The following is a 144,179-nucleotide window of genomic DNA, read 5'->3' as shown; positions in this document are numbered from 1 at the left end:
TACCTTGATGTCAGCAGGACATTAAACCCTAACCTTCCTTCCTTCCTTCTCTGAACAATAACAGAAGTTGGCAAATCTTGAGAATGAATGTCAGCAAGCAAGTTTGAAATCAGTAACACAGATTTGTTTATTTTCTGCCATCTTCAATTATGATTATATCGGCCTTGACAATGACTGTTATGACTATTAACCTTGTGCATAGGATTACAGACATCCAGATGGTTTTCCTAATATACACTTGTGTTCGGTAAATATTGGAATTTTTGGCTTATTTCAATTCTTTTTGAAATTTCTTATACTACCATTACAAGCAGTAACGGCATTATTTGCAGATGGTGACTTTGAGCTGTGAAGTAGTTTTCAGATAACTGTAGGGTGAAGTTTTCCTAAATTATTTCCTTCCCCAAAAATCTTAAAACATCCTTTGTCTGCAGCTGTTATGATGCACCTCCCTTAGATGTACCACAATAAATGTTATATTATTTCTTCATTAACCTGAGAAATTGTCCTTAATTTTTTACTATAGGTTCAGTGTCTAGGTCTCTGCTTCTGCTGCATAATATTCCATAAAAAGAGGTCCTGGGTGTTACCATTAACTTTGACTGAAGAATTAACAATTTCTGTTCACAATCAGTGTTAATTTGTCTCTTCACATCTGAACAAACATGCTTCATAATTACTACAATTTTTGAAACATACAATGTAGAAAATATTTCTTTATCACATATTTCAAAACCTTCATCCCAAACTATCTGACAGCAAGCTGCGAGTACCCTGGATCAATTCCATGAAGTACAAAACCAAACTGTAACTCTGCTAATTCAACTCTGCTGCAGTTGGTGCCAAAAATTATTTAAGAACCCTTGAGAACAGGTAGTCAATCAAATTAACATTAAGACAACTTTTGTTATTGAAATTGCTTCTCATTTTTAATTTATATATTGCTTTCTGAAAATTAACTATTTACTTAAGACGTGTACCCCAGATGGTTAATAACAAAGACTACAAGTTTTGAAAATATGAAAAATAGAAATTTCCTGTTATATTATAAATTTGATTTCATCACCAATAGTAATGTTAATAAAATTATAAATGGAGACAGATAATGCTTGCATATAACATTGAAGAATAAAAATTATTGCTTCTAATGTAGACTTCTTTTCAGATGATATACTTTTAAAATTTTGACCGCTAATTTTCATGGTGTGAGATCCATACCTGAAAATATATTGATTTATAAATAATAAAAAATATTGATGAAAAAATTGTATTTGACAGTCAGAAATCTCTATGGACATCTACAGATAAGACCTACATGATTTATGTAAGAAAATCAACTCAAGCCTGGCTAAACTTTGATGGTATTGAACGGTTCAGTAATATAGCAAAAGTTCCAATAGGATTAGATTTATTATGTACATATGCTGCTGGAACACATTCACAGGATCAGTATTTGATATGGGACTAAGCACACTAGTCACTGTCGCATTCAGATTGTTGGGTAAGGTATTGCTGGAAATAATTTGTCAAACCTTTTGTACCTCCAAGTTTCTTGATTCTGCGCTGTGTCGCTCAGCAGCCTCCACATTTGGTCATTTTAGATTTTCGCCATTGGTCCTTGGCTGAGTAATGAATATATTCTGTTGCAATCATTGATGTCATAGGCCTCTGTTGCGTCATGTGCTGGTCACCTATGAGTTGCAGATGATCCTTACTGTCACTAATGTAACTGTTGTAATATTTTTACACTGTGCACGTTTTCTCATCAGCACATTTATTTGTGCAACATTATGCCTGAAGATAGCAAAGCGACATTTCTAACTGAAAATTCTAAGTTGTCTGCTCACTTTTTAAATGATCAGATAGATAAATTTGGATGCTTGGCATGGGAATATTTCAAGAAAGAGAATTCATTTATTTTAAGTTCCATAGACCCATGCGCGAGCAGATCAGTGGGTGTAGAGTGAGACAGTTTTTACAATTTTTTTTAGTAAATAAGTGCACTGAACTTATGATAGTACCAAATATAAGCTACCATGCATTACTTTACTAAGAATACACAGAAATATATAAATTTGAGTTTAAGTTACATTGTACATTAGCAACTAATGATGAATCCACCATATAGGCCACAAAAATAGATTTGAGCATACTAAGGAGATATGCACTGTGGTTAAGAAAGAAAGTCTTCTATAGTATAAAATGATCCATCTAGAAGTAACTGTCTTAGTTTTCTTCCAACTTGCTCATATTCCCTACCAAATTTTTAATTTGTGATACTTAGGCAGCATGGTGGTGGCTTCTAAAAAAGTCACTTGAAGAATCTATGGATGCCTTGAAGAAACGTAGAAATGTGCAATGACAGTGTGCAAAGCAAAAGTTATACAGAGTCAGGAATAATTTGCTCATCTAAGTTAAGGACACCTTATTAAAAAAAGAAACACAGAATGAGTAACAAACTTGGATACATATCAATAAGAGGCAGTTTTCTGAGGATATTATAAAAAATAAGAACATCCAACAATTTAAAAAAAATCAATAAACTGTGTTGTTTTTTTATAAGGCCAGATTATTCAGTGGCAGTACAACTTCTCACAAGAAAATTAATTAATGTCAGAGTTACTGTGGAATATGGTGACATCACTGCTTGGTGCTATTGATTTTTAAGACACAATGTTAAAGTACAGTTCTAACCTGTAGCATAATTGGATGAAATATGGATACAAGTCAGTCATTCTGTGAGGAAAACTGTATGGCTGTATAATATAATTAGTGTTGTTCTCATGGCAAAGGATGTGCTTTTTGCAGGCTGAAACTACTAGTGGTTCCACGTTGAACTCTCTAGGCATTAAACTCACGGAAAACAAGCAACCATGACCAACAAAATAGTCATGACAGTTTTTGTAATTGGCTCAAGAGAAACTAATGGAAAACATAAACAAGCTGTGTTGGTTATTAAAGGTGGTGATGAAGATGACAAAGAAAAGCTAACATAGTTGACTCTATAAGGGATCACTTTTGTGTTTTCAGTATGATACAGGAAGACTGAACTTGTGGTACTTGTAAAACATAAACCACATTTTTGACATGAAAACAAAAGTGACTACTATTTTTCAAGCTTCCTCCACACTTGATATTTTAACACGAGTTACATTTGCAGGCAGTGATGGCTCATACAAAATTATACCAATGTGTTACAATATGGTGGCCTACAGCCTTTTAACTTATGTTGGTAGTAAACATAACTAAGTGCATATAGGCCTATCAATTTTACATACGTAAATTGAACTGTTTAAATATATTTAAATTTTATAATTAATATTTCAACTCTTCAAGGAATAAAATAAAATGAAAAAAAGTTGGTATCAGCAGGACTCAAACTGGGGTCCTCAAATTACCTTTCTGTGCTTTAGGCCATTTAACCATGGAGCCACTGTGACAAACCGTCCTTTAAAACGTTCTCATACTGTATGTTTGTACAATATGCTACACCCAGTTTTAAAGAAAAATACTGACCTGGTGCTGTGAACAACATAGAAGTCATAGTACCGGAAGAGATGGTGTTACATCAAAGCATGCACAACAGAAAACAGACAACACTGCTCGTACTTGGTTGGTAGTTGTTGCTGCCAAATGTGTAGTAACAAAATGTCAGACACTGTAGTGCTGTTCACTAAAGTACATACATATCACCAGAAATCTGAGGGGATCTTTTTACCACGTTTCTCACGGTAGTATTTTCATGACTCTGAGATTGGTGGACTTTGTGTTGTGGGACATCAGCTCATCATTCAGTTTGTTGGAAGCTCTGTCTGGCAGAGGCTGAACTATAATGGCCGGCACCAATGTTGTGTTTTGTTAGTCCAAATTACATATCACCAAGGTGAATTGTTCTGATCACTTGTTAGTCCCAAAATATGTTCTCCACTAGCAGGAGCCACGTTTGTGTCGGGGTGGGCATAAATTGTGGTGCCCATAATTGAAGGCACAGTGTAGATGAACTGCTGGAAATGATGGACAGATCTCTTGTTGCTGTACTTCACGGCTTCATGCTCATATTTGACAGCCCAGCAAGCTCCGAAACCTTTATGTCATCACAACTTTAGAATGTATAGAATACAAGAACATTAGGTATAAGAAATGAAAAGGAAACACACTGAACTTAAAGTTTTACGGCAAAGATAACAAAACTAAGCAAGTCAGAAAGTTCACATGTATGTCGTGATATTCTCACAGCACACAAGAACAAGAATGTTGTATGAAAGTGAAGTGTCCATTGTACAACATTTCAGTCCTTTTAAAGAAATGCTGTTATTGTCACCTGACTATGAAACATGCTTTGTTAACTGCATCATAAGACTGAATCTGCACCATTTCAGGAATTATGTGACTCAAAGCAGTAGACTGAGAGAAACATGTTGTTACTCTGTATCAAAAAGTGTGATTTGGATTGTACTTTGAACAACATCACACCGAACGAGGTGGCGCAGTCTTTAGCACACTGGACTCACATTCGGGAGGACGACGATTGAAACCTGGGTCCGGCCATCCAGATTTAGGTTTTCCGTGATTTCCCTAAATCGTTTCAAGCAAATGCCAGGATTGTTTCTTTGCAAGGGCATGGCTGACTTCCTTCCCCATCCTTCCCTAATCTGATGTGACCGATGACCTCAATGTTTAGTCCCTTTCCCCAAATCAAGCAACCAACCAACAATGTCACATGGCACTTCTTCGTATGTCATTGTTCAGGGCAATGTGTCTACAAGTAAGGGCATATGCTACATGTAAACTCAAGGGACTAACAGCAGAGCAGGTGTCTGTCCATCCAACATTGAAGCAATCAAAGCTGGAGCTGGTAGTTACAAAATAAAATACGTGGTCACACATGTAGGGCAACAAAATGTTTCAGTCATTTAGGTTTGACAGAAGGAGACACATTAGGCGTTGACCTTCCAAACAGAATTCCATTACATGCAATACTCCATAAAATAAGAGACAATTTGTCCAATCCCAAGCTAAAGAAAATCCATATGGTGACAACAAAAAAGATTTACACGACACTGAGCAGCATTAAAAATTTGTTCTGATGTCACGAGACATAAAGACTAAGACACCAATTTAGAAGTTTGAATAAGTGAAAATAGTGCTAGCGATGGTCCTCATGTGTTGTTGTACAGGGTGACTCAAAAAAATGTTTACAAGCTGAAATGGCACATTGGCTGTACAGGGATCAGTAATCACATAGGAACTGGGGGGTCACTAACACGACAAGATGGCGCAATGGGTCATGAGAGGGCATTGCTATACATTCATGGGCAGAGTACACAGAGACCATTGCCATTCACACCATGGAAGCGTTGAAAGTAACATGGGTAGCTACACGTACTGTGAAATGGCTGAGATGCATTTGATTTATTACATGGCCAACTACAATGGGTGAGAAGCCATGAGAGAGTATCATCTGAAACATCCTTGTAGAAAGTTGCTGTGCCACACATTATTTGCTGCCTTGCATTGCACATTGTGCAAAACCAGTTCATTCAATGTCCACAAGCCGGATGCTGGTTGCCAATAAATAACAGACAGTTGCGGCAGAAGAAAGCATTCTTGAAAGGGTGCAGTATACTCTGTCAATAAGTACACAATGTGTATCCCACACCACTGATATCCCACAACAACTTGTCTGGTGCATTGTGCCCAGTGAATGACTGCATCCCTTTCATTTCCAATGTGTACAGGTACTGGAACCGGGGGGACTATAACAAGTGCATGGGATTTTCCTCTTCACTGTTGAGGCTCTGTACTCACTTCATGGTGTGATGAATGTTCACAACCTACATATGTGGATGGATGTGAACTCAAGTGCTTCATGTAGCCATGCCTCACAATGCAAATTTACCCATAACAGATGGGCTGGCATTGTCAGAGAATGCTTAAATGGACCATACAGTCTCCTGGACTGACTTGATGGTCGCATGTATCTGTTTCCCTGCAGGAGGTTCTGCTAGATATGCTGAATGATGTTCCCGTGCCTATTTGTAGCTGCATTTGATTTCAGTGTGACAATTTCAGCACAACAATTTCAGCAGACAAGTGAGGGCACATATGCAGGCAACCTTTCCTGGTAGCTGGATTGGTCATGGTGGGCCAGTTGTCATGGCCACCATGATCACCCAATCAAATTTTTCCTGTGGGGGTATGAAGCACCTGTTATACCACCGGAGGACCTAGTGGGTAGGATTTGTTGCTAGGATGTCTTCGAGTTACAAGAAGTATTTTTGAGAGGGTGTGCCATTCAATACAGTGTCAGTGTCAGATGTGTCTTGATATCTCTGGGCAAAACTTTTAGCAACTCCTGTAGTGGGTGTCCATTAGTAGCATGTGACTAAATAACTGCAACGCCACCACATAGTAGCCCTGAATGGCCTTTGCAGCCATTGGTTCCTATGATATTACAAATCCTTGTTGTATACCTGATGTGCCATGTCACTCTGTAAATGTTCTTTTGAATCACTCTGTACCAGCCACTAGATACAAGCATCCAACATCATCCACTCCCAAGCAAGGAAGATTTTCCCTTCATTGTTGTGAATAATGCTCAGTGTGAAATTCGGAAGAAGTAAGGTAGCGACTGTATTTGCATCAATGGAACTCATGGGACAAATGGTTATGGTTTTGAGTTAATTACACTTCTTCTGTTTTGCAACATGAGACAAGGTTTCCCTTGTGCTGTTCTTATTACAAACAGAGTTAATCAAAAGATGCTATCATTTTTAATGAAATAAAGGCTGATGTAGAAAAATATGTCCTCAGATGTAGTTGAGTCATTTTATAATGCTGGGCTTTCACAGATGGAAGAACCAGTGACAAGACTGTATATTTCATGGCACACTGAGAGAGCATGGGAAAAAATACCTGTACTAAAATCAAATTGAAGGAAACATAAGCTGAAGTTTATATGCTAGAGAGAAGTTCGCAAGGAGGAGAAGTAATAGGTTCTGAGCGTGTATTTCCTTCAGCACTGGAGTGACTAATTTCAGACTCTGTTCAGCTGAGTTTGGGTACTATCACCAAGAAATATTATTGTAAAAACAACAGGTTTTGAACATTCTGTAGCAGATCCAGCAGCAATATTAATACAAACCTGCATGTTGAAAGAATGCACGGAGCAATAAATTACATATATTTGCATGCCAAAAATGTGAAACATCTAGGCAAATCCATACATAGTAAACAAACAAACAAACAAACATTGTCTGGGCCAACACTTTTTATTTGCTGACTATGAACACAGTTGTTGACAAACTGAACTTTGCAAAGCAGATTGAGACCGGTAGTTGGGAAATAAAAAGTTGTGATCTAGACGGTGTTTGTTTTTTATTATAACAAAAGGCTCACAGCTCCAAAGACATGGCGTATGTTATCAAAAAACATGCATGCATAAACACTAAAATGACAGAGTTTGTGACATTCCTAAAACAGTGGGAAGGGGTCATTTTGACCCCACATAAGGTATTTTCATATTTGCCTTAAACAAGTATTTTGTTTTAGTGTTCATTAATCTGGAGCTTTTTTTCTAGTAATCACAATAAATAGTTAACATGATAATTAATAATTATTTGTTTACTTCAACAACAAAATATCTTATAAATTTATTGATGTTAATGCTAACATGTTTCCTTAATTGTAGATTTTCATTTTTTAATTACTTGTACAACCTTCTAGACACATTTAGTATGTTTGGCCTATATTACTTTAACACGTGTTCTGCATAAGGTTTTCTCTTGCTTTTCACTCAAGTAATTGGAATCTGCTAGATGCACTTAGCACAGGTGACTTCTATTCTACGCGCACATTTTCCGATTTTCCGCACACAGCTTTGTGGTTATTCATGCAGCTTTTGCTTCTCTTGTTGCCTTTGCAGAGGATGAGTTGGCACTTCCTCCACTTTCTAGGTGATTTCAGTCCCATATCCTCTTCCTTTGCCTGATGTTCTTGCTCTTTCATTCCCTTGACTTCATTCACCAGCTGAAGAACTTCTCCCTTTCCATTATCTTGTTCGTTACTATATTGTACATGACCCTTGCTTTATTGCTGCTGTGTCCAAGATATTGCAGAAGACATGTATTAGCAATCTCCTACATGCAACCTTTGTAGTATATTTACGGTCATTTGATCAACCGTGTCCACCTCATTCATTGTTGCATTGTAGAATTTTTTGATTTCAGGTGTCTTCTTTCCGTCCTTGCTTGTTGCTACTTCAGCATGCAGTGTACTCAGAAGAATGACATTTTTGTTCTTCTTTCCTTGGTATACAGTCATGGTGCAGTCTGCATTGCCACTGTTGTGCAGGATGGTGGGAGAGCATTGGGCTTCCTTACTTCGGGGATTTCACAATGGATCTTGCTCGTTACACCCAGAAATTAAGTTTTCTTTCCTTTGAGTTTCTTAGCAATCCGAAGGGACATAAAGAAGTTGAGTGTCATCACATTTCTTCCTTGATTTACAGATGGCTCACTGAGATGCAGAGCAAAGTACTCTTAAATGGCTGTTCTCACTATGTTACACCCAGAAATGAAGTTTTCTTTCCTTTGAGTTTCTTAGCAATCCGAAGGGACATAAAGAAGTTGAGTGTCATCACATTTCTTCCTTGGTTTACAGATGGCTCACTGAGATGCAGAGCAAAGTACTCTTAAATGGCTGTTCTCACTATGTGTATCCTCTTTGCCAAGGCATGAGAAAGCATAATATATGTACTTTGTTGTTATATCGACAGCTAACCAGAATTTCAGATCATATTTGTCTGGTTTGTTGGACATGAACTGAATGAACCTGCATCTTGTTTTGCTTGGTAATAGTTGCTCATCAGTGGTTATTTTTTCTGCAATGCAATAAGAACAAGTACTGTATTCAATGAACTTTTCCCAAATTTCAGATACAAGAGCGAATTTGTTGGATATTAGATGTTCCGCTCGGGTCGATTTTTCATGGAGATATCTGAGAAGCTTCTGAAATCTGTCCCTTGTCATAATGTCCTTGATAAAACTAGGCCCCCAAGAGTGCAACCATAGGTCATCCACAGACTTACCTTTTGTACAAATGACATCCCGAGCATACATTATGGCTATCAGTTTCTCCATTTTGTCAAGTGACACTGTCAAAGTACACATTGTTTTTATTATTTTTTGAGCATTTGATTCTGGTTCCTCCCCCCCCCCCCCCCCCCCCCCCCCCACCGCCCCTAAGCGTAGCATTGCTTCGTCAAAAATAAGATGGAAGGCACTGGTGACAGAGTTGTCTACTCGTTGGCAAGTGTAAGCTGTAGGACCTCTCTCCTTCAAAAAGTTCACAGCCGACCTTCTTCCAGGAGATGAAAAATTGGCGATCTCCCGCAGGTTCCATCCCTAGCAAATATCTTCGTAGACACATCCAACTGTGTCTGCTGTGATGAAAGACGTGATGTTTGACATGAATCTATCCTCTTCCACTGATTATTACTCGTTCACTATGTCTTCATCTTCTCATGTCTCAGGTACATAATCATCATCTTCATCAGTGAAGCCAATTTCCAATTCAACTTCAGAATTGTCTAAGAGATGTAACATCTGTTCATCAGTACGTTCATGCTGACGATAGATTTTTGAAAACTTGTTTCACGGACAAAGGCTATTACCTGAATGACACTATATAAACTGTGATAGATTGGAATTTACACACGTCAAGTTGCAGCAATGAGCAGCAACTGCTCTGCATGGCTGCTGACTGTTGCCCCTTCATGTTGAATAATTTACATGTTTTCGGAACAGAAATTAGAGGAATTAGAGGCGGGTCAGCTTGACCCCTTCCATCGGTCTAGGTATATACAATGAAATGTCAAAGAAAATATAAATATTTTGTAAATCCTGATACATCATGTAAAGAGAAAAAATTAGTAAATCAATAATTATTAGTAAATAATTAATTTCTTTAATAGAGCATACAAATTGGATATGACAACATAGAAAAAAGTATGACGACAGAGGTCATTTTGATAACTTCCGCTGTTCTGGTGTAAATGAGTCCCGTCAGAGAAATTACATGATACATACGTACATTAATCCTTGTTCCATAGATCATGAATATGATGTTTTGTAATTATGTGGAATGTGTCACTTTAACATAAGTTTTCTTTACACAAAATAATTAATTTGTTTTTTTACTACTTCATACCTAAGAATCCATCTACTGAGTAGAAGGGGTTGTCATCCAGAAATTCTTTTAATTTGCTTTTAAATGTTGGTTGGCTATCTGTCAGACTTTTAATACTATTTGGCAAATGATCAAAGATTTTTGTGGCAGCATAATTCACCCCTTTCTGTGCCAAAATGAGATTTAATCTAGAATAGTGAGTATCATCCTTTCTACTAGTGTTGTAGTTATGCACCCTGTTATTTTTGAATTTGGATGGGTTATTAATGACAAATTTCATAAGTGAATTTATGTATTCTGAAGGTACTGTGAATATACTGAGTTCCTTAAATAAATGTCTGCAAGGTGATCTTGGGTGGGCTCCAGCTATTATTCTGATTATATGCTTTTATGCAATGAATACCTTCTCTCTTGACGAATTGCCCCAAAATATGATGCCATATGGGAGCAGCGAATGAAAATAGGCATAGTAGGCTAATTAACTGATATGTTTATCACCAAAATTTGCAATAACCTTATAGTATAAGTAGCTGAACCTAACCGTTTCAGCAGATCATTGATGTGTTTCTTCCAATTCCATTTCTCATCAATGCACACACCCAGAAATTTTGAGTATTCTGCCTTAGCAGCAGGCTTCTGTTCATAGTCTGTATTTATCAATTGTGTTATGCCATTTACTGTACAGAATTGTATAAACTGTGTTTTCTCAAAATTTAGTGAGAGTCAATTTGCACAGAACCACTTAATAATTTTCTGAAAGACATTATTTGCAATTTCCTCAGCTGATTCTTGCTTCTTGGGTGTGATTACTATACTTGTATCATGAGTAAAAAGAACTAGCTTTGCATCTTCATGAATACAGAGTGGCAAGTAAACCATTTGTGCAGAGTCCCACTCATACCACAATACTTAAGTATATCTAGAAGAATTTCAAGATTCACACAATCAAAAGGCTTTGAGAGATCACAAAATATCCCAATGGGTAATGTCCGGTTATTCGATGTATTTAATATTTGATCAGTGAAAGCACACATAGCATTTCCTGTTGAAAAGCCTTTCTGATAACATTTTGTTAGTAGGCCTACTTCATTTTTACAAATATGTGATGCTACTCTTGAGTACATTACTTTTTCAAGAATTTGGGATAAAGCTGTCAGAAGTGAGATTGGGTGGTAGTTGTTAGCATCAGATCTATCCCCTTTTTTATGCAATGGTTTAACAATAACGTATATCAGTCTATCTGGAAAAATGCCCTGCTTCAGTGAGCTGCTACATATGTGGCTGAGAATCCTATGTATTTGTTGGGAACAAGCTTTTAGTACTATGTTGGAAATGCAATCAATTCCATGTGAGCTTTCCTTTTGAATGAATTTCTTATTTTCCTAACTTCAGTTGGAGAGGTGGGTTGAATTTTATCAGATTTGATAGAAAAACAGTCTTCTTGTGCTCTTGGTTGCCCTGTTTCATTTTTCACAATAGTCCAAATTGTTTTAATTTTATTTTCAGATGTGCTAATCTCAGACATAGTGCACATACCTCTGGACTTTTTAATAACTTTTCTTAATACAGTGCAGTAGTTTTTATAATGTTTCACTGTTTCGCTATCATTACTCCTCCCAGCTATAAGATACATTTCCCTTTTCTGTTTACAAGATGGACTATTCTGACAAAGTGAAAACTCACAGGTAAACTCAATGGTATATGCACAAAGCACAACTTAAGTGCAAAGTTGGCTCATGAACACAGTAGGAGGAGGAAAACTCTAGTTTGTACTATCTACTTCCGAGATGAATGTAACTTACTTCGTTCAGGAATATTTGCACAACTTTAGCTGCAAATTGATTTGTACTGCATGTCAAAGCCTTATTCCTCAATATACATGCTCCGGTATCAGATGGGACATGTTTAAGAATATTCATTGTGTCTGCCTGCAGAAAATAAGCCAGCCATCCAGTTCAGCATATGTCAATAAGTTTTGTGCTGCTATTGATGAATTCCAAAAAGATACATTAGACATGTGTGAAGAAGGGGTATCAGTAAGCCAGAAAGAAACCATGTTGTTCGAACTCAGCAGAGAAAACACGAGTATTGAGCAACAGATTTAAATCGTCAGAAATAGAAAATGAAGCAATAATTTGCTGATGCAATTGACACAATATCTTCTCCAAGGTAAATGGAGTTTTTAAAATGCCATATGTCAAGCCTGAAAGTTACATTAACTTTTGTTAACTCAGACATCAAATAATTGGCCCTTGCATTGTTGCCTTACGAAAGGGACAAAGTACATAAAAATGGAGAAAAATAGTGCGCCACAACCATAAGGACTTCAGAAAATCATGTACAGGTGAGGCGCAAGACATTACTGTTCTCTGTTATAAGACTGCCAATGGAACTGACTTTTACACAATGCAAATTTATCTTATATAATTATTTGTTTATAACATTTCTTAGTGTTTTACAGTTCATATCATAATTCTGCTTGTGCTACCATACTTCAGACAATGACATAAAAGATGTATATTTCCCTTTATAAATTTTAAAACTAAAATTTACACAGTACTGTTTTTTTCCTCTTTATTAAACTTTAATTTCCAGCTATACTCACAATTAAAGCAGTACAAAGCAACTTTAAGAAGTTCGAGTGCCATTGATATGTTAGCAGAAGATACTTTGACTAGGACGATTTTGAATTCATATGTTGTCTCCAGCAGAGGAGGAGTATATAATACAGTAAGTAAACAATCTCATTTTTACAGTTGTATTTAATTTCAATGTTTATATATATATATATCTACAAGTGGCATTACAATGTAGTGATAGGATGTACGGATCCGGTCGCCTTCGTGTTGCGCCCCGGGTAAATTCCACTGAAGTTCGTACGTCCCGCCAAAGCTTGGCTTGCTTCGTGAACTTGGGCCCGTAGGTGCCCGTCAGGTGCTAGACACAAGTCTGGTGCTGCCAGTAGCAGAGAAAATTGGCACTAGTGGAAAGATATTCATTTGTCTCCAAGCGCTGGTGCGTGTGTCACGTCAGCTATCATATGAGCACAACACAAAACACACGGTTAATGTTGCCAGTACTGCAGAACAGAGTCGGTGCTGCCCTCCCCTCACCACCTCCCTCCACAGATAAACTGTGTGGGCAAGGCTATCCCGACAGCCACCACGCGAACCGTGGACTTACCATGATCAAACAGTAAGTACCAATAAACCCCTATTCTTCAAAGAATCTAACTTTTATAATAGCTTCAGACTTGTGATTACTTTACAGATGAGACAGTATGATACATTTTGACGTTACGCATGCAAACGCAAAAAAAAAGAATTAGAAAAGATTTCAAATTACCGGTATGTTTAAAGCTTAAAAGTCGCAAACTGCACCCATTGTCAAACACTGTGCGAGTATAGTCTGGAATTTGCGCACTATTTTAAGCAAAAGTTAGTTTGTTAAGCATCTCAATATTTATGACGTTGTATCTCCTGAGCTATGTCTCATACAATATTAATTTTGGAGGTATATTCAGTAGTATATGTGGGTATTGTCCGCAAAACATGTTGCGAGAGTTAGTAGTAAATAAGTAATTAAACTGATGCTAAAGTTTTACTGCATGAAAACCGAAAATGTAGTAATTGAAACTTTTTTTCTTTCTTTCATCATCTTGAATGTGTGTGTGTATGGGGGGGGGGGGGGGGAGGAATGTGGGAGAGTGATAGCTAGAAGAAAAAAATCTGGGTGTTTACCCGCAGTGGGTTAATAATTCGCGCAAACGAAGTTGACCCTCGGCGTGGTTGCTGATGAGAGCGACTGTAAATGTGAAATGCCTTTACCGTCGCGCGAGAAACTGTGAATGTGAAATGCCTTTACCGTCGCAACCACCCGCGCCACACCAAGTGTCAGCTTGCGCGTGTAGTATCTGTCTCAAGACGCACATACAGTTTCTAACTACAGTGCAGGTATTACTGTGTTAAAACTTCAAGAAGAGATTACACCTCTTAATGAGTGTATTATGACATTAGAGAGACCGTCTTCAACTGACACTGGATGCCATAATACGGGTTAGTCGTTTAGAAATATAGATCCTCTGCAGTACGCTTCATAGCGGTCTTTTGAGTTCGTATGTAGATGTAGCCATAAAATTCAAATAAAACGTGTGGGCTAATACGTACAGCACATATTACATAGTAATCTGATCTCTGTATGGAATGGAATTTCGCCGCAATCTCTGTGTCGCACGGTGAAACAGCGCGACACAATTTGGGAAAACCTGACCTACGCTAAGTTAGGTGGAAGAAATTAGGAACCTAACACCGCGGCCTTTGGTACTAGGGAATGAGAACACCGGCGTGTCTGAACGTGTTCAGCATTGCAACATGGGTGAAAACTTAAAACCAACATCGGTTGATGTGAGGGAAAAACAACAAATGGCAAAATAACGCCCAATCTGATCACCCAAGCAGTAGAGTCCGTGCAGAATACGGTGGCCGATGCATAGTGACCTATTTTTGTCCAAAGAGCAGGGGGAGCTTATTCGTTTGTATGGAAGGGGAGGCCGAGACTGTCTGTTACCTTTCGGCCAATCGGCAGTGACTGAATCGAGGCGCACGCCGTGCAGTCTTTATCAAACGATTTTATAGGAACTATTTGGTAAAAAAAAATCATTCCCATTATTTCATTAATGGTCATGGTTATTTTGATATTTACACAGCAGAAAGACACTGCGTGAAATTCGAAAAAGTTTGCAATGAGAAACAGGGTCACAATGTATTTTGCATTTGGTGCATATTACATAATGTGTTGCTGCATATGACTTGTAGCTAACATATAGAATTTTTCTTTAGACTTGGGTCGACGTCTCTGTCACCAGTCTTGAGAAAACTGATTTGGCTTAGCACTTAATAAACCACTGTTTCAGAATTCTCTCGCAACAGCGTCTGGACAGCATTTTACTGAGGTGAGACTGTGTAAACTCCACTGTGTTTTGCAAAAGAAGCAAATTTTAACATTGCAACAAGAGAAATGTGTAGGTTTTAGTCAAAATTCACCACTCGTGACACTATTCTGAAAGTTGCAAATGGTTAACAAGCCAGGCGAAAATAAATCGTTGCATTTTAGGCGGAATTCTTTTTAGTTCTAGCGAAAGCAGAGGTGACAGATATTTCTGAAAGGTCGCCTTGCAAATGTGAGAGTGGGGGATTTCCACTTAATAGTTACAAAAAATTGCTGTAGGCTTCGGTTTCGAACGCCACTTCCCCTCCAGCACTCGGCATTTCCACTAAAGCACCAGTCCTCAGCCCCCACTACTACCACCCTCTCCACGCAAGCCCTGATGACTGCACATCTACTGTCCATGGTATTCTGCGCGGGCTCTACTCATTTATCAAAACCAGTTTCGGTACAAATCAATGGGGAGGGGTTTATAGAGAGCAGAAGATGTATGTGCTGACATCGCATTCTATAGTTCGTTGGTTTCTAAATGATTTTTTTAAGTGTGCTGCTTGAATTCCTCCTAGTCAACAGCAGCCCTGTGTTTAAATGAAAAGAGCTGCATTGAAGACCAGCTGATCCTCTTTTTGGAGACTCCTGGAACTAAAAGCTGTATGATAAATACACTACTGGCCATTAAAATTGCTACACCACGAAGATGACGTGCTACAGACGTGAAATTTAACTGACAGGAAGAAGATACTGCGCTATGCAAATGATTAGCTTTTCAGAGCATTCTCACAAGGCTCGCGCCGGTGGCGACACCTACAACGTGCTGACATGAGGAAAGTTTCCAACCGATTTCTCATACAAAAACAACAGTTGACCGGCGTTGCCTGGTGAAACGTTGTTGCGATGCCTCGTGTAAGGAGGGGAAATGAATACCATCACGTTTCCGACTTTGAGAAAGGTCGGATTGTAGCCTATCGCGATTGCAGTTTATCGTATCGCGACATTGCTGCTCGCGTTGGTCGATATCCAATGGCTGTCAGCAGAATAAGGAATCGGTGGGTTCAGGAAGGTAATACGGAACGCCGTGCTGGATCCCAACGCCCTCGTATCACTAGCAGTCGAGATGACAGGCATCTTATCCGCATGGCTGTAGCAGATCGTGCAGCCATGTCTTGATCCCTGAGTCAACAGATGGGGACGTTTGCAAGACAACAACCATCTCCACGAACAGTTCGACGACGTTTGCAGCTGCCTGGACTATCAGCTCGGAGACCATGGCTGCAGTTACCCTTGACGCTGCATCACAGACAGGAGCACCTGCGATGGTGTACTCAACAATGAACGTGGGTGCACGAATGGCAAAACATTTTTTTTTAATGAATCCAGGTTCTGTTGTTACAGCATCATGATGGTCGCATCCGTGTTTGGCGACATGGCGGTGAACGCACATTGGAAGTGTGTATTCGTCATCGCCATACTGGCGCATCACCTGGAGTGATGGTATGAGGTGCTACTGATTAAACGTCTCGGTCACCTCTTGTTCTCAATGACGGCACTTTGCACGGTTTACGTTACATTTCAGATGTGTTACGACCCGTGGCTCTACCCTTCATTCGATCCCTGCGAAATCCTACATTTCAGCAAGTTTATGCACAACCGCATTTTGCAGGTCCTGTACAGGCCTTTCTGGATACAGAAAATGTGCAACTGCTGCCCTGGCCAGCACATTCTCCAGATGTCTCACCAATTGAAAACGTCTGGTCAATGGTGGCCGAGCAACTGGCTCGTCACAATACGTCAGTCACAACTTTTGATGAACTGTGGTATTGTGTTGAAGCTGCATGGGCAGCTGTACCTGTAGACGCCATCCAAGCTCTGACTCAATGCCCAGGCGTGTCTAGGCCGTTATTACGGCCAGCGGTGTTTGTTCTGGGTACTGATTTCTCAGGATCAATGCACCCAAATTGCGTGAAAATGTAATCACATGTCAGTTCTAGTATAATATATTTGTCCAATGAATACCCGTTTATCATCTCCATTTCTTCTTGGTATAGCAATTTTAATGGCCAATTGTGTAAATAATAATCCAAATTATATTCATTCAGAGCCATGCATTTGTCAGCTGAGACATTTGTAATGGAGAAAATAATCTTTCCTTCATTGTGAGAAGTGATATGGAAATTGGGAATAGTGTATAGCTGAATAATTCCAGATCATATGCTACCAAAAATTGCCCTACATTCTCCGTTGAACAGAAATTTCTTTACTCCAAAAACTATCAGTAATAATCACGGAGTCCCAAAAAATTAGCACTCGTCCATTCCTGATCAATTCCTCAACTCAGATCCAGAGTGGAAGAAGAGGAGTGTAAAATGATGTTGGAGGGTTAAGAGAGATTAGAACGTCACTGCTTCTTAGTGGTTTGCCGAAGTGCACAACAGCCCTCAGTAACGAGATTACATCTCTGCTTGGTGAAAACTGCGAGACATTGTCGAATAAAATGGTTTGTCGTTCTTTTGGAATTTTTCGGAATAAATGAGTCTTTTTAAGGTCCCCTTTTGATCAATTGTGGCTACGTCATTGTGTGTCCCCACACTTGTCTCGGTGCTTTACCACTGCGCCATCTCTGTCAGAGACAGCAGCAATGGTCAACTGTAGGGGTTACCAGATGTGCACGCGATGTACATATTAGGGATGCGACATCGGAAGAAAAATATAGATATTTGCTTCAAGCTTAGTAGCTTGTAACCTCCCCACAAAATAATTTGTAATAAAATAAAATTATTATTATTGATAGTGATTCTAATTTTTGTGTAACCTAAGAATTAAATTGGTTTCCATTTATAACCTGCCTACAGAAATTCGTTCACATTTAACCTCCACACAAAATTTGTTTCCCATTTAATGTGAGATCGAAACAGAGAAATTCCTAAACCTCGTAATAAAAAATAAATTCAGTAACCTGGTAGAATTTGGACGACAGCAGCGCTGCGTCATGGCCATGTAAGATCATTCTGAATAAAAAAAAATGGAAAAATTCTTACCTCAATAAAAACGGCGAATATATCTGCTCTTATATAAAATTTTTTCCGGGACAGCTCTGTGCAATGCTGACCGATAGATTTGTCATTTATGAAAGGAAGCAACTGATTTTTCTTTTGTAACAATAGGAATGATCATGGATTGAAGAAATTAGTAAATTCTTTAAATTGAAATGAATGTTTTTTTAGAAATTACTTTATATCACGAAGATTATTATTAGGACATTTTTTAAAAGACTTACATGGGACTTTACATAACATTACTAGATATGCGCGAGGCTGCTTTTTACCTTATACAATAATACTCAGGCTCCGGCATCGCTGCATCGCAACTGGCTCAGCCAACATGATACACCAGACCAGAGCAGACAGGCGACTGTTTGCTAGCAATAACTTACTGCTACTGCTACACACTTCGTACTGCAGTCAACACTGCTCTTTGGTCTCAGATTCTCTTATAGCTTACATATCGCAGGCAGAACATACCTCTTACATAACCCTGCACTGGGGGGGGCAAAAATTTTGCAGCGATGGTGAGTCAATTGGACTTGCCATGAGCAACAAATTTTTCTAAAATCTACTTAATTAACTAAGTTGACAGTCACAGAGTATATATATATATATATATATATATATATATATATATATATATATATAAATAAATAATAGAGGGAAACATTCCACGTGGGAAAAATATATCTAAAAACAAAGATGATGTGACTTACCGAACGAAAGCGCTGGCAGGTCGATAGACACACAAACAAACACAAACACACACACAAAATTCAAGCTTTCGCAACAAACTGTTGCCTCATCAGGAAAGAGGGGAAGGAGAGGGAAAGATGAAAGGATGTAGGTTTTAAGGGAGAGGGTAAGGAGTCATTCCAATCCCGGGAGCGGAAAGACTTACCTTGGGGGAAAGAAGGACAGGTACACACTCGCACACACACACATATCCATCCACACATATACAGACACAAGCAGACATATATACACTCCTGGAAATTGAAATAAGAACACCGTGAATTCATTGTCCCAGGAAGGGGAAACTTTATTGACACATTCCTGGGGTCAGATACATCACATGATCACACTGACAGAACCACAGGCACATAGACACAGGCAACAGAGCATGCACAATGTCGGCACTAGTACAGTGTATATCCACCTTTCGCAGCAATGCAGGCTGCTATTCTCCCATGGAGACGATCGTAGAGATGCTGGATGTAGTCCTGTGGAACGGCTTGCCATGCCATTTCCACCTGGCGCCTCAGTTGGACCAGCGTTCGTGCTGGACGTGCAGACCGCGTGAGACGACGCTTCATCCAGTCCCAAACATGCTCAATGGGGGACAGATCCGGAGATCTTGCTGTCCAGGGTAGTTGACTTACACCTTCTAGAGCACGTTGGGTGGCACGGGATACATGCGGACGTGCATTGTCCTGTTGGAACAGCAAGTTCCCTTGCCGGTCTAGGAATGGTAGAACGATGGGTTCGATGACGGTTTGGATGTACCGTGCACTATTCAGTGTCCCCTCGACGATCACCAGTGGTGTACGGCCAGTGTAGGAGATCGCTCCCCACACCATGATGCCAGGTGTTGGCCCTGTGTGCCTCGGTCGTATGCAGTCCTGATTGTGGCGCTCACCTGCACGGCGCCAAACACGCATGCGACCATCATTGGCACCAAGGCAGAAGCGACTCTCATCGCTGAAGACGACACGTCTCCATTCGTCCCTCCATTCACGCCTGTCGCGACACCACTGGAGGCGGGCTGCACGATGTTGGGGCGTGAGTGGAAGACGGCCTAACGGTGTGCGGGACCGTAACCCAGCTTCATGGAGACGGTTGCGAATGGTCCTCGCCGATACCCCAGGAGCAACAGTGTCCCTAATTTGCTGGGAAGTGGCGGTGCGGTCCACTACGGCACTGCGTAGGATCCTACGGTCTTGGGGTGCATCCGTGCGTCGCTGCGGTCCGGTCCCAGGTCGACGGGCACGTGCACCTTCCGCCGACCACTGGCGACAACATCGATGTACTGTGGAGACCTCACGCCCCACGTGTTGAGCAATTCGGCGGTACGTCCACCCGGCCTCCCGCATGCCCACTATACGCCCTCGCTCAAAGTCCGTCAACTGCACATACGGTTCACGTCCACGCTGTCGCGGCATGCTACCAGTGTTAAAGACTGCGATGGAGCTCCGTATGCCACGGCTAACTGGCTGACACTGACGGCGGCGGTGCACAAATGTTGCGCAGCTAGCGCCATTCGACGGCCAACACCGCGGTTCCTGGTGTGTCCGCTGTGCCGTGCGTGTGATCATTGCTTGTACAGCCCTCTCGCAGTGTCCGGAGCAAGTATGGTGGGTCTGTCACACCGGTGTCAATGTGATCTTTTTTCCATTTCCAGGAGTGTATAATCATCATTATTCTCATCTGCAAAGATAAACATCATTATTCATATTACCGTAACTTCATTACCATCATCACCTGCAAGGAAAAACTTCATTATTCATATTAGCATATTCTTCATATAACTATTCATCACCATTCATTGTCATCTGCAAAAAACACTTCATTATGCATTATTCATATTGCCATTTACTTCATATAACTATTCATAGTATAGAGTTTCTTATTTCTAGCATATTTCATCACTAAAACTAAGATGTGTAGTTCTGTCTGACAGCCTGCATCAATCGCCTCGTATTCTGAAAGAAATAATTAGTTAAGACTGCTATCATACAATGTGTATAGTATATTATTGTTAATGCTTGTTAATTCTGATCCATTTACACTTCATGACGAGGTATTGCATCTTCTTTCGTTCATTCCGAAGGTGAAATTCCCATTTCATAGTAATCCACTGTGGTTTGTTTAATTTATTTCTTTTAAACGTTATTGCTTTCTGAAAATGATGAACAATGATTAATGTCTTGCATTTAAATCATATACCCATTAAATAAAAACTGGTTTCTAGTGATATAATTAAGCATACAGCATAGCATGACAGAAAACGTATTATGTCAAAAACAGACAGTTTTCAAGTGCAAAAAAATGTACACAGAGTATCATAATGTAGTAGCAAAAAAAAAAAAAAAAAAAAAAAATGTAAGATAGTCACGATGTTGAGATATGATAACACAAAATGTCAAAGTCAACTGGTGTTTGTTACATCTTAAACATTTCATAGTGCATACAAACAAACAGGAAAACAATCATACATACATGAAAAAAGGAAAATGTGCACGCTCTGATATATGACGACAAGAAAAGCGACCTGCTAACCTTACCTTGCCGGGCACTTGCCAAGAAAAAATACGATAATCATCAGTAAGTAGTCACATAAATATAACTGCATAAGTGGTCATATAAAAATCAGGAAATGGCATTACAGTGAGATAAATCATAAAGTATGTTCATTCAATAAAGGGTTTAATATTGGAGACATGGTGATTGCCTTTACTTTTCTGGTTCTCAGAGTTTCGACGTGTACTACATTGGGGTGGGGAATGCTGCGAATTCGATATGGACCTGCATATAGAAGCTCAAATTTACTGCATCTACTTTTTCGTTTGTTGGATAAATGGTGTGTACGTACTAATATCTTCTGTCCAATGTAAAAGTCACGGCGTGTACAAACCTGTTTTTGCTGTTTTCTTCGGCGCTCTGCGGCACGTTTGATGTTGTTCAGCGCAATGTCAATTATTTCATGGTGTCGTAGTCGACGAGATGTAGGAAAGGATAGTAATTCTTTAATTTTGTTAGGTGGTTCAACATTTTTCATTATAATAGTCGGAGATAGCATAGTAGATTCATTTGGTATGGAGTTAATTACATCTTGGAATGACAGTATGTGTGTATCCCAATCAATATGTTTTTTATGGCAGTATATTCTACACAGTTTACCAATTTCTTTCATTAGTCGTTTACAAGGGTTCGAAGAAGCATTGTACCTGGATATATAGATCGGAGAAATGTTTCTAGCTCATAACATACGTGTCCATATAGCAGATCGAAACTGTGATCCATTGTCGGAACTTACTTTCAATACATGTCCTACATGGGATAGAAACTGTTTTACAAATGCTTTCGAAATAGTTTTAGCAGTAGCTTTGCGTAACGGAGTGAAGGTAACAAATTTCGAAGTGAGTTCAACAGCGACAAAGATGTAGCAAAAACCTCTATTAGTTCTGGGAATCGGACCAAAAATGTCTACAGCGGCCATGTGTCTCAATTTAACAGGTACAATGGGATGTAATGGAGAAGTCGTATCTGACTTAGCTTTCTGGCAGATTTTACATGACGCTAAAACTCGTCGAATATGTTTCTCCATGTTGGCAAAGGAACAGTTCTGTCTCAGTATAAGAAAACATTTTCTGGCTCCGTAGTGTGCGTAACTTAAATGAGTATACCAAATTAATTTGTTAACAAGTTGGTCAGGAATGCATATTAACCAGTTGTTGCTGTCAGGGTGAGAGCGGCGAAACAGAATATTATTGCGTACAGTGTAATGGTTTCTAATGGTAACATTATTCCTATCTTGCCAAAGGTGTTTCATTTCTTTCCATACGTTGTCTTTACTCTGCTCTTGTGCTATGTCTCGTAATGACGACGAAATGAAATTTTCAAATGCAACTTGTTGAATATACATGACGCTGAAATTTGCTTTGCAGAAGTTGGTTGCGATGTCTTGCTGATTGTTGCTGAGAGAACGGGATAGTGCGTCTGCTACAATATTTTGTGTACCGGGAATGTGAACAATTGTAAAATTAAATTCCTGTAAATAAAGTTTCCATCTGCTTAACCTGTCGTGTGTAAATTTTGCGGAAAGTAAAAACTTTATAGCTCTATGATCTGTGTAAACAGTAGTGTGTCTTCCATAAAGAAAATGCCGAAATCTCGTAAATGCCCATACAACACATAATGTTTCAAGTTCTGTGACAGAATAATTGCGTTCAGCAGGTGACAGAATGCGACTCGCAAAGGCGATGTTTTTAATTACTGTAGTACCGTCTTCTTCAATTTCCTGAAAAATGTTTACGCCTAAAGCGGTGTTAGAACTATCGGTGGCAATGGAAAAATTTCTAGTAAGATCTGGATGTGATAAAAGTGGTGCATTCAGCAAAGCTTGCTTCAGATTGACAAATTCAGACTATTGGTTTTTCATGTAAAAGTGTGTCTCAGATGTCGTCAAAAGTAATAACAATTTCGTGAACATGATTCTCTGTGTCAAAAGTATTGCTTGCGTTGCTGGAAGATGCAACCTGTACTGTATCTAGTCAAATTCTATCTGACGTGCTATTATTTGCGGGAGGATGCTGTGGCATTTCAACTATTTGTACTGTTATGTTACTTCGCCCTGACGTATTACGTTCGGGATGATATCTACTGTCTGGTTCATTCATGATAATATGTTGTTGCGGATGATTTTGTTGCTGGTAAGACCGACTGTTATTAAACGTACGCTGAAAACTGTGCTCATTACTTTTACGTCTGTCATGATAGTCATTTCTATACGGTGCATTGCGATATGAGTTGAAATGGTGTGTTTTCTGTACGTAGTTATTTCTTTGTTGCTGTGCGTTACTATTTGGTGGAGCTGACGCTATACGTGTAGGCGGCGAAACATTAAAGCTTGGTTGACCTTGTACATTACATTGTTGGTTAGGTATGCTAACCGGCTGGCTTTGATGCTGTTGCGGTGAAAAGCGTCTATTGCTACCAAAATGTGGTTCCTGTTGCTGATAATTTTGACGATACTCATAATTAAAATTTTGTCTGTTGTTAAAATTCTGGTGGTTGTCGTTCCTGGACCGTCTATTACCTTTGCTATTGAAATAGCGTGACTGATCGTAATTACTGTATGTTGGTTGTCCTTGGTTATGATGTGAAAAATTTTTGTTTGTGAAGGAATAATCTGATTGCTGAACTTCCAAAAGCTGTAACAGATCTCTAAATGCCGAAATATTTTCTTTCTGCTGTCCTGTTAAAAGTGATACTGTTAATGATCGTGGTAACTTAGAAATACATAATTGGATAAGTGCAGATTCACTGTATGGCTCACATAAGTATTGGTTTAGTTGGACCATGTGTTCAAAAAATTGTGTGACAGTGGGAAAATTTGAGTTCTCATAATTCGGTAAACTGATTAGTTGATCCTTGATTCCGCGCTGTGTCGTCTTCGACCAATACGCTGACAGAAAAGCATTCTGAAATTCTTCTACTGAATAGCATTGTCTCGCGATCGGTCTCATACGAGTTGCCGGTTAGCCTTCCAAGAAACTGCAAATAAATTCAAGTTTATGTGTTATGGGCCAAGTCGGTGGAAAAGCAAAGCTAAATTGTTGTATCCAATCCAATGGGTGAATCTGTGTTCTGTCATTTTTAAATACTTTAAATTTTCTCACGGATAGAAAATGCTTGTAATCAAAATTATCGTCTCTGTATGTCTGAACAGGTTCAGGATTGTATGAGAATCTGTTTGTCTGTGACTGTTCGGAATCTCACTCACGTACTCTCTGTAAATTACCTAGATTATACTGGCTGTGTGAGTCTGACAAATGTTCGCAAAGTGGCGTATGCTGTGATGTGTTAAAGGCGAAACATTTTTCATCTCTGTTACCTCTTGCTGTAAAGTTGACAATTTTCTACGTAATGTATTATTGGAAAACCTATCTCACTGATTGTCTGCTGTAAATTTTGGAATTCAGCTGTTTGATTAAACGAAATCGGGGAAGTATCGTCTGATTTGCTGTCATTATTACTTTCGATAACGTCAATACGACTGGCCAATTCATCATATTTTTCAGTCAGTGCTTTTAGCTGATCATCGTTTTTGTTATCACAAGCATTAATTTGTTTTTGTATTTTACGTGTGGTTTCGTTCAATTTTTTAACGCCTGCTTTGATGGCATCGGGATCCTGTATTAGCTCCAACTTTTCAAGTCTGTTGGTCATTGTCTGAAAGTCTAATGTGTGTGTTTTTGTTTTAAGATCGGAGATTTCATCATGCAATTCGGTGTTCAACTGTTTGATTTCCTCCGATACTGTAGCAATATTGTTGTCTACATATGTTTTTGCTTTCGTAAACAATTTACGCTTATCTTCTTGTCTCTGTGCAGTAATTGTTTCCATGACTTGTCGCTTTACATTATTCTGTTCCTGTATAAATTTACGGTAACGCGTTTCACTGTTTTGTAGGTGGTGATTAAAACAATCGTCAATTTGGCTGTTCTGTTGTCCAAATTTTGTATCTACTTTCGCGTCCAGTGTGTGTGAAAGTTCTGCTGACATTAATTTAAACTCGTCGCGTAACTGTGTTGCGTTTTCAGAGCATTGTTTAGCGACTGCACTAATTTCATCTCTAAGTAAGTTCGTTGTAGCTGCTTGCGTATTCCTTAATTCCTGAGCCACATATCTAATTTCTTCACTACTGCTCCTAGCACAAGCCATAATTTCTTCACGTAATTGTTCTTTAGTGTCGTGACATTGCGCGGCAATGGCTGTAATCTGTTCACTAAGTTGTTTGGAATTGCTGTCTAGTTTTTCATAAAGTTGTTTGTTCGATTGATTAAGGTTATCCTGTTTTTCACTCAACTGTTTGAAATTTTCATTAAGGTTGTCTTGTTTTTCATTAAGTTGTTTGAAATTTTCATTAAGTTGTTTGAAATTTTCATTAATTTGTTTATATTTGTTGTCTTGTTTTTCATTGAATTGTAGCAATAATGCTACAACTTGATCCAAGTCAAAATTACCGACTCTATTGTACTGTGTGATGGTGTATCTGCATTTGTCACGTTTTGTGAAACCATTTGGTCATTGTCTGACTCGCAAAAAGGTTTACTAATTGGATGTACACTGTTAGTCACCACACCGGAATCAAATAAATCTGACATATTTTGAGTACACTGTTCACCTTTGTCAGAAACAATTATCTGTTCGTTACGTAAATTTTGCAAATTGGGTGTGTCAAGCTGGGCAGCGTTCATTGTAACAGAATGTGCCACGTCATCAATTGTTACATTTACTCTGGACATAATTGCATTTGTTTGCCTGTCATTAGGATTTAACTCCATACTAGTGATCGGCACGCACTGATTATCTATAATTAGAAGATTATCACTATTACACGGACTGTCGCAAATATTATCAGTCAAATTATTCGAGTCGGCTATTTCACTCATTGTACATCGCAATGTACTGTTAACAGTTTTTCGCGGCATTTTTCACAAATCAAAATTAAGCACAAAAATGAAACAAAGACAAAGCAAAAATGGAACAAACAAGTACAACAAAGAGCAATAAATTGCCGATGATCTGCGAAAGAATAAGTGACAAGTTAGTAAATGCATTGCGCCAGATGCAAACTACATTTAGGTAAATAAGAGCAGATATATGACTACTTCTCAGAGATTCACAAAGAAACACGATCATGGCCGGATGTCGCCAAGTGTAACCTCCCCACAAAAAAAAAAAATATAAATATTATTGGGTTAATGATTCTAATTTTTGTGTAACCTCAGAACAAAATTTATTAAATAATAATATGATTCTAATTTTAGTGTAAGCTCAAAACAAAATTAGTTCCCATTTATAACCTCCCTACAGAAATTCATTCACATTTAACCTCCACACAAAATTTGTTTCCCATTTAATGTAAGCTCGAAACAGAGAGATTCCTAAACCTCGTAATAAAAAATAAATTCAGTAACCTGGTAGAATTTGGACGACAGCAGCGCTGCGTCATGGCCCTGTAAGATCATTCTGAATAAAAAAAAATGTAAAAATTCTTACCTCAATAAAAACGGCGAAAATATCTGCTCTTATATAAAATTTTTCCGGGACAGCTCTGTGCAATGCTGGCCGATAGATTTGTCATTTATGAAAGGAAGCAACTGATTTTTCTTTTGTAACAATAGGAATGATCATGGATTGAAGAAATTAGTAAATTCTTTAAATTGAAATGAATGTTTTTTTTAGAAATTACTTTATATCACGAAGATTATTATTAGGACATTTTTTAAAAGACTTACATGGGACTTTACATAACATTACTAGATATGCGCGAGGCTGCTTTTTACCTTATACAATAATACTCAGGCTCCGGCATCGCTGCACCGCGACTGGCCCAGCCAACATGATACACCAGACCAGAGCAGACAGGCGACTGCTCGCTAGCAATAACTTACTGCTACTGCTACACACTTCGTACTGCAGTCAACACTGCTCTTTGGTCTCAGATTCTCTTATAGCTTACATATCGCAGGTAGAACATACATCTTACAAGCTATACTATTTAACAATATCATAAATTAATCGACTCAAAACTAATGATGTTTTGATATATCGAGCCGGCCGCTGTGACCGAGCGGTTCTAGGCGCTTCAGACTGGAACCGCGCTACCACTACGGTCGCAGGTTCGAATCCTGCCTCGGGCATGGATGTGTGTGATGTTCATAAGTTAGTTAGGTGTAAGTAGTTCTAAGTTCTAGGTGACTGATGACCTCAGATGTTGAGTCCCATAGCACTCAGAGCCATTTGAACCATTTGATATATGGATGGCAAAAATTTAGTTCTGCAATTATGATTGCAACTTATGATTACACATGTTATTCAAAATTTGAGGATTGCTTTTTATAAACCAAAAAGAAGTTAAGGATTACCAAATTTAATTATACGTTATTTTACGTATAAATAGAGATATCTATTGATGTATAATGCAAGCTAGGAATATCTTTCCACCCAATAATTGTGCTTCCCACTTTTACTGTCTTTTGACTTAAAATGCTTCCACACATCACTTTTGAGAGCCACGTTCCTTTTTTTATCTTCACACTCCAAAATCACTAATATGAACATACAGCAATTCACGAACAACACAAAAAGAAGAGGTTTTGAGAATTACATTTCAGACATTTCTACCAACTTTACTTTCGAGTTACACGAGGTTACGAAAACCCAAAATTCAGTCAAAATTTCTTAAAAAACTTAAAAGCAAAAAACTGTAGGTATCGTTTTTATGTCTTAAATATTTCAGTGTTAAAAAGAACGTAGAGCTCAATTTTCTCTATGGTGAGTTAAATGGTGGTGGTGATAATATTATTATCTGATTATATCGCCACAAAATATCGATGTTAGTAATTATCAGGTGAACAAATATTCTTAATATCGCATAAGTGAATCCAATATATCGATACTTCGATATATCACTGTCTGATATCTAGCCCAAGCGCATATGCGCGTCACCAAGCGGCGATAATGAATGTATTTTGGAGCGCTTGCCTCTCTTGGCAAGAGGAAGTAATATCCTTTCTTAAAAGCTCCATATTACGTTCACTTGCGATATACACAGTTTGAAATGTACCGTTGTGGACTTGTTCAAAGAAAAAGGAATCACGGTAAACACGGTGAAACCGCATTTCACTGGCGTCGTTGACAGGTGAAAAAGGGATTTCCGCAATTTCTTGCGGATATTCTACGAGTTACCTAAGGCAGCTGCATGTGTTTATACTTTCATTAGATGACAATTGCGTCAAATATAACCACAACCGAAATTTTGTGACATGCTGGAATTGTATGCCGAACCGGAACTCCTGTCTTCAACGCTCAGTGCACTGACAAATTTACGACATCTGAGCACGTGTTACGTATAGACTTGAAGCTTCGTTTTGCCACTGGTCTTCCTTCACACCTTTCAAACTTGTCGGAAACGTTGATCCTCGGGTGTATTAGCAAAGGAGTGAAAATGTGTCTCCACTATTACCCATATGTTTGGAACACAGCTGTATATGGAAGTGAGACATGGGCTATGGGAAAACCGGAAAAAAGAGAGAAAAAAGAATTGGTGCTGTAGAAGGATGTCGAAAATTAGGTGAACGGATAAGATAAAAAATGAATAGGTTATCAGCAGAGTTGTGCGAAAAGGAACTTTTAGAGAATGCTGACAAGAAGGAGGGACAGGATGACAGGACACATGTTAAGACATCTAGGAATAACTTCCACGTTACTAGAGGGAGCTGTAGAGGGTAAAACTTTATGCTGGAATACATCCAACAAATAAGTGAGGAAGCTTAGTGCAAATGCTACTCTGAGATGAAGAGGTTGGCACAGGAGAGGAATCCGTTGTGGGCCGCTTCAGGCAAGACAGACTTCAAGCAAGTCAGAAGTCTGATGACCAGAAAATATCAATAACACGTTTAAAAGCTAAGAGAATTTCTGTCAATTTGTATATAAACATTATATTTAAATTCTTGATGTCTCGCAATGTTATTTGATTTCTTTGCCACTCCTCTTCTTCCTTGTAAGTATAAGGAAAAATGCCCGTTGGCGACTTTATGTGATATTCCGGTAATTTATCGCCCCAAAGTTTCCACAGGCGCTCCTAATCTCTCCTTCCGACAGATTCTGATGACGACGCTTGGGATATCTCAGAGCCTCCATTCTGTCAGCGTGGTGTTTCCATTTCTCGCTGTACTTAGAGACCTCAGTCGTGGAGAAGACGTTCAATTCCCGTTGCATGTGATGCTGACACAGTCCAGTCTGTTTACCCCGACCCTTGACAAATAGTTTGCTGAGAGAATTCAGTTCTCACTTCCGCGAGGCAGGGAAAGACTGCCATTATCTTCAGAGGCGAATTCAGAAGGGGGGGTCGAGGAACTATGGATCTTAAAAGAATATCTTTGCAACAGAGCTTTCAGACGTAGCAGGAAAGAAAAATTTCTCGCTGTTCCGGTGGTATTATAATAGGTTAAGAATATACCATCGTGCACTCTAGATAATTTTCCACAGGCGCTCCTAATCTCTCCTCCTCGTTTAAGTCTTCTTCAGATTGATAGCTGATATTACATCCAAATGTTTGAAATGTGACACTTGGTAAAGATCTCACCCCTTTACACCTGACTGATTGTTTTCCCCCGAAACCAAAGACCCTGGTTTTTCTCTGTCACTAAGTTAACACTGTATTTTCTACACAATTCGATTACAATGTACATTTACTTCTGCAGTTTACCTTTATGATTCTGGATGATTGTCATGTGATTACCAAAGATACAAGCAGTAAGCGTACTGATTGTGAAAATAATAAGTGGTGTTCAGCTGCAATCATCTTGTAGGACCTCCTCAAGTAGATATTGTTGTGGTCTTCAGTCCAGAGACTGGTTTGATGGAGCTTTCCATGCAACTCTAGCCTGTGCAAGCCTCTTCATCTCCGAGTAACTGTTGCAACCTACATCCTTCTGAATCTGTTTAGTGTATTCATCTCTTGGTCTCCCTCTACGATTTTTATGCTCCACGTTTCCCTCCAATACTAAATTGGTGATCCCCTTATGCTTCAGAACATGTCCTACCAACCGACCGATCCCCTCTTCTAGTCAAGTTGTGCCACAAATTCCTCTTCTCCCGTATTCTGTTCAGTACCTCCTCATTAATTATGTGATCAACCCATCTAAACTTCAGCATTCTTCTGTAGCACCACATTTCGAAAATTTCTAATCTCTTCTTGTCTATACTATTTATCGTCTATTTTTCACTTCCATACATGGCTTCACTCCGTACAAATAATTTCAGAAAAGACTTCCTGACACTTACGTCTATACTCGATGTTAACAAATTTCTATTCTTCAGAAACGCTTTCCTTGTCATAGCTAGTCTACATTTTATATCCTCTCTACTTCGACCATCATCAGTTATTTTGCTCCCCAGATACCAGAAATCATTTACTTCTTTATGTGCCTCATTTCCTAATCTAATTCCCTCAGCATAGCCCTATTTAATTCGACTACATTCTATTATCCTCGTCATGCTTTTGTCGATGTTCATCTTATATCCTCCTTTCCGTTTAACTGCTCTTCCAAGTCTTTGACAGAATTACAATGTCATCGGCAAACCTCAAAGTTTTTATTTCTTCTCCATAGATTTTAATTCCTACTCCGAATTTTTCTTTTGTTTCCTTTACTGCATGCTCAATATACAGATTGAATAACATCGGGGAGAGGCTGCACCCCTGTCACATTCCCTTCCCAACCACTGCTTCCCTTTCATGTCCCTCGACTCTTATAACTGCCATCTGGTTTCTGTACAAATTGAAAATAGACTTTCGCTCCCTGTATTTTACCCCCGCCACCTTCAGAATTTGAAAGAGAGTATTCCAGTCACTATTGTCAAAAGCTTTCTCTAAGTCTAAAAATGCTAGAAACATAGGTTTGCCTTTCCTTAATCTATCTTCTAAGGTAATTCGAAGAGCCAGTATTGCCTCACGTGTTCCAACGTTTCTACGGAATCCAAACTGATCTTCGCCGAGGTCGGCTTCTACCAGTTTTTCCATTCGTCTGTAAAGAATTCGTGTTACTATTTTGCAGCCGTGGCTTATTAAACTGATAGTTCGGTAATTTTCACACCTTTCAACACCTGCTTTCTTTGGGATTGGAATTATTACATTCTTCTTGAAGTTTGAGGGTATTTCGCCTCTCCCATACCTTGCTCACAAAATGGAATACTTTTGTCATGGTTGGCTCACCCAAGGCTATCAGTAGTTCTAATGGAATGTTGTCTACTCCTGAGGCCTTTTTTCGACGTAGGTCTTTCAGTGCTCTGTCAAATTCTTCACGCAGTATCGTATCTCCCACCTCATGTTCATCTACGTGCTCTTCCATTTCCAAAATACTGCCCTCAAGTACATCGCCCTTTTATTGACCCTGCATATCGTCGATGAAGAAACAATACCGCGTAACTGACAAACTGCCGATTTTTCGTTTTTCAGTCAGATGATGTCTTTGACCGTACGCGCATCCGCTCTTAACGCCATAATGCCGAATTTTTAATTATTTACCATGAAAAAATTATCTAAAACAATATTGCGTATGTGACATAGCAAATAAATAGATGGCAATACCGCCGAACTGTAGAGAATTAAATACCGCATATCCACAATCTATGAATACTGTAAGCAATATCGCGTAAATACAAAAGCGCGCGCAGCCACAGCACATTGTTACTGCCTTATTACGTATTTAACAGTGCTTGAAAGTGGTTCCATGCTTGTAACTTCATTCGTGATAATGGACATCGATATAGATGACGATCTTTTTACTTAAGAAGAAATTGTTTCTCACCTGAAATCAGCTCATGAAAGCGGAGAATCGTTTCTCAGAGTGACTGACAGCGGTAAGAAAATTGTTTTATTATTCACCTTTGAATCTTAGTAGCCCGGCAAGTGTCTTATTGTGATATAAGTTAGAACGCCCCCACTTCACTCTTTCTGTGCTTTATTCATTTCTGCCAAAGATTTCTAGACTGTCCACTTTCTTGTAGGATCTCCCATAAATGCAGAACAAACAACAGGCGAGAAAAGTCGTAACGCTGAAGTTACATTTACCGAAGAAGAATTAATTTCGTGGATGGGGTTCCTGCAACATCTTATGACGCGGGTAAATTTTCTTGAGATTATTGTTAATAGTATTACTGATGCCGTCGTTCTCATACTTCATCTTTGTCTGCTTAAATTAATTTATAGATATTTTTCCATCTAGAAACTTCAGTGGCTGTATCCAACAATGCTCAAAATGAAACCACAGCCACAGTTTCTACTAGAGACGACAATACTTCACATTCATTGCTATGCGATGGTGTTCATTGTTTGCCAAGCACTCTGGACAAATTATCGGACGATCATGGGAGCAATAATGATGCTGACAGTGAAGGCCAAGAATTTTATGATAACGTAAGCAGTGACAGGAAAAGGAAGTCTAAACCACATCCTGAAGATTGGAAGAAAAATGCCAATAAAATGCGTGGACAGGAATTGGATACAAAAGAAGTCGAATTGGTAATATCACTCATGATACTCCGAGAGAGGCACGAAAATTAGGTTCTACATGTACTTCGAAGATGTGTCAGAAATCGGTTCAAAGGAAGTCTCATCAATTTTCTGCTTGTGATAGGCAGGCAGTATTTAACACATTTTGGGAAACGATGTCATGGGATCAGAGGAAGCTTTACGTTATCAATCTTGTGGACGTAATTCCAACCAAACGTCCAGGGAAGAACACTGGTGAATCCAGGAGAAAAGGGACATTCATTTATCATTTGGAAAAGCTGGGGAAATATAAAGCATGCAAAAAGATGTTTCTCAATACTCTTGGGATTAAAGGATGGACTGTCCGACATTGGCTGGGTAATTCCACACATGGGTTGAGTCCTGATGCAGAATCGTCACGACCTGGAATCAAACAGACGAAGAAGAAAGATGAGAGAACCTTCATGAAAGAATTCCTGGACTCTCTTCCGAAACTTCCATCACATTACTGCAGAAAATACTCCTCGAAGTTATACCTTGAGCTTATTCTACATTCCAAACAACAGCTGTATGGACTCTATGTGGAAAAATGTCATGCAGAGAAGGTTTCACCATCAAGTCGGGCTACCTTTAACTTGATTTTAGAAGATGGCAATATTAGCTTATTTTTCCCCAAGAAAGACCGGTGCGACTTTTGTTGTAGTTACGGGCTTTGTAACTTAGGTGAAGATGCGTGGAAGCAACACACAGAACGGAAAGAGCAGGCGAGGATGCAAAAAGATGCTGACAAGAAAGAAGCCCAGCAGAAGCTGGACTTGCAGGCCGTGAAAGGAGCTCCATTTTTAAGTGCAAGTGCAGTTTATTATAAAACAAAGTTGGATGTACATAACTTTACAATGTATAATTTAGAAAGTCGTGATGCAGTATGCTATTGGTTCGATGAAACGCAAGGTGATTTGGTTGCATCATGTTAATCTGTTCTTCCTAAAGATTGTTGTAGTTATTATGACAACATTCCTTATGAATGAAAATTATCGCGGAGGTAACTGTGTGACGAGTACCAGTGCAGTGTAATTTTCTGCTTTGAGGGATGTTTAGGATTTTTCTTGAAGAAATGTGCAGACATTATCGGCACTATGTAAACAGTATATTTATTTAAAATGTTTCTATGCAATCTTTCAGTAAAAAATGATTAATGCTCCAAAACGTGTTCTTACTAGCTTTCTCAGCACCAAATACCAACTTAAATGTGCCGGGAGACTGACAAACAAATAACGTGTAAGTAACAGATCATAGCATAAATACCGAGACAATTCCGCGTATGTGCCGTAATAAAGCTTTCTGAAGCGAATTTTTTTTTGTTTCTCAGTTTTATTTGATCCAATATTTCCTTGTACTGCTACGATGCAAATTTAGCGCCGCTGTGAAATGTATTAGGCATTTTAGACAGTTTTTTGTCTCTCGTGTAAAATTCTTATTTTGCTACTTACGCGGTATTGTTTCTTCATCGACGATATACTTCTTTCAACTTTATGCTTTCCCTTCTTTGCTTAGCATTGGTTTCCCATCTGAGCTCTTGATGTTCATGCAGATGGTTCTCTTTTCTCCAAAGGTCTCTTTAATTTTCCTATAGGTAGCATCTATCTTACACCTAGTGATACATGTCTCTACATCCTTGCATTTGCCCTCTAGTCACCCCTGCTTAGCCATTTCGCACTTCCTGTCGCTCTAGCCTTTGAGACCTTTGTATTCCTTTTCGGCTGCTTCATTTACTGCATTTTTATATTTCGTCCATTCATCAATTAAATTCAGTATCTCTTCTGTTACCCAAGGATTTTTACTATCTCTCGTCTTTTTACCCTCTTGATCCTGTGCCGTCTTTACTATTTCATCTCTCAAAGCTGTACATTCTTCTTCTATTGTATCTCTTTCCCTTGTTCTTGTTAATCGTTCCCTGATGCACTCTCTGAAACTCTCTACAGCCTCCGGTTCTTTCATTTTATTCTAGTCCCATCTTATTAAATTATTACGTTCTGAAGTTTCTTCAGGTTTAATCTACAGTTCATAACCAATAAATTGTGGTCAGAGTCCACATCTGTCCTTGGAAATGGTTCAAATGGCTCTGATCACTATGGGACTTAACATCGGAGGTCATCAGTCCCCTAGAACTTAGAACTACTTAAACCTAACTAACCTAAGGACATCACACACATCCATGCCCGAGGCAGGATTCGAACCTGCGACCGTAGCGGTCGCGCGGTTCCAGACTGAAGCGCCTAGAAGCGCTCGGCCACTCTGGCCGGCCGCCCTTGGAAATGTCTTACAATTTAAAACCTGGTTCCTAAATTTCTGTCTTATCATTATATAATCTATCTGAAACCTACCAGTGCCTCCAAGCCTCTTCCAGGTATACAACCTTCTTTCATAAAAATATGTTTAAGAATCATGAAAGAAGGATGAATATTATATGTAATCGTCATACATGATCAACTACAGTTTGAGAAGAGTAAGTGTTCATACCTACAACACTACAAGAAAAAATACTTTTATTATGCGTTATAAAACCTGTCAAAAAGGAGTTCAGTATTCATCAACGAAAATTTTTGATCATTTGTCCAATAACATAAAATATCTAGAAGGTAGTGTCACAAGTTTTAATTGTAACCTAAAATACTTTGTTCTTTGCAATTCTTTCTATTTTATAGACGAATTTTTGTTTAAAAACTGGTAGACCACAGAAAAACCTGTTTTTAACAAATTGTAGTTGCATGAGTAGCACCGAAGAACATGTTCCTTACCGAGCGAGGTGGCACAGTGGTTAGACACTGGACTCGCATTCGGGAGGACGACGGTTCAATCCCGCGTCCGGCCATCCTGATTTAGGTTTTCCATGATTTCCCTAAATCAGTCCAGGCAAATGCCGGGATGGTTCCTCTGAAAGGGCACGGCCGACTTCCTTCCCCATCCTTCCCTGATCCGATGAGACCGATGACCTCGCTGTCTGGTCTCCTTCCCCAAACAACCCAGCCCAACCCAACATGTTCATTAACGATAAATTTAGGTCACTGTACCATTATGAACTTGTAAATGGTTCGTGTGTAGCCATTCATTGAAATTAATCACGTGTACGTATAGTGTAAACTGACTCGCTCCCAGGTGCGGATCCAAGAGGCTGGGGGTTGTGGTGGGGGTGGACATTGGGGATTGTAGTGTTATGGAGCCGATGACGACTCCCCACCCAACAAAAACAAGATAACTGTAATAAATACTAATGTAAATAAGTTATTAGATTCCATTAAAAGATTTTATTCATAAGCCTCCAGCACGATGTAGGAAAAATGGGTTAGCAACTTGTGTTTATTGAAAATCTTATTTGTAATTCTGTCGAAGTTGCAGTGAGCAATATCCTTTATTTGCGGTGACTAGTTTCGGACTTGACGTCCACTATTAAACCATTGCCTCCATCGTAAATATTGAAACATAATACACTATTGGCCATTAAAATTGCTATACCAAGAAGAAATCGAGATGATAAACGGGTATTCATTGGACAAATATATTATACTAGAACTGACATGTGATTCCATTTTCATGCAATGTGGGTGCTTAGATCCTGAAAAATCAGTACCCAGAACTACCACCTCTGGCTGTAATAACGGCCCTGATACGCCTGGGCGTTGAGTCAAACAGAGCTTGGATGGTGTGTACAGGTACAGCTGCCCATACAGCTTCAACACGATACCACTGTTCATCAAGAGTAGTGACTGGCGTATTGTGACGAGCCAGTTTCTCGGCCACCATTGACCAGACGTTTTCAGTTAGTGAGATAATTGGAAAATGTGCTGGCCAAGGTGGTGTGTACCGGTACAGCTGCCCATACAGCTTCAACACGATACCACAGTTCATCAAGAGTAGTGACTGGCGTATTGTGACGAGCCAGTTTCTCGGCCACCATTGACCAGACGTTTTCAATTAGTGAGATAATTGGAAAATGTGCTGGCCAGGGCAGCAGTCGAAAATTTTCTGTATCCAGAAAGGCCTGTACAGGATCTGCAACGTGCGGTCGTGCATTATCCTGCTGAAATGTAGGGTTTCGCAGGGATCGAAGGAAGGGTAGAGCCACGGGTCGTAACACATCTGAAATGTAACGTACACTGTTCAAAGTGCCGTCAATGCGAACAAGAGGTGACCGAGACGTGTAACCAATGGCACCCCATAGCATCATGCTGGGTGTTACGCCAGTATGGCGATGGCGAATACACGCTTCCAATGTGCGTTCGCAGCGATGTTGCCAAGCGCGGATGCTACCATCATGATGCTGTAAACAGAACCTGGATTCATCCGAAAAAATGACATTTTGTCATTCGTGCACCTAGGTTCGTCGTCGAGTACACCATCGCAGGCGCTCCTGTCTGTGATGCAGCGTCAAGGGTAACTGCAGCCATCGTCTCCGAGCTGATAGTCCATGCTGCTGCAAACGTCGTCGAACTGTTCGTGCAGATGGTTGTTGTCTTGCAAACGTCCCCATCTGTTGGCTCAGTGATCGAGACGTGGCTGCACGATCCGTTACAACCATGCGGATAAGATGCCTCCTGTCATCTCGACATCTCGACTGCTAGTGATACGAGGGCGTTGGGATCCAGCACGGCGTTCCGTATTACCTTCCTGAACCCACCGATTCCTTATTCTGCTGACAGCCATTGGATCTCGACCAACGCGAGCTGTAATGTCGCGATACGATAAACCGCAATCGCGATAGGCTACAATCCGACCTTTCTCAAAGCCGGAAACGTGATGGTACGCATTTCTCCTCCTTACACGAGGCATCACAACAACGTTTCGCCAGGCAACGCCGGTCAACTGCTGTTTGTGTATGAGAAATCGGTTGAAACTTTCCTCATGTCAGCACGTTGTAGGGGTCGCCACCGGCGCCAAGCATGTGTGAATGCTCTGAGAAAGCTAATCATTTGCATATCACAGCATCTTCTTCCTGTCGGTTAAATTTCGCGTCCGTAGCACGTCATCTTCGTGGTGTATCAACTTTAATGGCCAGTAGTGTACAACCAAAGCATCTTCAAATAGTCACAGTCGGCTATCATGAGTAACATGTAGAAAATCATCAACAGCGCATTATCAGTGCTTCTTGCTAAATTGCACCAGGTCATGGTCGACAAATAACAGTTCTTGTAAAAGATTTTATATATTGTATTGTTTTTTTTTCTTTTCCATGTTGCATTCCTGTTGCTATGGGTTTATTTATCGATTGTCGCTTGTTATTTGTAGTTCACTGTTGCTGTCAGAGTTTCAGTATTATCGATACTGCGTGAAGAGTTTGACAGAGCACTGAAAGACCTGAGTCGAAACAAGGCCCTGGGAGTAGACAACATTCCATTAGAACTACTGACGGCCTCGGGAGAGCCAGTGCTGACAAAACTCTACCATCTGGTGTGCAAGATGTATGAGACAGGCGAAGTACCCCCAGCCTTTAAGAAGAATATAATAATTCCAATCCCAAAGAAGGCAGGTGTTGACAGATGTTAAAATTACCGAACTATCAGTTTAATAAGTCACAGCTGCAAAATACTAACACGAATTCTTTACAGACGAATGGAAAAACTGGTAGAAGCCGACATCGGGGAAGATCAGTTTGGATTCCGTAGAAACACTGGAACACGTGAGGCAATACTGACCTTACGACTTATCTTAGAAGAAAGATTAAGGAAAGGCAAACCTACGTTTCTAGCATTTGTAGACTTAGAGAAAGCTTTTGACAATGTTGACTGGAACACTCTCTTTCAAATTATAAAGGTGGCAGGGGTAAAATACAGGGAGCGAAAGGCTATTTACAATTTGTACAGAAACCAGATGGCAGTTATAAGAGTCGAGGGGCATGAAAGGGAAGCAGTGGTTGGGAAGGGAGTGAGACAAGGTTGTAGCCTCTCCCCAATGTTATTCAATCTGTATATTGAGCAAGCAGTAAAGGAAACAAAAGAAAAATTCGGAGTAGATATTAAAATCCATGGACAAGAAATAAAAACTTCGAGGTTCGCCGATGACATTGTAATTCTGTCAGAGACAGCAAAGGACTTGGAAGAGCAGTTGAACGGAATGGACAGCGTCTTGAAAGGAGGATATAAGATGAACATAAACAAAAGCAAAACGAGGATAATGGAATGTAGTCAAATTAAGTCAGGTGATGCTGAGGGTATTAGATTAGGAAATGAGACACTTAATGTAGTAAAGGAGTTTTGCTATTTGGGGAGCAAAATAACTGACGATGGTCGAAGTAGAGAAGATATAAAATGTAGACTGGCAATGGCAAGGAAAGCGTTTCTGAAGAAGAGAAATTTGTTAACAACGAGTATAGATTTAAGTGTCATGAAGTCGTTTCAGAAAGTATTTGTGTGGAGTGTAGCCATGTATGGAAGTGAAACATGGACGATAAATAGTTTGGACAGGAAGAGAATAGAAGCTTTCGAAATGTGGTGCTACAGAAGAATGCTGAAGATTAGATGGGTAGATCACATAACTAATGAGGAGGTATTGAATAGAATTGGGGAGAAGAGGAGTCTGTGGCACAACTTGACGAGAAGAAGAGACCGGTTGGTAGGACATGTATTGAGGCATCAAGGGATCACAAATTTAGCATTGGAGGGCAGCGTGGAGGGTAAAAATCGTAGAGGGAGACCAAGAGATGAATACACTAAGCAGATTCAGAAGGATGTAGGTTGCAGTAGGTACTGGGAGATGAAGAAACATGCACAGGATAGTGCGATAATGCCAGTGCACAGAGCACGGCAAAAAATGGTTTTCTTTTTTAAGAAGGATCGTTTTGACCTTAGTGACTCTCCACATTTAGGAAGACCTTCGGGGTTTGATGAAATCGTTTAAACGCGTTAATCCACAGTGATCCGCAGCAGTGTACTCGAAAACAGGCAGATGTGGTGAATTGTGATCATTCCCCCATCATGCGATAATCGCATGCATTGGGGAAGGTTCAAAAATCGGATGTGTGGGTTCCGCATGCTCTGGGCCAAAATCATTAAATTCAGCTGGTGGCCATATGCGCGTCTCAGCTTGTTCGTTATCAACTGGCTCGTGAACAACATCGGCCATTCCTATCTTGTGTCATTACTGGGGACAAGAAGTGGTGTCTTCATGCTAACGTAAATGAAAGAAAGGAATGATTGGGCCCAAACAAAGCAGCAACTCACCGTAGCCGGCCGAAGTGGCTGTGCGGTTAAAGGCGCTGCAGTCTGGAACCGCGAGACCGCTACGGTCGCAGGTTCGAATCCTGCCTCGGACATGGATGTTTGTGATGTCCTTAGGTTAGTTAGGTTTAACTAGTTCTAAGTTCTAGGGGACTAATGACCTCAGCAGTTGAGTCCCATAGTGCTCAGAGCCATTAACTCACCGTACAAAGACCTGCGCGCATCCACAAAAGTTAATGTTATGCACCTGGTGGAACGACGAAGGTGTGGTGTGTTACGAATTGCTTCCCCGAGGTGTAACAATCACTGGTAACGTTTACTGTCAACAACTGAGACGTCTTACAGACGCAGTCCAAGAACAAAGATCAAGAGGACTACGTGAAGTGATGCTATTCCATGGTAATGCCCGCCCGTATCCTGCAAGTTTAGTACTATACAGGAGTTGGGTACGGAAGTCATTCCGCACAGACCCTATTCACCTGATGTTGCGCTCTCGGATTTTCACCTTTTCCGCTCTCTATCAAACAATCTTCAAAGAACTTCCTTTCCGGATGAAAATGCGCTCCAAACATGGATCGACGAGTTCTTCGCCAGAAAACCACGTGACTTCTACAGTCGTGGAATCGAAAACTTACCACAGCTTTGGGAGATGTATATAGTGAATGATAATGTATTATTGATGACTAAAGTTTCTGTTATGTGTGCATGTCGTGCTTTTTAAACTTATGGAAAGAGGCTGCGAGGTTATGCACCAACCCAGTAATTGTCTTCAGTTAAAAAAATACCTATGTGAAGAGAGTATTTGTACTCTCGTATCTAGAAAGGTTAAGGAGTGGAATTAAAATGAAAGGTGAAAGTATATCAATGATAAGATTCGCTGATGACATTGCTATCCTGAGTGAAGGTGAAGAGCTGGCCGGTGTGGGCGTTCGGTTCTGGCGCTTCAGTCTGGAACCGCGTGACCGCTCCGGTCGCAGGTTCGAATCCTGCCTCGGGCATGGATGTGTGTGATGTCCTTAGGTTAGTTAGGTTTAAGTAATTCTAAGTTCTAGGGGACTGATGTCCACAGATGTTAAGTCCCATAGTGCTCAGAGCCATTTGAACCATTTTTTTGAAAGTGAAGAAGATCTGCTGAACGGAATGGACAGTGTAATGAGGGCAGAATATGGATTGAAAATCGAAGAAAGACGAAAGTAATGAGAAGTAGCAGAAATGAGCACAGCGAGAAACTTATAACTATTGGTGGTCACGAATTCGATGAAGTTAAGGAATTCTGCTACCTAGGTAGCAAAAGAACCAGTGACGGACGGAGCAAGGAAGAAATCAAAAGCAGACTGGCACCGTCAGAAAGGGCATCCTGCCCAAGAGAAGTGTACTAGTATCATCAAATGTAGGCCTTAATTTGAGGAAAAATGGTTCTGCGCAGAATCGGAAAGGAATATGTGGAAAACACTGACAAGGAGAAGGGACAGGACGATAGGACATCTGTTAAGACACCAGGGAATGACTTCTATGGTACTAGAGGGAGCTACAGAGTGCAAAAACTGTAGAATAAGACTGAGATAGGAATACATGTAGCAGATAATTCGGAACGTAAGGTGCAAGTGCTACTCTGAGATGAAGAGGTTGGCACAGGAGAGCAATTCGTGGCGGGCCACACCAAACTAGTCAGAAGACTAAATACATGTAAAATAACGAAGGTGGCAAAGTACAACCAAGTATTATTCGCCTCGCTTGTCTGGATTCTCGGACAGTGTTTTGTGCTAGTCGTATGAGATGCTGAAGAGAATCCAGCTACTTTCAAAGCATTGCCATAAGAATTCTGTTTTCAATAGTGTTGAAAATTTACGAAAAATAGCTACGGAGGCAACGTCAGTCTTTCCGTTGAATTCTCCGTATTTCTCCATTTATTGTTTAAGAGTAAGCACGTTATCCGAGCAGGAGCATACTGTCCATAAACAGATTCGATCTTCACAGAGGATTTACTGCGTTTAGCCGATTGGTGACTACTTTGCCGTAGACATTCAGTTCAAATATGAGATGAATTTTGTATGGTCATCACGTGAGACTGATCCTAAATGACTGTCACAATGTCACACGAAATGTCAAACGGTATGCAAGTTTCACGCACGCTACACTGCCCCACACTGCTCGTGGCTTGAAGTGCGAGTTGTGAAGTTGAGTCATGTAAACAGCAATCAGACATCGTACAGACAAAGCGAGAAGATAAAATCCCTTCCCCCATCCTGCCTCCACCCCCCCCCCGCCCCCCCCCCCCCCCGAAAAAAAGAAGAATCGGTGCATTGGCATGTCACGTACTTAACGCCTCACAACAGCTTCAGTTACTCCCATTAGTTTTTGTGCCGAATCACTGTACAAACTCCACGTCGTCTCATTCCTTTTATCACCCCGGCGTGAGACAGCGTTTCTCAATTTAGGATCTCGCTATATAACAGTCCACAAATCAGCGGCGATAGCAGCACATGCCAGCGGCCTAGGCGTGTCTGCAGTGCTCCAATCTCTGTGTGACTGCCTGCTAGACAAACGGCAGCGCACGCAGCTGCACGAAGTGTCCCTTCAGCTGCGAACAACTTGGAACGTAAGTCACTCAAATATCTCCGTTACAATGTGTTCGTCCTTTATAATGTAACTGGAAAAAATTTCATTCTCCGTTGTAGGATGCATATTTAAGTCATTTATTCTCTTTGCTGTTCTGTGAGTTACGCTTCGCGCATGGTATGAGGTAGGCCTGGAGTGAAAAGACGGAATCTTCGTCCTGGAGTTTCACTGTTTACTAATCTTCTACATATTTTACTGCTTTTTGGTTTGTATTCGATACAGGGCATACTATTATTTAGCAAATAAACAATATAAATATACAGCCTACAACAGACAATGTTCTCCTTCACGAGATATTTGGAGGATGTGGTCTCGCACATCAACAAGATTATACTGTAAACCTGCTGCGTCCCGCGGTGTTACCTGCGGTTAAACAGTTGTTTATAAAGAAATGTTAATGCCTAAAATCACTTTCCATGGGTATTCAGCACGACAAAAATTATCGCATTGAGGTACTTGAGGCCACTTGCGGCCCAGCAAACCGCGCGACATAAAAAAATCACCAAATTTTGAGACGATGTGAGCTGACAGAATATGTATCGCTCACAACTCATTCTTTGTTTAAGGGAAAATACTAATCTCTACGCTAAACTTAGAGCATTCATTTGAAAGGTAGCTTTCATGGATGACTTTTAATCACGTTGCCGATCCGACGGGAACAGTATTCACGTTGATCATTCCACGAGAACAGTTTTTTTTTTTTTTCGGAATAAAAGGTAGTTAGACTGTGTGTTAATTCAGGATATTGGCTACCTCCATTTCAAAGTTCACCCAAATCTCACCAACCGTTTCAGCGTCAAGGGGTAACAAACATACTAACTCGACGAAGAAAGAAAAAAAAGCAATTTCTAGTTCGGTGTAGAGCAAAATTTTATAATATTTGCACGTGCCTGTTACCATCGAATAGGGTCGCAAATCATAATAAAGTCGAGCCCTACTGAAAGCCTACAACGCTCTACGTGTAAAGTCACGACTTCTCTCTCTCGTACAGCATTTACAAGACACCGTCACTGTGAGTTCAAATGGTTCAAATGGCTCTGAGCACTATGCGACTTAACTTCTGAGGTCATCAATCGCCTAGAACTTAGAACTAATTAAACCTAACTAACCTAAGGACATCACACACATCCATGCCCGAGGCAGGATTCGAACCTGCGACCGTAGCGGTCGCTCGGTTCCAGACTGTAGCGCCTAGAACCGCACGGCCGCTCCGGCAGGCCACTGTGAGTCTTAAAGCGACTCAGAAGCTGTAAGATACGCCTGACGCTCAGCGGCTAAAATGCAACGGGCTTGTTGCAAGTATGGATTAAACAGTTTGAGGATTATACGAGGATTGGAAGTTAAATAGTGGCAACTATTCATTCACAACCGATACAAAGAGTTATATGTTTGCACCTGTTACTGTCCTTCAAAGTAGTCACCAGCGTTGTGTAGAGCCCGTTGTCAGCAATGTGGAAGGCGTAGTATACCGTTAGCAGAGCCTCTTTTGTCGACGACACGAATGTAGCGGTCTAAAGTTATTTTCGTGTACGACTGTGATGGTGTTATCCTAACGCGTTACGTTCCTCCACGGCAGACCGTCAATGCACGGTATTACTGTCCGTTTTTGGAGCATCACCTGCGACCAGCTTGGCGAAAGAAGCGGCGACACTTGTACGACAATGCGCGGGCGCATACAGCGCAAGCTGTGGCTGCTCTGTTCGGTCGATGGGACTGGGAAGTACTGCACCGTCCACCATACTTCCCGGACTTCAGTCCTTGTGACTTTGATTTGATTCCGAAGATGAAGGAACCACTTCGTCGCATTCGCTGGTGACTACTTTGAAGGACAATAACAGGTGCAAACATATAACTCTTTGTATCGGTTGTGAATAAATAGTTGCCACTATTTAAGTTCCAATTCACGTATTAGCATTGTATCCATTATGTTGAATCGTGTTATGTAGGACATATTCAACAATAAAAGCATTTTCGCAAATACGATACAGATGTGGCTGCCACCATCGCGAGTCTTGCTTAGAGATTATGAGACTAAAGTTAAGAGAGATGAGGGCATGTACAGAGACATGTAGACAGTCATTTTCCCTCGCCCAAAATGCGAATGTAACAGGAAAGAGGAGAGATAATCTTGCTAATCTCGGTGCGATGCATCCTCCGCCATGCACTGCGGGTAAAGATGTAGCTGTAGAACTAGAAGACACATTTTGCCTTACACGTTACTTAACGTCAATGAACCTGCATGGGGTTTCGTGGGAAACAACGTCCGAATGTGTTATCAAAAGGGCATGTCAATGCGTATAAGTTTTCAATAACTATGGTTAGAATTTGGCTGTTGCAGAGCCACCGTGAAGGAGACCCAAGTTAGGTAGAAGTTAATTATTGATTTAATCTTACAGACACAAGTAAGACAATTCTTAGCTTTTGTTGCGTACTAGACATGACATGGGTTTGATTTGCAGTGATGGTTCCTTCGAAAGGGCACGGCCGACTTTCTTCCCCATCCTTCCCTAATCCTATGGGACCGATGGCCTCGCTGTATGGTCGCCTACCCCAAATTAACCAGCCAGCCAACCAATCCAATCTCAGAAGTAACTAACGCTCACGGGCTTTACAGCGTGTATTTAAAGCAAACGTGTTTTGCATCCTCACAGTGCCGCTACTAGCGCCAGTCATGTTACTGGCAAAAGAGTAGAATAGGCAGCACCTGTCAGATGTAGAAACACGCCTACTAACGTTTGTTTATGTCGCACAGCTCCTTGGTGTTGCACTTTTTCTTTCCGTCGTTGTCTTTAGGTACTTATCCAAATTACACTCCTTACCATACACCCCTGGAAATGGAAAAAAGAACACATTGACACCGGTGTGTCAGACCCACCATACTTGCTCCGGACACTGCGAGAGGGCTGTACAAGCAATGATCACACGCACGGCACAGCGGACACACCAGGAACCGCGGTGTTGGCCGTCGAATGGCGCTAGCTGCGCAGCATTTGTGCACCGCCGCCGTCAGTGTCAGCCAGTTTGCCGTGGCATACGGAGCTCCATCGCATTCTTTAACACTGGTAGCATGCCGCGACAGCGTGGACGTGAACCGTATGTGCAGTTGACGGACTTTGAGCGAGGGCGTATAGTGGGCATGCGGGAGGCCGGGTGGACGTACCGCCGAATTGCTCAACACGTGGGGCGTGAGGTCTCCACAGTACATCGATGTTGTCGCCAGTGGTCGGCGGAAGGTGCACGTGCCCGTCGACCTGGGACCGGACCGCAGCGACGCACGGATGCACGCCAAGACCGTAGGATCCTACGCAGTGCCGTAGGGGACCGCACCGCCACTTCCCAGCAAATTAGGGACACTGTTGCTCCTGGGGTATCGGCGAGGACCATTCGCAACCGTCTCCATGAAGCTGGGCTACGGTCCCGCACACCGTTAGGCCGTCTTCGGCTCACGCCCCAACATCGTGCAGCCCGCCTCCAGTGGTGTCGCGACAGGCGTGAATGGAGGGACGAATGGAGACGTGTCGTCTTCAGCGATGAGAGTCGCTTCTGCCTTGGTGCCAATGATGGTCGTATGCGTGTTTGGCGCCGTGCAGGTGAACGCCACAATCAGGACTGCATACGACCGAGGCACACAGGGCCAACACCCGGCATCATGGTGTGGGGAGCGATCTCCTACACTGGCCGTACACCACTGGTGATCGTCGAGGGGACACTGAATAGTGCACGGTACATCCAAACTGTCATCGAACCCATCGTTCTACCATTCCTAGACCGGCAAGGGAACGTGCTGTTCCAACAGGACAATGCACGTCCGCATGTATCCCGTGCCACCCAACGTGCTCTAGAAGGTGTAAGTCAACTACCCTGGCCAGCAAGATCTCCGGATCTGTCCCCCATTGAGCACGTCCAGCACGAACGCTGGTCCAACTGAGGCGCCAGGTGGAAATGGCATGGCAAGCCGTTCCACAGGACTACATCCAGCATCTCTACGATCGTCTCCATGGGAGAATAGCAGCCTGCATTGCTGCGAAAGGTGGATATACACTGTACTAGTGCCGACATTGTGCATGCTCTGTTACCTGTGTGTATGTGCCTGTGGTTCTGTCAGTGTGATCATGTGATGTATCTGACCCCAGGAATGTGTCAATGAAGTTTCCCCTTCCTGGGACAATGAATTCACGGTGTTCTTATTTCAATTTCCAGGAGTGTATTTGTGGACAATTACGCTCTTCGTGAGACAGGAATCGAAAAATGACGTCGTTGGAGACAACATAACCTATATTGTACTAATGACGAAAGTTACTAGTGCTAGGGTTGCCGGAATAAATTGAGAAAATTACCAAACATTGCCTGGCGAAAGGATTTGCTGACCTATATTTACTAAAGCTATTTACAGCTTTCAACAAATTTTTGTTACCTTTAATTTTGTGGTAAAAGTCGTTGCATGTTGTAACCGTCAAATTACAACAAATTCCTAATTCTGCTTTTATCGTATCGACACTCAATAATTGACTTGATCTTGCAAATCAGTAAAAAAATGCGCGAAGTGAATGGAATTCAAAAAATTCCGTACCGCTCATACTTTGCTATCGAACACAGGGGTGAAATACCGAACAGTTCCGTAAAAATCTGAACACCTGTCAACCCAGACTAGAGCTCATAAACTGTTGTCGAAGAGAAAATGTATAATGTCAAATTGTTGTCGAACAGAAAATGTGTAATGTCGCCGTACTGTGGAGGGAATTTTTGAGTGCATTCGTTATCTGGTTTATCGACTGCACGATATGAATTAGTAAAGAAGAGTTACGACGTCTGTTGCACAACAGATAACAGAGTGCCTCGAAAGGTGTTGCTATCTGAACAGACTATCAGACATGGATTGTTGCTTAGTAGTCCAGTGAAACTGTCAGAAAAAAAGCCTGTACCTTGCGAAAGGTGGAGTAGAAGATTTTATATTGTTAACTCGTTCATATTGTTGGAAAGGTTAGAAAACCAAGTTTTGCCAACAAAGTTTCTCTTGTGAAAACTTTCTGCAGTTTTTCAGTTTTTTCAAAATAACTCAGTTTCATTTGCTCCTATCGCTTTGACGTCTATTTTCTTTTTTAAAGAGCACAAAATGCTCTACAAATTTGATTTTTACCATTTTTTTCTACTCCCAATATCCAAGGCGCTACAGCGCGTCAAAAAATAACAATATTTCAAATTTCTGCAGCAGTGCCGCGACTGTGTTGGCCGTATGAGGTGTTGCATTGTTGTGGATCAGAATGATCCCACAGGTGAGATTGTCTGGTTGTTTTGATTTGATCGCTTGGTGAAGGTGGTCAAGGTTTGCGAGTAACGCTGGGCATTCACTGTTATCCCAAGCTGCAGAAAGTGAATCAGGAGGGGGCCATCTTGGTCAAAGTAGGACGTCAGCATAACCTTTCCTGCACTCGTGTGTATGGCATTTTTGGCGGTGGTGACCCTGGATGCTTCCACTGAAAACTTTGTCGTTTTGATTCTGGTTCGAGGTGAGGACACCAATGACTCATCTCCAACCACCACTTGTGCCAGGAATGGGTTCCCTTCCCGAACATAGCGCTGCAGATGAGCAAGATAGCGGGCCATTCGACATGCTTCCTTGTGTGATTGAAGACTATGGGGCACCCATTGGGCACATACTTTGTGCATGTGCAGTCGTTCAATTCGACCGCGGCGGCTATGGCTTCCACTATCACTCGGCGGCCCTGGGTAATGAGTGCATCCACCAGCTGGACGACGTCACCGGTAATGCAGGGTGGTGCTCCAAACCGTGCATCATCGGCTAACGACACCTGTCCTTCCCTGAAGCGCCTGTGGGTGCCTTGACCCTTGCAAAGGAAACTTGTGACATTCGTCGATGACTGTCCCTTCCTCCTACTCCTTCCGCCGTCAGAAAAAGAACACTTATTTGCTCTTCTTTTGGCGCCTCCATATCACTGCACTTCGACTGGCAGCGTTAGACGATTGATGCATGCTGCTGCTAGCTCTGTATAGTCACGTGACGTTCCAGACTCCGGCTTGTTTCTTTTAGAATGCCCCTTACACACACACACACACACACACACACACACACACACACACACACACACACGCACACACAAATGGTTCAAATGGGTCTGAGCACTATGGGACTTAACATCTGAGGTCGTGAGTCCCCTAGAACTTAGAACTACGTAAACCTAGCTAACCTAAGGACATCACACACATCCATGGCTGAGGCAGGATTCGAACCTGCGACCGTAGCAGCAGCGCGGTTCCGGATTGAAGCGCCTAGAAACGCTCGGCCACAACGGTCGGCGTTAAATGTTATCTCAGTTTTGTCGTCCCAGCTCGGTTTAATTTGGTTTGAATTCCTTCCATGCAAACTTTCAACTCGGTTAATTCGGTTCGGCATACACCCAAGTTGACCCGTCGCTATTCACCGGACGCACCGTGCTTTGCCGATCCATATTTCTTAGTTTTGCGCAGCACAGAATAGCCCGTGTGGACGTGGCTTAATATGTCGCGTCTTAAAATTCACCGTCCTACGGACGCCTAGTCTCTCATGAAAATATTTCCCTGATGCCTGGCCGTTTCCACCTCTGAACCACTGTTGCCGCTTTCTACTGTTGTTGTTGTGGTCTTCAGTCCTGAGACTGGTTTGATGCAGCTCTCCATGCTACTCTATCCTGTGCAAGCTTCTTCATCTCCCAGTACCTACTGCAACCTACATCCTTCTGAATCTGCTTAGTGTATTTATCTCTTGGTCTCCCCCTATGATTTTTACCCTCCACGCTGCCCTCCAATACTAAATTGGTGATCCCTTGATGCCTCAGAACATGTCCTACCAACCGATCCCTTCTTCTGGTCAAGTTGTGCCACAAACTTCTCTTCTCCCCAATCCTATTCAATACTTCCTCATTAGTTATGTGATCTACCCATCTAATCTTCAGCATTCTTCTGTAGCACCACATTTCAAAAGCTTCTATTCTCTGATTGTCCAAACTATTTACCGTCCATGTTTCACTTCCATACATGGCTACACTCCATACAAATACTTTCAGAAATAACTTCCTGTCACTTAAATCTATACTCGATGTTAACAAATTTCTCTTCTTCAGAAACGCTTTCCTTGCCATTGCCAGTCTACATTTTATATCCTCTCTACTTCGTCCATCATCAGTTATTTTGCTCCCCAAATAGCAAAACTCCTTTACTACTTTAAGTGACTCATTTCCTAATCTAATACCCTCAGCATCACCCAACTTAACTCGACTACATTCCATTATCCTCGTTTTGCTTTTATTGATGTTCATCTTATATCCTCCCTTCAAGACACCATCCATTCCGTTCAACTGCTCTTCCAAGTCCTTTGCTGTCTCTGACAGAATTACAATGTCATCGGCGAACCTCAAAGTTTTTATTTCTTCTCCATGGATTTTAATACCTACTCCAAATTTTTCTTTTGTTTCCTTTACTGCTTGCTCAATATACAGATTGAATAACTTCGGGGAGAGGCTACAACCCTGTCTTACTCCCTTCCCAACCACTGCTTCCCTTTCATGTCCCTCAACTCTTATAACTGCCATCTGGTTTCTGTACAAGTTGTAAATAGCCTTTCGCTCCCTGTATTTTACCCCTGCCACCTTTAGAATTTGAAAGAGAGTATTCCAGTCAACATTGTCAAAAGCTTTCTCTAGGTCTACAAATGCTAGAAACGTAGGTTTGCCTTTCCTTAATCTTTCTTCTAAGATAAGTCATAAGGTCAGTATTGCCTCACGTGTTCCAGTATTTCTACGGAATCCAAACTGATCTTCCCCGAGGTCGGCTTCTACTAGTTTTTCCATTCGTCTGTAAAGGATTCGTGTTAGTACTTTGCAGCTGTGGCTTATTAAACTGATTGTTCGGTAATTTTCACATCTGTCAACACCTGCTTTCTTTGGGATTGGAATTATTAAATTCTTCATGAAGTCTGAGGGTATTTCGCCTGTTTCATACATCTTGCTCACCAGATGGTAGAGTTTTGTCAGGACTGGCTCTCCCAAGGCCGTCTGTAGTTCCAATGGAATGTTGTCTACTCCGGGGGCCTTGTTTCGACTCAGGTCCTTCAGTGCTCTGTCAAACTGTTCACGCAGTATCGTATCTCCCATTTCATCTTCATCTACATCCTCTTCCATTTCCAGAATATTGTCCTCAAGTGCATCGCCCTTGTATAGACACTCTATATACTCCTTCCACCTTTCTGCTTTCCCTTCTTTGCTTAGAACTGGGTTTCCATCTGAGCTCTTGGTGTTCATACATGTGGTTCTCTTATCTCCAAAGGTCTCTTTAATTTTCCTGTAGGCAGTATCTATTTTACCCCTAGTGAGATAAGCCTCTACATCCTTACATTTGTCCTCTAGCCATCCCTGCTTAGCCATTTTGCACTTCCTGTCGATTTCATTTTTGAGACGTTTGTATTCCTTTTTGCCTGCTTCATTTACTGCATTTTTATATTTTCTCCTTTCATCAATTAAATTCAATATTTCTTCTGTTACCCAAGGATTTCTACTAACCCTCTTCTTTTTACCTACTTGATTGTCTGCTGCCTTTACTACTTCATCCCTCAGAGCTACCCATTCTTCTTCTACTGTATTTCTTTCCCCCATTCCTTTCAATTGTTCCCTTATGCTCTCCCTGAAACTCTGTACAACCTCTGGTTCTTTCAGTTTATCCAAGTCCCATCTCCTTAAATTCCCACCTTTTTGCAGTTTCTTCAGTTTTAATCTACAGGTCATAACCAATAGATTGTGGTCAGAGTCCACATCTGCCCCTGGAAATGTCTTACAATTTAAAACCTGGTTCCTAAATCTCTGTCTTACCATTGTATAATCTATCTGATACCTTTTAGTATCTCCAGGGTTCTTCCATGTATACAACCTTCTATCATGATTCTTAAACCAAGTGTTAGCTATGATTAAGTTGTGCTCTGTGCAAAATTCTATCAGGCGGCTTCCTCTTTCATTTTTTAGCCCCAATCCATATTCACCTACTACGTTTCCTTCTCTCCCTTTTATTACACTCGAATTCCAGTCACTCATGACTATTAAATTTTCGTATCCCTTCACTATCTGAATAATTTCTTTTATTTCATCATACATTTCTTCAATTTCTTCGTCATCTGCAGAGCTAGTTGGCATATAAACTTGTACTACTGTAGTAGGTGTGGGCTTCGTATCTATCTTGGCCACAATAATGCGTTCACTATGCTGTTTGTAGTAGCTTACCCGCATTCCTATTTTCCTATTCATTATTAAACCTACTCCTGCATTACCCCTATTTGACTTTGTGTTTATAACCCTGTAGTCACCTGACCAAAAGTCTTGTTCCTCCTGCCACCGAACTTCACTAATTCCCACAATATCTAACTTTAACCTATTAATTTCCCTTTTTAAATTTTCTAACCTACCTGCCCGATTAAGGGATCTGACATTCCACGCTCCGATCCGTAGAACGCCAGTTTTCTTTCTCCTGATAACGACATCCTCTTGAGTAGTCCCTGCCCGGAGATCCGAATGGGGGACTATTTTACCTCCGGAATATTTTACCCAAGAGGACGCCATCATCATTTAATCATACAGTAAAGCTGCATGCCCTCGGGAAAAATTACGGCCGTAGTTTCCCCTTGCTTTCAGCCGTTTGCAGTACCAGCACAGCAAGGCCGTTTTGGTTATTGTTACAAGGCCAGATCAGTCAATCATCCAGACTGTTGCCCTTGCAACTACTGAAAAGGCTGCTGCCCCTCTTCAGGAACCACACGTTTGTCTGGCCTCTCAACAGATACCCCTCCGTTGTGGTTGTACCTACGGTATGGCTATCTGTATCGCTGAAGCACGCAAGCCTCCCCACCAACGGCAAGATCCTGTAGACCAGTCAAATTGCAGAAATACCTTGCAAAAGGTGGGGTAGAAGAGTTTATTTTTTCAACTCGTTCATATGGTTGGAAATATTAGAAAACGGAGTTTTGCCAACAAAATTTCGCTTAAGAAAACTTTCTGCAGTCAAAAAACTTGGAAAATTTCGGCCTTTTTCCCGTTTTTTCAAAATATCTCTGTTTCATTTGTTCCTATCCCTTTAACGTCTATTTTCTTTTTTAAAGAGCACAAAATTCTCTACAAATTTGATTCTTGCTACTCCCAGTATCTAAGGCGCTACAGCGCCTCAAAAAATACCAATTTTTCAAATTTTGAGCATAGTGGCAAGATACCTTATTTTTGAACACTATTTTTTCAGTTTCTGTTTGTGTAATTTAAATACATTATACAGCATGTTATATGTTGGAATTTACCACCTCATTTTCAAGTATTCAATTTCTCTGTATGAAACATGAGGATTGCTGGGCACCCAACTATTGTGATTCTTACTTCCCTACCTGAAGTTCACTATTGGCCACCTCAGCCCTGGTATTTGTAAAACTATAAATATAAAAATACATCATTAAGAGACACACACACACACATACACACACGCACGCACGCACGCACGCACACACACACACACACACACACACACACACACACAAACATACACACGCACACAAAATAATTTGTCTCAGGAAACCGAACTATTATTAGCTGCAATAGGCAACCTAATTAGGTAGGTAATTATTCTTGTGTATAAAAGCCACACAGTTGACATTAAAAATAAGTAGCTTTATTACAATTAAAATACATTGTCAGTTACTAAAAAATGTTGATAGTTCTGGGTGTGTAATACTTGTAATATCGCAAATTAGCGCACTTGAGACAGATATGAGCATCACTTCCAACGTTTTGATGGGTCAGGTTCCTCAGTGTCACCAGAAATACCTTGCGTTACGGGTTCAGGGTCTGTACCTAGAGTTGATCCCAGATTGACCTCTTCTTTAAACAGCGAGTCACCCTCAGCAAGTTCGTTGATTTCGTCAGCGGTTTCCTCTACATCCTCCATAACATCGTCTTCACTGTCTTCATATAAAAATTTTGGCACGTTTTCACAGTTGACCCCAATACATTTCTTGCAAATTGAAGAACATTTCAAACCCGCTTTTCTGCAGGAGCACGCTCCGCCACAGTTCAGCTTGCATGAACATGAAACAACATGAAGAAGTGCTTCAGGTGCTGCATCTTGCCTCATTATAACGGGTATTGGACCGTGGTCACTGTGATTCCCGCCCCATTTCTCAGGAGTTTCAAGTTTCCCATCCAACTTTGGACTTGTTGGTAAGTCCGCAACGAATGATGTTGTGCAGCAGCTAGTGTCGGTGGCAACCGTGCAAGATTCAGTTTGTTTTTTGTAGCAGAATTGGCGAATAGCTGGTACCGCAAATGGTCTAGTGTGTGGGAACTGCTGACACCTCTACTATACAATGCGATAGTAACCTGTTTTGTTGCTGCTATTATTTTTTCACGGGTAGCATGTGGTTTATTGAACATGAAAAGCGCTGAGGTTAGGTGTTCATTTTTCGCAACAATATTGCAGCACTTAATTTTTCCTTGACCAAAAAAAGCGGATGTTGTATCACATCCGCTAAAGGCGTGAGTGAACAGAATATATTTACTGTCAAACTTGTAAGATGCAGTGGAAAACCACTTGTCTTCTGCATTTCCTCTTCCTGGCTTTAAGAAAAATAAGTTTTCAATGCCTTGCCCCAAACCGGTCATGAGCACAAGCAGGTCAACATCTTCTCCTACAATGACAACACTTCCAAAATCTTTGGTTCTTGAAATGACAGATGTTACAACCATAACGTCAGCATCTTCTTGTGCCTGGTGACAGCCATTCACCGCCTTGTGACACAATGGGACAAGTGCCTCAGCAGCCAGGGTCAATACTTCTAACATACAGGTACTGGTTTCTGTAATTATGCCTCCTGCTCGTTTCTTTTTGAGCGCCCCATTTGAAACTTTTAAAATATACTTGTGAAACGTCCGAAATTCACACTATAAATTTTGAGAGCCAGTGATTGATTGTAAACCAAAACTCTGTTCAAGGGTATGACTGCATCCAACGCTACAGACAGCAATTTTGGATCTCTTGTTTTGAAATTTGGAAAACAGACTTGCGAATCTCCGAAATTTGCTGTAGAGATTTTGACAGTTATCGGGCGAATGTAAGTCAGCCAAATTCCAGTTCACGAGCAGTTTCTAGGCTTTTGACATGAAATTCTGAAGATGATACACTGGAATTTGCTGTAATGGCTTGTCGGCGATCTGACAATCTTATGGCAGCGAAGTGCCTCATCTTGAACATTAATGGACGCCACACTACAGGCTGAAATTTGAATATACACCAGTAACACATTCTGAATTTGATTTAAGATTTGGATGGTTATCGGACGATCTTAAGACGGCCAGATGCCTCGTCGTTTGCATGAATGGTGGTCGTGCTATAGGCTGCATTTCGAAAATGTACTCATGAGACACCTAGAGTTTGCTGTAAGGATTTTGACGACGATCAGGCTATTTTAAGGTAGCCAAATGCCACTGATTGACAATGAACAGTGTAAAGTTACCGTTACATCTTCGATTTCCTCAGTCGCTCTGTACTCATAAATTTCCGATTTATCATGAAGCTTACGTTGTGTATAGACCCATTTGCAAAAAACACCAAACGCTTCACGAATTTCGAACAAACAAAATAAATCATAAGTTACTGCACTTTTAAAGATCACGGTGAGTGACGACCCGTTCCTTAGCCACAGACTTGACTCGGCTTCGGTCGGTGCGACGGCGATGAACTCCGACCTCGCGCGGAACCGTCATCGATAGCGGCTGCCGACGCATATTGCGTGAACACAACTCGAGTTTGTAACAGTCAAGCTGTTTGACTTGTAATCCCCAAAACTATGGTTGCCATATGTAGCTGGGTCCTCGTTGGGACGGATTTGCACATCAACGAAATGTCTTGCCAGTAACGCTGTAATATGGAATGTCCTGCCCCTGCTCGTTCCTTGGCATGGCCGCACATTTCAGTAAGCAGACGTCAGCAGTCTCGCATGTACACGGCTGTGAGCCGTGCAACGGCCTTGCCTGTAATCAACGCTGTCAATGGTGCTTTGCGAGCCATTCGTTCGGCATCGTTTGAATCGCAGCGTCGGAGTCTAGGTGCCTTGCCAAATTATACTCAGCTGCCAAGATCCCCGAAACAATGAGAAGCTGTTGATGCATAGTTGATATGAGACAGTTTTAACACGAACCTGTCTGCTTCAAGTACGATCACAGGAAACATGTAAAGAATGCAAAAAGCTACACATACATTCAGCAACAAGATTGAAATTTTAACCTTGTACATTTTATTCTAGAGGTCTAATGTTTCCAAAGCAATGTATTCTAAGTTTTAAGTATTAATTGTTGTCAAATATTTAATTTCTTCTACTGTTATGTTGTAACATCATAACGATATTCATTGATAAGTGACTCACATGACTGAGCGACCAGATCGTCAGTCACCTTAGACTATTTTCCATACAGTCTAAATGTTTCATGTAAAATATTCGCAATTTCATATCGGATTTTCAAGTTAGACACTAAATTGTCAATAATAATATAAAATATGTTTATCTTGAATAAATCTTCTATCATTCATTCCTGGTTTCATCATGAAATCATTTCCTCACCTTAGTGCGCAGCTCCAGGAATTCAGGATCGATATTAATGGCACTGGCAACAACTTTAGATCAGGGAAAATGGCGTCCCAGTTTTCACGGAGATATTTTAAGTCATTTAATAAGTTCTCAAAGTGTCTTACCTCATTGTCAGTTGTAATATTTCGAGCTTGTAGTACTTTGCTTCTGTAGTCAATTGGTATCAATAACTTTGCTAAACTGTTTCCATGATGAAACACTTAAATGATTTCAAAGAACCAAAATACGCGGTACCACAGAACGTCTTTCAGTTGACAAATTTAACGTAGTGAGAGTTTCAGCAGCAATAGCAATCTTATCCAAGTGAGCTGAAATTGGTATTGCAGAGTCAACCCAAGCACTCCAACGGGTGTCAGACATGGAATACATACTGTTTCAGAACTTCCCATCGCTGTGGACTGCTACTGAACAAGTTGTAAAGAAATTGAATCACACCGAAAAAATATCTTCTTCATGACAAGTCCCAACTGCATGTACTTCGAATAATGATATGACAACCACACAGAGAAAACTTTACAAGGCGGTTTCACGAATAGAAGTGTCTGGGCTCCTTTATAAGAACCCCTAATATTACTTCCGTTATAATAACCTTGTCCGCAGCATTCACTAATAGGAACTGAGTATTTCATAAGTGTTGATCGAATCAAACGAGCAATAGCAATTCTCATTTTCTGATTACAATTTACGAATTCCAAAAACCGTTCATTTATTTCATATTTATCAACTTCCTTCTTGAAATAAATATAACTCAGGTTAAATGATGTTCTTTCAGTATGACTTCAGTCAGGAGTTGCATCAACAATTATTTTCTCTCGGTTCCAAGATGACGCCCGTGACATGATGGGCACAACTGCAAATAAATTCATTCTGAAAATCACTTGACAGTTAATGCGCCTGTAATCGCTTGTCAGTATCAGACCTTCCTAATGTGTTTTGCAAGAAATAGATCATAGTGACTGAACAGCTCTAAAGAGCTCTAATATTCCGAAGAAACTTCCATTATTTGGATCTCCAATTTTCTGAGCGGAACCTCTGAAGGTTAAGCATCTTTGACCAAGAAATAACGTCACATCAAGTAACGAAAGAGTTCTCATGTAGGTTGGCTATTCTACGGACGAACAAATAAGAAAATTATCTCTTTACTTCCGAGCACCAGTATGTCATTTCATTTCTTCACTTTTACACTTCTTCCAGGACAAATATACACAAATAGAAATATTTTACTTTGTGTTAACTAGTGACTGCAAAATACTTTCTATATATTCGTCTTTCATGTAAAATCATCCTTCGATGGAATCAGAAGTGCCTTATCTTTGAATGTTGTTGGCAAACTTATCAGATTATAACAAAGTTTCACAACTGTTGATGTGTACATTTGTTGGATTTTCCAACATTTAACGAAAGCGCATTTTGGACTCCATCACAAGGTGGTTTTAGTGCACGATGTCTATGAGAATATTGAGCATTCATGGTTTCCGGCCGCTGTGACCGAGCGGTTCTACGCGCTTCAGTCCGGAACCGCGCTGCTGCTACGGTCGGAGGTTCGAATCATGCCTTGGGCATAAGATCTGTGTGATGTCCGTGGTTAGTTAGGTTTAAGTAGTTCGAAGTCTAGGGGACTGATGACCTCAGATGTTAAGCCCCATAGTGCTTAGAGCCATTTCAACCATTCATGGTTAAACACGAAATATAATTGTATGCAATTGTCGTGTATGACTCATAAAGCTTGTAACCTCCCCAAAAAATTTAAAAGATATTATTTTGAATGCAAATGGACATTGAGCTAAGTGTAACCTCCCAGAGAAATTTTGAACACAATAATTGAATGTTAACTAGAGTACAACTTAATGTAATCTCCCAGCAAATAAATTTAAGGACAATGACAATTAAATGAAAACTAGCTATCTGACCCAAGTATAAGTTCTTCACAAAAAAATGTCAATTCAGTGATAAGAAAATCTCAGTGACAATGAAAACGCAAATAGACCGAAATGTCGATCTTAGGCCCTGTTCACTAATTAAACTGTAATTCTTACCTTAGTAAAACTGCATCTGCTCTTATTTTTCGCCATAGCTTGGAGGAAATTTTGAATTTATGGGAAACTTTTCTTTAAGGAATAGCAAGGGAAATATTTCTTTCATTAAAGGATTCTTAGTTAAAAATTGCTTTGAAAACAAAATTATTATTGGGGCGATTCTTGGACAAATTAGTTACAGTTAATTTACATCATTAGCTGAGCTCAATGCTGCTTCATTACCTTATTTAAAAATAATATACCTCGTCCTGAATCTTGACCAGAGTGCCATGTCGACGCCCGCCGACTCCTCACTCGCAACTGAACTCTCTCGCAACTGCACTGAACTCTCCCATTGCTAACTCGCAACTGAACTACATGCTCTCTGGTCAGAGATTCTGTGGCTCGCCATCGCTGCCTATGAAAGGTACACATTTCATAACCCTCCACTGGGGGGGGGGGGGGGGGGGGGGGCAAAAATTTGGCAGCGATGGTGAGTCATTTGGACTTGCCATCGCAAGAATTTTTTTTTTAACTAATTAACTTCACAGTTACAGCATATATACAGATATAGTACATGAATTAAATGTGGTGCACATGCACCGAGTACAAAACATTAGACAATGACAAAAATGTATACAATGAGTACAGAGCGTATCAGCAAACCAGAAAAATGTATATACAATATAAAAGACAAGAGTGCACATATACTGTACTTCAGAACAAATCGAAAAATGTCTTTAGCATTTTCACAACAAATAAACATAATGGCAAAAAATCATGTCGACAAGTGACATAAGTGTACTTGCATTGGAGTTCAGCAAATCGAAAAAAATATATAGGCCATGAACATAAATGATGTTAGCAAAAAATGATTTTCACTATGTGACAAGAATTAGGATAGGAAAGGGAAGGATTGCATCATGGTTGTAGCACTTTGGATTGCACATAGCTGCTCTGAAAGTCCATATCTTTCCACAGAAGTACAACACCAAGTGACACAATTTGAAGTTCTTTTTCCATTAGTATTTATCAGCGTAGCCAAGACACTGAAATGTCGTAGTAATCTTCCATGTTATCATTTTGGCAGTACATCAGGTACATCAAACAGTGGGACCATAATAACGTCTTCATCACTCACGGTGGTGGACAGCATGTCGTGTCAACACCACACTCCAACGTAGAATTACTGCAAAAACCAAATATGGTGCTCCATGATCATGAGGATGGACAAGACAAATGGATATTACAGTAATTCCAGGTAGTTAGGTCAGAAGGTGAAGGACATTAAGTCACAGACTAGTCTTGATTAGGAATTACATTAGTAGTTTGCGGCATTCATAGCCCAGTTATTGAACATTTCTGTATCATGTATTTAGTATTACACAATAATGTTCATAAAATTAAATTATTGGCATCATGGGTAATCGTATTACAATTAACAGCGGCAGTCTTTGGCCAGTTACAAAACATATTTAGTATGACAGAATAATGTTCATCAGAAGTCTTCATTGAAAAAAAAAGTCAATTATTGGCCTAGCATTAACATAATACATTGAGTTATACAAATTATTGGCACTCATTGGCCAGTTACCAAAACATGAAAAGTCATCACTGAAAACAAGAGCTAATTAATGGCATAATTATTAACATAATTCATTTAGTGACATTAATTATTGGCACTCAGTGGCCAGTTATAGAACATGAAAAGTCATCATTGAAAACAGGAGCTAATTAATGGGATAATTAATAACATAATTTAGTTACATTAATTATTGGCACTCAGTGGCCAGTTACCAAAAGATGAAAAGTCATAATTGAAAACAGGAGCTAATTAATGGCATAATTAATAACATAATTGATTTAGTTACATTAATTATTGGCACTCAGTGGCCAGTTACCAAAACATGAAAAGTCATAATTGAAAACAGGAGCTAATTAATGGCATAATTCATTTAGTTATATTAATTATCGGCACTCAGTGGCCAGCAAGTACTGAATAGTATAAAACATTGTTCATCATTCAGTATTATTCAGATCATTAAGAAGTCATTATTGAAAATCAGTTAATTACAATCATAGCATTAATAATCATGGGCATTATAAGTAGTCTCATTAAAATAAACAGTGGCAGTTATTTGCCAGTTATAAAGCATTATTTTATATATTTTTTTATCATTAAGAAGTCATTACTGAAGTGACATACTATTTAGAGCTGATCAGTATTATTCAGAATTCTCTTAAACTAGTAGCCTTATTTGGGACTGGTAAAACTTTTTTTTTTTGTGCTAGCAATGCATTCCGTTGGGATCGATAATTATTTGCTGAGGCATAACAATATTTGCTTTTGACCTATTGCTGCAAATGAGGATAGGTAACGTCATTCGTCATGAGTCAGCTGCAGCTAGGTTATGTATCAAGGCAGTATATGTGATCACATTTATAAATGATAGACACAAATGGGTAAAAAATAAAAATGCAAGTACTAGAACAGGTATAATAAGTAACAAGTTAGTAAGTATCAAGAAAAGCTTCTCCTGGAAAAAATACAAAATGGATTATTGAGCTGAAAGAAGAAACGCAGACTATGCTGAAAAGTAGTGAACTTCGAATTAACAGGTAGTGAAATGTGTATAAAAAATGTGTTCCATAGCTGTCCTTTCCAAAACCTTCAGTCATCCTACTATGCAATAAAACACCTGCTGTCAAAGCAAACTGCAACAAAATACTTAAATAACTACATAGCATACATACATAAACTTCAACATCATCCTCATCTGTAAAGAAAAACTTCATTATTATCCATATTATCATAACTTCATTATTATCATCACCTGTAAAGAAAAACTTCATTATTCATAGTAGCATATTCTTCATCATTACTCTTCATCAGCATTCATTATCATCTGCAAAAAAAAAAAAAAATCACTTCATTACTCATTATACAACTATTCCTTATCTCTAGCATATTTCATCACTTAAAACTAAGATGTGTAGTTCTGTCTGACAGCCTGCATCAATCGCCTTGTATTCTGAAAGAAAAAATTAGTTAAGACTGCTATTCTACGATGAGTATAGTATATTCTTGTTAATGCTTGTTAATCCTGATCCATTTACTCTTCCTCATAAAGTTATTGCATCTTCTTTCGTTTATTCTGTAGGTGAAATTCCCATTTCTGTTTAATTTATTTCCTTTACACGTTATTTCTTTCTGAAAATGATGAACAAAGATTAATGTCTTGCATTTAAATCATATACCCACTAAATAATGACTGGTTAATGGTGACACAATTAAGCATACAGCATAACATGACAGAAAACGTAAAATGTCAAAAGCATAGACAGTGTTCAAAGGCAAAAATGTACAGAGAATATCACAATGCAGCAGCAAAAAAAAAAAAAAAAAAAAAAAAAAAAAATGTAAAATAGTCACGATGTTGAGATATCATAGGGCAAAAAATGTGTCAAAGTCAACTGGTGTGTTATACCTTAACTATTTCACAGTGCATACAAACAAAACTGGAAAACAATCACACACACAAAAAAATGGAAAATGTGCACGGTCTAATGTGTAACGACAAGACGAGCGACCTGCTAACCTTACCTTGCCGGGCACTTGCCAAGAAAAAAATACGATAGTCATCAATAATTAGTCACGTGAATATAATTGCAGAAATGATCATAAAAATTAGTAAACAGCGTTACAGTGTGATAAATCGTAAAGTATGTTCACTCAATAAAGGGTTATATGTTGGATAAGTGGTGGTTTCCTTTCGATTTTCTGGTTCTCAGAGTTTCGACGTGTACAACATTGGGGTGAGGAATGCTGCGAATCCGATATGGACCTGCGTATAGAAGTTCAAATTTACTGCACTTACCTTTTATTTTGCTGGATAAATAGTGTGTTCGTACTAATATCTTCTGTCCAATGTGAAAGTCTCGGCGCGTACAAACCTGTTTTAGCTGTCTTCTCCGGCGCTCTGCGGCACGTTTGATGTTGTTCAGCGCAATGTCAATTATTTCGTGGTGTCTTAGTCGACGACAGGTAGGGAAGTTTACTAATTCTTTAATTTTGTTTGGTGGTTCAACGTTTTTCAGTATAACAGACGGAGATATCATAGTGGATTCATTTGGAATGGAATTAATTACATCTTGGAATGAGAATATGTGTGTGTCCCAATCAATATGTCTTTTGTGGCAATATATTCTACACAGTTTACCAATTTCTTTCATTAATCGTTCACAGGGGTTCGAAGAAGCATGGTACCTGGATATATAGATTGGAGAAATGTTTCTAGCTCGTAACATGCGTGTCCATATAGCAGAACGAAATTGTGATCCATTATCAGAAATTACTCCCATCACATGCCCTACATGAAATAGAAAATGTTTTACAAATGCTTTCGAAACAGTTTTAGCAGTAGCTTTGCGTAACGGAGTGACAGTAACAAATTTTGAAGTGAGTTCAACAGCGACAAAGATGTAGCAATAACCTCTATTAGCTCTCGGAATTGGACCAAAAATGTCTACTGCGGCCATATGTCTTAATTTAACAGGTACAATGGGATATAATGGAGGAATATGTGAAGTGGTGTTCGACTTAGCTTCCTGGCAAATTTTACATGACGCTAAAACTCGTCGTATACGTTTCTCCATGTTGGCAAAATAACAGTTCTGTCTCAGTATAAGAAAACATTTTCTGGCTCCGTAATGTGCATAGCTTAAATGAGTGTACCAGATTAATTTGTTAACAAGTTCGTCAGGAATGCATAATAACCAATTGTTGGTGTCTGGATGAGAGCGGCGAAACAGAATGTCATTGCGTACAGTGTAGTGGTTTCTAATCGGCACATTATTCTTATCTTGCCAGAGGTGTTTAATTTCTTTCCACACATTGTCTTTACTTTGCTCTTTTGCTATGTCCTGTAATGACGATGAAATAAAATTTTCACATGCAACTTGCTGAATGCACATGACACTGAAATTTGCTTTGCAGAAGTTGGTTGCTACGTCTTGCTGATTGTTGCTGAGAGAACGAGATAGTGCGTCTGCTACAACATTTTGTGTGCCGGGAATGTGAAGTATTGTAAAATTAAATTCCTGTAAATAAAGTTTCCATCTACTTAACCTGTCGTGAGTAAATTTAGCTGAAAGCAAAAATTGTATAGCTCTATGGTCTGTGTAAACGGTAGTATGTCTGCCATAAAGAAAGTGCCGAAATCTCGTGAAAGCCCATACAACACATAACGTTTCCAGTTCTGTAACGGAATAATTTCGTTCAGCAGGCGACAAAATGCGGCTTGCAAATGCGATGTTTTTAATTACTGTACAACCATCTTCTTCAATTTCCTGAAAAATGTGTACGCCTAAAGCGGTGTTGGAACTGTCGGTATCAATGGAAAAATTTCTGGTAAGATCTGGGTGCGATAAAAGTGGAGCATTCAACAAAGCATGTTTCAGGTTCACGAATTCAGAATGTGCTTGCTTATCCCATGACCAAATAGTGTTTCTACCTGTTAATTGGCATAATCTAGGCGTGTCTAAAGCAGAGTGATGAATAAATTTGCGAAAAAAGTTAATTAAGCCCAAAAAACTGCATAGTTGCTTTTTTGTCGTAGGAACAGTAATATCACGTAGAGCTTGAAGTTTTTCCGGATCAGGTGCAATGCCTTCTGCTGAAATTATGTGTCCAAGAAATTTTATAGATGTTTTACCAAAATGCGATTTACTGAGATTAACTGTGAGTCCTTGTGCATGAAAAGTTTGCAACAGTCGTTCTAAAATCAGATTGTGTTCAGTCCAGTTAGCTTCTGCAATAAGAATGTCGTCTACGTACGTCGTAATTCTGTCTTTAAGTTCTGTCGGAAGTATAGTGTTCAAACCGCGAATAAAAGCTGCAGAAGAAATAGTTAAGCCGAACGGTAATTTACAAAATTGATAACAGTCACCAAAACAGAGAAATGCTGTGTATTTTCTGCAATTCGGATGAAGTTGAATTTGCCAAAATCCCGATTTCAGATCTAATGTGGAATAAATTGCAGTACCATGAAATTTCTGTAAAAGTTCCTCTAGTGTCTGAGGTCGATCTGTTTCATTAATAATTATGTCATTAATGTGACGCGAATCAAGTACGAGGTGAAGTGAGCCATCTTTTTTCTTAACAATATGTAGCGGGTTTATGTACGGACTAACTGCAGGTTCAATAATTCCTTGGTCAAGCATATCCTGCAATTCTTTCTTAACCTGGTCTCTATGAATATACGGAATGGGATAATGCTTGGCTTTAAATGTGTCGTGCTGTTTGACTTGAAATTCATACATAAATCCGGACATAGTACCAGGAATGTTGTCGAAAACTGGAGCTTGCTGTAAACGAATTTTGTGTAATTGCGTTCGTTCGTCGTCTGTATTTGCGCTACTTTGCTTAACTTTATCACAAATCATCTGCATTACGTCGTAGTCAGCTTCGTCTGGAGTGTTATAGTTATGTACGTACGTATCCGTGAACAATGTGGGATTACAGTCTATGTTGCGTGTTGCGGAAATGACCTCTGTGCGATTCAAAAATGGCTCTGAGCACTATGGGACTCAACTGCTGAGGTCATTAGTCCCCTAGAACTTAGAACTAGTTAAACCTAACTAACCTAAGGACATCACAAACATCCATGCCCGAGGCAGGATTCGAACCTGCGACCGCAGCGGTCTTGCGGTTCCAGACTGCAGCGCCTTTAACCGCACGGCCTCTGTGCGATTAATTGTTTGTTCTTCCGCAGATAGTGAGTGCTGAAATTCTATAGCAAATTGTATATTTTCATCTTTCAACATTAAATAGGAATTCTGAAAATCGACAACTGCGCCGTGTTGTACCAGAAAATTCGTACCTAGGATAACGTCTGTTGTCAATAAAGGAACAATCCAAAAATTAGAGTGAAAAGTATGACCTGCAATACAAAATGGTAAATGTGTCTGTAATTTAACGTCTACTCCTTTACTCGATACTGCTCCTTTTACTTTCGTTTTGCCTAATAGTAATGTAGGATAGGTATTCTCTTTGTTGCACTCGTTGAAAGTTTCTTCATTTATTACTGACATAGGAGACCCAGAATCGATTACTGCTGAAAATTTCGATGAACCAATTTTAATTTCGATCACGGGATGTGAAATAGTTTTCTGAATAACTGGTCTTTCCTGCAAAAGAGTGTCTCTGATGTCGTCAAAAGTAATTACATTTTCGTGAACAACATTCTGCGTGTCTAAAGTAGTGCTCGTGTTACTGGAAGATGCGACCTGTACAGTATCTAGTCAAATTATATCTGACGTATTATTATTGTCAGGACGATTCTGTGGCATTTCTACTATTTGGACTGTTCTATTACTTCTTCCAGATGCATTACGCTCTGGATGATACCTACTGTCGGGTTCATTCATGAGAATATGTTCTTGCGGATGATTTTGCTGTTGGTATGACCGACTGTTGTTAGATGTACGCTGAAAATTGTCCTCATTATTTTTGCATCTGTCGTAATACTCATTCCTATACGGTGCATTACGATAGGAATTGAAATAGTGTGTTTTCTGTACGTAGTTGTTTCTTTGCTGCCGTGCGTTACTATTTGTTGTATCAGGTACTATACGTTCACGCGGCGAAACATTAAAGTTTGGTTGACCTTGTGCATTACATTGTTGGTTAGGTATTCTAACCGCTTGACTTTCATGCTGTTGTGGTGGAAAACGTCTATTGTTACTAAAAGGTGGTTCCTGTTGCTGAAAATTTTGACGATATTGATAATCAGAATTTTGTCTGTGATTTAAGTTCTGGTAGTTGTCGTTCCTAAAGCGTCTGTTACTTTTCCTATTGAAATTACGTCCCTGATCATAATTACTGTAAGTTTGTTGACCTTGGATATTATACGAAAAGTTTTTGTTTACGAAAGAATAATCAGATTGTTGTACTTCCAACAGCTGTAACAGATCTCTGAATGCCGAAATGTTTTCTTTTCGCTGACCTGTTAAAAGTGACACTCTTAATGATCGTGGTAATTTAGAGATACATAATTGAATAAGTGCAGATTCACTATAGGGTTCACTTAAATACTGATTTTGTTGGACCATATGCTCAAAAAATTACGTCACACTGGGAAAATTGGAGTTCTCATAATTTGGTAAACTAATTAACTGATCTTTAATTCCGCGCTGTGTCGTCTTCGACCAATACGCTGACAGAAAAGCATTCTGAAACTCTTCTACCGAGTAACATTGTCTCGCGATCGGTCTCATACGAGTTGCCGGTTCGCCTTCCAAAAAACTGCAAATAAATTCAAGTTTGTGTGTTACGGGCCAAGTCGGTGGAAAAGCAAAGCTAAATTGTTGTATCCAATCCAGGGGGTGAATCTGTGTTCTGTCATTTTTAACGCTTTAAACTTTCTCACTGACAGAAAATGTTTGTAATCAAAATTATCGTCTCTGTGTGATGGAACAGGTTCATGGTTGCAAGAGAATCTGTTGAACTGTGGTTGTTCGGAATCAAAGTCGTGTACTCTCTGTTGATTTCCTAAATTATACGCACTGCGTGAGTCTGACAAATGTTCACAAAGTGGCGTCTGCTGTGATGTGTTATTAACTGAAATATTTTTTATCTCTGCTACCTCTTGCTGTAAACTTGACAATTTTCTGCGTAAGGTGTTATTAGACGAATCAATCTCGTTAATTGTCTGCTGTAGGTTTTGAAATTCAGGTGTATGATTAAATGAAACCGGTGCAGTATCGTCTGATTTATTGTCATTAGTATTTTCTATAACATCAATACGACTGGCCAATTCATCATATTTTTCAGTCAGTATTTTAACCTGATCATCGTTTTTAGTGTCAGTAGTATTAATCTGTTTTTGTAATCTACGTGTGGTTTCGTTCAATTTTTTAACGTCAGCTTTCACGACATCGGAATCCTGTGTTAGTTCTAATTGTTCGAATCTGTCTGTCACCGTCTGAATATCTGCTGTGTGTGTATCTGTTTTTGATTTAAGGTCAGAAATCTCATCACGTAATTCCACGTTCAACTGTTCGATGGTATTAATTTTGTCGGACACTGTAGCAATATTGTTGTCTACGTATGTTTTTGCTTTTGCAAACATTTTACGTTTGTCTTCCTGCCTCTGTGTAGTGATTGTTTCCATTATTTGACGTTTTGCTTTATTTTGATCCTGAATAAATTTACGGAAACGCGTATCACTGTTTTGTATGTGAAGACTAAGACGTTCGTTAATTTGAGAGCTCTGTTGGTCGAATTTCGCGTCAATCTTTTCATCCACTGCGCGCGAAAGCTCTGCTGTCATTGCTTTAAACTCGTCGCGTAATTGTGTAGCTTTTTCAGAGCATTGTTTAGCGACTCCGCTAATTTCGTCTCTGAGTGCTTCTGTTGCAGCTGTTTGCAATTCCCTTAATTCCTGAGCAACCGACTTAATTTCTTCGCTACTTTTTCTTGAACAAGCCTCTATTTCCTCGCGTAACTGTTCCTTGGTGTCATGACACTGCGCGGCAACGGCTCTAATTTGTTCACTAAGTTCCCTGGAATTGTTGTCTAATTTTTCATTTAACTGTTTGGAATTGTTGTCTAATTTTTCATTTAACTGTCTGGAATTGTTGTCTAATTTTTCATTTAACTGTCTGGAATTGTTGTTTAATTTTTCATTTAACTGTCTGGAATTGTTGTCTAATTTTTCATTTAACTGTTCGTTCTGTTCACTAAGTTGTTGTTTGAGATCTTCTTTAAGACTGTCTTGTCTTTCATTCTGTTGTCTGGCTTGTTCATAAAGTTGTTTGAAATTTTATAGCAAAAATGCCATAATTGGATCCGATACAGAATTACCATTTCTATTCTCTGTGCTATTTAATGGTGGATCTGGAATTGTCTCGATTTGTGTGACCATTTGGTCATTCTGTAATTTACAAAAAGGTCCGCCAGTCGGATGTACACTGTCAGTCACTATATCGGAATTAAATAAATCCGTCCTGCTTTGGGTATCCTGTTCATTTTCATTAGAAAAATTTGTCTGTTCGTCACTCGAATTTTCCAAACTGGGTGTGTTAAGCAGGGCAGCGCTCATTACAACAGAACGCCCCGCGTCATCGATTGTCGTCAAATCAACAGAGGACATAACCGAGTTCGTTTGTTCATCATTAAGACAAAAATCATCATGAGTGGTTGGAACGCATTGATTGTCAGTGAATGCAGGATTGTCATCATTACACTGCGTGTCACTAGTACTATTGATGAAGTTATTTAATTCGGTTGTTTCGTTCATAATACCTCGCGATACACTATTTACAGTCTTTCGCGGCATTTTTACTGTAGTCACAATTATTCACAAAAGAAATAAGCACAATGCAAAAAGCAACAAACAAATACAACAGAGCAACGAATTGCCGATGATCTGAGGAAAGAAAGTCATAAAATTAGTAAAAGCGTTGCGCCAAATCCTAATTATATTAAAGCAAATAAGAGCAGATATCTGGCTACGTTTCAGAAGATTCTCAATGAAATACGATCCTGGACCGGGTGTCGCCAAGTGTAACCTCCCCAAAAAATTTAAAAGATATTATTTTGAATGCAAATGGACATTGAGCTAAGTGTAACCTCCCAGAGAAATTTTGAACACAATAATTGAATGTTAACTAGAATACAACTTAATGCAACGTCCCAGCAAATAAATTTAAGGACAATGACAATTAAATGAAAACTAGCTATCTGACCCAGGTATAAGTTCCTCACAAAAAAAATGTCAATTCAGTGATAAGAAAATCTCAGTGACAATGAAAACGCAAATAGACCGAAATGTCGATCTTAGGCCCTGTTCACTAATTAAACTGTAATTCTTACCATAGTAAAACTGCATCTGCTCTTATTTTTCGCCATAGCTTGGAGGAAATTCATTGCAAAAATTTTGAATTTAAGGGAAACTTTTCTTTAAGGAATAGCAAGGGAAATATTTCTTTCATTAAAGGATTCTTAGTTAAAAAATTGCTTTGAAAACAAAATTATTATTGGGGCGATTCTTGGACAAATTAGTTACAGTTAATTTACATCATTAGCTGAGCTCAATGCTGCTTCATTATCTTATTTAAAAATAATATACCTCGTCCTGAATCTTGACCAGAGTGCCATGTCGACGCCCGCCGACTCCTCACTCGCAACTGAACTCTCTCGCAACTCGATCGCAACTGCACTGAACTCTCCCATTGCTAACTCGCAACTGAACTACATGCTCTCTGGTCAGAGATTCTGTGGCTCGCCATCGCTGCCTATGAAACGTACGCGTTTCAAGCTGAAGAACAGAAGTCTAAAGGAAGAGCTAGTTTGTTTGCAGTGGAACTGGGGTAATGTACTTTTATGTATTGCATTATATATAATTTGTTTTATAATACCAGTCTGATATTCGCCAACTTAGCACCCTGGAGGATACGAATCTTGATAGACTGGGCCTCAATTAGGCCTTGGCCTGGGATTTTAACACCCTCTCCTCCCATGCCATCCCCTCTCGTCGGGCCTGGCTATGTAAGAGATATAGGAGGACGAGTCGCACGAGTCACTTGTCGTCCTATGCTCGAATGGAGACAAGTCTGGCGTCTTGGTGGCCACAAGAGCCGCTGCACGTCTTGTAGAGTATACTGAACTTCGCGCACAGCGTGTGAGAGAGTTCTATGCGTTTGTAATAGCACAGCATCTTCCTGTTGCAAGAATGGCAGCAGAACTGGTCGAACAGCATTCCGCATGTATCTAGCGCCGGTTGGCGTTTACACCACAAACACCAACAATGGTTGTATCTTATCGCAACCCAGACCGCGAGGCCTGAGGTGGGACCACTGTGTCTCTGACGAATGCGCTGTTCGAGACAGCATTCACCAGGTGTACGTCGTATGCGAAAACGACCATCACTTGCATGGAGGCAGCATCTTCTTTCATCACTGCACACCACAACGCGCCATTTCGCTCTCCAGGTGATTCTCTGACGGCACCAATCACGCAGCGCAAAATAGTCCCCACTGCTAGTAACTGATTCGCAACAGATCATGTTGATACTTACGTGGTCACGTTTGATCTTATATGTGCTGTGGAAGCTGCCATTGCTGCCCTTAATTATACAACGGTCTCGGTGGGCGCCTGTACTATAGGGACGTCCACTATCTCGTCTACGAATGTGGGAACGCGCACGTGTTCGCTGTTGCCGGCATCACGGCACACCCGACGTGGCGTGTAGAACTTGTGTGACAGTTCTACGAAACGACGATCCCACCATTCGAAAGGCCACCATTCGACCTCTCTCAAACTCGCTAACCTGCCAGTAGAAGACACGAGTGCGTTTTCGTGGCACGGTGCCCACTTACTCTACACGTCTGCACCATACCGAGCTTTATTGCAAGGTGCATTCCCTTTTAAAGGGTAGACACAAGTAGCGCTTTGGTAGCCATCCCATTAAGCCGTCTGCTGATGGCGTTCAATCCACGATCAGTACATCTACCATCACCCGGGTGTCACCGGATCAAAATCTTGAAATACGATATTCAACATCCATTTGGAGTTCATTCCTATTCGTGTCGATGTTTACTAGAAGAAAGAAAGAAATACTTTGCGTCTGCTTATAACTTGCAATTCCATGTCAGGACAAAGTATGCCTTGACACCCTTCTTGTTTTAGATCCTGCGATGTCGTGAGATGCATTGAAACTGCGGGTAAGTAAGTGCACGTCGTGCGATGCGTCCTTTGCAATGTGGTCCAAGCACTCTTAATACTGGAGACCTCACTTACTCGGTGTCTCTAGCAATTTCACCGTAGTTCCACATCGTTGTAGGTCATGCATCATTTGTATTGTGTTTAGAAGATCAGTCGTTATTGCTGTGATGCTGAGACCGACAGTAGTACAGTCAACGAATCAGACATGATCATTTTTCTGTCCAAGCGGCCTAATGAAGTGGAGAGCTTATATGATAACTGCCACTGCAGAAACGATGACCTCTTCTGAGACAGGGCTAATGAACGTTCAGCCTGCAAACCAGGGTGAAAGAAGCCGCTACCAATATATGTCTCATGAGTGTATTCGGCCGTAAGTGAGTACTTAAATCACCTCTGGTCGCTGTACTTTCACAGATGTCAAATATTTCAACATTCAACGATTTACGTTTAATGGGCAGATGGATGTGGCACGAAGTGAGGAACTTAGAAAAAGGCATTTTGAAGTGCTGGTTCGTCCCGTCATCTCGGTAGTAAGATTATTATCCGGTTAAGAGAGCTACTATCCAGCAACGCTGTTTCTGTTTCAGATCAAAGTAAAGACCAACAATGTAACAAGTTTTTATGCAACCTGTGTCAGTCAATACCTCCACTTACACGCCAAATCATTACGACCATCTGCTTAATACCGTGTTGGTCCACCTTTGTAAGCAATTCCCGTAAATTACGCGTCGATGGGTACGAAACTGATGTCCCATAGGACCCCAGATATTTTCCGTCGGTTCATGTCTGGCTAACTGGGTGCCCAAGAAGACAACGTGAATACGCTACCATGGTCCTGAAACCACAGTATCACGATTCTGGCCCTCTCTCGCGAACACGTAACCTGTTGGAAGATACCACCGCCGTTGGGAACACATCAGTCACGAAGGGGTGTAGATGTCCACAACATTATTCACGTAGTCCACAGCTTTCATGGTGCCTTCGATGACTATCATAAATCCTATGGAAGCTCTAGCGTATTCATTGCACATTGTCCGTATATATTAATGTGATCACCTGTCAAAAGCCTGAATAACCACCTGTTGGTGCGCGGACCGCTGCGAGACGTACAGGAAGAGTGTCAGTGAGGTTCTGGAAAGTACCAACAGGGATGTGCAACCATCCAACTTCAGTGCCACGGCCAGCTTCTAGGCTGAGGATCCATGAGGCGAACAGCCCAGTCGAGGTGGTCCCACAGATTCTCGAATGGGATTAAATCCGGAGAATTTGATAGCTAGAATAGCGCTGTAAATTCATGCTGGTGCTCTTCGAAAAATTGGAAATTTGTGGTAAGCTCTTATGGTACCAAACTGCTGAGGTCCTCGTTCCCTAAGCCTACAGACTACTTTTAATCTAACTTAAACTAACTTACGCTAAGGACAACACACACACCCATGCCCGAGGGAGGACTCGAACTCGAACCTCTGACGGGGTGAGGGGGAGGGGGGAGCAGCACGAACCGTGACAAGGAGCCTCAGACCGCGACACCGCGCGGCATGTGCTCTTCGTACCACGCACGTTCTCTGAGAGCTGAGTAACATCTTGCATTGCCCTGCTGGTAGATGCCACCGTCTCGAGAAAAACCAAACATCATGTACGGATGCAAACCTGTGTTGGTCCATTGTGCCTTCCAGAATGACGAGATCATCCAGCGAATGTTCTCCTGTCTGGACCCATCTGACGATTGTTGCAGGGTGTTTGCTTTCAGATGTATTTCACCGTGCACGCCAACGACCATCTGTCCGATGGGGCACAGAACGTGATTCATTTGAAACGACCACCTGTCGCCACTCAATGAACGTCCAGTTCCAGTATTGGCGTGCAAATTCCAGCGTTCAACACCGATGAACAGCAGTCAGTGTGGCTGCACGAACCAGGCACCTGCTGCAGCATCGTTCGCTGAACAGCCGTTGAGGAGACGCTGTTGGTAGCTCCTTGGTTAATCTGGGAGGTCAGCTGCTTAACAGTTGCACGTCTATTCGTCCGAACACATTTCCGAAGCCGTCGTCCCCGCTTGCGTCAGGATAATTGCGTAAGTGGGCCCAACCACCGGCCTGATGTAACAAGAAACGTGATTCACCCGACCCGCCGACACGCTTCCACTAATCCACGTTTGTCTCTATAATATTGTGTCCAGTGCAAACGTATATGCCGATATAGTTGGGTGAACATGGGAACAAGTACGCAACGTTTGCTGTGGGTTCAAATTCAAATGGCTCTAAGCGCTATCGGGCTTAACTTCTGAGGTCAGCAGTCCCCTAGAACTTAGAACTACTTAAACCTAACTAGCCTAAGGACATCACACACATCCATGCCCGAGGCAGGATTCGAACCTGCGACCGTAGCGGTCGCACGGTTCCAGACTGTAGCGCCTGGAACCGCTCCGCCACCTCGACCGGAGTTAGCTGTGGGGCCCCACGTTCAACAATGTGCGCTGAAAGGTGGGCTCCGAAACACTTGTGCCCACAACAACAAAGTACTCTGCCGTCAGTTCTGTCACAGATCGCCGCCGGGCCGAAACAAGGCGCCCGTCTTTGACAATGTGCCTTATATCAAAGCCTATTATGTCAACGGATTTCCCTTCTACTTTTATGTAGTGTATTCTATTTTTTGGTGATTGTCAAAGAGGCACAGTAATTTTTCTCTCGTCTTAATTTATGTGAAAAGACAAAATTTTTTACTTTGTTTTCGAGACCGTTAATATTATTCTATTCTGTACTAAGTGGGTTTGTCAAGTTGCCTTTATTTACTATGTTTGGAATTTCAGAAGTTTGAATTTCGCTATTACCAACTCTCTGAGTCTGCAGAAGGGTTCTCTCTGACGCCAGTAATACGACTATCTTAAGAATGATACAAACCTTTTGTAGAAGATAATCCCCCTCCCCAAAGGAACGTAGACGTGTTTACAAAAATTCTGCAGCTGCCATGGTTGCTAAGAAAAGAAAGAAACTGTATTAAGCAGTAAAGTTAAGACAACGTACAGGCGCAGCCCTGGGAAAGCACGATGCGTGTGAGGCAGAGCCACCAGAAACTGGGACAAAAGTAACGGTGTCCACAAGCAGAGGCGAAAGTGGTGCGTTTACATCCACAGCCACTGCAGGGCAATAACATATCCGCCGGCCGTGTGGCCGAACGGTTCTAGGCGCTTCATTCCGGAGCCGCGCTGCTGCTACGGTCGCAGGTTCGAATCCTGCCTCGGGCATGGATGTGTGTGATGTCCGTAGGTTAGTTAGGTTTAAGTAGTTCTAAGTCTAGGGGACTGATGACCTCAGATGTTAAGTCCCATAGTGCTCAGAGCCATTTCCGTTTCAATAACATGTCCGCATGCAATAGCTGTTAGAGTGGACAGACAGCCGAGGCAAACGCGGGAATGATATCATGGTCGTTCGTGTTTAAGAATCATTTCAACCGAGGTTGGACACTTCCAGAAATTAGCAGAGGTGTACAAATTCTCCTCGCGGCCTACCTGTCTCTGTCTCCGCCGCAGCCATTAAAGGAGCTCAACCAGCCGCAACGGAGACTCGAGAGTACATGTGCACTGAAGCACAGTGATTGGAGCAGGACAACTTGGATTTCCGCATGCTTGGCAAGCTTCCCGGGATCCGTTCAGTCTGGTGTCCCTGACTTCAGGTTGCGGTATCAGTCCAAATAGATAGTTTCAGTGCACCTCATTTTTCATAACGATGGGAGCAGCAAAGTGAACAAACCAGGCTTAGGGAGACTGAGGAAAAATTAAGAATTGGAGAGTACATGCCAGTCACGAGACAGAGCCCAAGTCCAGCAGAGGGAAAGTTGTCATGAGTTTATGAGGCAGCTTCAAATAAATGGGTATGTGTTTCCGACTGCAAACTGTTTTAAAGGCTACCAACTACTCGTTCGGGACTCTCGAGTATGTTACGACATGTTTGTAAATTTAACCAGCAGTTTCCTCACTCCATCAATATTTTGAAAAAGTAAAAGTGTGTGCAAATATGTGCTAAGGACTGCAGGCTACTCAGGCAAACTCTTATTGAAATAGGAAAAAAAATGTGGCTCAGTGTATATTAAAAATCACATTCTCGGAGTATGCAACATAGTTTGAAGAAAGCTTAGCATCCTTATAAAGGAAAGCATCTTCTTTCAGACAATTACTCTTTAGTTTAACATAACATGCACAATGAACTTCATGTTTACTAAAATGCATTTGGGGTATTTAGAGTGAACTACTTCGGCCACTTAGAATAAATTCAGCGAACTCCCACTAAACATCCTGGAAAAAATAATTAAAATTGGTGTAATTTGTGTCATATTTTGCTGGAACACTGTAAGGTTATAGAAACTAGATTGTCAAAATTTTGCTTTAGTTGGCATTGAAGATAATGGAGTTCTCCAGGTTCTTAGGTGCAAAGGATCTTGACTTTCAGAGATGGCTCTGCCTACTAGAGAACACATATATTAAAAGTGACCTGATGATGGTTCGTATTGAGAAGAACCAGTACTAATAGAAAGAGGGTGAAGTTGCAGAGGAAACCGCTCTTATCGAAATATGCCGAGAAGCGACAAAAGGATAAGAAAAATCTACTATTCTCTGCTTTTGAATGACCCAAAGTGAGTGTATATTTCATTGAGCCTCGTAATTTGACACTTAGGTAAAAAAAGGCTTTTCAACAACTTCCGAACCCTGCTCGTAACACTACACTAAAAGCGTGCAGGATAAGCTGGCACGTAGTCTAGCACAGCGGGAAGACCAACAGGCAGGCGGGCGAGACTTCTTTAGCCTGCTTGGGTTGGGCACAGCTTTGCTTGGACGGGAGTAAAGCAGCCTACTCGTTCTGCTGATAACGTGCGGCGCCACCTTGCCTGCCAGGCTAACAGGCGAGCAGGTCAAAAGCGGAATGAGTACTCCTCTGGAAAATAGGGAAGTGTCAGGGGAAACCAATGCTACGAGAGAAACTCGCCCAAGAGCCCTGAAAAAACTGTATATAAGTGTCTAGCGCACAGGGCCAAGGTAGTCAGTACTACAACTGAGATGTCGAAAGCCATATCACAACTGATTCTCAAAGTGACAGTAGAGAGACTCGTTGCAATAAAAGTACATGAAGTCTGTACACATCTAAGCGAGAACAACATAGTTTCCAGTGAGTATTCAACAACTTTATTATCTGGAGGTCTCTGCCTGCTAAAGAAGAACAAAACGTTAGAGCTTGTCTCTGGTAGCAAAGAATAGTGTTTGATATTTTCTGTTTGTCAGACTGTAGGGAAGAACAAGCGCTGTCTCTCGCTTGCCTCTCAGTTTGATTAAAGTATCACATTGTGGACAATCGCAACGAGTAATCCTATATAAAAGGGTCGGTTAGAACATTATGACTACCTGCCTAATAGCCGTTATGGCCACCTTTGGCACGGATAACAGCGGTGTGGCATGGAAGAAATGAGGCGTTGGTAGGTCGCTGAAAAGATTTGACGCCATATCTGCACACACAAGTCACTATTTTTATTTTAATTCCCGTAAATTCCGGGGAGGGGAGGGGGGGGGGGGTCGATGAGCTCTGACGCCACGTTCATTCGCATCCCAGATGTGTTCGATCGGGTTCAGGTCAGGCGAGTTGGGGGACAGCACATCAACTGGAACTCGCCGCTGTGTTCCTCGGACCACTCCAGCACACTCCTGGCCTCATGGAATGGTGCGTTATCTTGTTGGAAAGTGCCTTTGCCGTCGGGAAACATGATCGTTATGAAGGGGTATACGTGGTCTGCAACCAGTGTGCGATATTCCTTGGTCGTCGTGGTGCCTTGTACGAGTTTCACTGGACCCATGGATGCCCAGAGCAGAATGGAGCCGCCGTTAGCTTGTCTCCGTCCTCCAGTGCAGGTGTCAAAGGGGCTGTTCCGTTGGAAGACGACGGATTCGCGCCATTCCACCAGCACGATGAAGAAGGCATCGGGATTCATGAGGCAAAGTGGTGCTAACATTGGCACATGCAGGGGTCATCGGCACCGGAGGCTCATCGTTAGGGGTGTTCGGTGCATTGTGTGTTCAGACACACTTGTGCTCTGCCCAGCATTAAAGTCTGATGTTAGTTCAGCCACAGTTCGCCGCCTACCCTGTTTTACCAGTCTGCCCAGCCTACGATGTCTGACATCTGTAATGGTGGTTTGCCGCCCAACCCCACGACGTGTGGACATGGTTTCACATTGGTTTCGCAACGTGTTGAAGACACTCACCGCAGCACTCCGCGCACATCCGTGAAGTCGTGCAGTTTCGGAAATGGTCGTCCCAAGCCTCTAGGCCATCACGATCCGTCCTCGGTAAAACTCAAACGGATTCCCCATTCTACACACGGACAGCACGCCCACTTGCACTACATGCGCTGTGCATGTGTCTGACTAGCAGCCATTCCCCGTCAGGTGACGCTGCTGTCGCCTGGACGGGTTTGTATCGGTAGTAGGTCGGTGGTCATAATGTTCTGGTTAATGTGTTTGTGTTAATACATTTGTTAGTCCCCCATGCTTAAGCGGCTGGGCAGATTTGGTTAATATTTGAAATGGAGATAACTTACATCTTGAATTAACACAAAGGCTACCTTATATACGCCTGGGGTGAAACAGAAATGTAGCCCACGACGCGCGAATACCCATACTTTATTCATCCAGTGTTTGAGAATGAGACCGCTTAGTGACTTGTAACAAATTTTACAGATTATATCAAACCTTTACGAAACTTCTTCTCGCTGACAGCCCCCACAAAATGATGGAAGGAAAAAGATTTATCGCTTGTGCAGTGTCACTGTTCGTGCAGGAATCTGCTGCATGAAGCACAATGTTTTAATTTCTTATTTTTCTATTCTGTATTCAAGAGACATTTTGCATACAGTATTCACATATACCACTGAATCCAGCAAAATTATACTGCCGTACGACAGATAGTTCCGGAGATTTTACGTGATAAACACTGAAAACTGCTGCATCATACATGACGTTTTAATGTACTACTTCTTCACTACGAACTCTATTCACAGAACGCTTTCCGCAGACACTAAACATATGTACCACTATATGTACCAGCGAAATTATATCGTTGTACGACACATTGTTCAGGAGATATGACGTCATAAACATTGACCTACCTGAAAATCAGACTACACGGCAAAATTCGCTAGATATACGGATGAAATATGAAATATTTGTACAAATACGTGTGAAATATGTTAAATATACTCCTACATGAAATAGATCTACCTAGTGCATACGTGGGCAAAACCACAGATGGACTGTCATTCTAAACCCCCAGAACGATTTCAACCAAATTTGGTAGACAGCTACGATATGGAAAGATGTCCTGTGGGGATAAGAACCGCCAGCCCCTTATTGGGGTATGATGATAACGTGGAGACAGATGGGAGCAGGAAGAGATGGACACAGAGAGGGGGCAGAAGATGATGGACAGACAAAAGGGGCAGGAGGATATGAACAAGAGATGGAGATGAGGAAATGAACAGAGAAAGATGAGTAGATATACAGGGGTGGGGAGAGAAGGAGATGGACAGAGAAAGGAAAGAAGGAGAGATGGGCAGGGAGTGAGGGGTGGAGGAGAAGGACAGCGAGATAGATGGAGGAGATGGACAGAGAGATATGAGAGAGGGAGATGGACCGAGAGAGGGAGGAGGAAAAGATGGACAGAGAGTGGGCAGGAGGAGATCGATGGAGAGTGGGGGTGGAGGAGATGAACAGAGAGAGAGGGGGGGGGGGGAGGAGGAGATGGACTGACAGAAGACTGGAAAAAAATAGGGTGTACATAAAGTCCGGGAACACTTTCAATTACATATTGCACAGGAACTAAACGTTGTACAGATGTCGTACATATTGCATTTTGAACAGGAACTCTGAAAGTTTTTTTTACAAACATTCGATGTGCGGACCATGAGTGACCCGGCAGACGTCAATATGGTAATCGAATTCTTGCCACACCCGTCCCAGCATGGCATCGTCGACTGTGGCAGTCGCTTCCGGTATTCTCTCCTGGAGCTCTGCTGCATCACGTGGGAGAGGCGGTACATAAACCAGATCTTCAATGTGTCCCCACAGAAAAAGGTCACACATAGTGAGATCTGGTGATTGGGGAGGCCATTTCATGAAACAGCTGTCCCATTCTGTAGCACGGCTGATCCATCGATGCGGCAGCTCGGTGTTCAGGTACCCACGAACTTCATGATGAAAATGGGGTGGAGCCCCATCCTGCTGAAAGGTGAACGGAGAGTCCGATTGCATTTGAGGCATCAGCCATCGCTGCAACATGTCCAAGCGACAGTGCTCTCGGCGAAGAAGAATGGTCCATACAATTTTCGACGTGACAAGGCACAAAAAACATTTACCTTTGGGGAATCACGCTCAAATTCAGTGCATTCGTGTGGATGCTTTGTACCCCAGATTCGACGCTTATGCTTTTTCACTTTCCCATTAGTTTGAAAAGGGGCTTCGTCGCTAAAAATTAAGCGATGAACAATGCCATCTCCATCCTCATTCAGTTGTTGCAACTGCGGACAAAACTCAAAATACTTGTGTTTGTCGTCGTCATTGACCTCTTGCACTAGCTCCAATTCGAATGGTTTCAAGAGAGCTTCTGTCGCAGGACTTTCCACACTGTCATTGGAGCGATTTCGAGTTCACGGGATGCACGACGCACCGATTTTTTTTTTTTTTTTTCTTTATTGTTATTTTCAAACCCGTACAAACAGGCAGGCTGTCAGCAGCATGGTACGCCGCTCTTCAGCCGTAGAGGAGATAAAGATAGAACAGAAAGAATACACAAATGTGACATAACGGTGGGTAATAAAACAGTAGACACATAAAGACAAACACGGAGCCGTTCACACTTGACGAAAATTCACTACAAACTGTTGTCACGACGCACTAACACTGAAGATGGCGATGGCACAGGTGAACGATGGAGTATGACGGGAACACTGAACACGAAACACGACGGCACTCACGAGACACTGATGGCGATGATCTCCGGCGCGCGAATGTCCACTCAGCGTGTACGAGTCCGGGGACCTGCCAAGAGAGGAGGTGGAGGAGGAGGAAGGGGAAATGGGAGAGGGGAGAGCAGAGATGCCATGGGCAAAGGAGAGAGGGGGAGGGAGGAAGGGGGAGTGAAGCCCGGAGGAGAGGGTAGGAGGGAGGGGGGAAAGGAAAGAGAAGGGAAGGGAAAAGGGGGGGGGAGGGAGGGTGCCTGAAGGAAAGGACACAGGAGGGGGGGGAGGATCAAAGTTGATAGGAGGGGTAGATGCAGGGGAGGAGGACATCATCAGGGAGGGGGAGCTGGCGGAAGCCACCTTGGGAGAGGGTAAGGAGGGTGGAGAGATGGAGACCGGGTGGGACATGGGAGTACAGGCGCGGCAGCGGGCGGGGGTGGGAGAGGACCGGGGAGACGAGCGGGTGAGGTGGATCGAGTTTACGGGAGGTGTATAGGATTCGTATCCTTTCGAGGAAGAGGAGGAGGTGGGGGAAGGGGATAAGGTCATACAGGATCCGCGTGGGGGAAGGGAGACGGATGCGATAGGCAAGGCGGAGAGCATGGCGTTCAAGGATTTGGAGGGATTTATAAAAGGAAGGGGGGGCGGAGATCCAGGCTGGATGGGCGTAACAGAGGATAGGGCGGATAAGGGACTTATAGGTGTGGAGGATGGTGGAGGGGTCCAGACCCCACGTTCGGCCGGAAAGGAGTTTGAGGAGACGGAGTTGGGAACGTGCCTTGGCTTGGATTGTCTGGAGATGGGGAGTCCAGGAGAGGCGACGGTCGAGGGTGACGCCAAGGTACTTAAGGGTGGGGGTGAGAGCGATGGGACGGCCATAAACGGTGAGATAGAAATCAAGGAGGCGGAAGGAGGGAGTGGTTTTGCCTACAATGATCGCCTGGGTTTTGGAAGGATTGACCTTGAGCAACCACTGGTTGCACCAAGCGGTGAACCGGTCAAGATGGGATTGGAGAAGGCGTTGAGAGCGTTGCAGGGTGGGGGCAAGGGCAAGGAAGGCGGTGTCATCGGCAAACTGGAGAAGGTGGACGGGGGGTGACGGCGGCGGCATATCCGCCGTGTACAAAAGGTACAGAAGGGGGGAGAGGACGGAGCCTTGGGGCACACCGGCGGAGGGGAAAAAGGTGTAGGAATCGGTATTATGGATGGTGACATGGGAAGGACGGCGGGAGAGAAAGGAACCGATCAGACGAACGTAGTTAATGGGAAGGGCGAAGGTTTGGAGCTTGAAGAGGAGACCGGAATGCCATACGCGGTCATACGCGCGTTCGAGGTCAAGAGAGAGGAAGATTGCGGAGCGACGGGAATTGAGCTGTTCGGAAAGGAGATGAGTGAGGTGAAGGAGAAGATCGTCGGAAGAGAAGGACGGCCGAAAGCCACACTGGGTAACGGGGAGGAGGCGGTGCTGGCGGAGATGCTGGTGGATGCGGCGGGTGAGGATAGATTCCAGGACCTTGCTGAAGACCGAGGTAAGGCTGATGGGACGGTAGGAGGAGACGGCGGACGGCGGTTTGCCAGGTTTGAGGAACATGAGGATACGGGAGGTCTTCCACAGGTCGGGGTAGTAACCGGTGGACAGGACTACATTGTAGAGCCTGGCCAGGGTGGAGAGAAAAGAGACAGGAGCTTCACGAAGGTGACGGTAGGTAACATGATCGTGACCAGGAGCGGTGTTGCGTTTGGTGCGGAGTGTATTGATGAGATCCTGTGTGGTGATGGGGGCATTAAGGTCCGTGTGTGGAATGTTGTCCAAGTACTGGAAACCAGGAGCGAGGGGAGGGACAGAGGTGTCAGTTCGATCGCGGATATCTGGGAAGAGGGAGTAATCGAACTGGGGATCATCAGGGATGGAAAACACATCGGACAGGTAGGAGGCAAAGTGATTGGCCTTACTAAGGGCGTCAGGGAAGGGGTGATCATCGTGGAGAAGAGGATAGTAGGGGGAGGGTTTAGTTCCGGTAAGGCGACGGAAGGCGGTCCAGAACTTGGACGAGTTTATAGGGAGGGTAGCATTTAAACGGGTGCATGTCTGTCGCCAGTCCCGGCGTTTCTTGGCCGCGAGCAAATTTCGAATGTGTCGCTGTAGTTGCCGGTGGCGTCGTAGGGTGTCCGGGTCACGCGTGCGGAGGAAGGCACGGTAGAGACGACGGGATTCACGGAGGAGGAGGACGGCCTGTGGTGGTAAGGTAGGACGGTGGGGGTGGATGGCAACAGTAGGGACGTGGGCCTCCACGGCCTCAGACAAGGTCTGTTGGAGAAAGGAGGCGGCATGGGTGACATCATCGGGACGGCGGTAGGCGAGAGGGTGGCTATCGACCTGAGTGGAGAGGGTATCCCGGTAGGCATTCCAGTTGGCACGGGAATAGTCATGGATGTACTTAGGGGGAGGGTCATGACGAGGGTCGGGGCGGGGGCGACGGCCGTCTGAAACGGTGAGGAGGACAGGGAGATGGTCGCTACCAATAGGCTCCAGGACATCCACCGTAATGCGACCAAGGAGGTTGGGGGAGGAGAGGATAACATCGGGAGTGGAGTTGGATTCGGGACAGGTGTGCTGGGGGATGGGGATGAGGTCGCCCTGAAGGGAGGAGAGGAACCGATGCCACCGCCGTAACTGGGCAGCGGAGCGACTATGGATGTTGAGGTCGGCAGCGATCACATAGGAGGAGAAGGTACGGTCGATGTGGGAGAGGAAGTCGAAAGGAAGAGGGGCGTTGGGGCGGACATAGATGGTGGCACAGGTAATGGTAAGGCCAGGGAAGAAGAGACTAAGGATCAGGTGTTCGGTGGGGTCGGGAAGGAGAGGCTGGAGCCGAACGGGGATCTGGCGGTGGTGGCCAATGGCAACTCCGCCACGCGCAACTGGGAGGGGATTATCGGAGCGGTGGAGGAGATAGGGGGAGGTGTGGATGGAGTGGTGGGGTTGGAGGAAGGTTTCATTGAGGAGGAAGGCATCCACACGGTGGGTAGCAAGGGTGTGCAGGAAGAGGTTCTTGTTGGCGGGAAGGGAGCGGATATTGTTGAAAAGGATACGATGCTGTCGCGCCATGATAAGGACTTATACGAGGGTGTCAAGGCGGGAGAAGGTGAAATGGGCCTGGTTATTGGAAAAGGTGGCGTACATTTTAAGGTGGAATATGGAACGGGCGGCGAGGGAGATCTGTTGTAAGGTGTGGGGGCGCTGAAAGGGATGGACGTTTTGGAGGACAATGGTGAGGAACCTGATGATGTCCTCAGCAGTGGGAGGGGGACGAAGGGAATTGCCAGGAGGGGTGGGGGCGTCCAGGGGACGGACAGGTACGGTGAGTTCAGGAGTGGTGGGAGGGGGTCGGGCTTTACACTTTTGGGAGTAGGTGGGGTGGGGGAGGCTGCAGGTATTACAGGAGGGAGGGGATTGGAGGTTGGGGCACTGCCGGAGGAAGTGCGCGACGCACCGATTTCTTTGGACTCCTTATGAATGTCTCTCGCACGCGCTCCACATTCACTTCACTCACACTGGGAAGTCCGTTTCTCTTTGTCGGGCCAAAGCAACCCGTCGTACCGAATGTGTTGTGCCGGTGATAAATGGCCTTCCTCGTTGGTGGCTTCTTACGGTACAAACATCCGTTAAACAGCTGTAGCACACGTGTTTTTGTCGAACTCCAACACACAGAAAGCTTGCTCCGCACCTGAACTCGCCGTGTTTGCGACTAGCGCTGACTATCGGCAAATTACCAAACTACGCTGTGGGGGTATACATGATAAAAACTTTCAGGGTTTCTCTTCAAAATGACATATGTATGATATCTGTACAATGTTTGGTTCTTGTGCAATAAATAATTGAAAGTGTTCCCGGTCTTTATGTACACTCTGTGGATACCGGGACATGTCCGGGTACTCAGCTTTCTCTACATATATACGGAGAACAACAAGTTTCGGAAAGTTGCTCACAGCGACGTATTGCAGTATATTTATGGCTCTCCAAGCACACCCAGACAATTATGAGGTTTCCCGTGCTAAGCATATCGCAAACAGTTTTGAAATTAGTTACACCTGTTTCTGGGACATATTATAAATCGCTACTCGGTCGCATAAAAATGTTTTCCATGAAGTAAACTAGTGAGCTGCGAATGACATTAGTTCTGTCAGGTTTTCCCATTATTCGAAAATTTAGAGGATTTTTCTTGTTTTATTTTTATTTTATTTTATTTTATTTTATTTGGTGTCGCGCGGTTTGCTGGGTCGCAAATGATTTGCGCCGCAAGACTTCCAAGACATAACTTTTGTGATGGCGCGTATGGTTGGATAGTGAGTTTCGGGAGTAACAGTTTATTACAAATTGCTGATTAACCTCGGATAACACCGCGGCGCGGAGCTAGTAGTTGATATTTTATGTCAGAATATGAAGAGGGACAAGCGCTGTTTCACACTTGTCTCCAATTGTGGTTAAGGTAGTTGACAGGGTATTTTCGGAACGAGCTGCAAGCGGAGTGTTTGTCTCCGATATCGTAAGGTAGAACTCATGAACCTTGGGTTACTGGAAGGGCCTAGCATAATAGTGGGAAAATAAATTGTTCTTAAATTGTGTTTGCACTTCCCATGAATCAAATTTTCTCCTCTCCATTCCAGAATCACTCAACTCTGATCCTCAATCCCCCTCCTTTCCTCTGTCCTTTCCCTGGGCTCCCTCTTCCCCCCTCCCTTCCGTCCTGTTTTCTCCCCACTCAACCTCTCCCTACCTCCCTTCTCCCCCCCAGTCCTTTTGTATTCCCCTCCTCTGCCTACTCCACTCCCTGTTGCGTCTGCCCCCCACCCCTCTTATGGGTCCTCATCCTCCTTCAGCTCCTTTCCCGGCTCCCCCCTTCGCTTTTCCTCTCCTTTCCCCCCTTTTTTGTTTTCCCCTCTTCTGTCCAGTTTCCCCCCACCTGCTCTCGACTGTGGTGTCACATTTGCCCACTTTTTAGTGCAGTGTTCCAGTGACTATTCAGTGTTGTTTGTCTTTCTCGTGTTGCGAACAGAAACCATGCTGTCGCTAGGTGTGAATTTTATGTCCTTTGCGAACAGAATCCAGACTGTCGCCGTGTTTTTTTTAATTGTCTATTGTTTTCCCTGTCTGCTTCGTATGTATTTTTCTTAGCATCATCATCCCTCTGTTGTTGTTTTAAGTTCCACGATTTCTTTTCGCCTTGTTACTCTCTAAGTCTCCGATTTTATCGCCTGTTGTTTTATTATTTGTTCTCTTGATCTTTGTCACAAAATCTGTCGGCTGAAGAGCGGCATACTAAGCTGCTGCCAGCCCGCCCCCTTCGAGGGGAGTTGAAATTCAATAAATGAAAAAAAAAAAAAAATTCCAGAATCACCAGTGCTAAACATCCTAGGAGACTTTCTCCCTCAGACTCGCTTAAAGGTGACTCAGTAGACCTCAACCAAATTGTCCTCAACGTACTGATTGAACTGCTTAGAACGCTTCTTCACCCAAGCTGATGATAAGACCTGCGCCGGAACACTACATGGTGGCCTTGATTTTATTGTAATAACGGTTTCTGCAAATGCTAATATCGTCCAATCAGCGTTATGTTTCTGACGAAGTGAAACGATTTTGGAATAAGTTCTCCATATGTAATCGGGTAAAGCAGGCTGTGCCAGTACATGAAGGTCTCAAAGAGATGACCTACATGAGAGTAAAGAAAAGTGAAGAAGTATACTGTTTGGCCTGTAATGCTGGTACTAGTACCTTACCCATATAAAGGTGACTTCCGTACACTCAAATATATTGCCATTTGATAAAATACACTTTGAGTTTTATATTTCTACAACAATTAATTTGTTTGGAGTTAGTTAATGCTGAAGGGGTTAAGTTAATTCTATGACCTGGACGCTGAATTGGTTACTAAAAGCCAATTAAAACGTGCTACAACCCTGAAAGAGAATTACGGGACGTCTGGTGGATTAAGCTCTGACGTTTGCTATTACATCGACTCAACCACTGGAAATAAGCATAAACAAAATGAAGAAAAAAATAATTTCAAAGTGAGCATTTTAGGTTTGGTTTGACCATGACCGTTATGAATATGAATGGAAACCACAATTTAGTCTAATGAGTCACATTTTTTATATTATACTTTCCAGTACATATTTCGGAGAATTATACCTCCACCATGAAGTGAATTTATATCAGTTTATAAGGCATGGATATATTGTAAGTACGAGTTTTGTGTGAGGGTATAGGTCGTAGGTAAATGGAAATGAGCGTTTGGAGTCGTTGCAGGGCAAGTCCGGCCGCCTTGGTGCAGGTCTTATTACATTCGACGCCACGTTGGGCGATCTGCACGCCGGACGGGGATGAGATGATGACGAAGGCAGCACAACACCCAGTCCCTTAGCGGCGAAAATCCCCGTCCCAGCCGGGAATCAAACCCGGGCCCTTAGGACGGGAATCCGTCACGTTGACCATTCAGCTACCGGGTCGAACTAGGTCGTAGGTAAGATTGTAAAAGCAACCTGTGACCATTGAAAGACACTGGCAAATCTGCCCATAAGTTGTAGTTACAAGACACACATGCCATATTAAATGACTTAAATCGACCTGACGATGTAGATATAAAGGTCTGAAGAACGTAATAGAAAGAATCATAAATATGTCACGACAAAACCTTCACAGTGAGAGAATGGCTGAGAAAAACAAATACTCGCTGGCTGTTCAGAGAATAAAATTCCCTCAGAGCGTTTTCGCCTGTGTGACAATTGAATCACACCTTATACGGAATTACATATTATGGGCTATGGAGGTGTTCGAGGGATTAGCATAACTCTGTGACGCGTAGAATAATTTCAACGAAATTTCGCACAAATATGACTTACTACCTGTAAAAAATACCATCGAACTAGGGCTACCCCACGCGTCTAGGAATGGGGGTGGACATAAAGAATGAAAAAGGATGAAATGTAAGCATAACTCTGGAACTCCTGGAGGAACTACTTTACGATTTGTATACTGTATTTTATTCTAAAAGAAGTAAATAAAATAAATTTTATTTACACTATTGTTATTATTATTATTATTATTATGTAGTGTTATGCCTAGTGGAAGGTCCGTGTCTTCGTATGTCGAACTTCTTTTGCCAATGTTCCCTGTCTTCAGCTTCTTCCTTCAGTCTGTTGTATCTCCTTCCATCGTCGATGTCATCCAGCTGTTAAATACTTCTTCTTGCTCATCACGGAATATTCGCGCTTCAGCCTCTATAGTTTGGTGAAGTTCCAGTATGTGGCAGCGCTATATGTAGCCTTGAAAACGGCGTGTGTAAAGGGGGTGCGTTCCAAGCAGAGAGCTGTCACGTAGTTTCTTTTGGCAAAAAATCAGAGCATTGCAGGTATTCATAGCCACTTGTAGAATGTCTACTGAGATCTGGCAGTGAACAACAGCATGGTGAGTCGATGGGTGAGGCGTTTGTCATCATCTCGCCGGCCGCACACAGCGGTTACTCGTGCAATGTTGGAACGTCCGGACACTCTCATTCGAGGTGATCGAGGGATCACAATTGAACATCTCGCTTCACAACTGGTTGTCTCTGTTGGTAGTGCAGACACACTCGCCCTCCAATTGGGGTATTGTATTGTATGTTAACTGGGGAGCTATAAACGACGGAGAGGCTCCGTCTCCGCCGCAGCCGCAGTGGTCCACAACCCCACGACGACTACCGCAGTCCACTTCACCCCTCCGCCGCCCCACACCGAACCCAGGGTTATTGTGCGGGTTCGGCTCCCGGTGAGCGCCCCCCCCCCCGCCCCCCGCCCCAGGGAACGCATCACGCCAAACGAGTGTAACCCCTATGTTTGCGTGGTGTACGCGTATGTGGAGAATTTGTTTGCGCAGCAATCGCCGACATAGTTTAGCTGTGGCGGAATAAGGGGAACTAGCCTGCATTCGCCGAGGCAGATGGAAAACCGCCTAAAAACCATCCACAGACTGGCCGGTCACCGGACCTCGACACAAGTCCGCTGGGCGGATTCGTGCCGGGGACCAGTCGCTCCTTCCCACTCCAGAAAGCCCTGTGTTAGACTGCTCGACTAATCGGGCGGACACCAGTTGGGGTACACAAATGTGTGTGCCAGCTGGGTTTCTCGCCGCCTAACAGAAGAACATGAAGAGCAACGAAAGACCATTTGCGCGGAATTGCTTGCGTTTTACGAGGCTGACCGCGACAGTTTTTTGTCGAGCTTTGTCAGAAGCAATGAGACACATCACTTCGAATCAGACAAAATCGGCAACTGTGGAGCGGCGCCACACCATCTCTCTTCCAGAGAAATGGTTCAAAGCCGCACCATTAGCCGGTAAAGTCGTGGTCACTGTCTTCTGGGACTCTGAAGGGGTTAGGCAATGTTCAACTCTGAAGTTTATTGTGATGCTCTCGGGAAACTGAAGGAACAAATTCTGCGTTTCGTTGCCATAAAAACGCAAACGAACCTTTCCTTCTGCTGGGCGACGCATGGCCTCACACAAGTTATCGCACCCCAGAGCAGCTCACAAAACCTCAATGGACTGTTCTTCCTCATCCACCCTGCAGCCCGTATCTCGCAAATTCCAGTTTCCATCTGTTTGGTCCAACGAAGGATGCACTCTGCTGGAAGTAGATGATGGGAAGGTTACTGATGCATCAAGACATTGGCTCTGACGTCGACCAGTATCATGTACCGTGTGGACATACATGCCTTCCGAGTAAAGTGGATTAAGGCCGTCGCATTATGCTGGAAAATAGGGTTTTTAGTCACGAGAGTGGAGAGTAATATGGCGCATTGGGACCCTGAATAAAACCAACTTACTTTCAGAAAAAAAGTGTCCCCTCACTTATTGAACTTCCCTCGTAAGTAAACTAAGTAAAAGTTAATCACCCCAAAGGGACATCAGGGTAGGACCTTCTCTTTCCCTGATAGTAGCCGCAATTCAGCGAGGAAGAGAGTCCACAAGTTTCTTTGCAATATGCAGCTCAAGCCGCTCATTGATGATTAGATTCTGTAGCACAGTCGCGTCAGGTGATTAAATATCCATGAACTTTCGGGCGAAAGCACCTCGGCTAAGTAGTGACCACTTGACAACGGCCAATGAACACTCGTCCGACATCTCTTGGATACTTAACCGCTTGACATAGCTGGAAGCTAGAGAAAATTCCATTGGTTAAAATCACTGTGAGACCAGGCATTCGTGCAGTCCGAGAAATTTTCTTTTGGATTAAGTTCGGCTGATGTAGCGGGTAATTCGAGATGTGGTATGTTATCTGAGTGATCATCAAACAAGGAACACGTGCGTGCAGCCCTGCGAACACGGTTGTCGTCATCTTGGAAGGCGCGGCTGTCCGCAGCATACTCATCATGATGATGTGGAAGGAACGTCAACGCTTGATTACCGAAATGCTGAAGTTAGATTCGTGGTTTAGGTTCTCTGTAATCTGAATTTATCTGCCCAGGTCACGGTACAAGAAAACAGCCGGACAACATTCCAGACAATCTCTGGCCCGGGCTACACCCTTTACGCACACACAGGTTTAAACGATTTTTTACACGATTGACACCCTTGACTCCTTACTTTATTTGAAAAGGGGCTAAATTATGAATCATCGAATCACAACACATGCATCAGTCAGCTATTATCTAGTTTTATAATTTTATTCATAGCATTTATTTTCTCAGAAACTGTAGTATGTAATTCAGAATAAAGTAGTCACGAGTTGCACAGTTACTTTTTTGCGCATTACGGTTTTCAATCATATATTTCATAAAATATGAGCTCTTCTTGCAAGGTAACATGTCTTGGCAAGATCACAAAAGAATCAAATATATCAATCTTGCAATATACCCCAAGAAAAAAAAGACGCACCACGAAGGAATTGTCCGAATGGGGTGGAAATCAGTAGATGTGATGTACACGTACAGACAAACAATTTCAGAAAAATTGGATGATCTATTCAGGAGAAAGAGCTTCACAAATGGACCAAGTAAAGAAGGCATTGGTCCGCCCGGGGTCCCTATACAAGGGGTTAATCGGCTTGCCATTGTTTAATAGAGTTTTTGAATGTCCTCCTGAAGGATATCGAGCCAAACTCTGTCCAACTGACGCGATAGATCGTCAAAATCCCGAAATGGTTAAGAGACCCCTGTTCGTAATGTTCCAAACATGCTCAATTGAGAGATCCGACGACCTTGCTGGCCAAGGTAAGGTTTTGCGAGCACGAAGATAAGCAGTAGAAACTCTTGCCATGTGCGGGCGGGCATTATCTTGTCGGAGTGTAACCCGTGCATGATTTACCACGAAGAGCAACAAAAGGGAGCGTAGAATACTGTTGACGTGTCGCTATGCTGCAAGTGTGCCGCCGATGACAACCAAAGAGGTCCTGCTATGAAAAGAAATGGCACCCCAGACCATGACTCCTGCTTATCGGGCCGTATGGCGGACGAGTGTCTGGTTCGTATCCCAACGTTGTCTGGGACGTCTCCAGACTTGTCTTCACTGGTCATCGGGGCTCATCACTGGAGACAATTCTACTTCAGACAAGGAGATTCCAGACTGAAGACGTGTATGGAGATGCCCTGGACAATGGTGGGATACCACCTGACTGTCGCCCGCTATACGGTACGACAATTACACCACTGGCCATTAAAATTGCTACACCAAGAAGAAATGCAGATGATAAACGGGTATTCATTGGACAAATATATTATACTAGAACTGACATGTGATTATATTTTCACGCAATTTGGGTGCATAGATCCTGAGAAATCAGTACCCAGAACAACCACCTCTGGCCGTAATAAGGGCCTTGATACGCCTGGGCATTGAGTCAAACAGAGCTTGGATGGCGTGTACAGGTGCAGCTGCCCATGCAGCTTCAACACGATACCACAGTTCATCAACAGTAGTGACTGGCGTATTGTGACGAGCCAGTTGCTCGGCCACCATTGACCAGACGTTTTCAATTGGTGAGAGATCTGGAGAATGTGCTGGCCAGGGCAGCAGTCGAACATTTTCTGTATCCAGAAAGACCCGTACATGACCTGCAACATAAGGTCGTGCGTTATCCTTCCGAAACGTAGGGTTTCGCAGGGATCGAATATAGGGTAGAGCCACGGGTCGTAACACACTGTTCAAAGTGCCGTCAATGCGAACAAGTGGTGACCGAGGCGTGTAACCAATAGCACCCCATAACATCACGCCGGGTGATACTCCACTCCAGTAGGACGAATACACGCTTCCAATGTGCGTTCACCGCCATGTCACCAAACACGGATGCGACCACCATGATGCTGTAAACAGAACCTGGATTCATCCGAAAAAATGTAATTTTACCATTCGTACACCCAGGTTCGTCGTTGAGTACACCTTCGCAGGCGCTCCTGTCTGTGATGCAGCGTCAAGGGTAACCGCAGCCATGGTCTCCGAGCTGATAGTCCATGCTGCTGCAAACGTCGTCGAACTGTTCGTGCAGATGGTTGTTGTCTTGCAAACGTCCCCATCTGTTGACTCAGGGATCGAGACGTGGCTGCACGATCCGTTACAGCCTTGCGGATAAGATGCCTGTCATCTCGACTGCTAGTGATTACGAGGCCGTTGGGATGCAGCACAGCGTTCCGTCTTACCCTCGTCTACCCACCGATTCCATATTCTGCTAACAGTCATTGGATCTCGACCAACGCGAGCAGCAGGCTACAATCCGACCTTTATCAAAGTCGGAAACGTGATGGTAGGCATTTCTCCTCCTTACACGAGGCATCGCAACAGCGTTTCAGCAGGCAACGCCGGTCAACTGCTGTTTGTGTATAAGAAATCAGTTGAAACTTTCCTCATGTCAGCACGTTGTAGGTGTCACCACCGGCACCAGCCTTGTGTGAATGCTCTGAAAAGCTAATCATTTGCATATCACAGCATCTTCTTCCTGTCCGCTAAATTTCTCGTCTGTAGCACATCATCTTCGTGGTGTAGTAATTTTAATGGCCAGTAGTGTGTATCACTTCTACCGATTTCCTCCCATTCGGATAATTCCTCCGTAGTACGTTTCTTTCTTTTTCGTTGTGTTCAGAGTGTACTTGGTGAGTAAATGTAGAAATGCCGTTCTCAGTTGAGCAATCCTGTTAAAGTCGCAACTGTGACTCCATAAGTAAATTGTCTGTACTTCAATGTTATACCTCTCTTGAGCACATTACCTTCTGAAATATTATGGACAAAGTTGTTGCAGAGAAATTATGTGATAGTTACTTAGAAATTTCCTGTCACCTTTCTTATTAAGGGATCATATATTTTGCTTGTTTTCAGACGACCCGTGAATCATGCCTGTAGTTCTGTATCACTGTCCTCCCAGCCCACCGTCCAGAGTAGCCTTGACTGTTGCTAAGGCTCTTGGGATCGATGTCACCGTCAAAATCATCGATCTGTTCAAGAATGAACACTTACAAGAGGAGTATCTTAAGGTAAGACATTGGTAGTGTAGTAAATATTCGTTATGTCCTTCAAGACTCCTAAACACCAGATCCGTATTAAGTGGCTCATTCATTCTCTTATGGTTGTGTGCTGTTTATTTACAGTAACGAGTCGCATTTATATTTATGTAAAATTCAAAATTAGTTCTGCGTTTTTAAGCACACACACACACACACACACACACACACACACACACACACACACACACACACACACACACACACACGTGTTTACATGTTTACTTATTCTTCCATGGAGAAACTAGAAAGATGGAAATGGCTGTAATTTATTAAAATTTTCTTTGTTCGTGCATCATTTTTAATTCAACTGGATGGCTATAAATGTATTTTATTAAAGTACTTAAATAGTCGATATCTGATGTATTTCCTCCTAGTTATTATTTATAAATTTCATTGTTTTCGTACTACGTCACGAAACTCAGTTTGTTGTCACTATGACTGCTTTTTAAAGAGTTGCGTACGAGACAACTTGAGGATGTACAACTCATATCATCGCGTTTTACACATGCTTCATTATTTCTTTAGAAATAATTATAATTACCATTTCACAGTACCTAAATGAATGCTAAATTTGAAACATTATTGACAGTATCAGTAATGTTATAAAATACAACGTGAGTGACGTCGGCCATCAGTTCCTTGAAGAATCTTAGTGAAAACATTAGTCAGCTGAGGTCTGGAGAATGTACAGGCAAAGTTGTGGGACCTCTCCGACCAATCGAAACTGTCTTGGACTGCATTTTCAAATGCACATGCACATTGCTGCGAAAATGTTCTGGTGCATCATCGTGTATGAGCCACATATACAGTGAACCTACCGATTCCATATTCTGCTAACAGTCACTGTATCTCGACCAACGCGAGCTGCAATGTCGCTATACGATAAACCGCAATCGCGATAGGCTACAATCCGACCTTTATCAAAGTCGGAAACGTGATGGTACAAAATGGTTCAAATGGCTCTGAGCACTATGGGACTCAACTGCTGTGGTCATCAGTCCCCTAGAACTTAGAACTAATTAAACCTAACTAACCTAAGGACATCACACACATCCATGCCCGAGGCAGGATTCGAGCCTGCGACCGTAGCAGCAGCGCGGCTCCGGACTGGAGCTCCTAGAACCGCACGACCACCGCGGCCGGCCGTGATGGTACACATTTCTCCTCTTTACACGAGGCATCACAACGACGTTTCAGCAGGCAACGCCGATCAACTATTGTTTGTGTATGAGAAATCGGTTGAAACTTTCCTCATGTCAGCACGTTGTAGGTGTCGCCATCGGCGCCAGCCTTTTGTGAATGCTCTGAAAAGCTAATGATTTGCATATCACAACATCTTCTTCCTGTCGGTTAAATTTCTCGTCTGTAGCACGTCATCTTCGCGTTGCAGCAATGTTAATGGCCAGCAGTGTATATAGGCCATACCACATTGACACGGTATTTTGTAAACTGCCACCTCCCGCAGTAGCAAATCATCCTTCACCGATCCCAGCAAATCCTAAATCTTAGAAGGTGGACGAAAAAGCACTTTGACATGAAAATTATTAAGAATCCTCGATATCTTGAAGGAGATATTTCCAACGAAGGGAAGAAAAGCTAGGGGCTTGGCTGGCGCGTTCTCCTCTGTATTCACTTCCCGGTTCCTGGCTCTAGTTGAGAAGGCCCTGTTAATTTGCCGGGTCGAGTATCCATTGCCTCTGAACACCGCCCTTAAATGTGCAAGTTCTTTAGGCAAATTCTCTATTCTCTGCATCCGACACCGAATGTGCCCTATGCACAAGGGTTTTAAGTACACTGATTGATGGTCTGGGATGGATGATGGCAACTAGAAGAGTGCAAGTACAAATCAGTGTGAGTGGGCTTACGATAGACAGAATGTCGCACCGAGCCGTCACCTTTCCGTTTAACATCCAGGAATGGAAGGCAGCCATCTTTCTCTATTTAACTAGAATACAACTACAAATTAGTGTGAGTGGGCTTACGATAGACAGAATGTCCCACCGAGCCATCACCTTTCCGTTTAACCAAAACATCCAGGAATGGAAGGTAGCCATCTTTCTCTAGCACCAGCCTTCGACTGCTGCCTGACTGGGTGTGTGGGCAGCTCTGAACTCTGCCACCTTCAAAGGTCTGCGATGCTGGGATCCATGCATCTCTGAATGTGCCAAGGTCCAAACCGAGGACTCCTCTGCCCTGTGACATTGGGGCAAGATGCTGTCCGCCGCTTTCTCGGTGACGGCAGCCGACTCTTGGCCATCGTGCTACAGGTGGGAAATTCGACACATACTCGGATACAGCAGTAACGGCAGCACGCGGCCTGCGCCACTGCTGGCCAGAGCAGATTGAAAGCTAATCACACCGAGAGACAAGGTGTTGGTGTATCTGTCGTGCTCGCCAGGGATCAACACTAGCAGCATCGAAGACTGAATGACCGTAAATAAACAGCAATAAAGAGTTTCTTGCAGCCACGAGCTGCCTTCTTCTTCTGCAGCTACATCCATGTCTGGCAGTGAATCACTGTCGACAGCAAGCTATCGTAGACATTCTATGAGATTTCCGCCAGTCACTAGTGAAACAACCGGCCGCTGTGGCCGAGCGGTTCTAGACGCTTCAGACCGGAACCGTGCGACTACTACGGTCGCAGGTTCGAATTCTGCCTCGGGCATGGGTGTGTGTGATGTCCTTAGGTTATTTAGGTTTAAGTAGTTCTAGGGGACTGATGACCTCAGATGTTAAGTCCCATAGTGCTCAGCGCCATTTGAACCAGTGAAACAGTCTAGTATTTTAGTATTCATTTGACTTTGTTAGTCCCCAAAGCTCTGATTTTTACTAAATACTGCCTCTTCTATTTCAGATAAATCCAGAACATACGGTACCAGCCATGGACGACAATGGTTTGATTCTTCACGACAGGTACGTCCAGCGGTGATTTTCTGTGTCGTCTCATATAATCCATTATTCCATTCTCACAATCTCTGTAAAGCTGTAATAATGTTCCGCTTGTGCCAGCCACGTAATCGCCACTTACCTGGTGTCACGCTACGGAAAGGATGAATCTCTCTATCCGAAGGATGTGAAGCAGAGGGCGCTGGTCGACCAGAGACTGTATTTCGAAGCGACAGTACTTTTTCCTCGTCTAAGGGCTACAACAGTAAGTGTGTTTATATAGATTTTGCAAGGTTTTGTTACAAAACATGTTATGAACGAAGCGAACAGTTATTTGAATGAATCTTGCTAAAATTTCAAAGTGATGCGAGCATTGGAATCTGCCTGTAAAAGTTCAAGAGTATAAAGTATCAAACTTTTCACTTTTGAAAGCAAAAACGTGGAATTGTCATGCTAAAAGTAGTGAGCAACAAAGCAACAATTTTTAAATCTCTTAATTTTTTTAAAAGAAGCCAAGTGCATCATCGTAATCTAGAGATATTTCTCTCACTTTTCAACATAATCTCCATTTCTTTGCACACGGTTTCGGCAATGTTCTGCAAGTCTGAACATACCCTTCCGACAGAACTATGTTCCAGCTGCATGAAGACAGTGATGCCCTGCTTTCTGAATATGCTTCGCCGTCTCGTAGTGTTAGCTTCCCGTCCTTACAGCTTTCGTCGCCTGTCACAATATTCGTCCAAAAATCATCACCTACATTTTGAAATCTCTGAAGATTTTGGCCGATGGTTCTTCTCTGTAGGTTACCGTCTTCGGACAATAATCGTGAAGCCCATCGGACACAAACTTGCAATAACTTAAGCTTTGTATCGTTTTGCGCATGCACTGTGTCCTAATGCACGCTTAGCAGCGATTTCGTTCACTGTGACACGCGTGTCTTCTGTAATGAGTTCACCAGTTCTTTCCTGGTTGCGTTCCGTGGAGGGGGTCACCAGCGACGGTCACAGGCAGAGATACATTAGTTTGAACTGGAGCCACTGTGACCCAGCAGTGACTCAGCCTCGCCACATGTGACGGACAAGGTCACTGTGTTCACAGCAGTCACCGCCGGACATGCATTAGTTTGAACTGGAGTCACTGGGACACAGATCACAGACACTGCGCCGCAGATTTGCCAAACGACAGGCAGTAATTTCTGAGACAGTGACGCGAAACATTCATTGTACATTACACTGTACACACTGTAGCTATGAGTTTAGATTTGATTAACACAGAAGATTTTATAAGTGAAGTAGAAAACCGTCCTGCTATTTGGGATGTGAAAAGCGTTGACTATAGCAACAAAGTGATGAAGACGAGTGCGTGGCAAGAAATTATAACGAAGTTTGTGCCTGATTTCAGTGAGAAAAGCATGGATGAGAAAAACAAAATTGGTAAGTTGTATGTTCTTTTTTTAAATTTAGCACCTTATTTTTCGGACCATAAAACTCTAGCGAAATTTAGTTGCCACCCCTGTACGAGTCCATTTCACTAACTAATCAGCTAGCAATACCTGCGGTGTCGGGCACCAGTGATCCGACAGTGTTCATCACAGTCACCGGTGACCATCACTGGCGACCGTCACTAGCATCCCAGTGTGAAACGGGCCTAATAGCAATGAGTCACTATTGGAATCAATCACTGACACAAATATCACAGACTAACGCTTGGTGGGGATATGAAATGGAATAATCGTATTAGAGCAAACCAAAGACTGCGATTCATTGGCAGAACACTTAGAAGGTGCAACAGGTCTACTAAAGAGACTGCTTACACCACGCTTGTCCGCCCTATTCTGGAGTATTGCTGTGCGGTGTGGGATCCGCATCAGGTGGGACTGACGGATGACATCGAAAAAGTACAAAGAAGCGCAGTTCGTTTTGTACTATCGCGAAATAGGGGAGATAGTGTAACAGACATGTACGTGAATTGGAGTGGCAATCATAAAAAAAAGGCGTTTTTCGTTGCGACGGGATCTTTTCATGAAAGTTCAATCACCAATTTTCTCTTCCGATGGCGAAAACATTCTGTTAGCACCCACCTACATAGGGAGAAATGATCATCACGATAAAATAAGAGAAATCAGGGCTCGCACAGAAAAATTTAAGTGCTCGTTTTTCCCGCGTGCCGTTCGGGAGTGGAACGGTAGAGAGACAGCTTGAAGGTCGTTCATTGAACCCTTCGCCAGGCACTTTATTGTGAATAGCAGAGTAATCACGTAGATGTAGATGTAGATGTAGATATAGCTCAGTCGTTTATAATGCAAGCAATCAGCCGACTTCGTTTCATTGGCAGGATACTTGGAAAATGCAGTCAGTCTACAAAATAGATCGCTTACAAAACACTGTAGTATTCTGCTGAAGTGTGCAGGGACCATATCAGGTAGTACTAATAGGGGATACAAAATTTATACAAAAAAAAGGCAGCACAAATGGTCAAGTTTATGTGAACCGTGGAAGAGAGTCTTTGAAATACTATTGCATAAGAGGTAACACAGGCAAAGCCAAGATGTTCGCGATTTACCGTTAGTTTCCTTAATTACCAACTCTGTGACGCCACGAGGGATACCACTGTGTCTCGCCAAAGCATTGGAGGTGTGGGACTTCTTCCCAGGTCGCCGCCGTAACTGCCGACGATGATCGTCCTGGGTACTGCAGAAACACGATTCATCGCTGAACACAGTGCGATGCCATTCATCAACAGTCCATGTTTCCTGGCCACGGAACCTCTCCAGACGGAGCTGTCTGTGTTGTGGTGTTAACGGCATCCTTCGCTTAGGACAGTAGCTGCCCAGTCCGGCTGCTGGTAGTTTCCGACCAATGATGCGGGATGACACAGACTGTAACTTGTTTTACGATGGCAACTGCATATGTGAAGAGGCTACTGTTAGCTTGTTACACAGTACGGTGATCCACCCATGTGGTGGTCAGCCGTGGTCGACCGGAGCCTTGACGACGAGAATGTGGCCCTCACGTTCCGATGCAGACCACCAATGGGCCACTGTCACATTCTAATCTCCCACAAATGTGGATGTTGCACTATTCGACCAACTGGGACCTACAGTGCGGATCCTTTCAAACTATGCCAAGTGCTGATAACGCTATCTAACATGAGTACATGGCACATCTGTGTACCTCAATATCTGAGGCTGTTGACGTTGCTATGTACCCTACCAGGACTGGTAACAGCACTAATGCAGTCGGGCACCCGCTCTACCTGTCAAATACCCGACGATGACGTCTACATATATGACGTTAAAGACATCCGACCAAGTCGTTTGGTGCACATCTGTGTACCTCAATATCTGAAGCTGTTGACACCGCTATGTACCCTACCAGGACTGGTAACAGCACTAAAGCACTCTGGCGCCCTCTCTACCTGTCAGCCGGCCGGGGTGGCCGAGCGGTTCCAGGCGCTACAGTCTGGAACCGTGCGACCGCTACGGTCGCAGGTTCGAATCCTGCCTCGGGCATGGATGTGTGTTATGTCCTTAGGTTAGTTAGGTTTAAATAGTTCTAAGTTCTAGGGGACTGATGACCTCAGAAGTTAAGTTGGTTTGGTTCAAATGGCTCTGAGCACTATGGGACTCAACTGCTGAGGTCATTAGTCCCCTAGAACTTAGAACTACTTAAACCTAACTAACCTAAGGACATCACAAACATCCATGCCCGAGGCAGGATTCGAACCTGCGACCGTAGCGGTCTTGCGGTTCCAGACTGCAGCGCCTTTAACCGCACGGCCACTTCGGCCGGCAGAAGTTAAGTCCCATAGTGCCCCGAGCCATCTACCTGTCAAATACCTGACGATGACGTCTACATATACCACGTTAAAGACATCCGACCATGTCTTATGTGGCACATCTGTGTACCTGTACCTCAATATCTGAAGCTGTTGACACCGCTATGTACCCTACCGGGACTGGTAACAACACTAATGCAGTCTGGCGCCCGCTCTACCTCTCAAGTACTAGCCGATGACGTCTACATGTACGAAGCTAAAGACATCCGACCATGTCTTTTGGGTGCTTCACATATTTTGTTATGCAGTGTATTATGATCGCAGCATCATTATAGCTCAGTTTTCTGCAAATAAATCTTCTCTGAATTCATTAAACAGTGTTCCGCTAGAGCTATGACGTCATTCTTTCTTTTAAGTTCCCCGACCCTCTCTGTTACACTTGGGTACGGGCTTACCGACCTTATTACGATACAGACAACGCATGTCTGGATTTGTTACATGTCTGTTGTCACGCATACTCCAAATACGGCGCCAGTACACTAGAACTGGTCGGACTACCGCCTATTATGTAATACTGCACCAGTACACTAGAACTGGTCGGACTACTGCCTGTTATGTGATTTCCTTTACACATGCATTGCATTTTAACCTTGTACTCGGATAATATCGGATTCGTTATCTTTATCGAGGCTATTATATCACACGCGTCCAGCTTTAATGAGCGCTGCTATCTGTGCAAGTGCTTGAAGATTTGGCCGGTAGGAAGGACTTCAGAAGCGGTTGGGCTTCCGCTGTTTAGGAAATGGCTGCAGGGTGTGGAACCAGAAATGCCAAAGTTTACTACTGAAACTGAATCATAGCATGGTTTGTTGTCTATCCTTAAGGAATACAGAAATGAAGTCCGAAACCTTTTGTACAAGGTGGGGCCCTCATGGCTGGAGAGGAGCGGAAGGAAGGTCTGAACTGCCTGAGAACAGGGAACTTCACTTGGCCACACTCCTCAGGCCGCCCCCAGCACCCCACGTGACCGATTCTGTTCCTGTGATTGGTTTCGTCCTGTATAGTTGATTGACAGCGTTAGCGATGTTTATCCGTGGCGTTAGTTTGTCAGCACAAGTTCACATATCACGTGAAGCGGCTGGCATCCGGCTAATATCCGGTGTCAACCAAGACAGACCTTTTTGAAGCTTAGGAACGACTTAGCGAGTTACCCATTAATGAAAATTTAAAGAAATAAATCGATTTGTTGAGCATTATACGTACACATTAATTATACCAAGTGGAAATCTTGTTCAGATTTTTCTGAAATTTGCTACGGTTGTCCAGCGATGATACTTTTCTGTACAACCTTATAGTGCTGCTGATCCTAGCTGGTAAGTAGTTCATCTATTCAATAGTTCATGTAGATTGAAAGCATCGGAGGTCCTATTACGCTTTCACCGGGCACACGTGATGTTACTTTTGTTTCTGTAGAACTTTCACAGTCCAGAACCCGCTCTTCGTAAACCGATTTTCCAATACTGCTTCAGGCTGATCTTGTAAAAAATAACTAGTAAATGATTCTGAAAAGCGGCTCTAGCTGCCGAATACCCACTTCCACATTCGACTTTGTGTCCCATGTAAACGCTCAACGTTTTTGAAACTTGCTCATTTTCCGTTTTTTTTTTTTCTTGTGCAACAAATATGGTGTAGGAAATATTAGACTGAGTTGTATTTGACTGAAGGGAAACAGCCATCGTGCTTACTACATAGGACACCAAAACAGCTGATTTCCAGAGGCCATATGGTATCTACAATTGTCGATCCGAGAAGAAACGTTTGACTGGGTCACCAAAAGAGATTCAGAGTTTAACATGTAAACTCGTCGTCGGATATCGGTCTACGACACACGAATTTCGTCTTCCGGAAGTTATGTTGCACGTAAACGGAGTAACTGACATCTTTTGGCGACACCCCACCCTAAGTGCACTGAGCCGACTGTGAGCAGCAATCGGCGACTGTTTGCTTTTACTGCTCTAATGTACGCAAAAGTGTCGTCGTTGAGTTGCTCTAGGAGTATACGGGATGAATCGAACAGAATTTTTGTTTTGTTCGATGAACTGTAGCTTGCTATAAATGCTGGAAAATATAAGTTAACACTGCAGTAGGCGCGTGCTATATCGTTCGGGGTTAGGCGCGTGGGGGACTCCTGTCCCCCATTTGTGTTTCTTAATTACGCATTGCAATGATTATCAAATGTTCTTTATTTGCTTTTTCTGTCTTTGTTTATGTATAGGTATGGAAATAAAACACAGATGTCCAAAACAATATTTCAATAATTTATTTCGGAGACAGTTAACACATACGCTTTGCAAGTGGGGCGAACACGTACACCTTTCACATTTATGACATCATTTTCTAGTTGACTTGTCTTTCTGCCTTCCACACCCGTAGCCACGTCCTTTGGAATCTTCTCTGGGATTGTCTTGTGTTGTAACTGTTGAAGTTATACCCAGTAGAACATGTGCACCTCACCGTAATTCATTGTTTCTTCTAGAACTTCTTAGGGTCCTATTAGGCAGAGTATACCGAAAAGTGCTCTTATTTCAGTCTCATCAGTGAATCTAGCATCTCTATGTCTCTGAAATTTGCTTTTCAAATTTCTTACATAGTTATGTCTGCAGTTAACTATAGTTTTGTAAACACTGCTGTCTAAGAAAAAATCTAATAACTTTCTGAAAGTATTGCAGATGCATGCATCGTGGGGCCAGGTAGATGAGTTATTGTATTCTCTGACCTTGTTCTCACGTTTCTTTCAGGAAAAGACTTAGACCATTTTGTTTTACTGTTCTCCCAAGATAAAAGGAAATACTAGACTCACAGTTCTTACTATCGTATTCACTGCAGATTGTTCAGTTTCACTATCATGATCGCTTTCCATTAGTTGACCATCTTCATTTGAATTAGATTCTTCAGAATCAAATACGTCATTTTCATCATTCTCTGCATCTTCTTCGAGCACCTCATCCACACTTCAGGGTCGGAAGGCACATCCCCTCTTCTTTTCTTCGGATCTGACATCACTAAAATAAAAACATATTTATGAGTATCAGTTTCTGTAAATTATAGGCATGTTGAAGACCGCGTAATTACCACTTTAGTTAATATAGTTATTTTAGTCTTATTAATAAAAATTTTAAATATTGTACGTACAACGAATTTACTATGAAAAATGTTAAAAAAAGGAAAACACCAACCGTAAGAGAGAGGATGGAGGAGGATATTAGTGTTTAACGTCCCGTCGACAACGAGGTCATTAGAGACGGAGCGCAAGGTCGGGTTAGGGAAGGATGGAGAAGGAAATCGGCCGTGCTCTTTCAAAGGAACCATCCCGGCATTTGCCTGAAGCGATTTAGGGAAATCACGGAAAACCTAAATCAGGATGGCCGGAGACGACCTACCTTAAGAAATTGTTACGTAGATAGGCGCGTGGTGGACAGTTGTACCCCAATTCACTTCAACGTCCTGCTGTCTGTGTTTAGCTGTCCAACTGACGTTAACTGCAAACGGAACTTCAACAATGCACCAATTTGAAAGGTACTGAGCGTGGGAACGCTGCAACTTTAAATGTAACGGAAATAATCACAGTGTAAAACCGCTGGCTGACAGGTGTACCCCACGCGCCCACTCCTGGGTTAATGCAGATGAGTAGCAACAACGATCCTGTAATGACACAGTATAAGCTCTGTGCCTGACACAGTCACGTCGATTAATCTCTTGGTGTAACGTTCCGAAGCGACGTGATATGGAACAAGCACGTCAGGTCGGTTTTAGGGAAGGCGAACGGTCGATTTCGGTGTATTGGGAGAATTATGGGAAAATGTTGCTCATTTATAAAGGAGAACGCCTACAGAACACTTATACGACCAATTGCCGAGTACTGTTCGTCTATTTGGATTCCCACCAGGTCAGATTCAAGCAAGACTTGGTAGCTGTTACGAGGCGTCCTGCCAGATTTGTTACCGATTTTTGCTATCAGCTCATGAGTATTGTGGAAATGCCCCGTATGCTCAGCTGAAAATCACTGGAAAGAAGTCTGTCTTTTCACGGAACACTACCAGGAAAGTTTAGAGAACAGGCATTTGGGACAGACGGAAGAACGTTTCTACTGCCATACGTACATGTCGAACAAGAGTCACGAAGGCAAGATAAGAGAAATTAGAGCTGTTATGAAACGTACAGACAGTCGTTTTTCCCTCGCTCCAATTGCAAGTCGAATAGCACTTACTAGCAGTGGTACAAGGTGCTCTCTGCCAGGCACCATATTGCTGCGGAATATGTATGTAGTCATAGTTGTAAACTCACTGGTTGGTGGGAGCTTGTGCAGTGCATTGTTGTTGTTGTCGTTGTTGTTGTGGGTAAGTGCGTGGTCATGGGAAGACAGAGTGCGAATCTCAGTGGTGGCGCATGGGTCACTTATTTTCCGCCACGAGTTGCTTGGTACGCATTGGAATTCAGTCCGTCTTATGTGTGTGTAGCCACATTTCCCTTGAGAAGCAGTATGGTAGAAAATGCAAGGTGAAAGGCTCACTTTCTAAAAACAAGCCTGAAACTGTCTGCCATGTGGTTACAACTGCATGTATGGCAGTGAGAAGCCGCCACTGTGGGGAGCATTGTAGTGGCCAATAGTCCACAGGGAAGGCACTGCGGAGAGGCGCTGGAGCACGAAGCCCAACATCGAGGACTGCGAGAAATAAAAGGAAACGTGGGATAAGCAACTGCTGTACAGTGTAAACCAGATATAGCCTACATCTGCAAATGTACTCTACTCTTAGAATGTGGCATTAAATTTTTTATTCATTTAGCATTTATCGATCTATCTCAGGCCCGGCCAAACAGCGCTCCGCGAGCGGGATCGCTCCGGCCGCTCTCCTGGGTAGAGCTCCGAGCGCAGCGGCGAATGAGATTGAGGGCGGAGGAGGAAGGGGACAATCAGTGCTGCAGCCGGCCACTGCTAAAGCAAACCATTCGGCTTTTCAGATGTCGAGCACTATACTGTTTGCTTTAAAGTACAATTACGTTCTGCATTAGAAATACTGCTGGCGTCTGTACCGATGCCAAAAAAGGAAAGTGGAGAAGCCACATCGTTCAATGCCAAATGGAAATTACATTATTTTTTTGAATGCTTTAAAGGCCACGCTAAACGCTTAATGTGACGTGGCACTATTATGACGAGGAAAAACATTCACTGGATCGTCATTACAGCACCAGCCAGAAAGAGGATATGACTCATTTGCCTTCTCATGAACGACAGTGAATGCAGCCTGAACTGAAAGCGGCAATTAGGGAAAAAAAACTGAGTTTACCGTGAGAAGAGTGGTGACAAAGTCTTTTATGATCGACGTCACTAATTACACTGTGTGATCAAAAGTATCCGGACAGCCCCAGAAACAAAACACAAGTTTTTCATATTAGGTGCATTGTGCTGCCTCCTACTGCCAGTTACTCCATATCAGCGACCTCAGTAGTCATTACACATCCTGAGAGAGCCGAATGGGGCGCTCCGCGGAACTCACGGACTTCGAACGAGGTCAGGTGGCTGGGTGTCAGTTGTGTCATACGTCTGTACGGGAGATTTCCACACTCCTAAACATCCCTAGTCCACTGTTTCCGATGTGAAAGTGAAGTGGAAACGTGAAGGGACACGTACAGCACAAAAGCGTACAGACCGACATTGTCTGTCGACTGACAGAGACCGCCTAGAGTTGAAGAGGGTCGTAATGTATAACAGGCAGACATCTATCTAGGAATTCCAAAGTGCATCCGGATCCAGTGGAAGTACTATGACAGTTAGGTGGGAGGTGATAAAACTTGGATTTCATGGTAGAGCGGCTGCGTATAAACCACACGACACGCCAGTAAATGCCAAACGACGCCTCGCTTGGTGTAAGAAGTGTAAACATTGGACGATAAAACAGTCGAAAAATGTTGTGTGGAATGACGAATCACGCACGGTACACAATATGGCGATCCGATGGCAGCGTGTGGGTGAACGTCATCTGCCAGCGTGCGTAGTGTCAACAGTAAAATTCGGAGGCGGTGGTGTTATGGTGTGGTCGTGTTTTTCATGGCCTCTTGCACCCATTGTTTTGCGTGGCACTATCACAGCACAGGTTTACATTGATGTTTTAAGCACCGTCTTGCTTCCCACTGTTGAAGAGCGATTCGGCGATGGCGATTGCATCTTTCAACACGATCGAGCACCTGTTCATAATGCACGGCCTGTGGCGGAATGGTTAGACGACAATAACATCCCTGTAATGGACTGGCCTGCACAGAGACCTGATCTGAATCCTAAAGAACACTTAGGGGATGTTTCGGAACGGCGACTTCGTGCCACGCCTCACCGACCGACAACGTTCCTCAGTGCAGCACTCCGTGAAGAATGGGCTGCCATTCCCCAAGAAACCTCCCAGCACCTCATTGAACGTATGACTGCTAGAGCGGAAGCTGTCACCAAGGCTATGGGTGGGCCAACACCATATTGAATTCCCGCATTACCGACGGAGGGCGCCACGAACTTATAAGTCATTTTCAGCCAGGTGTCCGGATACTTTTGATTACATAACGTATATGAATTCATTGAGTGTCTTAATGCAAGGGAAGAATCATTTGGTAAGAGAAATGGCGGACAAGATTGGTGATATCAATAAAAAGCAATCGTATGGAAATGTCAATTTCAAGTTCATGAAGTGAAACATTTCCTGTAACTCGAGGCAGTCATTCAAAATGTTCAGATGTGTATGAGTTCTTAAGGGACCTAACTGCAGAGGTCATCGGTCCCTAGACTTACTCAGTACTTAAACTAACTTAAACTAACCGATGCTAAGAACAACATACACACCCGTGGCCGAGGGAGGACTCGACCCTCTGGCGAGAGTGACATGGCGCCTCTAACCGCGCGGGCACTCCGCGCGGCAGGCAGTCATTCGTGGACCAGACATGATGACTACGTTTCAGTAATTGAAAATTTCACTATGAGTTCTCAAAGAGAATCCAAGAAATTGCACAAATGCAGATGGATTTCGATTTATTTGTCAGGCCACTTTCGCTTTTCACTGTTGATGTACCTCATTACTTCCGACCTGGGGTGATAGATGTACAGTGAAGCACCCAGATCAGCAACCTGTTTGTCCAATCCAGGAATTTACCACGCTTTTATAAAACGTTACCCCAAAATCAGTATCCTCAACTGCACAGACAAGCCGCTAAACTTATTTCGAGGTTCGGTTCAACAATCTGTGTGAACTTTCTCTTCTCTTATGAAAGTGACTAAGTCCCGCCAGCGTTCACGTCATAATAGGTCATAACTGCGTAACTCCATGTGTTTGACTGTATCACGAACCATACTTCCAGAATTATTATATGTTCTAAAGTTAAAACTTGTGTAGATTTGCAAACATTACTACGTAACTATCATATTAGATTTTGAGTTCCGTTCGCGTGCTTCCAGAAAAATAATGAATTAAGGATGGGTCTACCTTTTTGCAATTACATAAATTATTGTTTTGCGTTATGAGCCATATATGTTTAACAACAGTTGTGGGGTCCTCAATGGCTTTTTAAATTTTATTTTACTTTTATTTTAGAATGTGTGTCTCCTGTGGCTGCCAACCAAAATCAGCCACAGGTCTACGTTAGTACACCATGTCGTCATTGTAGTGTCTGGATAGTCCTGTGCTGTGACCTCCTGCTCGTTTGTAAATACTACATCTTGCTAATTTGCTATGGTTAGGACACATGTGTTCAAGCCACAGCAACATAGTGAGACTCAGTGTTTACAAACTAGCAGGAGAAAACGTTCAGCTCAACTACACAAAAATGTATTTGGAACAAATAAACTTGTGACAGCTCAGGACTATCCAAATACTACAATGATGACATGGTGTGCTAATTTACACCTGTGGCTCATTTTGGTCGGCAGGTACAGGACACACACAATGTAAAGCAAAAGGAAAATAAAATACGAAAAAAGCCATTGAGAATGCCACAACCGGCGAAACATGTTTGGGTGATAAAACAATAATTTGTGTACTTGCAAAAAGGTGGACCCATTCGTAATTCATTATCGCAACATAAAGATAAATGCCTTTATATAATGCTTTTTGTATATATGGTCACCTTAATAGCATTAGATAACACTTATTTAATCCAGTAATAAAAGTAAGCCGGCCGCAGTGGCTGAGCGGTTCTAGGCGCTTCAGTCTGGAACCGTGAGACCTCCAAGGTCGCAGGAACGAATCCTGCCTCGGGCATGTTATGAGTGATGTCCTTAGGTTAGTTAGGTTTAAGTAGTTCTAAGTTCTAGGGGACTGATGACCTCAGCTGTTAAGTCCCATAGCGCTCAGAGCCATATTTGAATAAAAGTAATTGCTTTGGCAGAAAAATAAAAAGTTAAAAATACACACACAGCATAAATGCCTGCTTATAAAAGCATGCTGCAATATTCTTCTCTTAGAGGTAGCTACACTTTGCTGCAAACACGCCTTCCTAAGTTTCCTGCATGTGTAGCCTTTATTAGTATAACCGTCTCACTCACAGCTGCTCAGAATGGCAAAGCGGTGGGGTAAGCTGTGTAAGTAGGCTGTTTAGGTTTTCTTATTGGTAACGCCACGTAGCGCTCTGTATGAAAAATCACTGGCTGTGCTGTGTGCAGTCTGTGGCTAGTTTGCATTGTTGTCTGCCATTGTAGTGTTGGGCAGATGGAGGTGAACAGCGCGTAGCGTTGAGCAGTTGGAGGTGAGTCGCCAGCAGTGATGGATGTGGGGAGAGAGATGGCGGAGTTTTGAAATTTGTAAGACTGGATATCATGAACTGCTATGTTCAAATGGTTCAAATGGCTCTGAGCACTATGCGACTTAACTTCTGAGGTCATCAGTCGCCTAGAACTTAGAACTAATTAAACCTAAGGACATCACACACATCCACGCCCGAGGCAGGATTCGAACCTGCGACCGTAGCAGTCACGCGGTTCCAGACTGAAGCGCCTTTAACCGCACGGCCACACCGGACGGCTGAACTGCTATGTATATTATGATCTTTCAACACTATTGAGGTAACTACATTGTTTGTTCTCTATCAAAATCTTTCATTTGCTAACTATGCCTATTAGTAGTTAGTGCCCTCAGTAGTTTGAATCTTTTATTTAGCTGGCAGTAGTGGCGCTCGCTGTATTGCAGTAGTTCCAGTAACGAAGATTTTTGGTGAGGTAAGTGATTTGTGAAAGGTATCGGTTAATGTTAGTCAGGGCCATTCTTTTGTAGGGATTTTTGAAAGTCAGATTGCGTCGCTCTAAAAATATTGTGTTCAGTTTAAGCAGTCATTTATAATTTTTCTAAGGGGACGTTTCAGCTGGAGCGCTCAGCAGACTCAAGTGCGCTCGTGCAACTGAGCGCCCTCTGATAGTGCAAATGTTGGCCAGGTCTGATCTGTGTGAAACAGCACTGTAAGTTCTCTTAGTTGGACGGGTTGTCATGAGGTTTAAATTAGTACCTCGAAAAGAAAATAAAGTTAAATGATTAATTTTTTGTTTGTTTGTAGATACAATTCTGCAGTCGTGGTACACATTGAAATTCCTACACCACAGTCCGGCAGCACATCACTAGTGGAGCCACTAGAAACTGCCGTGACTGATCTCCATATTATCAGTGGGCTGTGTTATTTTGTGTAGGCACCTCTAGCAGCACGCTACGGTACTGTGGTTCTGAAAATGGTACCAGGATCGCAATTAAAAAAAATGGAAATGAGCGTTTGGCGTCATTGGCCGGGAGGTCCCTTGCGGGAAATGTCCGGCCGCCTTGGTGCAGGTCTTATTACATTCGACGCCACATTGGGCGACCTGCGCGCCGGATGGGGATGGAATGATGATGAAGACAACACAACGCCCAGAAAATCTCCGACCCAGCTGGGAATCGAACCCGGGCCCGTAGGACGGCAATCCGTCACGCTGACCACTCAACTATCTTTTTTTATCTCATTTTTGTTCTTTATTGTTCGTTGAATTTGTTCGGGGCGGATGTCCGATGACACCCGTTCAGGTTCTTCGTTGATCCGATCACTCAGATTTTTATTACAGAGGGTATCGGGGCGAATTTGTGACTACTGAGAAATTATTTGACGGTACTAGTAACTAAGATTGTGGGAAAGACGATTACAACGTTGGGAGATTGTGGTCAGACGTTGACCGAGGTGGCTGCATGTAGAGCGTTGTCTTAAGCTTTCCCTTGTAGGGCGAGTTTTTTGTGGACGTCTTTTTCGTTCGAATATGTCGTGGAGCATAAGTGATTTTTAACATTGGTTACTGTCGGAACTGCGAACAGAAGCATTACGCAGAATTTATGTTCACACATTGTCGTAGGATTTGTCGACCTGGAAAAAGCGTTCGACATTGTAAAATGGTGCAAGAAGTTAGAAATTATGAGAAAATTAGAGGTAATTTATGGAGAACGATGGGTAATACATAGCTTTGAAATTCTGAGAAAAATAGGGGTAAGTTATGGGAAAAGATGGGTTATACATAGCGTGTAGCCGGCCGGGGTGGTCGAGCGGTTCTAGGCGCTACAGTCTGGAACCGCGTGACCACTACGATCGCAGGTTCGCCCCTACTGTTGAATCTGTAAATTGATGGACCAATGACGAAAATAAAAGAAAGGCTCAAGAGTGGAATTAAAACTCAAGGTGAAAACATGTCAGTGATAAGATTTGCAGATGATATTGCTATCCTCAGTGAAAGTGTAGAATAATCTTTTGAATGGAATGAACAGTCTAATCAGAACAGAAGATAGTTTTAGAGTAAATTGAAGAAAGACGAAAGGAATGAGAAGCAGCAGAAATGAAAACAGCCAGAAACTTAACATCAGAATTGGTGATTACGAAGCAGTTGAAGTAAGGAATTCTGCTACCTAGGCAGCGAAATAACCAATAACGGACAGAGCAAGGAGGGCATAAAAAGCAGACTAGTACTGGCAAAGAGGGCATTTTTGGGCAAGAGAAGTGTGCTAGTATCAAACATAGGCCTTATTTTGAGGAAAAAAAATCTGATAATGTCTGTTTGGAGCATAGCATTGTATGATAGTGAAACATTGATTGAGGAAAAAGGGAAACAGAAGAGAATCGAAGCATTTGAGATGTGTTGCTACAGAAGAATGTTGAAAATAAGATGGACTGATAAGCTAAGGGATGAGGAGATACTGTGCAGAAACGGTGAGAAAAGGAATACATGGAAAACACTGACAAGAATGTAAGGTGCCATGACATGGGCACTTACACGTTAGCTTACCAACATTTTAATAATAGGGGGACTGGCAAGGGCATCAGATGGTGACTCTATTGAATTATAATAAATATGAGGCACTCTCGAGCAGTATTCCCCGCATGTCTACATGATTAAGTCACTAACTTAAAGCTTGGTGAAAAGTGTCGGAGGTTGAGAATTGTGGAATATAAAGTCTGCAGCTAGCCGTAGCTCGCCGGGCCGCCGTGGGCGGCAGGTAGCGGTCACCAGAAACGTGGGACAATACGGCGCTTTTGGGGGTAGCCCGGCATCCGGAGCCACCTGTGCTGGGCAACACGTGGCGAAGACGGGAATTTTGTTTGCCTAGGGGCGATATGACCTACTCGATCATTGGCTAGATCTCAGAAATGCCGTTGGAGGGATTTCGGCGATGGTAGAGCAAAAAATGTTCAAATGTGTGTGAAATCTTATGGGACTTAACTGCTACGGTCATCAGTCCCTAAGCTTACACACTACTTAACCTAAATTATCCTAAGGACAAACACACACACCCATGCCCGAGAGAGGACTCGAACCTCCGCTGGGACCAGCCACACAGTCCATGACTGCAGCGCCTAAGACCGCTCGGCTAATCCCGCGCGGCGATGATAGAGCGTTCGACATTGGCCGAAACGGGTTATTCTTCCGCCGTGTTTTCTTACGCGTGTGAGACGGGAGAATTGTGGAGAGAGAGGACTTTGCTTCAACCATCGAGCGGTACGGGCTTGGAGACGGCGTCTTGGCCATCGTCTTATACGGTCTATATCGCAGCACTGCACCAACGCGTGTTCCGTGCAGAGTTCTGGTGTTAGAGCTCTTTGTGTGCTCAGAAGCGAGATTTTCACCAACGGTTAGCCACTTCCATCAACTTACCTAATATTCTTGATCTGGTAGTTATCCTTGCGAGGTGCCGAGTATTTATCAACGGAGCTGCCAGTGAAACGGGCGCGTAATTGCAAATTGTTAATGTGCCATTCTCAGGAGTGTGTGGGTGGACAAACAAATTCACATTTTTTGTGTAAATTTTGTCAGTTGTGGGGAATATCAAATTAAGATGCCAGTATTATAATCGAATTATCCACCTCATTGTAGCTAGCATTTACCCTGTCCCAGTAAGCTTTACATGTACTCTACTCACTGCACAGCTTGCCCAGACGGGAAGGAAAGAAGGTTTGCGGTCTTCTATGTCAGCGACGGACAAATAAGCTCACAAGAAGAAAGGCCGGGCGGTAGGATTTCTGTTAAGAAATCAGGGAATAAGTTACACGATACTAGAGGGAGCTGTAGACGGTAAAAGCTGTACAGGAAGACAGAGATTGGACTATATACAACAAATAACTTTTGGCTTTGGTTGCAAGTGCTGCTCTGAGACGAAAAGGTTGGCACAGTAGAGAAATTTTTTGTGGGCCGCATCAAACCAGTCAGAAAAGACTAATGACTCATTTAATATCCCCAAAAATGGAACAAAGGGACATTGCGTCCTGTCTCCGTTTTCCCTCCCTTTACACACACACACACACACACACACACACACACACACACTCCGTCTTCAGGGCACAAGTGGCCCATCGGGACAATCCGACCGCCTATCATCCTCAGCTGAGGACGCGGATAGGAGGGGCGTGTGGTCAGCACACCGCTCTCCCGGTCGTTATGACAGTTTTATTTGACTGGAGCCGCTACTATTCGATCGAGAAGCTCCTCAATTGGCATCACGAGGCTGAGTGCACCACGAAAAATGGCAACAGCGCATGGCGGCTGGATGTGTATTCCAAGCAGAGACCTGTCATTGAGTTTCCTTTAGCAGAAAACCAGAGCATCGCAGATATTCGTAGGCGCTTTCAGGGTGACTACGGACCTGGCAGTGAACAAAAGCTTGGTGAATCTTTGGCGAGGCATCTGCCGTCATCGCAGTAAAGTCACGCGAGATTGTCTGACCTCCCGCGCGCTGGCCGGCCGCACACAGCTGTGACAGCTGCAATGTTGGGATGTGCGACCAATCACATTCGATGTGATCGATGGATCACAATCAAACAGCTCGCCTCTCAAATGAACTCAGTTGGAGTACTGAAAGGTGTGTGTCCGCTGGGCTACTCGCAGCCCAACAGAAGATCGTAAAAGACCACGAAGGGCCATCTTGGATGTAACGAGGCTGATCGTGGCAATCGTTTGTCGAACATCGTCACAAGCTCCGACGTCGACCGTTAGCGCAGTACTGTGCGGGCGTGCAGGCCCTCCCTGTAAGGTAGCGTAAGACCGTCGTATTGAAAGGAGTTTATGTTAAAAAATGGGGTTTTGTAACCAAAAGAGAAAGTAATAACATGACGTATGGCAATTCTGAATACAACCAACCTACTTCCAGAAAAAAGTGTTGCATTACTTATTGAGAGCCCCTCACACGTTAGGCTAAAATGGAAATGTCGTGTGACTAGGGCCTCCCATCGGGTAGACCGTTCGCCGGGTGCAAGACTTTCAATTTGACGCCACTTCGGCGACTTGCGCGTCGATGGGGATGAAATGGTAGTGATTAGAACAACACAACACTCAGTCGCTGAGCGGAGAAAATCTCCGATCCAGCCGGCAATCGAAACTGGGCCCTGAGGATTGACATTCTGTCGCGCTGACCACTCAGCTACCAGGGGCGGACGTATGTTAGGCTGATTAGAGCAATTAATCAATTTCTCATTCAGGTACCTGCTCATGTAACCGGTCTCGGCTCTACTTATTTTGGTGCCGTAGACAAATGATGACGATAATTCTGGCGCAGCGGTCTGGTGGAAGTCTTTCAATTGGTCGTCACTTTGGCGTCATGTGTGGAACTATAGTTTAACGTTGAATCGGAATCACCTGTCGTTACTGCTGAAACTTCACATCACTGAGAGGTTATGGGTATGTTAAAGGGAGTCTGAAGTCTTCTGTAGTCCAACTGGGATTCGATTTCGAGAACTCTTGGTTTTCAGGCACGTGTCTTACCGTTAGACAACCAAACCTGAGAGGCAAGTAATATAAGTGGCATTTTCTTCTCCTCAGACAATACCGTTTGAAGCCGAAAATCGGTTCACGAAATACATTAATGCCGTAGCACGTTCACACTTTGTTCCTCTCAGAATTTCTTATTTACCTGATCCATCCATCTTAATTTGGGCTATATAATATTCGGTATTATCTGAGGATGCCCTTTTAAGCAGAAAAATCGTTCACGAAATAAATCAATACAGGCGAATATCCACTATTTATGTTTTTCATTGACAAATATGAACTTATTGTGCCAACAGCGAAGGTTGAATCCTGAATACTCTTTAAAACAGTAGCTTTGACATTTCCCACTGTATATGCATTGTTACTGTTATTCTCTTTTAAAAAGTTCACAGATCCAACAACAAATTTTGTAAGGGAGCGTATGTTCTGTGATGTCAGCGCTAGAACATCGAGATTGTTAAACAGTCCTACGTGAGTCCGGTTAATTAACATCATATATGATCTGTGACCTAAAATATTTTTGTCGTGGGCTAATCTACCTAAAGTATTATAGCATGTTACATCAAGAAATGATAGTGTGAAAAATAGTTTCTGCGTATCACTGATGCTAATAACCTTACAGTTAAGGCAGCTGCATTCGCCTTTTGCAGGAAGTAGTGAATACAATCCTTCCACCAGAGTTAAGAATCGGGTATTCTGTATTATATTTCAATTAAAACTCAGTTTTTCAGTTGTGAATCAATATCTGTTTCTCTAAAGGACATTATTAATTACAGAATTCAGATCATATTTGAATCATCCTCAGTTATATTTGTGTTATTCACAAACAAAACAGCCCTAGCGTTAGCAGTTGCAAGTTACAGTTTAAGACAGCAAACTACTGTATATCTGGAAAAGAAGCAGCACTAGCGTGGAACCCTGAGGAATACTCCATGTTTCATTACTCGATGGAGATGCGAGCTCATTTCCAGTGACTTAAAAAGCTAAGGCTATGGTCTGTACTCTATTATCCATTTAAGAAAGACTGAAACAGCTGAATGTCTTTACGTAATTATGTTCAAATGTATGATATACATAGTCAAAATCCTCTTTTTGCTTCGTAGAAGATACTTAATATTCACAGCTTTTTCTATCCATCCCTTTCACATAAGGAGGAATATAACGTCCCATATGATCACCCCAAAACCAACAGCCAGACATTAACAACGATATATGTGCTCACGTGGCCAGCTTAGTTACTTGTATCGGAGGGTGTAGTTATAAAGTAATAAGTAAATCAGTAAAGTAGATTATGAATAAATTACGATAGGAACAGACACACTGTGCAAATGTAGAATCTGAAGTTTCCTATTTTCTGATTTCGTGTGAACCTCTGTATTTTTATCGACAGTGTCCAGTCATTATAAATATCCATTACTGTGTGTTCCGAAGTTTGTATACCTGTACATTATATTGCTAACGCTTTCATCAATTGCAGTATCCGGTTTTCTTCCTGGGGAAAAGAAATGTGGATGCGGACGCGAGAGATGCCATATACGAGGCTCTTGGAAACCTGGAGAAGTACCTTGAGCCAAGTGGATGGGTAGCTGGAGACCATGCGACCGTGGCCGACATATCCTGCTCGGTTACAGTTGCCAGTCTGGAGGTAAGCTGCACCACAATGACAACTCAGTGGCGTTATTCTGTTATTATCTTGAAGAGCAGTACTTCTGTTAGAAAAATGGAAATACGAGCTGTTATGAAAAAGTTTCCGATGTATTTGTATGTTGATTAAAATTATTATGTCTTACCTAGACCTTATTGTACATCTTTATCCTCAATACCAATTTATCTGCCACTTTTGAAATGCCTGTCTTTATTAGCATGTTTAGTACCCTCTGCGGTTCGCTTAAGCCTCCTCCACTAAACAAAATCACTGCCCATTCAGTTTGATTTTCATTTTGGGAAAGTGTAAGATGTCTTACGGAGCAAAGTCTGGAGATTAAGACACGTAGAGAACAACTGTTACCTTCTTTTTAGTGAAAAAATGCTGAATTACGTAGGCTGTATGCGGTCGTGCTTGTTTTGATGGAGAACCTAGTCTTTCGTACACCACTTCTATGGATGTTTTCTGTTTATCTCCCTCCTCAATCATCTTAGAACGTCGCGGTAGAACACTTTATTCACCACCTAGTCGGAGGAATGAATTCTTTATGAAGGTTCTCGTCAATATACCACATCACCAAAGAATTAAATTTATTGTCGACTAGTCTAATTTTCTTTTGGCCATGATTAAGGAGCACTTCTCCACTACATCAGCTGTTTTTTTTTATTCGGGGTCATAGCCATTAACAAAACTTCTGTCACCGATAATGACCTTTGAAAGAAAGTTTGAGTCGTCTCGAAGGAGCTGTTTACGTTCCCTTCTACAGGCTTCCACGCGATGATGTTCTGGTCAGTTTGTATCCATCGTGCCACAAACTGCGCCGCAATTTTTCTCATGTCAGTTCTACTAACAGAATACACTCAAACGTACCATACCTCAGGTCCCAGATGTTAAAGAGGTCTTAGACAACCTGTCTACAATCTGGCAGTACGACACCTTCACTTCCGTGGATGGCGATTGCAGACGTACCGAAGGGATCGTCATCACTGGACGATATTCTCCCGTTTTTGTAATGCTTGTGCCAGTCGCAAAACTGTTTCTGGCCTAAGGCGCTGTTTCCAAATGTGTTGACCCGTTCCTGTAGTGATTTTTATAATTTTAAAAACAAAAATTTGTACAGACAAGTTGCACTTTCAGATCAGCCGTCGCAAACCACAATGAAAATACTATCGCCAACAACTACCTAAACCAACCTGCTCGCAGTCGCTGATGATACTGATACAAGAAAAATGTATGAAGAGAAACAGAGTGGTATTTCTGCGTACTCGTAACCATTTCAAAATTCAAATTTTGAGTACGTTTGGATACCATCTTACAACTCCGGAACGTGTCGAACAATTTTAACCAATCTTAATACGCAAGAGGTTTACTGTCTGGAAAAATATACTGTGGGGATGAGATTCGCTAGATCAGTACTAGTAGAGGTTGTGGGTAACGGTAGAGGAGTTACATGTCTGGAGCAATTTCACCCAAACACATCTAAATGAACTGGAAATAACTATCAGTTAGGTAAGACATGTCTGTCTCCTCTATGGGCGAGGAGGAGATGGTAAGGGTATCACAAATAGAAATAATCGGAAACATTTATATTAGTATCAGGTTCACATATTTAAGGATCCGTAGTATTATTGGTAAGAGCCACAATGACATTTTAATTGAGCTCAGTCGAACAGAACTATGCAAAATGTTTTGGAAATTTCTTGGGTTGGATGAAGCAGGGGAAAGGTCGGAAAAAGGAATTTAAATGTTTGATGTCCAGTCAATGATAAGGTTATTAGAAACGGGCCACAAACTCGGACAGGAGATGGATGAGAAGGGAAATCATGCCATGTTTCTGTGGGAACCATCCTGAAATTGGCATTAATTAATTGCGGGAAATCGCGGCAAACCTAAGTCATTGTGGCTGGATTCAGATTTTAACTATCATGCTCCTGAATGTAAGCCTAATTTCTTAACCACAACCACTGTGCCAGCTCACTTATTGAGGAGATCAGAGCTATAATTGTTAATTGCTCCAAGATAATGTTACAGAGCTATTCTCTCTCTCACTCCCCCCACCCCCCCCCCCCCTCTCTCTCTCTCATTCACTCACACACACACACACACACACACACACACACACACACACACACACATCGGTTAGGTACCCACAAATGAGCTTCATAAGAAGCTTGTGTATGTTGAGGAGCTTGTCTCAGTTCATTAAAGTTTCTCTGGATGAATAGATTTGGAATGTTTCTTCGAAGAAGGGTGCCTTTTTAGAATCTTTATGTACTCGTATGTGGTAAGTCTGCATCTATACGAATAACTTCTTATGGTAACCGCTAACCATGAGTGTACTATATGCGACCAAACTGTAAACATTGGTGCTATTCAAAATGAATAGCATTAGTTATGTGGTTGTAAAAACTGTAGATGACAAATGTGGAAAGAAAATTACATTAAACAGTTCGGACAAGCGCAGAACTAGGACTGATCTCATGTTACAAGAAATACTATGAAGCCACAATGAAAATGATTAAAAAATTAAATATTCTCTGTATGACGTCTAAAATTAACAATTCAGTTACCGCAGTTGAATATATGGCCAGAGTTAAAAGCGAAACCATAAAATCAGTTAAGAATGTGAGAATTTATTTACTACAAAGAAAGCTACGGAATAATGTGAAGGCACTCAGATGTGCTACATATGAATTAATCATGTCCTTGAAGTACTGCGGAAGATTAATTTGGACAGTTCAAAGGATAAAGAGACAGAATACGTACCAGAAGCCATGGCCAATACCATATACATACAACAAAACGGTTCAAATGGCTCTGAGCACTATGGGACTTAACATCTGAGGTCATCAGTCCCCTAGAACTTAGAACTACTTTAACCTAACTAACCTAAGGACATCACACACATCCATGCCCGAGGCAGGATTCGAACCTGCGACCGTAGCGGTCGCGCGGTTCCAGACTGAAGCGCCTAGAACCGCTCGGCCACACCGGCCGGCTTACATACAATATCTTACAGTTACTCGATTCTCTACTAATAAAAAGTAAAAAATATAATTAACTCTCTCAAAACCAAAAACCCACGTTTGTTGTAGGTTTTTCATGTGTATTACTAAAATTATTCTCTACAAATACACAAAATATGCAATACATCGCTATCACAGATAGACTGAGGCATACTGTTGTCAAATCTCCTGAAAAAAAAAATGCTAAGATAAATGTAAATAATACTACGCCAGGCTCATTGCTTGCGTTCTCCTCAAAGTTACTGGAAACAAGAGCGCACTTTTGATGGTTTGTCGGGAGGGGGAAGGGGGGAGGAGTAGACCAGGGGTATGGAGTCTTTTTAATATTTTAGAAGACGAATGGGGACTTTTAAGTAGCTATACAAACATCCCAGTTCCGACCCTATTAAAAATCTGTGTAATACTGACTCTTAAATGATTTTCTTGAAAGAAAAACACCCAAGTACGCTATGTTTTTTCTTTTCATCGTCCTACGTGCAGAAGGTTGCATTAATAAAGGCAAGGACTGGTCACAGTGGAACATTATTTTCAGAATGGGTTGGCTGGTTTGGGGGAGGGGACCTAACAGCAATGTCTTCGGTCGCATCGGATTAGGAGAGGATGGGGAAGGAAGTCGGCCATGCCCTTTCAAAGGAACCATCCCGGCATTTGCTGGAAGCGATTTAGGGATCACGGAAAACCTAAATCAGGATGGCCGGACGCAGGTTTCAACCGTCGTCCCCACGAATGGGAGTCCAGTGAGCTAACCACTGCGCCACCTCTGTCGATCAGGATGAGGAACAAAGACATCACTGTAGGGGCGCCACAGGACGATACTGGAACAATTCTTGTTACGTCTGATTGATCTTCCATTATGTATCCAAGAAGCGGAAATAATTTTTTAATCAGGCGTAATGGAGAAATCTTGATACCTGGAAATTGAAATACAATGTTCTTGAAAATTAGTAATTGTTTTTCTACAAGTGGACTAACATTGTATTTATACAAGGTGCTTCACAATTCATGTTACACACTTCTAGATGTTGTAGATGGGACACAGTGTCAAAATTACAGGCTCCGGCGCCTGTAAATGTATATGCAGGGTAACAATAATTGAACTATATGAAAAAAACTTAAATTAGTTACAAACTACGGCGTCCACACACTTTATTCAACGTATAAACTTCATTACAGATATTTACATTTAAGTAATGACATGTTCGATATGCCTGTCGTGATAGGCAATGATGTGGCGCAGACGAATAGCGTTCTGCATGATCCGCTGAAATGTCGGAACATCGATACCGTCGATGACTTCCTGAATGACTGTTTTCAGCTCAGCAATGGTTTTTGGGGTTATTGCTGTACACCTTGTCTTTAATATAACCGCACAAAAAGGGGTTGCATGTGTTCAGATCGGGAGAATATGGCGGTCAATCGAGGCAGATGCCAGTGGCTTCTGTGTACCCCAGAGCCAGAATGCCGTCCCCAGAGTGTTCCTTCAGGACATGAAATACTCTCCTGCTTCGATGGAGTCAAGCTCCTTCTTGCATGAAGCACAACTTGTAGATATCAGTGTCACTTTGGATTACAGGGATGAAATCATCTTCCAAAACCTTCACGTACCGTTCGGTAGTCACCGTGCCAACAAGTAATATCGCACAAGTTATTCCGTTACTGGACATGGCACACCACACAGCCACCCGTTGTGGGTGAAGAGACTTCTCGATCGCGCAGTGCGGATTTTCAGTCCCCCAGAAGCGCCAATTTTGCATCCAAATGAAAGTGGGCTTCGTCGCTAAACCAAACCATACAGCGCGTACTGATTCTCACCATTCCCCGCGGCCATCCGTCCAGTTTGAACTCCTAACGTAAACTGTTCAGAATTTACGACGATCTTATTTCTTGTTGTTCAATAATTGTTACCCTGTATATACCGGGTGGTTCCGTGATGATGTTAGAGACGTTCAAGGATGATGGAGAAGGATCAATGTGTTAATTTCAGGTAAGGACCACTGCACTGGTAATGAACGAGCCGAAAGTTATCAGTGAAAACCGTTCTGATATTTCTGACGCTGGAATGCATGTACCAGTATTTGATTTTGGAGAGGATAAAGTAATAACAGAAGTAATTGAAGGTGACCTCAAATCAGTAGTACATCTGCTAAACCATATATGTACAGAATATAGTCTTAAAACATCGTTACATAAGAATAAAGTTACAGTGTTTCAGGGTATATTCCCAGTATGGTCGGAAATAGAATTACCAACGAAATACGTCTCTGCTGTTATGATTTTGTTAACGATATACATGCAAAGATGCACAGATTTCAGGAAATACGTGATGCAATAAACGTAACACTTAGCTACAAAACCGGAAACATTATAAAAATTAAACTTCATAAAACTATGTTTATGGAAGCGAGAGTTGCCTAACTAAAAATAAAGATGAGAGCAAAGCATAAGATGAGAGCAAAGCATAAGAAGCAGAGATTTGATTATCGAGGAGAGAGAAGTGCTGCACAAGTAGAAATTTAATAAAGAATGAAAACACCTGAAATGAACTGAAGTAACTGGCTAATAACAATGATATAACTGATTGAACTGCAACCTAAAAGGAAGGTGGAACATTGGTTCTCCATGGAAATGATGAACATAAACTTTGTGAAGACCAATCAGACGGGTATGTGAATCCTATATGTGAGGTGAAGCTAAATATGGTGAAAATCTTCCCCAGAGATTGAATGTTTCAGTAACAGCAAAAGGGAGTCATGTACAATATTAATTACATAGCAGGAGTGTTTGGAACTAAAACTAGTGGGTAACTGTTGATATTCAGACATGTGGTGGATGTCTCATTGTTCATAGTACGTCACGCATAGACTAACACTGGCTTCTTCCTACATCCATCAAGGGTATATTTTGTGTACTTTGTCGCACCTGCATGGGTGGCATATCCTAACCAACAGGAAGTTTTAGTGAATTTCGAAAATGATTTTTTATACAATTTCAAATGTAAGTGCAGCTACTCATGGAGATCCAGCGTGGGCAATAATTATCGTATAGCGGCGAAATTTGGTATATATGCTAATGCATTTATGTGGAACCGATTTACACTGGGAAATAATTAGTTCAAATTTTGGCCACCAGGTGCAGATCTCACGCTGTGCACTGCTTGTATGACAGTGTGACATCCACGCTGTCATTTGACAAGCCATAACGTGAGTGAACATTATGCTATCGAGAAGAGGGACCGCGTACTGTCAGTGACACTCTTTTGTGTGGACGGAAGCAATTACGGTGCTACTTCGAGAGAGTGTCGCCGTCTGAAATCTCTGAGGAAAGGACCGATGTAGTTAAGTGGTTTAAAGAAGATTACAATGAAATTCGAAAACTCGGGTGAGCTTGGTGTGGCACCTGGAAGAGGAAGGTGTTCTATCCCAGTTTAAGTTATTGACGAGGTTGCTGTTGCTGTAACTGACCACACCACATGTGCCCCAAGCAGTGCTAGTGCTCGTGCAGTATCACGAAATCGTCAACAGTATGGAACGTTCTGCGGTCTACATCACACTGGTAAGAAGATCCACGTGGTCTAGCAATTGAAACGTTATGATCCACGACAACGTTCTGATTTTGCTCTCCAGCTTCTGGCACGGATCGAAGTTGATGGTATGTGGCCAGGCACATTTTAAACTACAGGCTGCAGTGAACACACAGAACTGCTGAATTTGGGGTACTGTTAAAGCCTTTGTTGTGCACAAGAGCCATTGCACTTGCCGTAGGTGACTATTTGGTGTGGATTCAGAAACACGTTTAATCTCAGTCCGTTCCTCTTTGAAGGGAATACACCTAGAAGACCTGTCAGATCGACCACGACATCTGCACGTTATCGAGACAGCGTGTGATTTCTGCTTTCGAAGAGCGCTGCTGTGTCTAAATCACGGTTTGCAAACAAGATGGGGCAACACCTTATGTAACTCACCCATCCAAGGACGTAGCTAAAGGAGGGGGGGGGGGGGGTCCAGAGTGTCAGGACACCCATCCCCTCCATCACCTAAATGAAATTACACATGGCCTAGTTCCCATGTATTGGAACTGAAAAATATTTCGATTTTTAATCGTACAACGAAAAAGCGATATGAACTATTGATAGTCAGCAAGACCAACGATAAATTTAAACTGTCTGTGCATCCATAGCACTATTTCTTTAAAGTCAGTACCGCCATTACACTGTTGTTTATTTGCAGTGTTCAAAAATGGTTCAAATGGCTCTGAGCACTATGGGACTTAACTTCTGAGGTCATCAGTCCCCTAGAACTTAGAATTACTTAAACCCAACTAACCTAAGGACATCACACACATCCATGCCCGAGGCAGGATTCGAACCTGCGACCGTAGCAGTCGAGCGGTTCCAGACTGTAGCGCCTAGAACCGCACGGCCACTCCGGCCGGCTTGCAGTGTTACATTTACACTTACACAATTATGATTTCGGCTTCAAAGTGCCATTATCAAGTGTTTTAAGTGTTATATTGCCTGGGATGGCATACTGTCGTATTAAAATATACTCAAAATGGCTCTGAGCACTACGGGACTTAACATCGGTGGTCATCAGTCCCCTAGAACTTAGAACTACTTAAACCTAACTAACCTAAGGACATCACACACATCCATGCCCGAAGCAGGATTCGAACCTGCGACGTAGCAGTCGCGCGGCTCCGGACTGAGCGCCTAGAACCGCGAGACCACCGCGGCCGGCTAAAATATACTATTAGACGCATTGTCTAAGAGTCGATATTTCTTGACTGCAGTCAAGATGGTGTACACAGTAATGAAACAAAACAGTAGGCTCTGCCAGAAATATCGACTCTTAGACAATGTGTCTAATAGCGTTCTTTTAATATGACAGTATGCCACCACAGGCAATTTATAACACTTAAAACACTTGATAATTGCACTTTGAAGCCGAAATAGTGATTGTGTAAGTGTAAATGTAACACTGTAAATAAACAACACTCTAATGGCGGTACTGACTTTAAAGAAATATATAGTGATTGTGGCCCCGCATTATGAAAAAAAAATTCATGGAACTATTCGCTATCGCCCATACCCGTTATAAACCAGACAAACTGCTGGCCTTGCTTGAGCTCACCTATTGTTTTATTATTCAGTTCAGCTCTTACTTGCAGTTGAATTTAATGTACGTTCGATTCCCGGCACCTTTCTGCTTTGGAAGAGAGCAGCTGCGTCTAAGCCACTGTTTTCATAGAAGATGAGGTAACACCCCATGTTACTCACCCAGTCAAGTACGTAGCTAAAGGGGAGGAGGGTCCAGTGCGTCCGGAACCCCTCCTCTCCGAATCAGCTAAATGAAATTGCACATGCCCTATTTGCCATGTAGTGAAACTGAAAGATATTTTGATTTTTAATTGTACAACGAAAAAGGGATTTGCACTATCGATAGTCAGCAAGGCCAACTAAAGATTCAAACTACCTATACATCCGTAGCAGTATTGGCTATCGCCCAGCCCCATTTTAGTCAAGACATATTGATGGTCTTGTTTGATCTCAGTTGTTGTTTTGCTAATCAGTTCAGTTCTTACTTGCTGTTGAATTTAATGTATGTGATACCGTTTATAGTTTTTGTACTGTGTGCTGTTGTGATGGTTTCTATTATGGACATGTTTGTAACACGATAGAAGAGGAAAACCGCTTTTGATTCGTCTGCTGGCGTTATGTTGAGTCAAAAATAAGTACACACTACTGTAATAGCCTAGTTACCTATCTACGACAATTTAATGTTAGTACTGGAGTCGTTATGTGGTGGCTGGTAGAACTTTGAGATTGCGGTATTTCAGTATTTCACAAAGCAGTGGAGTGGTACATATAATTAAAAATAACATATAATTAAAATCATTGCATGAAAACATATTTCGATTTTTTTCTGTTGCTCAAAAATCACGTTAATCAATAAAAACTTCACCCAAAAGGCGATAGTTGCATTTCTTTAAAAAATTTGCTCAGTATTCTATCATGCCCAAATGGCAAAACATTGCCTAATCTGGTCACATGGGTGGTACTCAGTTATGGAAACCAGTTCTGGTACGGAAAGATGGGGTGAAATTTGTGGAGAGCAAAAGGGGTATGTGATGAGAGCACATTCTGTCGATTAGCTCCTAAAATATTTTTTCACCGGGCTGTGTGTTTGTGTTTTCTTAAGGGACTTAACTGCTAAGGTCATCAGTTCCTAAGCTTACTCACTACTTAACCTAAATTATCCTAAGGACAAACACACACACCCATGCCCCATGGAGGACTCGAACCTCCGCCGGGACCAGTCGCTCACTCCAGGACTGCAGCGCCGTAGACTGCTCGGCTAATTCCGCGCGGCGCGGCATTGTGTATGACTTTTAAATTTATTACTTCTTTGCTTCTAACTCAATGCGCAACACATTCTGTCGACAGTATCCACTTATGCCACTGAATGTACATGATTATAATATTTTTTCTCACTTTATCTCACGTAGATCAGGAGATATGACATCATAAACACCGAGATTCCGCATTAACACATTAATATATCTAAGTTTCGCTGTCAAACGTTGCTTACAGCCCAAACTGGACATCTGTGAGCACCTGCACTTTAATTATAACCACATGATATAGTAATTTCACCGAGTAAATGGCAAGTAATGACTTCAGACATACAGCCTAATGGAATGCAACTGTGTATTTACTAATTATCTCTTATGTTAAGAAACACATCAAAAAGTAAAACTTTACACCAAAAGTTTCTCTGTTATTTTAATTGTCATTACTTCACACTATATGTGCAACAGCAGTGATAACTGTTCATCAATTTAATGAGCAGAATCGTCATTACATACTCCTCTGTTCAACAGGCGATAGGAGTGGACATGAGTGCTTATCCTAAGATTCGTGACTGGCTGAAACGCTGCAGAAGCACATTCCGTGGCTACGAGGAAGCAAACGCGGAAGGCGAAAAAATTATCGGAGACGGCATCAAGAGCCTCCTGGGGCCCAAGGCATACTTGAGATAGGTGTAACAGATTGTAACACATCTGACTTTTAATAAAAGGAACTTCATGAATTGCTACGGCAGTGCTGTCAGTGCTTTATTCTTGCAAAAAGATTTAGCTAAAAAAATCTTTAGACTGTGCTGAGAGCAGCGCTGTCCCTGTTTTAAATGAATGAAAATATGTCTACAGTGACTCAAAGATGTAAGTGAGATTTGTTAATAAACGAAAACAATTCCTGTTTGTGCCCATGGTCATTGTGAATATTTTGTGGATAAAACCGTCTGAATCACTTAATAAATTTGTTTATGTCTTCATTCTTTTGGCTACTGTTCTCATCATATGTCTGTATTTAAGACTAAAGAAACATAAAGAGCAACAGATATTTATTGAACAACATCAGCCTACAAAACAGGAACAATTAAAAATATTTTTAAAAATGTTCACTCAGCAAAGATAATGTAGAACTTGCTTAACAAGCTTCAGTGACAATATTATAAATGTATGCCTAATGCAGATGTCAACTAACAATTTGGTTCACAACATTATATGAAGGTATAAGGTCTAGCCGACAGGTGGCGGTAGTTTGGGGGATGTTGCTTTCGAACTTTATTAATTTTTAGTTCATACTTATCAAAAGACAAAAATTTTTACATTACAAATATTCTAAGTCAAATTAATTGTGTTGTCGTATTTATATTGAATATTTGGAATACGGTGAAATAATGTCACAAGACCTGCTCTCTGGGCAAGAGGATTGTGGAGGTTCAAGCATGACACATTGATGATGCGCGATGGCGTCACCCGCTTGGGAAGAATGTCTGTTTGCTGTTGGTCAAACAAGGTTCCACCATACCCTGTATGTAGTAGCATGTGAAAACCTTTGGTGTGATTGGCTAAAACACTTGCGCAGAAGCTCTCATGTGATGACAGAAACTCTGATGACATTCCTTGTAGGGAGCCACAACATAAAGTACTGTCGGTTAGTAATTATTTCCCTAGATAAAAAAATTTGAGTCGATAGCCAGTGATTAGTGTGGATGTGTACGTGAGCCTGGACTGATTAAAGATTTAATTTGAGAGTGAGTTCCGAATTTTAGGATTAAACATATCGTGCACCACACCACGTGTGGTACTGACAGTGCTATGATAAAAAAAACTGCGGGAATTAATAAAAGGCATACCTTGAAAAAGAAAGAACTCTTTGTCTTTAAATATGTCTGCTTGTGTCTGTATATGTGTGGATGGATATGTGTGTGTGTGCGAGTGTATACCCGTCCTTTTTTCCCCCTAAGGTAAGTCTTTCCGCTCCCGGGATTGGAATGACTCCTTACCCTCTCCCTTAAAACCCACATCCTTTCGTCTTTCCCTCTCCCTCCCTCTTTCCTGATGAGGCAACAGTTTGCTGCGAAAGCTTGAATTTTGTGTGTATGTTTGTGTTTGTTTGTGTGTCTGTCGACCTGCCAGCACTTTCATTTGGTAAGTCACATCATCTTTGTTTTTAGATATATATATTTCCTACGTGGAATGTTTCCCTCTATTATAACTATATATAGGTAATATATGAAGGGAAATGTTGTTAGCAAAAAATTCAAAAAGTTCTTGACTGGTGTAATTCTGATTTTTACACGATACTCTAATGAGTATTTGGGTGGTCATAAGCTATAGAAATAAATACATATGTAATACATAGAGGAGAAACCTTGTTACCAAAAATCTTGAAACATTATTGACAGATTTACTTGAAGTAATGTTTGATACAAGTAGCATTTTCACGCTGACCACTCTTAACGATCTCAGTTGTAGCAAGTGCAACTGCGATCTACATAACAAATTTGAAGTAGACGTACGGGCACTTCCAACAATGACTTCCTTACTCTACCACTAGAATATTATAGAGAACTGTTGCTGTATCCACTGTATCACATTGTTGCTGCTTTCATTAGGTCACATTCTTCCCGAATTTACGAATATTTGTTCATTAAACAAGTATTCGACAAACGATGGTTAGCTTCTTCTAATTCCATCAAGAATGTACCAAGTTTTATTTATCTGTCTATAAATAGATAGACATAATAGATTAACTTCAGTCATTGCTATAGTTGTCGTTGTGAAGGGTCAGTGTACAACGTACATGAGACACACATGCACAAGTTGTTTCATATGAATAAATGTTTTAGGTCATTAAAAAAGTTAGTCATACCTTCTAAAACAATTAATAACTTTAGAATAGTAAATATAATAACTAAAATAATAGAGTTCAGCTCACCAATGAGTAGTTACCCTTACGTATAAAAATTCAGTCTGCATATGTTAGTGTGCAAAACTTGAAAAGTAGTCTGTGGATTGACTTGAAATTTTGGCACAGCATTGAATGCGAATACTTGCGTGTTTTTATATAACTATCTATATATATAATATATAAATAAGTAGGTAATATATAAAGGGGACATGTTAGCAAAAAATTCAAAAAATTCTTGACTGGTGTAATTCTGATTTTTACACGACACACTAATGAATATTTGGGTGGCCATAAGCTATATAAATAAATATATATGTGATACATAAAGGAGAAACCTTGTTACCAAAATTCTTGAAACATTATTGACAGATTTACTTGAAAAAATGTTTCAAATGGCTCCGAGCACTATGGGACTTAACTTCTGAGGTCATTAGTCCCCTAGAACTTAGAACTACATAAACCTAACTAACCTAAGGACATCACACACACCCATGCCTGAGGCAGGATTCGAACCTGCGACCGTAGCGGTCACGCTGTTTGAAACTGAAGCGCTTAGAACCGCACGGCTACACCAGCCGGGTAGATTTACTTGAAGTTTTACACGATATTCTAATGAAAATTTAGACAGACAATAGGCAATATAATTGTGATGTAAATTATATATTTTTTGAAATATATACAATATATAAATAAATATACAGTATGTGAAATATATATTACTGAAATGTCATTAGCAAAAATCTTGATAACTTGAGTCACTGACTTCAAAATTTACATAGTACACTATCATACATTCAGACGGACATAGAATACATATTTTTAATCAATAATGTACAGGTGTTCTGTTAAAGCCGACTGCGAGAAAGAAAATCCTCTGCTGTGTTATGCTGTAAAAATGTGCAGTTTTGTTTCCTTTGTTTGCAGCCATTTTTAACTACAACAGTGGGACATATAAACCATTAGACAACTTGTTTATCCCATATATATTGTTTCTCAATATATATATATATTTTTAAACATAAATCGTAAGACAACAATGTGTTGGAGTTGTTTTTCTGGTTTATTGGCTGATGATTGGAATACTACTATAGAATCTGAATTTGCAATGAAAATGAAATGAGCATTTGGCGTATTGGCCGGGAGGCCCCTTACGGGGCAGATCTGGCTGCCTTTGTGCAGGTCTTATCACATTGGGCGACCTGCGCGCCAGATGGGGATGAAATGATGATAACACAACACCCAGTCCCTGAGCGGAGAAAATCCCCGACCCAGCCGGGAATCGAACCCAGACCCCTTAGGACGGCAGTCCGTCACGCTGACCATTCAGCTATCGGGGCGGACTGAATTTGCAATAACAATAAACAAGACTCGAGGTCACAACAGAGAGGAGGAGATAATGGAAACGGGAGGAGGAGGAGGTGGTGGAGAGAGTGAGGGATTGGAGGAGATTGGCAGAGACAGTGTTGAGGTGGGGATTAGGGCGTATATTCCATTCCTGTACATATTAGAAACGTGTGCTTTCTATTTTCTTTCTTTTCCATTTAACTAATCTGACCCAAGGCAACACGTGGAGGGTACAGCTAACTCAACATAAATTGTTTTTTGAGCTTTTTGGCCAACTTCACCCCAGTGGTCAACTCACCCCATTTGACTGTAGCCGTAAAAAGCATGGTGTATGATACAATAGTGAAATGTAGAGAAAAAACTGACAATGACGTTTGGAAAATTTTTTGACGGATACTGCGTGACATTTTGTGACACTGAGTGACAGTATATGTTGTTGTAAATTATTATGTGGTGCATGGAACGCAGAGGGTAGTGATGTGGGATGACAAGTAAGAGACTGACATCAGGAGCAGAAGACTGTGAGACTCTGCTACGACGCCAACGTATTGCTTCACAGATGAACACAGCAGGAGAGGAGGAGGCAGCTGGCAGCAACAGGAGGCATACAATGCTTTCTGCAACAGTAGGGTGACCGCTGGAAGTGTCCAGCCGACCAGCCAGTACATGCAGCCTTCGCAGATGGCCTTGTATCGTAAAATACAATATGTCGTCTGATCTTATCACTTTAAAAGGCTAAGCAGCGTAGCGTGGCAAAGACCAGGGCGGCAGTGCGGAGCAAGGCAGAATGCCCTCGTGACGTAGAGCCGCATTGAGCCACCAGATAATGAAATGAATAGGCTTATTTTAGCTAAAGAAATCAGTAACGTTTAAACATGGTTGATAATAAAAATGTTGTACTATTAAGGAATAGGGAGGTACGTTACTCTACTAGTGCAATAAATGACGGGATCCAAATTACGTCAGTTTCAAATGACGAAGTGTAGAAGACTTGACGAAAGTATATCCTGCAAAACATTTCAGAAGTGCAAAATAGTTTAGAAGTAATGGAAAGCAGACACTGTACCTGCTGACAGTGATTGTGAATGTCAATATCAATGAAATTCTCCAACAGCCGTGTAACTAAGATGTTATTTTACTTCATTTTGACGACAACCAGTTTTGGCGTTCCACTATGCCACCTTCAGGCCCCATATGCATCTCTCAAAATAAACGATAATGCCATATAGTGCCATATATCCCTGGGTTTCGTGAATTCAATCATTTCACAAGTTCTTCATTCGAAGACTTGGTAGCTATCAAGTCTTCAGTGGTTCACTGGAAAACTTGGTAGCTATCAAGTCTTCAAATGAAGAACTTGTGAAATGGTTGAATTCACGAAATCCAGGGATATATGGCACTGTATGGCATTATATTTTATTTTGAGAGATGCATATGGGGCCTGAAGATGGCATAATGGAATGCCGAAACTAGTTGTCATCAAAGTAATATATCTAGTTACACGGCTGTTGGAGAATTTCACTGATATTGGCAATCACTTAACCAGATGACGTTCCCTGTCCATGATGAACCAAGAGCGAGGTGAATCGTCTAATGAAAATGTAAGTGACAGGGATTATATGTTGCTGAAATATCTTAGAGAAGAGCAGCAAAATTTAAAAGCAGCTTAAAAAAACAGTGAAAAGACAAAAAAATCGTAATTAAATTGAAAAAATTATATTAACAAATTTTTAAAACTGTGAAAATGAAAGATGCGAGTCGCTTAGAAACACCAACTTTACTTATGCAGTGTGAAAAGAGCCAAAAACTAGTTAATTGAGGCTTTATCAGAAGTATTTAAGAACAGACAACTGACTGAAGCACAGAAACCTAGAATAACTTATTTACAGAATGGCCAGAAAGAAACTAATGATAGGTGTACAACAGCTCATAAGCAGCTAGATAAAACGTTAGGAAAGGTTCAAGTTGGCCTATTTAAGAGAGTAGAAGTACTCAGGAAGGTGTACTTCATTCTGAACTGAAAGAAATTTAAAGAAATGACAACAGACCTGAGGCAGAATTAGTGAGCAGGATGTAGATAGATCTGCATCAGTTATGCATCCTATACAGGCTGTGGTATCATACACAATCAACCATAAGGCAGAAAACCAGTAGAAGACTTCATTGATTTCGATTTCTAGCCATCCACTGTCCCCTAGTTCATCCCTATGGAATCCCCAAACCGCCTTCCCTACCCTCTGGCTCCTACCCTTGTAACCACCCCCGGTGTAAAACCTGTCCCATGCACCCTCCCACCACCACCTACTCCAGTCCTGTAACCCGGAAGGTGTACAGGATCAAAGGCAGAGCCACGTGTGAAAGCACTCACGTGATTTACCAACTGACCTGCCTACACTGTGAAGCTTTCTATGTGGGAATGACCAGCAACAAACTGTCCATTCGCATGAATGGACACAGGCAGACAGTGTTTGTTGGTAATGAGGATCACCCTGTGGCTAAACATGGCTTGATGCACGGCCAGCACATCTTGGCACAGTGTTACACTGTCCGGGTTATCTGGATACTTCCCACTAACACCAACGTGTCAGAACTCCGGAGATGGGAACTTGCCCTTCAGTATATCCTCTCTTCTCGTTACCCACCAGGCCTCAACCTCTGCTAATTTCAAGTTGCCGCCACTCATACCTCACCTGTCATTCAACATCATCTTTGCCTCTGTACTTCTGCCTTGACTGACATCTCTGCCCAAACTCTTTGTCTTTAAATATGTCTGCTTGTGTCTGTGTATGTTCGGATGGATTTGTGTGTGTGTGCAAGTGTATACCTGTCCTTTTTTCCCCCTAAGGTAAGTCTTTCCACTCCCGGGACTGGAATGACTCCTTACCCTTTCCCTTAAAACCCACATCCTTTCGTCTTTTCCTCTCCTTTCCCCTTTCCTGATGAAGCAACCGTTGGTTGCGAAAGCTTGAATTTTGTGTGTATGTTTGTGTGTCTATCAACCTGCCAGCGCTTTCATTTGGTAAGTCACATTATCTTTGTTTATATATATAAACACACACACACACACACACACACACACACACACACGCACACACACACACACACACACACACACACACACAAAAGCACAACTCACACAGGCATGACCACTGTCTTTGGCCACCGAGACCAAACTTGATTTCCTTGATACATCTATTGTTTGCCTCCAAAATGCTACCGAGCTAGTTGAATTCAGCCTCGAGTAGCTCACTGCTTATTTATATGTTTGTCTCAGTTCCACCACCTTCCCAGTCAGTAACCATGACTTGTGTCTTCTTTGTATTTATTTTTACTTTTAGTTTTGTTACCTCTTGATTTATGACATTAAACATTTTAGTTAGATATTTCTCTTAGCCTGCCACTATTGCAGTTTCATCGGCTAATCTAGTGTTCTATTAATTTGTACAGACCTTTGCATTTGCCGTCTTGACTAATCCAATAGTTCTAGTTCTTGCAAAGGGTGATGTGATACCTTCTCCATGACATTTAGATATCACAGTAAATGATTTACTTTTGATGTTGTCACTAATGTTCTGTAGAAGTTCAGCAGGGATGTCATCTGGACCAATCACTTTATTTGATTTTAATCTATTTAATGAGGGCAGGAACTCTTTTTTTTTTGTTATCAGTGGTGCCATATTATTTTCATTAATTAGTTTTTTGTCATCAGTATACTTGTCTAAATTTCCAATTTCAGCACCACTGTACAAATCTTCAGTACACTCATTCCATACCACTTACATCTTCTAGGACAAATAGCTGTTTCTCACTTTTATTATCTTTCACTATGTTACTCTTGGTTCTCTGTGTTGCAGCAGTGTAATCATGGAGTAAGCTTCATCTTGTTTTCCATATTTAAAATCATTTTGTATTTTTTTTATAAATTTTCCCACACATTTTTCTTTCTCTAAATGGCACATTGTTGTTATCTTTTTTTCGCTTTATATTGATCAGAGCTTTTTTTCTGTTAGACTATTACTTTTGTCAATAAGTTCCAATACTTCAGGGGTCATCTGAGGTTGCCTTCTTTTTATGTAATATGTCTGTGGCTGCATTTGTTATATCTGACTTGATAACATCCCAGCTGCTTTCATCCCTGTCCAATTCCATTGTTTCGTGCTTGCATTCATGTACAAACTCTGCATCCTTCAATTTATGTAGTGCTCATTTCTTTGGATATTTCAGCTGTGTTTCTTACATATGGTATTGCACTTTTCTGCAACAAGTGTATGGTCACTATCTGTATTAGCACCTGGGTAACTATGACTTTGTTTCACTCGGTTCCTGTATATCTGCTTTACTATTATATAAGTGAGCATATATCTGCCACTACCATCAGGTGCCTTCCACATGCAGCATCTTCTCTTTGGAGCTTCATAATGTGTGCCTGTTATAACCATTTCATGTTGTTCACAAAATTCTAATAATTTCTCACCTGTTGAGTTCATTCTTCTCAATCTGAACTTACCAGCACATTTGTGGTTCTCTTGTATTCCGTCGGACATATTAAAAGCTCCCATGAGAATAACATTGTCCTTTATGTTTATCATTTCCATTAATTGGAGTCATCAATTTTTTCAGTTTCTTCATCATTACCCTTTGTCACTGGTAAATAAACTTGAATTATTATTATGTGAGCTGGGCTAGCTTCTAACTTTATCGTTAATATCCTATCAATCACATGGTAGCTCTGAAACCCATGACCAGTAAGGATACATATATTGTTAGATTCTGCTATAGTTGCTACATATGGGATACACAAATGGATCTCTAATGTGGTAATTTCCCATTGCTTTCCACATCTCCTTGATGAGCCATCTGCCTTCAGGGATAGTTTCTCATTCCAAGGCAAGGGGGTGCTCTACCTCCATCCACTCCTCTTCGCTCCTTGGAGATCATTGGCCCCTTATTCCAGACGACATTTGGTCCCCACCTTTGTTGGGTGCCTAAAGTGTTGCCCAGTCCCCAATATCTGGTGAATAAGTTGGCTGTGGTAGTACTGAAATTTGTTTTGAGGTTAAAAATTGCTGTACTGACAGAGCAGTAAGGGATGGCGCATTATCGTGATGCAGAATCCAATTATCAGCAATGTTGGCACTGACACGAAGAACTCTTTTACGATGTCTTTCTAAAATTTCTTTGTAATAATATTGGTTAACTGTTTGTCGAGGAGGCACCCACTCTTTATGAACAATTCCCTTGGAATCAAAGAAGCACACAAGCATTCATTTCACTTTTGACTTTGACATGCGATTTTTTTTTGGTCTGGGTGATCCCTTTGAGCACCATTACGAACTTTGGCATTTTGTCTCTGAATCGTACTGAAAAAACCAACTTTCATCACTAGTGATAACACGGCTCAACAATTCTGGATTGATTTCCGTTTGCTCTAATAGATCGGCTGCCACATTTTTCCGTGTTTCTCGCTGTTGTGGTGTGATATTTCTAGGAACCATTTATGCACAAATCTTTCTCATACCAAGATCTTCAGTTATTATTAGACGAACTGTTTCTCAATTGATGTTCATTTCTTCTGAAATAATTTTCACGAATAATCTTTGATCAGATCGTACGATTTCATGCACCCTGGCCAAATTGACATCCATCTTTGAGGTTGATGGTTGTCCACTGCGGTCTTCATCTTCAACATTTGTTCTGCATTCACTAAACATTGTATGCCAATGAAGAACTTGAGCTCTTGACATTCCCTCCTCTCCAAAAGCCTTTTGAAGCTTACTGTAAGTAGTCGTCGCATTTTCACCCAATTTAACACAAAAAGAAATGGCATACCATTGCGCGATATTATGCGGTTCCATTTCTGAGACGAGAGACACAAACTCATGTTAACTTATTACAGCACAACTCACGACTGAGCTGTTGAATCAATGTGCTGCTTGGACTAGAAGCAGGTTATAGAACAAGGTCAAAGATATTGTGCCTACGCAAGCCTGCAGGATTGTCACATCTTGCAAAGAAAATCAGTCTCATTACTTTATTGTCGCACCTCGTATATGTACAACTATATTGAGTGGTTTATAGTCTTGCAATTAGGAAATAAGTTGCAATTAGGAAATCAGTCGTCTTCGTTTAATGGGTCATGCTTATGTATTTATCTTCTGCGGGTTGTAATTGAACAAACAACTAATTGTATGAAGGGATGTAGGGATGTAATAGTATTTGTAGTTTTGTTAAAATATGGTCTGCAGGATTTGTTGTTCGTCATCTCAGAGACACACCTGACTGCCTCCTCTTCCTCCTCCTCCTCCTTCTTAATAAAAATTATTTTTGGCCCTTGTGATGGTGCAGTAACAGTACTCAGTAGGTTAGAAGACTGTCTAAGAGAGCTATGATAAGAGTTTCATTTACACTAGTTCCATGTTTGCTTAGCAAATAGGTAAATTGGGCTAAATTCATACAAAATATGTAGTTTATTTGACTTTTCCATGTTGTAATTATTCCCACATCAGTTTTTGATCAACATGAATGCCAAGAAGTTTAGCTGAGTTACTATCATTGTCATTACTGCATAGATTAAAAAGAATATTTATGATTATAGACAGATTAATTTCCAATTTATTTGCTCCTAACCTTATATCAGGCAGTGTGCGGAGTCTTCACTCTTTTTACTTTAGTGCTTCTTTGTCTCTTCTAGAAGGATGAAGACACTTATAATGTTTGGACTGCTACTATTAAAATGTTCTACTTGTTTCCTGATGCTTAGATAGCTTTGAAAATGACAGCAAGAGAGCTTTTTTTATAACAGAATTCTATGGGTGACAGTTGTAAATTTACTGAGGCCCATCAGTGTAGCATTGACAAATAGTTTGGATTTATACAAAGGAAATGTGATGAAATATTATTTTCAACTCTCCTCAGAGCTGATAATCCAGCTTTGAATCTCAACTGAACATAATTGAGACTCCTATTTACTTGTAAATGATGATAGATTTGGAGGTGCATGTAGTGCTGTACCACCTATAGGACTAATATTAAGAAAATGGGGCATCAGTCTCTAGAGCAAGATTTGTCGCCTTTTTGTGTAAATTGTAACCAGTGTCAGCTTTAAACAGAAGGAAAGATTCCATTTGCAAGTACACATAATGAGTGTGCTTTGTGCTACAAGTCCCCTCCCCCCTCTCTCTCTCTCTTTCTTTCCTCCTTTCTTTCTTTTTTAATTACAGTGTTAGATAGGCCATAAATATCATCTAATTTTGAGGTGCTCTACATTTGCATGTTTTGCAAGTGATTTTGTGATAGCAGTTCTCTTCATTATATTTCAAAATGTTTTATGGAGTTGTTATTATAATTTGTGTCCTGAATATTGTCTTATTTACAGTTTGACTGGCCAGAGTGGCTAGAGACAGTTGTCATGTGCTTGAGGTTTGCCTGCTTCTGTGAATGTGTGTTTGTTTTACTTTCTTTTCTGAAGAAGGCTTTGGCCAAAAGATCAGTGTGTAACAGTTGTTTTGATGTGCCTGTCTGTGTCATCTTTACAGTAAGTAGCAATCTGTCCTTTTCATAATTGATGAAATTCCATTGTTTGATTTTGCCTTATAGTTTGAGTTGCACTGGTGCAGCTCATGTAACTAGCACAAATAAGTTGAACATTAAATCCATCAAGTGTTTCATTAACATTTTTTCCTCTTGTTTAAAGCCATTAGAGATCATGACAAATAACAGTGAGACATACATGGAAGCTTTTTGCAGATTAAAAGCATTGCATTCTTTCTCTCTGGTTACCTGGTTTCTCTTTTCTGTCCAGCTACTCTTCTGCTTTTGCTCATTGTGGAAGTTCTTAAAGTTATTGATCGGTGACATGTACTTTCAGCAGTCAGAGCTCTGCTCTTAGTTCAGTCCAATGCTCTTGAAATTCTTCCTTACTTTCTCGAACCATTTATAGGATACTTTAGGCCCTTTGTTGAGCTGCATACATCCTTAACATATGTCCATAAAACTCTAGTCATTGTTTTGTTATTGACTCCATCAGCTGTGTATTAACCTGTGCAACTGTTTCTCTTCCTTGCAGTCCATATATTATCTTAGGACCCATTATTTTCTGAATGATCTTGTGTACAGACTTCTCAGCTTCTCTCAGTCCAGCCTTTTCTGCCCTTCCGAGGCATTCAGTTGTGTACAGGCATTTGATTTTGAACACTGTATCATAGTGCCTGAGGTTAGCTCTTCTTGAGATTGCCTTTTTCTCAGACAGAAGACGTGCCTACAAAAACTGTTTCTGTCTTCCCTTTCTTGCTGTTAGATTTAATTAGATTAACATTATCTGAAACATTTTTACAATTCTTATTTCTATCCAGTTCAGCCTTACCAACATTCCACACATTAAAACTGTGTACTGGATGAGACTCAAACTTGGGACCTTTGCCTTTCGTAGGCAAGTGCTGTACCAAGTGAATTACTCAAGCACAAACCACGACCCATGCTCACAGCTTTACTTCTACCAGTACGTCATCTGTAAAGCTGCAAGGACAGATCATGAGTCATGCTTGCATAGCCCAGTTGATTGACCATTTGCTCACGAAAGGCAAAGATCGCAAGTTCTAGTCTCAGTCTGGCACACAGTTTTAATCTTCCAGGAAGTTACATATCAGTGCACAGTTTGCTGCAGAGTGAAAACTTCATTCTGGAAATATTCCACACAGTTTTAAAGTTCTTGTTGCAGTTGTCCATGCAATCATCATTAGCCTTACACTTAGCTAATCTAATTTCTGCCTTGTTTTTTTTTCTTTTTAAAGCTATCAAACAATGGAAAATCCAGGATGGAATATAATGATATTATGAAAAGGAAAGTTGCTACTCACCATATAGTGGAGATGCTGAGTTGCAGATAGTCACAAAAAAACGACTGTCACAAATAAGCTTTTAGTCAACACGACACACACACACACAGACAGACAGACAGACAGACAGACACACACACACACACACACACACACAAACACACACACACACACACACAAATGCACTCATGTAATGCAACCCGTACACACATGGCTGCAGCTGCCAGAGACTGCAGTCGTGTGTGTGAGTTCCGTTTGTGTGAGTATGTGTGTGTCTGTCATCTGTTTCTGACAAAGGCCTTGCTGGCCAAAAGCTTATATGTGACAGTCTTTTTGTTGTGGCTGTCTGGAACTCAGCATCTCTGCTATGTGGTGAGTAGTAACTTTCCTTTACATTATATTGTTGCTTTTTAAATCTATGTATTTTGTTTTCCTGCATCACTGTTTTTATATTTGTCACAAGAAATCATACTTAAGAGTTTAAATCAATGTAGGGTGGTTGTGATTTATGCATAGGCATGAAGTGACATTTACTGTTGATTGAGCAGCCTTCGTTCCAATACCTTAGGGTAACAGATTTTTAAAATGTTTACAAATACGTTATTAAATACTGTAAATGCATGCTTAAAATTCGCACTTAAAGCAAGATGTCATTCCACTTAATTTTTTGTAACAGAGTTCTGTAATTGTCTATGGTTTGATCAGTTAATACTAGACTAATCATTAATAATTTTGGATGTATGCTTGTTAATTTTTACTTTTGACCATGTATCTTCCCAGTCTGGCAGGAAATGACTGTTGAACAACCCTAGCTGATGCTGTTTTCTTTCAATATTGCTAATGACAGTTGGATCAGGATAAATGTCTTGTGGAATTGTTATTCTCTCAGTACAGGTTATGTGATATAAACATGATGAACAGGGAAAGTTGCTTAGGTGACTGCAGCCTAGCCAAAGTTTCTATATTCAAAAATTATTTACTTAATTTTTCACGATTGTGAAATCATTTCTCTATGGCCTGCATAAATAGTTCTCTGGCACTATCTGGAGCGTGTCACATTGTAATGTTGGAACCACAATCAAATCCAAATCTGAATGTAGGTTTGTCAGATAAGTGTAATGCTTGGAACTGAAAGTATGTTTATTATAGACACCAGTGTACACCAAAACAGAACTGAAATCATGGATGTAGAGTACTGCTATTTATACAAACAGAATGTTGATATTTATATAAATATCGAATACTCCAGAACATACAAACATCATAAAATATTTCAAGAACATTCCAGAAATGATAATTATGAAATGACAAATAATTCCTGGTAGTCTGCTTTGAGCTGGTGATCTGTAAAATGCCAGCCAGCTACCTGCTGTTTCAGAAATTCTCATTGGAACAAACTACAGCATCGTGGATCTAGGATCTTGTCAGTGTTCCTCTGTATGGCAGAGCTGGCGAATCTTTGCATTTTGATCATGCAATTGCATCTTCTTCACTATGATGAGCACTGAAGGCAGTTGCTTCCATCAAATCTTTGTGATCGTTGAGATCTTCAGCTTCCTTGAACCTCCCATCATCGATCTGCACCTTTTGATGGTAGTAGGGCTTCATAGAAAGGACATGGACAATCTTTGTGCAACTTTGACTTCATGAAGGTTCATAATTCTTGACTTTATACATGATGTCAGACAAATGAAAGATACAGTGTGACACAAAGTAGTGCTTTAGTAACTTTTCCGATAGTCCTATTTTTCGCCCAAGTATAAAAATCCAAATCAAGTCATCTGGGCTGTATCTCACTGGTCGATGCATAGCATTGTAGCGCTCTCTGTCCCTCTCCTGGGCACCTAGGGTCCTTTTGTGAGCCAGCTGTCTTGCTTCTTCAATCCTGGTAATGAGGTGTTGCAGATAGCCATCTTGAGAATCATCCAGGCAAGACAGAAACAGAGCATTGATTGTCCTTTTGGCCCTGCAACTGTGGAGCTGAAAGAAGAATGTGAAGCCCTTAGTGTCTTGCTTCGCTGTGTTATGTGTGAATGTCATGACAGGATCCTAATCAGTCTGTCTGACAATATACATTGAGATCATATCTGTCAGAGTCTTATTAAATCATTCTGTGAGGCCATTAATTTGTGGGTGATAATCATTTGTCATCCTGTGGGTGATGTCACAGTATGAAATTAATTTGGATATTAGTCTTAATTAGAAAATTTTCAACAATGAGAGGTCATTGGGGGGGGTCTCAGTTCATCAAAAAAATGTCTCCTACAAGAAACTGTGCAATTTCTGGAGCTTCAGCACCCTGCACAGGTAGTCGATTCTTGTTTGTTGACTTTGGGAACCTCCCAAAGATGTCAATTCTAGTACAATGGAATGATCCTTCTGTAGATAGGATTGGTATCTGTTGTCACCGAGATAACTGCAGCACATGCTTCTGTCATTATCCTTCCTTACAACAGCTCACATAGCGTCAGTGCATCTGTTGAGACATAGCCAGTCATACCCTTGTTTGATTTGGTCTAGAATCTTCACAAATCACAGGTGACTAGGTTTTTGAGTGTAATGGAAATACTTTGGGATTACTGGCTGTAGATGAAATGGCATGAAGAGCAATTATTTCTGCCCCATCATATCATAGTTCCTAATACACAGTGTTCTGTTTAGTAAATGGAATTATCCTTTGGTCAATTCCTCCTCCTTCAAGGCTCCTATGGTTTTCAGCAATGCTGGATCTTCCCTCTGTTCTACAGCAATGTCATTTAATGCAGTGCTGTCTGAGATTTCATCCACACTGGCGTGTTCTTCCAAAGGAGACCTTAAAAGGCAGTCAATGTACTTGTACTTATGTCCACTTTTGTTTACGATTGTAACGTTGTACATCTGAAGCCTCTTTGGTCAATCCAATAAATCTTTCATGTTAGTCATCTAGGACAGAGAATGGTGGTCCATCACAACAATGAATGGTTTGCCAAATAAATAATGCTGGCAATTTTTGATGGCCAAAACAACTGCAAGGCACTCTTTCCCGTTTCTAGAACAGTTCATCTCAAACATGGAGATTACTCTGGAAGCATAAGCTATTACATTTTCAGCACCTTCCTGAACAGGCACCAGGACTGCCCTTATTCCAAAAGCAGTAGCATCAGTTGGAATTTCAGTATTGGCATTCATGTCATACCATTATTTGACTGTGGATGATGTAAGCATCTCTTTAAGGACAAGGAAGGATCTGTCTTGTGGCTTGTTCTAGGAAAAATTTCTCTCTCACAGAAGTAGTTCGTATGAGGTTCATGCCTTGACACAGAAATCATTTATGAATCACTGGTAGTATGAGCACATTACATGAAAACTTCTCACGTCACAAATGTGTCAAAATGTTGGAAAATCTGTGACTGCTCTTACTTTCTCTAGAATGAATACATTACAAGAAAACTTCTCACATCACGAGTGTGGCAAGGAATCAGAAAATTTGTGACTGCCCTCATTTTCTCTGAATCGGGATGGACTCCATCGCTATTCACTAAGTGCACCAAGATTTTTAATTCTTGTGTGATGAAGAGGCGTTTTTTTTTTGTTTTTTTTTAATTCTGGCAGTGACTTGTAGTCTGGACACACTTCCACACCTTTGTCAGTTAGCTTGGATGTTTTAAGAAAGAAAAGGACAATCATGACAAAATGAAACACCTACAGCTGTCCTTATGATTTTATTTTATTTTGTTGCTACCAGTTTCAACACTTCAGTGTGTCATCTTCAGACTGTTTTTGATGCGGTACAGGTTGATATGAGCCCCATACATAACACACCAACACCAGCATTACTGGATATGCATATAATGTGTCAGCACTCCAACCATGATGGTTGAAGTGGTAGCAACAAAATAAAATAAAATCATAAGGCCAGCTGTAGGTGTTTCATTTTGTCTCGATAGTAAATGGGAGTCGTCCCAGAGACCTCCTGCCAAAAGGATGGACATACAATAGAAAAGGACAATGTCACCCAGATAGCATAGCTATATTGTCCATTTGAGGTGTCTAGCATGTTGTTGATCATATGTTCAAAGGTGGCTGGAGTGTTACACAGCTGAAATGGCATAACTTTAATTTGGAGAGGCCATCAGGAGTTATGAAGGTAGTCTTTTCCAGGCTGCCTCATTGACTTTGATTTACTAGTAGCCTGCCCATAGCTGAGCTAAACTTTGCTCCTTTCAAGCAGTATGTGGTGTCATCAGTGCATGGCAAGTGGTGGACATTGGTGGTCAATACAGAAATGCCATGTGCCATCGTTCTTCTCCACGACGGCCACAGAAGATGACCAAGGAGTCCATGGGGTTCAGTGACATCATCTTGCAGCATCTTCTCCAATTCCTCTTAGATTATCCATTGCTCAGCCAGTGGCACCATTTCTGAGCACTGGTAATTGATGGATGATCCCCAGTGTTGGTATGGTGTTTTACCACGGGCCTCTAGGTCTGTCTTTTCTCCACTCTGTATTTGAAAGAATCTGAAAACTGATGCAGATTGACTGTCACTCGTTGACGTTGTTTCTTGGTCAGGTCAGATCCTATTGCCAATTTGATATTAGCTTCCTCCCTTGCGTGGTAAGATGGTGGTATGATGATAACATTTTCAGTGGCAAACAATGACCCAGTTCTATCTTTGTTATGTGTGTTTGTTAGAATAGCTTCGTCAGTCTGAAGCTCTGATGTTCCACAGTCTGTGATTGCTTGTGATGGCATCAAGAAGTCCCATGTGAGAATAATATTATGCTTATATTCTGCTAAACTGACAAATTTGAAAGACTGCGTTATATTATTGATAGTTATTCTTTCAGTCCATATTTCTATCAGCTGGACATATCTTCCATTTGTGATCTTCAGCTCGGTTGCATTTGTATCATGGTACATAGTCCTCTATATCTGATTATGATAAGCATTAAATACCTGTTGTACAGGGTTAATGTTTGAGGCTGCTGTCTCTCTTGTACTCAGTCCAATATTTCTGGGTGCCATAAACTGCTTTATCTCTTCCCTCACTATCTGGCATATGAGAGATGGGAGGTCGTGGTGGTCTTCCACGACTGCCATAGGGCCCACATTTCAGAAAGTCCAGGCTGGAATAGAATAGTAAGGAAAGGATAGATGCTACTCACCAAGTAAAGGAGGCATTGAGTCAGACAGGCACAGTGAAAACGAATACTAGAAATGTGCAGCTTTCAGACAAAGTCTTTCTTCAGACCTAGAAACCACATATGCATGCAATAGTGTGTGTGTGTGTGCCTGTCTCATACATCTTACTCACCAGATGGTAGAGTTTTGTCAGGACTGGCTCTCCCAAGGCTGTCAGTAGTTCTAATGGAATGTTGTCTACTCCCGGGGCCTTGTTTCGACTTAGGTCTTTCAGTGCCCTGTCAAACTCTTCACGCAGTATCATATCTCCCATTTCATCTTCATCTACATGCTCTTCCATTTCCATAATATTGTCCTCAAGTACGTCACCATTGTATAGACCCTCTATATACTCCTTCCACCTTTCTGCTTTCCCTTCTTTGTTTAGAACTAGGTTTCCATCTGAGCTCTTGATATTCATGCAAGTGGTTCTCTTTTCTCCAAAGGTCTCTTTAATTTTCCTGTAGGCAATATCTATCTTACCCCTAGTGATATGCGCCTCTACATCCTTACATTTGTCCTCTAGCCATCCCTGCTTAGCCATTTTGCACTTCCTGTCGATCTCATTTTTGAGACGTTTGTATTGCTTTTTGCCTGCTTCATTTGCTGCATTTTTATAGTTTCTCCTTTCATCAATTAAGTTCAATATCTCTTTCGTTACCCAAGGATTTCTATTAACCCTCGTCTTTTTACCTACTTGATCCTCTGCTACCTACACTATTTCATCACTCAAACTTACCCATTCTTCTTCTACTGTATTTCTTTCCCCCATTCCTGTCAATTGTTCCCTTATGCTCTCCCTCACACTCTGTACAACCTCTGGTTCTTTCAGTTTATCCAGGTCCCATCTCCTTAAATTCCCACCTTTTTGCAGTTTCTTCAGTTTTAATCTACAGTTCATAACCAATAGATTGTGGTCAGAGTCCACATCTGCCCCTGGAAATGTCTTACAATTTAAAACGTGGTTCTTAAATCTCTGTCTTACCATTATATAATTTATCTGATACCTTCTAGTATCTCCAGGGTTCTTTCATGTGTACAACCTTCTTTCACGATTCTTGAACCAAGTGTTAGCTATGATTAAGTTATGCTCTGTCCCCTTAACAGAAGAAAAATTGGAGAACAGGGCCCATTGTCTTGGTGAAATGACACAGTCATATGTACAGAATCTTTGGTTCTCTGCGACATTGTGAATCTGAATATGACAGAAGCTGACAAAATTTTACTTTTGGCGAAAGGAGTCTCAAAAGA

General features: G+C 41.9%; 1 protein-coding gene across 1 annotated transcript; it reads left to right on the top strand.

Moving 5' to 3' along the window:
* Positions 1-42,619: 42,619 nt before the first annotated feature.
* Positions 42,620-125,603, top strand: LOC124622115 (glutathione S-transferase D7-like). Its single transcript, XM_047147723.1, has 6 exons — positions 42,620-42,768; positions 92,524-92,678; positions 95,563-95,621; positions 95,718-95,859; positions 115,139-115,306; positions 125,212-125,603. The coding sequence occupies exons 2-6, from the start codon at positions 92,538-92,540 to the stop codon at positions 125,368-125,370; spliced, it is 669 nt and encodes a 222-aa protein (XP_047003679.1). The 5' UTR covers positions 42,620-42,768; positions 92,524-92,537; the 3' UTR covers positions 125,371-125,603.
* Positions 125,604-144,179: the final 18,576 nt, after the last annotated feature.

Source organism: Schistocerca americana, chromosome 7 (genome assembly GCF_021461395.2).
Source record: "Schistocerca americana isolate TAMUIC-IGC-003095 chromosome 7, iqSchAmer2.1, whole genome shotgun sequence".
Taxonomy (NCBI): domain Eukaryota; kingdom Metazoa; phylum Arthropoda; class Insecta; order Orthoptera; family Acrididae; genus Schistocerca; species Schistocerca americana.
This window is presented reverse-complemented; position numbering and strand designations above follow the sequence as displayed.

Excerpts from the sequence above, each read along its gene's own strand:
- LOC124622115 (XM_047147723.1), top strand. The coding sequence starts at position 92,538 with ATGCCTGTAGTTCTGTATCACTGTCCTCCCAGCCCACCGTCCAGAGTA. Across the intron at positions 92,679-95,562 it reads TACAAGAGGAGTATCTTAAG|ATAAATCCAGAACATACGGT; the intron begins GTAAGACATTGG and ends CTTCTATTTCAG. Across the intron at positions 115,307-125,211 it reads TTACAGTTGCCAGTCTGGAG|GCGATAGGAGTGGACATGAG; the intron begins GTAAGCTGCACC and ends TCTGTTCAACAG.